The 144,179-nt window shown below is 44.6% G+C and overlaps 8 protein-coding genes and 4 pseudogenes across 8 annotated transcripts; all 12 read left to right on the forward strand.

The window, feature by feature from the left end:
• Positions 1-41,801: 41,801 nt before the first annotated feature.
• LOC136653140 (olfactory receptor 5F1-like) lies at positions 41,802-45,994 on the forward strand (annotated as a pseudogene).
• A 6,304-nt stretch (positions 45,995-52,298) lies between these two features.
• LOC136650885 (olfactory receptor 5A2-like) lies at positions 52,299-52,907 on the forward strand. The gene has a single exon (XM_066626802.1). It carries the CDS (start codon positions 52,299-52,301, stop codon positions 52,905-52,907), a length of 609 nt encoding a protein of 202 aa, XP_066482899.1.
• Positions 52,908-55,199: 2,292 nt separating this feature from the next.
• On the forward strand, positions 55,200-55,829 carry LOC136654432 (olfactory receptor 5A2-like). Its single transcript, XM_066631452.1, has one exon. It carries the CDS (start codon positions 55,200-55,202, stop codon positions 55,827-55,829), a length of 630 nt encoding a protein of 209 aa, XP_066487549.1.
• A 4,638-nt stretch (positions 55,830-60,467) lies between these two features.
• LOC136653141 (olfactory receptor 5F1-like) lies at positions 60,468-61,409 on the forward strand. Its single transcript, XM_066630061.1, has one exon. The coding sequence runs from the start codon at positions 60,468-60,470 to the stop codon at positions 61,407-61,409; it is 942 nt and encodes a 313-aa protein (XP_066486158.1).
• Positions 61,410-68,566: 7,157 nt separating this feature from the next.
• On the forward strand, positions 68,567-69,418 carry LOC136653142 (olfactory receptor 5V1-like). The gene has a single exon (XM_066630062.1). It carries the CDS (start codon positions 68,567-68,569, stop codon positions 69,416-69,418), a length of 852 nt encoding a protein of 283 aa, XP_066486159.1.
• A 4,223-nt stretch (positions 69,419-73,641) lies between these two features.
• Positions 73,642-74,626, forward strand: LOC136653143 (olfactory receptor 5AR1-like). Its single transcript, XM_066630063.1, is given in 2 exon segments — positions 73,642-74,051; positions 74,095-74,626. Coding segments are annotated over 2 exon segments (942 nt in total).
• Positions 74,627-96,205: 21,579 nt separating this feature from the next.
• Positions 96,206-97,157, forward strand: LOC136653144 (olfactory receptor 5G9-like; annotated as a pseudogene).
• Positions 97,158-103,563: 6,406 nt separating this feature from the next.
• On the forward strand, positions 103,564-104,514 carry LOC136653145 (olfactory receptor 5G9-like). Its single transcript, XM_066630064.1, has one exon. The coding sequence runs from the start codon at positions 103,564-103,566 to the stop codon at positions 104,512-104,514; it is 951 nt and encodes a 316-aa protein (XP_066486161.1).
• A 172-nt stretch (positions 104,515-104,686) lies between these two features.
• LOC136653146 (olfactory receptor 5A2-like) lies at positions 104,687-112,672 on the forward strand. Its single transcript, XM_066630065.1, has 3 exons — positions 104,687-104,729; positions 106,563-107,369; positions 112,668-112,672. Exons 1-3 carry the CDS (start codon positions 104,687-104,689, stop codon positions 112,670-112,672), a joined length of 855 nt encoding a protein of 284 aa, XP_066486162.1.
• A 1,824-nt stretch (positions 112,673-114,496) lies between these two features.
• On the forward strand, positions 114,497-115,390 carry LOC136653147 (olfactory receptor 5F1-like; annotated as a pseudogene).
• Positions 115,391-118,490: 3,100 nt separating this feature from the next.
• LOC136653148 (olfactory receptor 10A3-like) lies at positions 118,491-119,862 on the forward strand (annotated as a pseudogene).
• Positions 119,863-128,859: 8,997 nt separating this feature from the next.
• On the forward strand, positions 128,860-129,844 carry LOC136653149 (olfactory receptor 5B12-like). The gene is given in 2 exon segments (XM_066630067.1): positions 128,860-129,269; positions 129,313-129,844. Coding segments are annotated over 2 exon segments (942 nt in total).
• The last annotated feature ends 14,335 nt before the right edge of the window (positions 129,845-144,179 follow it).

Raw genomic sequence — 144,179 nt, forward strand, 5'->3', positions numbered from 1 at the left:
TGCCACCGGAAATCCTTTTTTAAAAAGCAAAAAGTAATTCACAAAGCAGCTCACACAGCTAAATTAAAGAATGGTTCCCCATCCCCCAAAGGGCTCACAATCTGGAAAGAAAGAAAAAAAAAACTTGGAGAAAGCACCAGCAACAGCCACTGAAAAGATGCCATGCTGGGGTGATGAGGGACAGTTACTTGCCATCTGCTAAACATGAGGACACATTTTAAAAGGTGCCTCTTATAGCAGTTGGTAGGGATGGAAGAAATTCCTCTCTATTCAATGGGTTTTATTCCCAAGTGTGTAATGATATCTGCACAAATCCTCTGGCCTGCTCCTTGCTTCTGAGCATTTCTCACTAATGGGTTGTGTTGAGCTTTGTAAGTTACAAGTTGTTCAGAGCGCGCCTATATTTACACACTGTGGCATCACATGATCTGAAGTTAATAGCCTGATCCTGATGATGCCGAGTGCTTTCTGGCTTTTTCCAAAGGTGACTTGCCAGATCTCGTGGCGCGGTCACTGCCAAAAGTGGTGAACAGCCAGGTCCGCATGACACAGACAATGGAAACCTGCTGGTTCTAGTAAGTGCATGTGGGTGGTTGGAGGGAGATGAGGAGGAGAGGGCCAGGTGGAGTAGGTAGAACGGGGTGGCAGTGGTGCAGGGAGTATGGCAGGTTGGGACTGGGAAGTGGGTAGGTTCAGCAGCAGCAGCAGCCGTCAAATTCTGACACATTCCTGGCTTTGATCCCCTGAACTGCATCCTTACATTTAGACACATATAGAGCATCCTCACATTGTCACATATAGAGCTGGTTGCAGCAATGACTCTAAAATGGCCATTGTCAGTGAGCTGTGGAAAGGCATTTCTGAAAGCGAGATGTCCTGTCTAAGTCATAAATGAGCCATAGGATTGGGCTTCTAGAAAAACACCCACCTCATGGTGCAAAATAATGGGAATGCTTGGCATGAGAGGGCTGAGCATGAATGAACACAAGGTATAGGCTAGAACTGCACAGTAAAAGTGATTTATATCAGTGATTGCAGGGAATGATAAGTTAAATGCATCAATATAGGAAAATTTTACCTTCTGTGCCTAACAGCAGGGGAGACAGAGGCACACCCGCCACATGCCATGCTTCCCCCAAGCACTCAGGTATTGACATATCCTTCCAACACCTATCCTACTTTAAAGCTTTCTGGGGGGTGTAGGTTAGAGAGGTCACACTGGAGGAGTGGCGCAATGGCCCGGGCCAGGCCAGCTCATATTCAACAAAGACCAGGCACAGCAACAAAGACCTTCCTAGAATGGTGAAAGGTCCCCATGCACCACACATCCCAGGCTATTTCATCTATGATGAGTCAACAAAAAAGTAGGAAGCTGAACTGACAACTACAATTGCTCAATTCTGCAATTCCTTCTTGGAAGCAAAGTTCTGTTTTATGCTCTCCAAAAAACAGAAAACCCTCCCAACTTTGCTTCAATATAAAACACTGAACTTCATTCATGATGAAATGCTCACCACTAAATACCATCTCACGAAACTAAGAGAGGAATAATTCCTGTTCTGAGCAGGTGCGTGAGATACATTTCCCAAAGTAGCAGCGGGAGTGACTCTCCCCAAAGTCAACTGACAAGCAGCTAACAAGGTTCATATGACTTGATTTCACCTGCTTTTGTCTGGTTGGCATGTGTGTCAACATGCGTGTGCACACACACACACACATACAAACACACAATCTGTTCTTTTATATATCTGACTTTCTACCTCTCATCTTCTGACCCAGATCATTTCTTTCCTGAGAAATGTCCATTTCAACAACAGTGCCGGGGAAGAAATTTCTCTCGACCAGCAGGGAGATCTGGCAAGTTCATTGGATATCATCAACACAGTCACATTCCCCAATCGCTCCTTCAAGAGCATCAGTGTTGGCAGGATGGACCCCCAGGCTCCTGCAGGCAGAGGTTTCACCTTGAATGGAAGTGCCATCCTGTGGAATCCCAGGTTCAAGCAGGTGGGGAGGATGATGCTGTTTTCTGAATCAAGAATTGGGAGACTGCAGGGGAGGCTGAGGCTGTAATTCTATGAAAAAATGGAGTGAGTTCCATTTAATTCCGTGGAAATGACTTCTGAGTAGACATGAACAGGATGGTACTCTAATGGCCCAATCTTAACATACCAGTGTGCCTCCAGGACTAGGGTCCAGGTGGTGGAATATGGTTACAGCATTGTAAGAGCTGTTTGGGAAGTGCTCATAGCTGCTTGCTTCCAGGCTACCACTCTGGATGGCAAGGGTACCCTCTCACCATGACTGCAAAGAGAAGATCCTCTGAAGGTCCTTGGTAAATCGGCAGTGTGGGCAGAATGGGGCCAGAGGTGGGAGGTTTGGGGCAGATTTGGGAAGATCGGGTTTCAGAGGAAGGAGGGTGTGGAACGTGGCACAAGTGACTTGTGCCGGAAGCTATCCCTTCTGGAGCCAACCAACAGGCGTCCTTTGTCTCCTCTGATTTGTGCCAGCTGAAGAGCTGGTGCAGGTCCAAAGAGACCCAGTGGTGGTCTCGTTGTAGAGTTGATGAGAGAAAGGTATAAAATAGCTGGTTACTTTGAGGGCACATGGATGTAAAGAGAGAACTAGGTATAAAATTAAATGGAGAAAAATGAACATCATAGCAATCTGTACCATCCAGTTGATACCTACACACACACCCATTCCCTGTGATCATTCTTAGATGGTGCCCCAGTCCAGATGTGTTGAGAAGTGCCATCCTGGCCAGGATAGGCATGTTCGCCAGGGGCAGCAGATTTGTTGCTATGATTGCGTCCAGTGCTCTGAAGATAGAATTTCAGTGCAGATGGGTGAGTGAAAGACTGCAATGCTACTTTCTCATTATTATTGCTATTATCATTTTTATCATTAATTCTACATGAGGATGAAAAAAATGTTTCTTCTGGCCTGGGAGGAGTCAGGGATGGCGGAGCAGGCCTTCTCTGCATCCTCACCCCCTCCCAAGCCTAAAAATCCTACTTGGTTCTGCACCTATGAATAAGCTTGCACAGTTCCAAGTAGACCGATAGAGTTTGCAGGGGATTTGTAAGGAGTATCCGCCTGAGGGGGGACATGACTGAGACATATAAAATTAAGCATGGGAAGGATAAAGTGGATAGAGAGATGCCCTTTACACTCTCACATAACACCAGAACCAGGGGACATCCACTAAAAATGAGTGTTGGGAGAGTTAGGACAGAAAAAAAAAGGTTTCTTCTCTCAGCGTGTGGTTGGCCTGTGGAACTCCTTGCCGCAGGATGTGGTGATGGGATCTTGCCTGGAGGCCTTTAAAAGGGGATTGGACAAGTTTCTGGAGGAAAAATCCATTATGGGTTACAAGCCATGATGTGTATGTGCAACCTCCTGATTTTAGAAATGGACTATGTCAGATGCAAGGGAGGGCACCAGGATGCAGGTCTCTTGTTATCAGGTGTGCTCCCTGGGGCATTTGGTGGGCTGCTGTGAGCTACAGGAAGCTGGACTAGATGGGCCTATGGCCTGATCCAGTGGGGCTGTTCTTATGTTCTTATGAGTAAGGGGACAAATTCTCCCTTATCTCAACGAGATCTCCAGCTGCCTCCATTCCAGCCCTGGATACAGCGGAGGCTTCACCGACCCCACTGGATCGCACAGCGGCAGTTTGGGTAGGATTGGGCTGTAAACTGAGTTCAATGAGACTTGCTCCCAACTAAGTACATATAGGATTGCTGCCTAATTCATTCATTCTGAGATATTCCCCATTGAAAAGTGTGGTTTTCATTTTAATAGGACAGCCAAAACTGCAAAGCTTGCTTAGCAGATACATTCAACAGCCTAACATTTGACATCAAATTATCCAAACACCACATTTCTTTCAATTGCACCAATCAATTTATAAATATTTTAATCACCTTAATTCATGTGGAGAAGGGCTTTCTTGCTTGACTTCACTCAAAAACAGATCAATCCTCTGTTAGGACATTGCCAAATTTCCTTTTACACTAGGCAAGAGCCTCTGTCCAGCATACCAATATTTTTCTTAAAAAGCAGAACACTTTGTGAGATCCACTCACCAACAAAAGGGGAACTTTACTCCCTGGAAGAAAACTTGGTGGGTCAGAAAAATCCTGTGGCTTCTGTCACTAACTCGTTTTTCATGATTCAAAAAAAAAAAAAAAAAGAGTCTGAAGTGTAAGAGCACAATCCTGGGCTCAGCGCACCGGCTCACCACTGGCATACAATGTCACAAAAGTGCTATAAGACACGTTTGTGAGGCTTACTGCTGGGCAAGCGCCAGTGGTAGCCCAGCACCTCTTGGTGCTGGGTTAGCATCAGACGGGCACCTGCGCTCTGCTGCATGGCGGTCACATGGACCACCGAGCCGCAATAAGTTAAGCGGAGGCATGGGGGGATGCGGGGAGGAGGCGCTCCGGGGAGGGGGGAGGGGCGGAGGATGGGGAGAAGGTAGGGAGCAGGCGTGATGGGGAGCTGGGAGGCACAGAGAGGGAGGCGGAGGCGTTCCAGGGGGAGGGAGGGAGGTGGGACCAGTGGAGCAGACTGGTGGATCCTGAGTGTTCGTGTGGGGCTAACTGCCCGACACAAACGCTTTTACCTCACTCGGCAGTGAATTGAGTAACCCCATTCCTGGGCTACCTCCCTTACCCTGGGGAAGGGGACAAAAGTCCCCTTCTCCCGAGGTGCCGCCCCCGGCTGCCATGGGCACACAGGATCTTTGCTGCCACTGAAGTCAAGCGCCCTGGGAGCTGAGGATTGCGCTGTAATTCTCTGCAAAGACTGGATCACATAACCCCAAGTGAAACATTCTGATGATGGTCTACTTATAGCCACTGAACATTCTTGATGGATTTTGAAAGAGTCAAATTGAATTAATTCAGTTCAATGACTTCCTGTTTCAAAAGCAAAACTTGCTATCACTTTTTTCAGTGAGCTTCTTGAATTCTCTATAATACCAGATTTCATGCTAGTTACAAGATGCTGATCCCATCAAGTTGAATGGGCTAATATAGATATGCTGAAATTATGGAGATTGGCTTATTTCTTTCAGATGCCGAACAGTGTGACAAATGCCCAGAAAATCAGTACCCAAACAGTCGCAAGGATCAGTGCATCCCCAAAGTTTTAATCTTTCTATCCTACAAAGAGAACTTGGGAATCCTTTTGTCTTCCTTTGCTCTTTTCCTTGTCCTGCTGACAGTTGTGGTGATGTGGAGCTTCATTCAACACAGGAGTACTCCCATTGTCAAGGCCAACAACTGGGGCATCACCTGCACTCTTCTCTCTTCTCTGCTGCTCTGCTTTCTGTGTTCCTTCCTATTCCTTGGTTGGCCAGGGAAGGTGACCTGCCTTCTCCGCCAAACAGTATTTGGCATCGTCTTCACTGTTGCTGTGTCTTGTGTGTTGGCCAAAACCATCACTGTCATTTTGGCCTTCATGGCCACCAAGCCAGGAAACAGCATGAGGAAATGGGTGGGGAAGAGGCTGGCAGTCTCAGTCATCATTCTGTGTTCTCTCATTCAAGCTGGCCTCTGTGTGGTGTGGCTGGCAACATCTCCCCCCTTCCCAGAGTTTGACATGCACTCCCACATTGACCAAATCATTATACAATGCAATGAAGGTTCAGTCTTCATGTTCTACATTGTCCTGGGCTACATGGGATGCTTGGCCTTGATCAGCTTCATTGTGGCTTTCTTGGCCAGGAAGCTACCTGATACTTTTAATGAAGCCAAACTGATCACTTTCAGCATGTTGGTGTTCTGCAGTGTTTGGGTATCTTTTGTCCCCAGCTACCTGAGCACCAGGGGGAAATACATGGTGGCTGTGGAGGTCTTCTGCATCTTGACCTCCAGTGGTGGGTTGTTGAGTTGCATCTTTCTTCCAAAGTTCTACATTATTATTCTGAGGCCTGAGCTGAACACTAGAGCCCAGCTAGTACGGAAGAAGGCTACTAGCCCATGACTTTTGGAATTGATCTCATATTACCATCCCCAGTTTTTCTTTTTCCTCTCCTTTATTAGTGAGCAAACAAACAACTAAAAAATAAAACAGCAACGAAGTAACCAGAAAAAAATAAAATACAAAAAGGTTACAAAATATTTTAATAAGCAATCTATTGAGGTGTTTGTTTCTGATGAGTAACACCTCTGCATGAATATTAATAAGCAAGTTGCAAACCATCTCTACTAAAGCATTCAAGTCTTTCAAATGCCTCCCTAATATGTAGCTTTTATCTATAAGCCACATGTTTAAATCTTGGTCATGTGTTCAAACGTTGTCATCTGTAAGCCATGTGTTCTGACCTCCCCAGATCGAATATTAAGGAGACAATTTCCTCCACACCCATATCAGAGGTTTCCATATCCATGCGTGGGGTGTGTGTGCGGAACAGATACATAAACTCCATGCATTGTTTACAAACCAGATTGTTCACACACACACACACACACACACACACACGGACATGGAAATCTCTGATATGGGTGTGGAGGAAATTAATGATTGCCTCCTTAATATTTGATCTGAGGAGGTCAGCCATTCAAGACAGAGGGCAGTCTAAATCTAAATCTTTATTTCAAAGCAGTTGCCTGGCACACACATCCACACCCCTGACCTAAGTCAGTTGTGAAGTCGTGTGCATGCCCAGAGCAAAACTACATGCACCTTCATAACTTTTCTAGTATTTCTATTTATCAAAGACTATCCCCCTTTCTGCATATAATTAAGCATATGGAATTCACCTTGTCTCCCAACTTGGGCACATGCAAAAATGAGTTTCTATTTCCTAAATACCATATGAAGTAGGAGAAACAATGCTGTTTCTACAGACAGGGCTTGATCCAATTTTGGTATGCAGACATAAATACAACCTGGTGATCGTTGCTGTAACATACTGCCCCAGCACCCAGGGCAGTGACAGCACTGTTGGAGCTGGCGCAATTCCTTCTGTTGTCCAGAGGGGCAGGATGCTGACCCCCCAGAAGGGGTCAAACTATTGCTCAGTGACCCTGACCTTCCTACCTGTTCTGTTTGTGATCCTTGTGGTACGTGGCCCTAACCCTTTATCCTTCCCTTCTCCTCTGGACATATTCCCTTTTGTCCTTGGACCATGGACCTGTTAAGATGTGCACACTAGGGCCCCTGATGCCCACACCATCTTAAGCATAAGGGCTGCAGGGTGAGGCAGCTCCAGGGCCTTGCCATCCTTAAGTGTTAGCTGAAGCTCTGATCCTAATCAGATGCTGTAAATATGCATTCAATGGAACCGTGAGTGTACAACTTCTTTTTAATACAGATATAACAAACCTCTGCTACTTTGTCTTTTTTATTGATTAGCAGTCAGCTGGGTGAGGGAGGTTCCCTGGGGTGATACCCAAAAGGGGGGTTCTGCCGCTTGCTCTACTCTGCTTCCTCCCCATCACCAAAAGGAAACTTTTATTTTTCCAGCAAGCATGATGTCATGTAACATTGTGATGTCACTTCTGGGTTCTCCCCAAAGGGTGGAATGCTCACTGCTGTGGTTCAATGGCCCCATTCCTTCTCCTGTGAAGGGAGCCTCTACAGGAGAAGGAACAGGGCTTGTGAAGCTGCGTCCTCTGTAAACAGGGTGGCGCCTGGGGCAGTCATGCGCCCGCCCCCCAGCTTAGTGCCCAGGGCAGGTGCCCCTCTGGCTCTGCCCATGTTAGAGCTCTGCAAGTGATAATCACATCAAGTGATTATAAATGAGAAAAAAAGGTCAAGTGATAAAGAATTAATTGGTCAAGATCAATTTCCTAGGAACCCATCTCACAGATGTTCTTTCGTTCAGCTACAGGCGAATGTAGCTTAACAACATTCCAATCAGCGACGAACTGCATGCATGACGGTCCGTCACTGATCCTTGTCACACCCCCAAAACCTCCGAAGCTGAGAGGAGCTGTGCTCCCTTTGCCTCCGAATGCTTTTCTGAGCCCTGCAGAGGCCACATGCTCCAGAGGCTTTGAAAAGATGATGTCGTTTAACAACCATGTCACTTAACGAAGTGTGTGCGGGACCACATCCCCATCATTAAACGATGCACACCTGTACTCTAAAAATAGGATATACAAAGGCCTCATAAGTTTTGCAGATTTTTAATGTGCTAATACCAAAGCTCAGATTGCACACATCAACGAAGCAACTAATCAAATGCTGCTAAATGCCCCAGTTCAGGATCAGAGTCCTGCTATACTGGGCGACATCCCTGGTATGTTAAATATATGTATTGCTGTTCCTCTTCACTGCTACTGAGAAGGTATCGATTTTAAACAGAAGACATTATGAAAGCATGGTGAACAGCTCTATGGATGGTTCGGTGGAGGGATGCTGTAGTGTGGTGGGGCTAGGACTGGACTCTCAATAACTCAGACCTGAAGAACTGACAGGGAATGGTGGAGCAAATCCCTGAATATGGCAATTGAAGTCCCTCCACCTAACCATCCATAGAGCTATTTCACCAGGCTTTCATACTGTCTTCAGTTTAAAACCGATACCTTCTCAGTAGCAGTGAAGAGGAACAGCACTGCATTGGGGGGGGGGGTCAGTTAGGATTGAGCTGTTAATCAAGCACACCAAATGTGTACGTGAAAGTGCTTGTGTTCAGTTGGAATTCCTCCAACCCTTTGGGATGGGATGCTCATCCAATTCCTCCATGTGATGGTATTATAAACATGTTTGATGTGGATGGCTGGTGGTTGCCACATTATAAAGATAATGTGCAGCTCTTCTCTATTCTCAATAGACCCTTGCCACAATTATGACACACTCAGCTCTCTGAAGCCTCATTAACATCTAAAGTCAAGGGCATACTTTATTTATATCTTAAATTTTTCTCCCACAAAAAGACTATTCTGTCAACCCAAGTGAGTTCATTATACCATGCCTATTATCTCTGTCATCCCTGGGGACAATTATCTGATCTTAATAAACTTTAAAAATGACTTATTCAGAGTTCGGTAGCAAATGAAGCTGGAGAAAGCTGAAGGTTCTGTCTGACTTAAGTCGACATAACTGCTGACATAAGTTTCTGGGTGCAAAAGATCGTCCATAGATGGTTTGAGAATTTGAGATCCTGTCAATAGAATTTCCCATTTCTAGTTTGATTTCAGCTTTCAGTCACTCTCTCAAAACTTTCAGCTTTCATTTTCACTAAACTGACCCACTTGCAACTTTATGCTATCAAAGAAAAGCTTGAAAGGATATGGGAAGGGACCAGTGAACTCTGAATAGTCTACTGCATTCAACCAACTCTTGCATCCATCTGTGTATAGGCATGGAGATAAGAGGACAGTGACTATTTTATGACATGGAGTGACATGAAGATAAGAGAACAGTTATTTTTTTCCCCTCTAGAAAGCTGTAGATTGTATGATTGTATTTCTGCTTGTAATGATCTAGCCCATACAATCCTGGTTCCTGAGTGTAAAGTGCCACGGATTTTTGAAGGTGTAATATATAATTGTACTACCTGCAAACTCAATAGATGCTTGCCTGTTACATTTTATTTTTGCTTTGTGAAATAGCCAGCATTCACAGAAGAAACTGCTATGTCCTGTCCTACCAAAGAACTCTAATTGAAGATGGACTCCACCACTCCTATATTTTTTTATTAGGTAAGGTCATATTAGGTAAGGTACACCGCAGGGTGGCAAGGGCCGGGTGGACTCCACGCTTGGTCATGCTGGCATTTCCGGCTGGGTGACGCAGACTGGATGAACCTCGGCCTGGTGGTAAAGGCGCACCGCAGGTTCGCTCGGGTGACCTGAGCTAGCCTGCCACCCTGCTCCTTTGGGGTGACAATGAAGGGGGCGGCAGGCTTGTACTGACGCTGCCCAGAGTCTGGTGTGGTTGCCCAAATCACTATAGGGGGAAGTAGACAGGCAGCTCCGTTTCCTCCATGTAGAACCCGCATGATTTATTTGTTAGGCCCTGTTGCAATCTGAAGTATATTTAAATAGTTAATAAAGTGGCCCTTTGTACCATATGCCCTTGCCTGTGTCTTTATCGAGGGGTGCTGGGTAATCATCCTTTTGGGATTATCTGTTGACGCAAAGAACAAGAGGCTTCTCTTTGCTATAGGCCTGTTAGTCTACCTGTTGACTTTGGCAGGGAATCTAGTCATTATTATATTGATCAGAGTTGACCAACGCCTCAAAACTCATCTCAGGAAGATGATATTTACTAGAAAGTGTGTTTTTAAGGGCGCAATCCTAACTCACTTTCCAGCATTGACATAAGGGCAATGCAGCTTCGAGCTAAGGGAACAAATATTCCCTTACTTTGAGGAGGGCTCTCTGAGCGCCACTCAACTGCAGGATGCCCCATACATCCCAGTGGCACAGCTATGCCAGTGCTGGAAAGTTTCTATGTTTTTTGTTCAATCACATTAGCCTCCTGCTGTTTCTGACACAAGCACAAGTTATCTAGCCATGTATGTACCAACTGTTGAAATAACAGTTAAGTCATAATGACCTATGACTAAAGGGGAGAAAAGAAGCCTGAAGAAATAGCCAATATGAGTTTTGTTTTCCTTTGGCCTGAGATTGAAAAGGCCTGAAACTGAAAAGATTAGACAAGTCCGCCAATATTTCTCTCGGCATCACAATTTGTTGTCTATGAATTTGTTCACATTCCTTTCATACTGAATGGTGTTCATTTATTTTGGTGAACTGGTGCCTCCAGAAATCAAGTAATGAAACTCACATTCATTGAGGTCTGTTCCACCTCTTCCACCATTTCAAAGATTTTCTGGAACCCCTTTTCATTTCATTTCATACATACGTGGTGTTCTCCAGATGCATTTGTTTATAACTCTGAAAGACCAAAGGCCCTATCCTAACTAGCCCTTCCCTCCAGTAATGATGCAGCCACACTAATACAGCAAAAGCTGCATCCTGTGAGGGGATGGGCAGACAAGAAGGTCTCCTCCAAGTGAGGGAACATTTGTTCCCTTAGCATAGGGCAATCGTTTGCTACCCAAATGTTTCTTCTCAGATCCACACCAGCCATTTTGCTGGTATAGGTTCAAAGAGGAGAGAGAGCAATGAAGGAATGGATTATGTTACCAAAGCATGTTTCTGCCACCAGTACCCACACGCACTGTCCTCTGTTCCACCTCCTGCCCACGCACTCCTCACCCAGATGCTCCCTTTTTTCCCCCTCCCTCTCCCATTCCATCCATTAATGAGCCCCCATGCCAGCTTACCTGCTGTCCCACTCGTAGCCAGTAGTGGCAGCAACACTGCTGGATTACTGGAATATTCAACTCCATTTAACTCAGCCTTGGTTTTTGCCCTGGACTTCTGTCATTCCAACCAAATAGACTACTTTTTCTGTGACATTCCACTCCGCATCTCATGCTCTGACACAAAACCGAGCAAATGATTACTTTCCCTTCCTCTGGATTGTTGGCTGACACACTTTTATTTGAAGCACAACTATTGACACACAATTATTTGAACTGGCATGCTTAACTGCACATGGATGTAATGGAATGTACCCACCAAAAGATCTACCCAGTGATAATCAATTTGGACCAGTGGTCGGAGGCCTCAGATTCAGAAGGCCTCAAGGAAGTACACTGTTCGGTTGCTCAGAGTAATCACTTCCCCTCCCTCATTCTAGCTGACTGGTTTGCAAGAAGCCTTGCCTTTGCTTTTGTTTCTTGGAACATTCCATGAATGGTTGCATCTTACAGCACGCTTGAACCTGTAAACAAAAGCCACATCCTGGGAGCTTCTTGACTTGTAAGCAACGTCATTAGTAACAAAAAATAAGGGTCCCTAATTCTAGTTATCCTTACCACTCCATGGCCAAACTGAGTGCATGTTCATGGAGGTGCTGGCCCCTATTGCCTCACCCTCAGGAGTACGTAAAACAAGCAGAGGCCCCCATCCGCACTGGGGGGGATGATCACTAAACAGCCATGAAGGCACAAAAGAATGAAATGTGAGGAGTTAATCCAACAAATCCCCTATATTTTCCTATGGAAATTTAGTCTATAGAAAGCTGAGTCACAGACTCATTGTTTACTCTGTAACTGATCTGTTTGCTTTGCATTGAGCTTGCCATGACCCATGCTTGTGTTTTAGGAAGCCTGCTGGTGTTGTATTAAGCACCCCAATATCCTAGAACAACCATGCCAACTGGACTAGTAATCAAATTCTCTTCCCTTCCAGTCTTTTTTTCTCTTCTTCCCTCCCTTGCTGTCCTTGAAGACAACCAAGAAACCCCTGCTTTAGCATTCACTGAGTAGGCACTCTCCCAGTCAAAAGCCACCAGGGAGCAATGGGCACTTAGATAATTCTCAAGGATGTGTATATGTTCACCTGGATCTCACACAATGTCTGCAACCCTTTGAGGTGGGATCAGGGCCTTAGCTAGGGGGGCTTTGCCCTCCCTGAGCCAGCAGCTTGCCCACCCCCCCAGCATTTTTTCCAAATCTGTCCTCTTTATCTAATCTGGTGCCTATCTAGATTAGATAAAGAGGACAGATTTGGAAAAAATGGTGCCTATCTGGTGCCTATCTAGATAGGTGTTATACGAGTGTTAGATAGGCACTACACAGGCGCTATACAGGTGCTACATAGGCGCTATATAGGTGTTAGATTGGTGCTACATAGGCACTATATAGGTGCTATATAGGCGCTATATAGATGTTAGATAGGTGCTACATAGGCACTATATAGGTGCCACATAGGCGCTATATAGGTGTTAGATAGGTGCTACAAAGGCACTATATAGGTGTTAGGTGCTATATAGGTGATACAGGTGCTAGATAGGAGCTATATAGGTGTTAAATAAGTGTTAAATAGGCACTAGACAGGTGTTATAGGTGTTCGGCGCTATATAGGTGTTAGATAGGTGCTAGATAGGCACTAGATAGGCGCTACATAGGTGTTAGATAGGCGCTATATAGGTGTTAAATAGGTGTTAAATAGGCACTAGAGAGGCACTATATAGGTGTTACATAGGTGCTAGATAAGCGCTAGATAGATATTAGATAGGTGCTATATAGGTGCTACATAGGCATTATATAGGTGTTACATAGGCGCTATATAGGTGTAAGGTGCTAGATAGGCACTACATAGGTGTTAGGTGCTATATAGTTGTTAGGTGCTAGATAGGTGCTATATGTTAAATAAATGTTAAATAGGCACTAGAGAGGCGCTATATAGGTGTTACATAGGTGCTAGATAGGTGCTAGATAGGTGCTACATAGGCATTAGATAGGCGCTATGTAGGTGTTAAATAGGTGCTATATAGGCACTATATAGATGCTATATAGGTGTTAGGTTCTATATAGTTGTTAAATAGGCGCTAGATAGGTGCTAGATAGGTGCTATATAGGTGTTAGGCACTATATAGGTGCTATATAGGTATTGCATAGGTACTATATAGGCATTATATAGGTGCTAGATAGGTGCTAGATAGGCGCTAGATAGGTGTTAAATAGGCACTTTCAATACAAGTAAATACTACCTGCATCACAGTGATATGTTTTACTTTTGCAAGGTTGCAGGCCTGTGTATTGCACTGGTGTGTAAATGAAAGGATATGTTGCATGTTATTTCTATGTAGGCAATACATTTTACATGGCATGCAGAGATGCATTTATTCTATGCAAATTATTGCTACATTGCTTTACAGATAATGAATGCATCTTTCAAAAAAAAAACCCACTATTTTCTCTTCATGAAATTTAGGGGAGTTTCAGGTATTTGATGTTTCTCCAGACTTATCCTTTCATTTTGCCCACCAGTATAGATACCTGACATCATTGCCCCCCTTGAAAAAATAGTCGCCCCCCCCACCTCTAGAATCCTGGCTATGAGCCTGGGTGGGATGCTCATACATCCCTCAATGTGACAGTTCTAACAACATGTACCTGGGGGATGCAGGTTGGTGAGGTTGGTTGGTGGACACCAAGGCAATCTCTTCTCCATTCACAATAGTCCTTTGTTGCAATTACTGACAAACCCAGCACTCTGAAAGTCTCATTAACTTCCAAAGCCATGGGTGCAATTTAAATTCTTCTTTCAATTGTCCTCTCACCCAAAGGACTGTTCTGTCAACCCAAGTGAGTTCTTTACACCATGCCCTTTGTTTCTGTCAGCTCTAGGGACAGTTGCTTGGGCTTAGTAAAAAACACTTAAAAGGTAGGAGTGTCTTACAGTTTGATAGCAGATGAAGATGGAGAAAGTTGAAGGTTCTCAGATGATGATGATGACCACCCTTAAATGCAGTGCATGTGACAGGTAATAAATAGATTCTGACTGCATTTTTTAAAATCACTCTTGAAATAAATTTCTGTGTGACAGTTCATCTGAGGCTAGCTTGGGGATTTGAGATCCTAAAAATAGGGTTCCGCAACTAGAGGACTAGGAAGTGCTTTACGATCTCTTCTTTTCAACGTTCTAAGCCTCAAGGAGCCCTGCAGAGGACTGTGTGGGCCTCCATGCAACTCCTGCAGCAGCCTGCAGTAAGTAAAATCACCCCCCCTTTCACCCCCGTTAGCAATGCAATCCTGGGGATCCTTGTCTCTGCCCCCGCAAAGACTTACCTTGAGAGTTTGTTTCCGCACTGTCCAATGAACACTCGAGACAACAGATATGGAAGAAAGGGCCACTTTATTGCACATTAACAAGAGGAGCAGAGGCTGAGACCTGCAGTATCCGAGGCAGCGAAAGCCCCTGTGGTGCGGGGAGGGACCTCTGGGCGGTACCAGAAACCTCTGCCCCCAGGCGGAAATGCACCTGACTCTGAGTCGCGCCCCGCTGCTGGGACGGCGCGTCTCATCCATGTCTATCCCTCAAAGGGAAGGCAGCTGGACCGCAGACTGCGCCACCTCGAGCCGCTGAGCCTCTGAGGTGTGCCCCGCGGTCCCGGCCAGGGCCCCGTCTAAGTCCTCGTGCCACCAAGCCCCTGAGGACTGAAATAGGGTTCTGCCCCGCCTATGCTGCCTGAAGGTGCATGCCAGAGTCCCATTCACGCTTCCTAACCCGCACCACCTGCCACAAGGAGGGGTCAGCCTAGCGCTTGACCCCCCCGCTCCCAAACAGGGGAAGAAGCGCCTTAAGGCTGCCCTGCAGGTCCTTAAGAAAGATGTCTGCACCTTCCTCCGACAAATGCACACCGTCGCCCCTGTACATGTGAGGTAGCGAGAACACAATCGCAGGATGCTTCACCACCCTGCCACCTGCGCTGGACACCAAGTTGCAAATGCTCCTGGTAACTTTCCTGCGCATCCTCTCAACCTTAGCGCAGCAGAAAGCCCCCTGCCACACACGACGCTGCAAGAAATCCAACCAAACCAAGGTGGTCTCCGGTAGCCAACCCATAAGGGTGGTGATGTCCTCATGAGCTCTGTTCATCAGAGCCAGACTGGACATCCTGCAAAGGTCATTTTCGCCCAGGTGGAGCACCAAAATGACCAGTGGGGGGTTCACATTCAGGAACTCCATCAATGCAGGTAGCAGCTGGCCCCATCTCATGCCCCTCTTGGCTAACCAAGCAGCCTGCACTGCCGGGCTGAGGCCTAGATTCGATCTGAGGGGGGTAGCAGCCGCCCTCTTGCGGGCCCAAAAGATAATGGAGTGGCCGCAGATTAACACGCGTGTCGGGCTACCAATGCGTCCTGCAAGATGAAAACAGAGATGTTATTGCAAGGCATCCACTTTTACGCTGCTCCCCCCACAGATGGGGTATTCCCAGTCGCTACACGTGTCATTTGCGCATGTAGCGCCTGTAGGTTGACGAACGCCAATGACCTATCCTTTGTATGTCCTCCCCTGACAGCCCCAATGCAGCTACTGCAGAAGCTGCGCCAATGCAGAGGGAGTGTAAGCCAAACTCCCTAGGCTGCAACCCTAAAACTCGCAGCGCTCGTGAGAAAATTGCCCGAAACTGGAACAGCGTGAGAGGAGAACCATCCCTATGCTGAAACAGAGCTCCTGAGCGCTCCCCTGAGAGTGCAAAATACTCCCTTAACGCCGCAACTGGGCACAATGGCATTCCTACCACCTCCTTAAGAGTCACCGAGCAACCGATGCCCCTTTGGTCCGCCTTAGACCGTCTGAGGTTGATTGAGACTCCTCCGGGCACCCAGATCAGATCCGCCCTCCGGAGGGCCCGCGCAGATTGATCAGTCTTGTTTTTTGCCAGGAACTCGCTGGGACGAAAAGCGCCAAAGAAGGCTGTAAGCAATGCGGCCCTGAAAAGTTGAACCTCACATGGTGACGAACAAAGGGTCGTGAAGGTCCCTGCGATACCCCTGAGCAACTCTGGCGTGATGGGGCGCCTGTGGTCCCGGACAGGGGGTGTTTTCCTAGCGAAACCCTCTAACATCCTCCGCACTCTGAAGTCTTGAGTGAAATCTTTTGAAACAAAAGCTATGGCAGACATGAAGCCCGGGAGGGAGCTAACCGCCCTTCCAGACTGCTGCAGGTGAAGAAGGAAAAGCAGCAGATGCTCAACCAGTGCCGGCCACAGGCTGGGCAAGCCGGCCGCCAGCCTAAAATCAGCGAACTCCGTTACCTTCCATGAGTAGCCCCTCTGCGTGCTGGGTGCCAGTGAGGTGCATATGACCTCGTTTACTTCTGTAAGCCAAGGTCCCAGAGCCAAGGAGGCATGTGGTCCGGGGATGGCGCCGCCCCAGGGGCGAGTTCCCGAAATCGGTCCTCCTGAAATTGAGACAAAGCATCCGCGATGCAATTCTCAACCCCTGGAACGTGCTGAGCTACAAAAAGAGCATTGATGCGCAGGCATTGCAAGACAAACTGCCGCACAAGCCTCATGACCCTGGGGGATTTGGAAGACATTGAGTTCACTACGGCCACCACTGCCTGGTTGTCGCACCAGAAACACACCGAGGCGTTCTGGAACTCACCAGCCCAGATGTGCACTGCCACCACTATCGGAAAAAGCTCCAGGAAAGTAAGGTCGGCCGTGATGCCGACCTGCGCCCAGCTCTGTGGCCATGGCGCAGTGCACCATCAGCCACGGAAAAAGATGCCAAAACCAAAACCTCCGGCTGCGTCTGAGTGTACCTGCAAGTCAGCCTTGAGCAGCTGCTCAGAACGCCAGAATGAAACCCCGTTGAATTCCTCCAGGAAACGAAGCCAGACCACCATGTCTTCCCGCATGGGCGTTGTGACCCGCACTCTGTGGTGTGGCGAGCGCAACCCTGCCATGGCCTCACGCAATCTATGCAGGAAAGCCCTCCCTGGCGTGACCACCCTGCAAGCAAAATTCAGGTTCCCTACCAGCGCCTGCAACTCCCGCAGCGTAACCTTCTTTGCTTGTATAATCGCCTGCAATCTGGACACCAGCGCTGTCAACTTGTCACTCGGGAGCCTGCTTGCCACCGCCACCGAGTCAAGCTCGATGCCCAGAAAGGTCATGCGGGAAGAGGGGCCCTCTGTCTTGCCCTGAGCCAGCGGGACCCCTAAATCGCATGTCAGGGCCTCAAAAGTGGTGAGCAGCCTCTGGCACTGACCTGTACCCGCTGGGCCCATAAAAATAAAGTCATCGAGATAATGCGCGGTAGTTCGCGCTCCGCACTGCTTCCGTAGGGCCCACTCCAGCATTGTACTAAAGCGTTCGAAAGTGGCACAACTCAGCGAACACCCCATTGGGAGTGACCGATCCAGATAAAACTGGCCCTGGAAGGCAAAGCCCAGCAGGCAGAAATCTGCAGGATGTACCGGAAGCAGGCGGAAAGCGGACTCGATATCACATTTAGCCATAAGCGCACTTGGGCCGCAGCGCCTCAATATGCGTACTGCTTGATCAATAGACATGTAGTAGACCGTGCAGTACTGGTCGGGGATTCCGTCATTCACCGATGTCCCTTTGGGGTAGGACAAATGATGAATGAGGCGGTATTCCCCTGGGGCCTTCTTAGGCACCACCCCCAGCGGAGAAACCTTAAGGTCAGGCAAAGGGGGAGTAGGAAAAGGGCCCAAAACTCGCCCTAAACCCACTTCCTTGGCAATCTTCCTCTGGACTATGTCCTCCATGCCCGTGACTGACTTCAGGTTTCGAGCTAAGCTCACACCCTTGGGATGTGATGAGTGCATACGGAAACCCTGATTGAAACCCTCCCACAGGAATTTCGCTGCAGCGCGATCAGGGTATTCGCATAGCAGCTCGGCCAACACTGGCAGCCTAATCGGACTTGGCCCCTTTGGCAGTGGAAGCATCACTTGCCCCACCTCCCTTCTTTTGCCCTGAGCCTCGGCGCCTAGATCTCCTGTCGCGGTAACCCCTCGGGCATGAAGTGATCGGGTGGCCAGCCCCGCACAGTCCACAGTTGTGCAGGAAGGTACAACTTGCTCTGGAACAGTAACCTGACGATGCATATTCATAACAAGCACGTGGGGGTTGAACCCGTCAGCCCGGCGTTCCCGCCTGCAGCGGCCCTGCCGTGCGTGAATTGCTGCTCCTGGCAATCAGGTGGCCGCTGTCTGAAAGCTCTCCCACAGCAGCACCTCCCGCCATCACAAGTTGCATCCAGAGTTCTTCCTTTCCTACAAAAGCTGTGGATTATTACCCATGTGCATGCGGAATTGCTCATCATACGCCAACCAACCAGAGCCCGAGTATCCCCGAAAGGCCCTGTGAATCAAGTCCAGGTACTTTGCCAGTGCTGGGCCTTTGGACAGATCTCTCTGCAGTACCACCCCCATGTAGATGGTAAACACTGCTAGCCAATTAGTCCAATTCCGATCGATGTTCCCTATTGCACTCCCCTGGCCTGATCTCGGGCTCTGGCTCCCTGTGGAGAAGGCTGAAGAGGTCCACATACTCACCCTTCCATATCCTTTCTTTAACTGCCGGGGCCAGATGATCCCCAAGTGGAAGAGCCTCCTCCCCATATGGCATAGGGGGAAGGGGGGAGCCCCTTGAACCGGCCCAGTCCCGCTCTGCACAGGCAGCCCAGCATGCCAGGCTTGGGCTGTATTGGCAAGCTGTGGCGCTGAGTAAGCCTCACCTTGCACCTGAGGGAGCTCGCCTGGCACTGCAACCCCCACAGCCAGCTGCACGCTCTCCCCTAGGGTACCGTCCTGCGCCTGAGAGGGGCCTGAATGCAACACCGCCCCTGCCTGTCGGGGAAGAACAGCCGGCGCTGCACCACCATGCTGATCTGCAGCCTGCTGGGCGGTCCCTCCCTGTGGGGAGGCCGGCTGTCTGCCCTCCAGCAGCTACGTAGATGCTGACAAGCAGCGGGGCTGCGTAGCCTCCGCCACGGCCAGGACGGGTGAAGGCTGAGGCAATCCCGGTTGCCCTTCTGGGTCATCCAATACAGACCCTGGACGCCCACACTGGTTGTGCGGGACAGCGCAACCCCCCCAGACTTCCGCAATTCCCATCAAGCCTCTCCCCTCATACTCACCCATGTTGGCCCGGGCCCCTGTATTGGGGCTGGGCACTGCAACAGACACGGATGGAGCCACTGCTGCATCGCTGCCTGCAGAGGCCGCTGAAGATTCCATCAACGGAGTCAAAGCTGGGCCTATGGCAGGCCACTCATCCTCCGCTGGCATCGCCATTAAGGCACTGAGCACAATCCTAACCAGGTCTACTCAGAAGTAACTCCTATTTTGTTCAATGGGGCTTACTCTCAGGAAAGTGTGTTTAGGATTGCAGCCACTGTCAATCAGAAGGCAAAGGAAGGAAGTATCTCATCCTCATCTCTGAGTTTGCCACACTTTCCTGGGAGTAAGCCCCATTGAATTCAGTGGGATTTACCTCTGAGTAGACACTGTCAATCAGAAGGTGAAAAAGGAAGCATCTCATCCTCGTCACTGAGGCTGGATCCTATCCACACTTTCCTGGGAGTAAGTCCCTTTGGCTATAATGACTTACTCCTGAGTAGACATGCATAGGATTGTGCTCAAAGGCTGCAGTCCTAGCCACACTTTCCTGCGAGTAAGCCCCTTTGGCTATAATGAGACTCTATAATGAGTAGACATGCATAGGCTTGGGCTCTCGTGCTGCAGTAAGCTCTGTTGACTATAATGGGACTTACTTCTGAGTAGACAGGCATAGGGATTGTGCCCTTACTTCCCACAAGCACAGGACCTCACCATGGGATTGGTTTTCATCCTTGGGGTTTGGGAATGCAGTTTTGTGTATAATACACTTTCAGACACATAGAGGTGAAGCTCCCACAGCTGAAATTCCTCAGGTTAAAAAAAGGCAGGAATGTGGCACAAAACATTACTTCATTAAGGGTACAATTCAATGCAGGTCTTCTCAGAAGTAAGTCCTATTGTGTTCAATGGGTCCTACTCCCAGGAAAGTGTGGATAGGATTGCAGCCTTTGAGCAGAATCCTATGCATATCTACTCAGAAGTAAATCTCATTATAGCCAAAGGGGCTTATTCCCAGGAAAGTGGAAGTAGGATTGCAGCCTTAGGGCACAATCCTATGCATGTCTACTCAGAAGTAAGTCCTATTGTGCTCAGTGAGGCTCTCTTCTAGCACCTGTGCAGTCACAATGCAGCCCTGAGGTAAGGGAACAAATGTTCCCTGCCCCCCACCACAGGATGCAGTGCATGCCCTATTGGTACAGCTGCACTGGCACTGGAAAATTGGATAGGATAGGATTGGGTCCTAAGTCCTCTTAACTGTAACTTTCCAGCAACAATTCCTGGAGGTCTCTTGTGACAAGGGAATGTTTGTTCCCTTACCTCGGGGCTGCAATGTGGCTGCATTGGCTCTGGAAAGTTGGATAGCCCTTAGGCTGAAATCCTACTCACACCTGGGAAGCAAGCCCAATTGACTATATAATGTCAATTTACTCCTGTGTAGGCTTGCATAGGATTGGGCTGCTATTCCCAGGTAAGTGTGCTGAGGATGGTACAGTTAGCATTGCTCCTTCTCTAGCAGAAAAGTTCCTTTAGGTTATTCTCCTCCCCCCCCACTAGAAATTGAAGATTTTTTGAACAAGTTTGCAAATTGGGTTTAGGTCTTATCACCTAATGAAGAAGAACTGGAGAAGCACTGGGAAGAACTTGTGATCAGGGTGAACCTCAAAACCTGCAAGGCTTGTTACATGTGCTGTTAATTTTCATTTTTAGGCTGGGTGCTTGGGCACCTACACAGCTGCAACACTTTTGAAGGACTGTGGTGGGGAGGTTCTGCCTCACCTGCCTCCCCACCCACTGCAGGCCCCTGCTTTGCACTCCCTGGTCAGTAGCAGCCCTCAAACTTGTGGGAGACTCGCCACTAGGGTAGACCAAAGTGATGGGTATCTGCTGTTGCCTGTTGGAAAGTAACCTAGAAGAACAGTCCCCTCATAGTACTTTTTTTGCTCATTAGTGAAACTGTCCTTCAAGGCTGCCATTCTCTCTCAAACCCTGGAAGTCAACAACTCCCCTTGATCTTGTTGGGCTTCTGAGTTGACGTGCATTGGATTGCAGAGTTGGAAGTTGGAGGGGGAAGCTTTAGAGTTCACTGAAATTCTTTTGGGGGCTGGGTGGTAAAAGCAATAGAGCAGCATTTCTCAACCAGTAGTACTCATACCACCAGTGGTACTTGAGGTGGTGCCCAGTGGTACTCATGGCAGGACCCACCCCCCAGACCTCCACTGCCTGGCAGTGAGACCAGCAATACGATGCAACAAACAGTGGTAGGAGGCTCAGTTCTGCTTTTCTTGCACTCAAAAAAGCCCTCCCATCTACCCTGGGAGCCCAATCCTATGCATGTCTACTCAGAAGTAAGTTCCATTATAGTCAATGGGACTTACTACCAGGAAAAAGTGGATAGGATTGTAGCCTGAGCCTCTTACTGTGGTTTGTTGCATCATGTCTGGCCTCTTAGTATGGAAATAACTGGTGATAAAGTCATTCCAGTTACTTCCAGTTGTACTTCCCAGAGGTGGGCCATGCAAAATGGCGAGAGGTAGATGCTGAGGAATGCTGTAATAGAACAAAAAAGAAGGGGAGATGTAAAGATGTTACTATGCTGTTGTTGCTTTTGGTTGATGATGAGGTGTCAGACTATGTGCTCAGTGCACTTTTGCTGACCAGATGTTCACCACTAAAGGTGAACCAGATCCTTGAGAGGATTGACTGCTCTGGTAAAAATCACCAAGTTCCCACTGAGAAGGAAGGTGGCCCAACTCAAAGCCCAGTGCAGCAAGTTGGTTTGTGCAGATGTGAAGGTGCTATGCTGCTGTGGTGTCTCCAGAGGTTGGTAACCTGGAGCCCTGGCAGTTCCCACCTCCTCTTCTTGGTGCCTTCCTGATTTCATTATACAACTGCCTTGAGAATTCAAGAAAAAAATGTCCATTTGAAGTGTGCATTTCAGCTGCATGTTTATCCTCCTTGGAAACTAGTGACCAGAGGCCTGTAAGTATGACTATAGAGGACAGAATTGCAGCCTTGCAATTTGGATTTAGACATTGGGTTAAAGTTACAGTGCAATCCTATGACTATCTACTCAGAAGTAAGTCCCATTATGTTCAATGGGACTTACTCCCAGGAAAGTGTACTGTACAGTATAGGAGTGCAGCCATAGTCTTTCAACTTCCTTTGCAGCAGACAATTGAAGCTGTGTTGCTCATTGCTCATTAGGACATAGAACCTGTTGTTAATTTATTTGAATCCCACCACTGGTCATAGGTACAGACTCAACACCTTGAGGGGTTTAAATCCACAGGATAGTATGTTTATTGTCTCTCATGCACATACATGTACAGCTCTCTCTCACCCTCACACCAAAATTTAAAAGGTTACCATAACTTCCACAAACATTGGGCAACATCATTAATTACAGGATAGTATGTTTCAAACTTACCCCTGGGGGCTGGGGGCCAAGAATAGGCCCTCAGTTTGGCTGTACTTGTCGTAAGAGGCGACTAAACAGCCACCGGGTAGATGGGACTCGTCAGCCTAGGAAGGCAGCTCATCTAAGAGAAGGAAACTCTGATCCCAAACCTCCACTGCCTTGTGGCTACATCCAGTTCTGGAAAAGGCTTCAGGAGTCAACCTCGAGGCAAAATCAGGAGCCGGAGTCCCTTAGGCAGTTCATGGCTGAACACAGTCACGTTCTGGCAACTCCTGCGACGCCGCTGGAACCAACCGTATTGGCTTCTGCCTTTCCATTGGACCATTCCAGCGACGTGGAGAGGGGGGATTTGCTGCATGGGTAACAGCCTATCCTCCATACCTTCTTTACCCAGGCTTCGCGCACTGGAGAGGACACTCCAACTTCGCCATACGGCGTCGGCACAACACGGGAAGCAGCAGTTTACCGGTTATAAGTCTTTGCTCGATTGGCGTAGAGCATGACGCCAGGGGCTGCTTCCGACGGTGGGAGAGATCATTGCATCTCATTGGGCAGCTACCGCCCGCCTTAAGCTGGGCAGTCCCCAGCCAGTAAGGTGTTGCCTCGCCACGGTCCGTTAACCTCATGGGGTGCGTGGGGTTTAGGGTGAAAACCGACAAGCGGATCGACAACTCTGCACCATGCAACAGAAAACAGAAAACTACTGCCCTAAAGCTGGGCACCTGGAACGTTAGGACAATGACACCTGGCTTCTCTGATGACCTGCAAGAAATAGACGACGCACGCAAAACAGCTGTCATCGACATGGAGCTGAGCAGACTGCAGATGGACATCGTCGCCCTTCAAGAGACTAGGCTGCCAGATTCCGGATCTGTCAAGGAGAGAAATTTCTCATTTTTCTGGCAGGGAAAACCACCAAACGAAACCAGGGAACATGGCGTTGGCTTTGCGGTCAGAAATACCCTGCTGAAATCCATCATCCCACCTACTGTGGGAAGTGAAAGAATTTTGTCCCTGCAGCTCCAGTCATCAGCAGGACCTATCACTCTCATCAGTGCTTATGCACCGACTCTGTCGTCTCCAGCAGAAGCCAAAGACAAATTCTATGATGACCTGGCCACCACTGTCAAGAAAATCCCTGTAAAAGAGCCATTGTTCATCCTCGGCGATTTCAATGCTAGAGTTGGTGCTGATAACAGTTCATGGCCCACTTGCTTAGGTCAGTTTGGCACTGGGAGGATGAACGAAAATGGCCAACGCCTGCTAGAGTTTTGCTGTCATCACGGTCTCTGTGTCAGCAACACATTCTTCAACACAAAGCCCCAACATAGAGTCTCTTGGAGACATCCAAGATCAAAGCACTGGCACCAGCTCGACCTGATCCTCACCAGACGCTCCAGCCTTCCCAGCATCAAGATCACACGCAGTTATCATGGTGCTGCCTGCGACACTGACCACTCCCTGGTGTGCAGCAGAGTGAAACTGCAAACAAAGCGACTGTACCACACGAGAAAGGAAGGAAGACCTCGCATTGATACCAGCAAGACCCGGGATCAGAGAAAAGTGGAGGAATTTGCACAAGCGCTTGAGGAATCTCTTCCAGGCCCGGCCGACGCAAACGCATCCAACAGATGGGAACATTTCAAGAATACCGTTTACAACACCGCCTTGTCCATATTCGGCAAGAAGACCAACAAGGCGGCAGACTGGTTTGAAGCCCACTCTGAGGAGTTGACACCAGTCATTGAGGAAAAGAGGAGAGCTCAAGCAGCATACAAGGTCTGTCCCAGTGAGCGCAACCTGCAGGTCCTCCGAACTGCTCGCAGCAAAGTCCAACAGACTGCCAGGAGATGTGCTAACGACTACTGGCTCCAGCTCTGTTCCGAGATACAGATAGCAGCTGACACGGGCAACATCAAGGGGATGTATGATGGTATCAAGCAGGCCCTAGGTCCAACACAGAAGAAAATTGCCCCTCTGAAGTCTGCCACAGGCGAGGTCATCCAGGATCGGGCGCAGCAGATGGAACGCTGGGTGCAGCACTACTCTGAGCTATATTCCAGAGAAAATGTAGTCACTGAAGAAGCACTGAACAACATTGAGTGCCTGCCTGTGCTGGAAGAGCTTGACAGTGAACCAACCCTAGAAGAACTTCACGTGGCCCTGGACTCCCTTGCCTTTGGCAAGGCACCTGGAAAAGACAGCATCCCTGCTGAAGTCCTAAAATGCTGCAAAGAGATCATTGTCACTGAGCTGCATGAAATCCTCTGTCTCTGCTGGAGAGAAGGTGGAGTACCTCAAGACATGAGGGATGCAAACATCATCACGCTGTACAAGAACAAAGGTGACAGGGGTGACTGCAACAACTACCGCGGCATCTCTCTCCTTAGCGTTGTAGGAAAGCTGTTTGCCCGAGTTGTACTAAAGAGGCTCCAGGTACTTGCAGAGAGCGTCTATCCAGAATCGCAGTGTGGATTCCGAGCCAACAGGTCCACCACTGATATGGTATTCTCCCTTAGACAACTGCAGGAGAAATGCAGGGAACAACGACAGCCACTCTTTATAGCCTTCATAGATCTCACAAAGGCTTTCGACCTGGTCAGCAGAGACGGCCTCTTCAAGATTCTCCCCAAGATTGGATGTCCACCCAGGCTCCTCAGCATCATCAGATCCTTCCACAAGGACATGAAGGGCACTGTTGTCTTCGATGGCTCCACATCAGACCCTTTTGACATCCGAAGCGGAGTGAAGCAGGGCTGTGTTCTTGCACCAACCTTGTTTGGGATTTTCTTCGCTGTCCTGCTGAAGCAGGCCTTTGGAACTGCAACAGAAGGCATCTATCTCCGGACCAGATCAGACGGAAAGCTCTTCAACCTCTCCAGACTGAGAGCAAAATCCAAAGTCCAGCTGAAATGTCTGCGTGACTTCCTCTTTGCCGACGATGCAGCTGTCACTACCCACTCTGCCAAAGATCTCCAGCAGCTCATGGATCGTTTTAGCAAGGCCTGCCAAGATTTTGGACTGACAATCAGCCTGAAGAAAACACAGGTCATGGTTCAGGATGTGGACTCACCTCCCTGCATTACAATCTCTGAGCATGAACTGGAGGTTGTCCATGACTTTGTGTACCTTGGCTCAACGATCTCCGACACTCATTCTCTCAATGCCGAGCTAAACAGGCGCATCGGTAAAGCAGCTACCACGTTTTCCAGACTCACAAAGAGAGTCTGGTCCAACAAGAAGCTGACGGAACATACCAAGATCCAGGTCTACAGAGCTTGCGTCCTGAGTACACTTCTGTACTGCAGCGAGTCATGGACTCTTCGCCCACAACAGGAGAGGAAACTGAGCGCTTTCCACATGCGCTGCCTCCGACGCATCCTCGGCATCACCTGGCAGGACAAAGTTCCAAACAACACAGTCCTGGAACGTGCTGGAATCCCTAGCATGTATTCACTGCTGAAACAGAGACGCCTGCGTTGGCTTGGTCATGTCGTGAGAATGGATGATGGCCGGATCCCAAAGGATCTCCTCTATGGAGAACTCGTGCAAGGAAAGCGCCCTACAGGTAGACCACAGCTGCGATACAAGGACATCTGCAAGAGGGATCTGAAGGCCTTAGGGATGGACCTCAACAAGTGGGAAACCCTGGCCTCTGAGCGGCCCGCTTGGAGGCAGGCTGTGCAGCATGGCCTTTCCCAGTTTGAAGAGACACTTTGCTAACAGTCTGAGGCTAAGAGGCAAAGAAGGAAGGCCCATAGCCAGGGAGACAGACCAGGGACAGACTGCACTTGCTCCCGGTGTGGAAGGGATTGTCACTCCCGGATTGGCCTTTTCAGCCACACTAGACGCTGTGCCAGAACCACCTTTCAGAGCGCGATACCATAGTCTTTCGAGACTGAAGGTTGCCAATACATGTTTCAAACTACATTGAATGAGTTGTCTTTTAACAAATACAGGTGCAGCCTATTTATCCATGGATTTTTTATCTGTGGATTTGTCTCAACTCAATGAAGTGGGGGTACTGAAAGTCACACACGCCTTTGCCTCCTTTGCCCTGCACTAGCCTCTCGCTCTGTTTCCAGGCAGCCCAAAACACTGCAAAAAGGCTCTGCCTCACCCAGGCAGGGAATAGCCCTGGAGCCCTGGAAGAGGTTCCCCTTTCAAAGGGACAGTATCATTCCTGGAGCCCCTGAGACAGCAAACAGGCTGAAGAGGGGGGCGAAAATCCCTGTGTAACCAGAACACGTGCAGCAAGGTGGATCGCGTGCCCTGCACGCGCTCTCTCTCTCTCACACAAGCACGGGCAGGCATGGTAGCAACAGAGGGAATTGCTTTAAAAAACCCAGGGAGTGTTTGCCAAATCCCCCCCCCCCCCCAGTTGATGCAGGCAGTCACTGACACAAGCAAGCCTTCCCACCAAGCAAAGCATGAGATATAGCTTACAATCCTCTCCACACTTTCCTGGGAGTAAGCCCCATTGACTACAATGGGGCTTACTTCTGAGTAGAAACACATAGGGCTGGACTCTGAAAAGGTCAGCATTCCACCTGTGAAGAAGCGGGACAGCTGGCAATGGGGAGGGCTCAGGAGAGGGAGGCAGGAGGGGGAGGAGTGGAGATTGCTTTAAAAAACCCAGGGAGTGTTTGCCAAATTCCCTCCCTCTCAGATGATGCAGGCTCTCCTGCTCCAGCAAGCCTTGGGAAGCCTTGGAGAGACAGGTGAGCAGAGAGCTGGACTATAAGTCCCAGAATGCTCTGGGGCAGAGGCGCTTCCATGATGGTGGCCAGGGAGGGCTGCAGGAGTGGCAGCAGTGAAGAGGAGGAAGAGAACCTGCAGCGCTGTTGGTAGGCTGCCTGGAACACAGAGGATGAGGTTTCCCAAACAAGCTCACCATTCCAACTGCGAAAGAAGCAGGACAGCTGGCAACAGGAGGGCTGAGTACGGAGGGGAGGGGATTGGGAACAGCTACCTTAGATTCCTTCCATCCGGAAGTGTCAGGCTGTAGCAAATTTGTGTAACTCTATGGCATTTAGCACAGCGCGTTTTTTGTTAATCGTGTGGAACTAAAGCGGATAAATAGGCTCCACCTGTAGATCTGCTACCATTTTTTATTTGGAATGTACACACATACATCTGTTACCATTTTTTATTTGGAATGTGCATGCACACACACATGAATAGATTAGGTTTATATCTTTGTATAATAGGGATGATGAATATATTGGGAAACTTATTTTTCCATGCAAAGTCAGATGAGCTATAACTTAATGAGCACAACAAATTTAGATCCTTCTAGCTCAGGAGTGCTCAAACCCTGGCCCGGGGGCCACTTGCAGCCCTCAGAGACTCCCAATCTGTCCTGTGGGGAGCCCCCAGTTTCCAATGAGACCTTGGCCCTCCAGAGACTTTCTGGAGCCTGGCCTGGCCCAACACAACTGCTCTCAGCATGAGGACAACTGTTTGACCTCTGGCATGAACTGTGGGACGAGGGCTCCCTCCACTGCTTGCTGTTTCATGTCTGTGATGCAGTAGTGGCAGCAAAGGAAAGGCCAGCCTTGCTTTGTGCAAGGCCTTTTATAGCCCTTGTGCTATTGCAAGACCTTCTTTCATTCATATAAGTTCAATGTCTAATATATTCATTTATGTAAATTTACTCAAATTTTAAATGTAAATTAATTCTTTTTTCCCCCCGGCCCTCAACACATTGTCAGAGAGCTGATGTGGCCTTCCTGCCAAAAAGTTTGGACACCCCTGTTCTAGCTTGATTCAAAGCACCTCATGTAATCATAATGCAAATTGTTTCCTCCTTTTGCTCTCAATTTTCAAACTTTTATTTCAAACCTTTTCTGCTACTGGATCGCCATTAGCTTAGCTTGCCAGAAATATGGGACATGTTTGTGTGAACAGATACACTGTTATAGTTTCAATATCCATATTTCGAAAGAGGATACTGGGTGGGTAATGGAAATCTTCTCTTGGGGTCCCCACAAATGATATTTCTATTATAATGATATGTGACCCTAAGGATCCCAGAGTAGTACACATGCTTCTCTTTTATTCCCACAAAGCCTGAGAAATAAATTTGTGTGACAAATTTTGACTGGCCTTTGGTTGCTCAGAAGTCTTCATGGTTAAGCTGAGATATCAATGTGGATTTTCTCAGTACAACTCCAGCATGTGATCCACTAAAACAACAGTCCTTTCTTTGGCAATAAGATTCTAATCTGCAGTTGATTTGTTGCCAAGTGGGATTTCATCTCCTGTAGCCACCTTTCACATGTGCCTTAAGCACAATTCAATCCTGTGCTGTAACAGGTAAGCAAAGAGGCTTGTGCTGTATCCAGCGCAGGATAGGCGCCAGAAGCAGCTCAACAAGAGGCAAGGTGAAATTTTTCCATTTACCCCTGGGTAAGGGTCGCTGGCCCCTATGGTTCTCCTCAGACTTGCGCCACCTCCTGTGCCGTGAGGTGAAAAAGGTTGAAAAGCACTGCTCTTGATAGTGAAGACAAATGGAATTGAAAATACACACAGAGACACACACAATGTCTTCAGAATATGCAAGAAAAAGAAAAAAGGTTATGGGTTTGGGAGGAAATCTGAGCTTCTGGTCACTGACAATTTCCTTTTTCCCTCAGCACTTGTACTAGTTGCTATTCTTTCAGTACGTTCTGCTTCATACCCAACATGCACTGGAGACCTTTACTTCCTCCCCAGTGCAGAGAAGTTTTTGACTGTGGATCCATCCAACATGTTTACTTCAGCCTGGCAGGTCTTCAAGTGCTTTGGGAAGAACAATTCTCAACCCTGCAATTTTCATAATCGGTCAAGTAGTGAATACGCCAAGGATTAGCAGAAGGCACTTGCAGAGTTTGTAACAACACGTAAGGTGACACACTCTTCTCTTCTATAGTGGGTTATAAAGACCCAGTTCAAAGCAATCTGGGCTTCACATGTCTGAGAGTTTCAGTGAAAACAGGCAGAGCTGTAACTAAAGGGAATTTCAGGGTCTGTGTAGTGGGGAAGCTGTAACAGTTGTCAGATTTGTGGTCCATTTTATAGCACTTTTCAAGAATGCCGATAGCAGTAATAGCACTGATGATGGGCACATATGTCACAATGAAGGGGGCCCAGTATGTCTGGGGACAAGACTTTCTGATCTGTAGGCTGATTCCATTACTGCTGATAACTTTGCTACTGCAACTGCCTCATAGTGTTAGTATGAATTGTGACCCTCGAAGGGATTCGCAGTTCTTCGTTGAAGGCACTAATTCTTTAGATGGTATTCTAATTGGTGAATTTACATCTTTCGTACGAGCAGAGCTCAGGAAACTTCCCTTTAATGCCAGACCAAAATGGCCATTCAGCTTTCTGTAAGTAGTTATTTCAGCCATCCTCTCCTTGATAATATCTGAATGCAGAAACAATATAGTTATTTTTTAGATATTAGTTATTTGATTTTTCTCTGTAAACCGCTTTGTGAACTTTTGTTGAAAAGCAGTATATAAATACTGTTAATAATAATAATAATAATGATAATATACATTTACAGTATCCAGTCATTATACAATTACTCCTGACATTTTTGTTACATTTCTCTGTTTCTTTGTGTGTGACTAGATTCCTGTTCAAGTCAAGTCCTCCTGTTCCCCAACATTTCTGTCACTTTCAGTTTGCAATAAATCTTTCTAAATTTGGATTTAGAGTAGAAGAAATCCAGCCATCCTGAAATTATTCCTATGCCAGCTTTCTGCTACATTTTTCATAGCGGTATAAATTAGGAGGATGGTGGCACGGGGGTGAACCTTCTCGGTAGTAGTGCCACAACTATGGAACCCGCTACCCCCAAGGAATTTCGGTGAGAGCTCAAAACCTTTTTGTTTTGTCTGACATTTGGGTGATGGCTTGTCTCCCTCCTGTGCTTTCATAGAAGATCCTTGAGTGTTTTTGCCCTTTTCAAATTGGTTTTATTTATTTGTTCTGATATTATTTATTGTTTTGATACATTGTATATTTTATCCTTAAATTGTAAGCTGCATAGGGCATGTGCTCCAGCAGAGGAAAGTTGGGATAAATATCTTTTAAATAAATAATTAAAATAAGAAGAAGCTAGAAGAAACCAAAGGAATTCAATTCCTGCCTCAGCTCAAGTCCTTCCCCAGTTACCCTGGCCAAACACAAAATAAATCTCTATTCATCACTGAGGTGTTCATCCTGTGGTTGGGATGTACCATATCACAGCGTGGATTAGGAGTCAATGGAGGGACTATCTAAGCATAACACAGACATTCAGATGCAATGTCTGTTTATCTAGGTAGCTATGTTTAAAGTTTGTGCTATATGAAAAGCTGACATCAGCTTGCAGCAAATAAAATCAAATTTGGTGAGTTCATCACAGCCCTCAAAGAGAGAATTTTAGAGGATTAAAAAAAACACATGTGGAAAGCAAAATTATTCAAAACATTAACATGATCCTTTAAAGGTTTGAGGGTTTTGCTCTTACATGATATGACTCCCACAGTTTCTGTAGGAGAAAGAGTTCATTGCATGTGCCTTAATCAAGTGAAACTCTCATTGCAGTATGTTCCTCAGAAAATTCCATGAAGCTCTTGCTCTTGAGTTTGCCATAAATGAGATCAACAGGAATGCCAACCTCTTATCCAACAAGACGCTGGGACGCATCATCTTTCCAGATTTCTTGAATTCAATGGGGAACGCTTATGGCACTCTGAATCTCCTTTTCACAGGGTGTCGCTATAATTACCATTGTGGCCAGAAACACAAACTCATGGCCATCATTGGAGGGATCATCCCCCAAAATACAATCCACATACCCAGCATCTTAAATACCTACAAACTTCCACAAGTATGTTTCTTCATTGAAATGAACATAGCACTTGATTAAAGGAAATGAAGGGAGCAGTCCAACTGCTGCATTTACTCATTAATTCATTCCTCCAAAGCAGCCAAGCTAAAAAATTTGGCTCTGCCCATTTGGCTCTGTCCAGGTCCTCTTCAGGTAGCTACCTGGTACTTGCACCAGCATACATTAGAAAAAGAAACTCTTTTTTTTTTTTGTTCTGTTTAGAAGGGATGTTATGAATACAGAAGTGTTGTGTGTGTGTGTGTGTGTGTGTGTGTGTGTGTGCGCACGCGCGCGCGCTTTTGTGTGGGTGCGCTTTTGTGTGTTTAGTTAAATATTTCTCTTCATGTAGAAAGAATCCAAATTTCTCTGTATTGAGAGATATGTATGTATTTACATGTATTTCTCTATACTTTGGATTTAGCCCTTCAATACTCCTGCCAATAGCAAAGCATTAGAGGACATTCAGATATCACAATATTTGGTGCAGAATCCAAAACCTTGAGGGGCGCATTCCCTCTTGCTAGAGATTGGGAGAAAGATTTTGAAACTCAGGAGGAGAGGAAGGTTTCTATCATCTCTAAAAATACTGTTGTCTTTTCCCCTTAGTTCAATTACAACTCCTTTCACCATGTATTGAGTGATAAAACTCAGTTTCCCTTACTCCATAACATGCTTCCAACTGGAAATTCTCAGCATGATGGGATTCTTCATCTCCTTAAGCACTTTGGATGGACATGGATTGGTGTCATTGTTTCAGATGATGAAATTGGGGCAATTTTCCTGCAGAGCTTGACATCTAGGCTCCTGGAGAACAACATTTGTATTGAGTTTACAGAAATGATACCAACACTAAAGAGATACTGGGATCCATCTATTGATCTCCTACTTCCGACCACAGAAAGAATAAATTCTACTCTGCTATTGAGCAGAAGCAATGTGATTCTTGTTAACGGGGATGCACGATTAATGGAGATTTTCCAAAGAGTCCTAGTGGTCAATGAAAATGAATTAAGAAAGCCAATAGAAAAGGTTTGGATCATTACAGCTCAGTGGGATTTCGCATATGTAAATTATCTGGCTCAGTTTACACCCAAAACCTTCAATGGTATGTTATCTTTTGCCCTCCACTCAAATGATATGCCAGGATATGAAGATTTCTTGGAGACAATCAACCCTTACCAATCAAAGCTTTATTTCATGCCACACTTTTGGGTTTTGGCATTTAAATGTTTTCTCCCCTTGTCCTCTGTGAGTAGAAAAGTAAATTGCAGTGGAAAGGAGAAGTTGAGGAATCTCCCTTCATATGTGTTTGAAATGCAAATGACTGGTCAGAGCTACAGTATCTACAACGCTGTGTATTCTGTCGCACATGCTCTCCATGCCATGTTTTCATCAAGATCCAAGCCAAAAGCCATCAGCGATGGAGCTACATTGAGCATCTGGAATCTCCACCCATGGCAGGTCGGACTATCTCTCAATCTGAGCATAATAAAACCACAAGCGAATTTGACACAAACACTGGCTGGATTCTGGTTCCTAATTCACGTGCAGAAGGCAGTGGAAAGTACTTGTAGTCATAAATGAATTTCTACATTAGCTGATGATAAACCAATAGTGCAATAGTGCAATCCAGAGCTTCTTTATTCAGAAGTATCATCATTATTAAGAATATTTATATCCTTTTTTAAAAAAGCAAAAAGTAATTCACAAAGCAGCTCACACAGCTAAATTAAAGAGTGGTTCCCCATCCCCCAAAGGGCTCACAATCTGGAAAGAAAGACAAAAAATGTGGAGAAAGCACCAGCAATAGCCATTGAAAAGATGCCATGCTGGGGTGATGAGGGACAGTTACTTGCCATCTGCTAAACATGAGGACACATTTTAAAAGGTGCCTCTTATACCAGTTAGTAGGGATGGAAGAAATTCCTCTCTATTCAATGGGTTTTATTCCCAAGTGTGTAATGATATCAGCACAAATCCTCTGGCTTGCTCCTTGCTTCTGAGCATTTCTCACTAATGGGTTGTGTTGAGCTTTGTAAGTTACAAGTTGTTCAGAACTCGCCTATATTTACACACTGTGGCATCATGTGATCTGAAGTTAACAGCCCGATCCTGATGATGCTGAGTGCTTTCTGGCTTTTTCCAAAGGTGACTTGCCAAATCTCGTGGTGCGGTCACTGCCAGAAGTGGTGAACAGCCAGGTCCGCATGACACAGGCAATGGAAACCTGCTGGTTTTAGTAAGCGCATGTAGGTTGTTGGAGGGAGATGAGGAGGAGAGGGCCAGGTGGGGTAGGCAGCATGGGGTGGCAATGGTGCAGGGAGTATGGCAGGTTGGGACTGGGAAGTGGGTGAGTCCAGCAGCAGCAGTAGCCGTCAAATCCTGACCCATTCCTGGCTTTGATCCCCTGAACTGCATCCTCACAGAAGTGTGTCACATATAGAGCTGGCACAGGTCTGAGTAGCCCTTTTGAGCAGGCACAGGTTTATCCTGGGAAAGTCAGAACTTCCCTCACAGGATTAAGCAGGAGCTGCATTGGGGCCTCTGCATTGGTCATGAGGGGAATTAGGTAGTATCAGACCTAACAAGTGTCTACCACCACTGCTGCTGTTTGCTGCAATGTCTCTAAAATGGCCGTTGTCAGTGAGCCGTGGAAAGGCATTTCTGAAAGCGAGATGTCCTCTCTATGTCATAAATGAGCCATAGGATTGGGCTTCTAGAGAAACATCCACCTCATGGTGCAAAATAACGGGAACTCTGAGCATGAGAGGGCTGAGCATGAATGAATACAAGGTATAGGCTAGTGTTTCTCAAACTGTGATTTGGGACCCACCAGGGGGTCGAGCATGAAGGAACCCAAGGTATAGGCTATAACTGCACAATAAAATTAATTTATATCAGAGATTGCAGGGAATGAAAAGTTAAACGCATCAAAATAGGGAAAAGTTACCTTCTGTGCTTCACAGCTGAGTAGAACCAGGCACACCCCCCACATGCCATGCTTCCCCCAAGCACTCAGGTATTGACATATCCTTCCAACACCTATCCTACTTTAAAGCTTTCTGGGGGGTGTAGGTTTAAGAGGTCACACTGGAGGAGCGGCACAATGTCCTGGGCCAGGCCAGCTCATATTCAACAAAGACCAGGCACAACACAAAGACATTGAACAAAGGCCTTCCTAGAAGGGTGAAAGGTCCCCATGCACCACACATCCCAGGCTGTTTCATCTGTGACGAGTCAACAAAAAAGTAGGAAGCTGAACTGATGGGAATAGACAACTACAATTGCTCAATTCTGCAATTCCTTCTTGGTAGCAAAGTTCTGATTTATACTCTCCAAAAAAGAGAAAACCCTCCCAACTTTGCTTCAATGTAAAACACTGAACTTCATTCATGATGAAATGCTCACCACTAGATACCATCTCACGGAACTAGGAGAGCAATAATTCCTGTTCTGAGCAGGTGTGTGAGATACATTTCCAAAAGCAGCAGCTGGAGTGACTCTCCCCAAAGTCAACTGAGAAGCAGCTAACAAGGTTCATATGACTAGGATTCACCTGTTTTTGTCTGGTTGGCATGTGTGTCTACATGCGTGTGCACACACACACACACATACACACACACAATCTGTTTTTCTATTTATCTGTCTTTCTACCTCTCACCTTCTGACCCAGATCAATTCTTTCCTGAGAAATGTCCATTTCAACAACAGTGCCGGGGAAGAAATTTCTCTCGACCAGCAGGGAGATCTGGCAAGTTCATTGGATATCATCAACACATTCACATTCCCCAATCACTCCTTCAAGAGCATCAGTGTTGGCAGGATGGATCCCCTGGCTCCTGCAGGCAGAAAATTCACCTTGAATGGAAGTGCCATCCTGTGGAATCCCAGGTTCAAGCAGGTGGGGAGGATGATGATGTTTTCTGAATCAAGAATTGGGAGACTGCAGGGGAGGCTGAGGCTGTAATTCTATGAAAAAATGGAATTCCATTTAATTCCGTAGAAATGACTTCTGAGTAGACATGAACAGGATGGTACTCTAATGGCCCAATCTTAACATACCAGTGTGCCTCCAGAACTAGTGTCCTGGTGGTGGAATACGGTTACAGCATTGTAAGAGCTGTTTGGGAAGTGCTCATAGCTGCTTGCTTCCAGGCTACCACTCTGGATGGCAAGGGTACCCTCTTACCATGATTGCAAAGAGAAGATCCTCTGAAGGTCCTTGGTAAATCAGCAGGGTGGGCAGAATGGGGCCAGGGGTGGGAGGTTTTGGGCAGATTTGGGAAGATCAGGTTTCAGCGGAAGGAGGGTGTGGAACGTGGCACAAGTGATTTGTGTCAGAAGCTATCCCTTCTGGAGCGAACCAACAGGCGCCCTTTGACTTGTGCCAGCTGAAGAGCTGGTGCAGGTCCAAAGAGTCCCAGTGCTGGTCTGGTTATAACGTTGATAAGAGGAAGGTATAAAATAGCTGTTTACCTTGAGGGCACATGGATGTAAACAGAGGACTAAGTATGTCATTAAATGGAGAAAAATGAACATCATAGCAATCTGTACCATCCAGTTGATACCTACACACACACCCATTCCCTGTGATCATTCTTAGATGGTGCCCCAGTCCAGATGTGTTGAGAAGTGCCATCCTGGCCAGAATAGGTTTGTTCGCGAGGGGCAGCAGATTTGTTGCTATGATTGTGTCCAGTGCTCTGAAGATGGGATTTCAGTGCAGATGGGTGAGTGAAAGACTGCAAAGCTACTTTCTCATTATTATTGCTATTATCATTTTTATCATTATTTCTACATGAGGATGAAAAAAAAATGTTTGCTCAGGACTGGGAGGAATCAGGGATGGCAGAGCAGGCCTCCTCTGCATCCTCACCCCCTCCCAGACCTCAAAATCCTACATGGGGCTACTTGGTTCTGCACCTATGAATAAGCTTGCACAGTTCCAAGTAGACCTATAGAGTTTGCAGGGGATTGATAAGGAATATCCGCATGAGGGGGGCATGATTGAGACATACAAAATTATGCAGGGGAAGGATGAAGTGGATAGAGAGATGCTCTTTACACTCTCACACAACACCAGAACCAGGGGACATCCACTAAAAATGAGTGTTGGGAGAGTTAGAACAGACAAAAGAAAATATTTCTTTACTCAGCGTTTGGTTGGCCTGTGGAACTCCTTGTCACAGGATGTGGTGATGGCATCTGGTCTGGATGCCTTTGAAAGGGGATTGGACAAGTTTCTGAAGGAAAAATCCATTACGGGTTGCAAGCCATGATGTGGATGTGCAACCTCCTGATTTTAGAAATGGGCTACGTCAGAATGCCAGTGCAAGGGAGGGCACCAGGATGAGGTCTCTTGTTATCAGGTGTGCTCTCTGGGGCATTTGGTGCGGTCACTGTGAGATACAGGAATCTGGACTAGATGGGGCTATGGCCCATAACAGCCCCATAAGAACAGTGGGGCTGTTCTTAAGTTCTTATGAGTAAGGGATCAACTTCTCCCTTACCTCAAGGAGATCTCCAGCTGCCTCCATTCCAGCCCTGGATACAGCGGAGGCTGCACCGACCCCACTGGATCGCACAGTGGCACTTTGGGTAGGATTGGGCTGTAATTGAGTTCAATGAGACTCCCAAGTAAGTGCATATAGGATTGCTGCCTAACTCATTCATTCTGGGATATTCCCCATTGAAAAGAGTGGCTTTCATTTTAATAGGACAGCCAAAACTACAAAGCTTGCTTAGCAGATACATTCAACAGCCTAACATTTGACATCAAATTATCCAAACACCACATTTCTTTCAATAGCACTGATCAGTTTATAAATATTTTAATCACCTTAATTCATGTGGAGAAGGGCTTTCTTGCATGACTTCACTCAAAAACAGATCAATCCTCTGTTAGGACATTGCCAAATTTCCTTTTACACAAGGCAAGAGCCTCTGTCCAGCATGCCAATATTTTTCTTAATAAGCAGAACACTTTGTGAGATCCACTCACCAACAAAAGGGGAACTTTACTCCCTGGAAGAAAACTTGGTGGGTCAGAAAAATCCTGTGGCTTCTGTCACTAACTCGTTTTTCATGCTTCAAAAAAAAAAAAAGAGTCTGAAGTGTAAGAGCCCAATCCTGGGCTCAGCGCACCGGCTCACCACTGGCATACAATGTCACAAACGTGCTATAAGACACGTTTGTGAGGCTTACTGCTGGGCAAGCGCCGGTGGTAGCCCAGCACCTCCTGGTGCTGGGTTAGCATCAGACGGGCACCTGTGCTCCGCTGCATGGCGGTCACATGGACCACCAAGCCACAGTAAGTTAAGCGGAGGCATGGGGGGATGCGGGGAGGAGGCGTTCTGGGGAGGGGGGAGGAGGCGGAGGATGGGGAGAAGGTAGGGAGCAGGCGTGATGGGGAGCTGGGAGGCACAGAGAGGGAGGCGGAGGCGTTCCAGGGGGAGGGAGGGAGGTGGGACCAGTGGAGCAGACTGGTGGATCCTGAGTGTTCGTGTGGGGCTCATTGCCCAACACAAACGCTTTTACCTCACTCGGCAGTGAATCGAGTAACCCCATTCTGGGGCTACTTCCCTTACCCTGGGGAAGGGGACAAAAGTCCCTTTCTCCCGAGGTGCCACCCCCGGCTGCCATGGGCACACATGGGATCGCCCTGGGGGCTGAGGATTGCGCTGTAATACTCTGCAAAGCCTGGATCACATATCCCCAAGTGAAACGTTCTGATGTTGGTCTAATTATAGCCACTGAACATTCTTGATGGATTTTGAAAGAGTCAAATTGAATTAATTCAGTTCAATGACTTCTTGTTTCAAAAGCAAAATTGCTATCACTTTCTTTTCAGTGACGTTCTTGAATTCTCTATAATGCCAGATTTCTTGCTAGTTACAAGATGCTGATCCCATCAAGTTGAATGAGCTAATATAGATATGCTGAAATGGAGATTTGCTTATTTCTTTCAGATGCAGAACAGTGTGACAAATGCCCAGAAAATCAGTACCCAAACAGTTGCAAGGATCAGTGCATCCCCAAAGTTTTAATCTTTCTATCCTTCAATGAGATCTTGGGAATCCTTTTGTCTTCCTTTGCTCTTTTCCATGCCCTGCTGACAGTTCTGGTGATGTGGAGTTTCATTCAACACCGGAATACTCCCATTGTCAAGGCCAACAACTGGGGCATCACCTGCACTCTTCTCTCTTCTCTGCTGCTCTGCTTTCTGTGTTCCTTCCTATTCCTTGGTTGGCCAGGGAACATAAGAACATAAGAACAGCCCCACTGGATCAGGCCATAGGCCCATCTAGTCCAGCTTCCTGTATCTCACAGCAGCCTACCAAATGCCCCAGGGAGCACACCAGATAACAAGAGACCTCATCCTGGTGCTCTCCCCTACATCTGGCATTCTGACTTAACCCATTCCTAAAATCAGGAGGTTGCGCATACACATCATGGCTTGTACCCCATAATGGATTTTTCCTCCAGAAACTCGTCCAATCCCCTTTTAAAGGCGTCTAGGCTAGACGCCAGCACCACATCCTGTGGCAAGGAGTTCCACAGACTGACCACGCGCTGAGTAAAGAAATATTTTCTTTTGTCTGTCCTAACCCGCCCAACACTCAATTTTAGTGGATGTCCCCTGGTTCTGGTATTATGTGAGAGTGTAAAGAGCATCTCCCTATCCACTCTGTCCATCCCCTGCATAATTTTGTATGTCTCAATCATGTCCCCCCTCAAGCGTCTCTTTTCTAGGCTGAAGAGGCCCAAACGCCGTAGCCTTTCCTCATAAGGAAGGTGCCCCAGCCCCGTAATCATCTTAGTCGCTCTCTTTTGCACCTTTTCCATTTCCACTATGTCTTTTTTGAGATGCGGCGACCAGAACTGGACACAATACTCCAGGTGTGGCCTTACCATCGATTTGTACAACGGCATTATAATACTAACCGTTTTGTTCTCAATACCCTTCCTAATGATCCCAAGCATAGAATTGGCCTTCTTCACTGCTGCCGCACATTGGGTCGACACTTTCATCGACCTGTCCACCACCACCCCAAGATCTCTCTCCTGATCTGTCACAGACAGCTCAGAACCCATCAGCCTATATCTAAAGTTTTGATTTTTTGCCCCAATGTGCATGACTTTACACTTACTGACATTGAAGCGCATCTGCCATTTTGCTGCCCATTCTGCCAGTCTGGAGAGATCCTTCTGGAGCTCCTCACAATCACTTCTGGTCTTTACCACTCGGAAAAGTTTGGTGTCGTCTGCAAACTTAGCCACTTCACTGCTCAACCCTGTCTCCAGGTCATTTATGAAGAGGTTGAAAAGCACCGGTCCCAGGACAGATCCTTGGGGCACACCGCTTTTCACCTCTCTCCACTGTGAAAATTGCCCATTGACACCCACTCTCTGCTTCCTAGCCTCCAACCAGTTCTCAATCCACGAGAGGACCTGTCCTCTAATTCCCTGACTGTGGAGTTTTTTCAGTAGCCTTTGGTGAGGGACCGTGTCAAACGCCTTCTGAAAGTCCAGATATATAATGTCCACGGGTTCTCCAGCATCCACATGCCTGTTGACCTTTTCAAAGAATTCTATAAGGTTCGTGAGGCAAGACTTACCCTTACAGAAGCCATGCTGACTCTCCCTCAGCAAGGCCTGTTCGTCTATGTGTTTTGAGATCCTATCTTTGATGAGGCATTCCACCATCTTACCCGGTATGGATGTTAGGCTGACCGGCCTATAGTTTCCCGGGTCCCCCCTCTTTCCCTTTTTAAAAATAGGCGTGACATTTGCTATCCTCCAATCTTCTGGTACCGTGGCCGTTTTGAGGGACAAGTTGCATACCTTAGTCAAGAGATCTGCAACTTCATTCTTCAATTCCTTAATAACCCTTGGGTGTATGCCATCAGGGCCCGGTGACTTATTGATCTTTAATTTATCAATCAGGTCTGAAACATCTTCTCTTTTAACCTCTATCTGACTTAACTCCTCGGTTAGGAGGGGCCGTTCGGGCAGCGGTATCTGCCCGAGGTCTTCTGCCGTGAAGACAGATGCAAAGAACTCATTTAATTTCTCTGCCATCTCTAAGTCTCCTTTTATCTCCCCTTTCCCTCCCTCACCATCCAGAGGGCCAACCGCTTCTCTGGCGGGTTTCCTGCTTCTAACATATTTGAAGAAGCTTTTATTATTCCCCTTAATGTTGCTGGCCATGCGTTCCTCATAGTCTCGCTTGGCCTCCCCTATCACCTTCTTACATTTCTTTTGCCACAGTTTATGTTCCTTTTATTCTCTTCATTAGGGCAAGACTTCCATTTACGGAAGGAAGCTTCCTTGCCCTTCACAGCCTCTCTAACTTGGCTGGTTAGCCATGCGGGCACTCTCCTGGATTTAGTGGAACCCTTCTTTCTTTGCGGTATACACCTCTGCTGGGCCTCTATTACTGTTGTTTTAAGCAGCCTCCATGCACTCTGGAGAGACTGGACTCTTTTTACCCTCCCTTTCAACCTCCTTCTAACCAGCCTCCTCATTTGAGGGAAGTCCGCCCGTCGGAAGTCAAGGGTTTTTGTTAGAGATTTGCCTGGTATTCTTCCCCCAACGTGCACGTCAAAACGGATCGCAGCATGATCACTGTTCCCCAATGGCTCAGTAACGTTTACATCTCTAACCAGGTCCTGCGTACCGCACAAAATTAAATCCAGAGTCACCAGTCCTCTGGTGGGCTCCGTGACTAGCTGATCTAAGCCACAGTGAAGACCTGATCTAAGCCACACAGAAGGTGACCTGCCTTCTCCGCCAAACAGTATTTGGCATGGTCTTCACTGTTGCTGTGTCTTGTGTGTTAGCCAAAACCATCACTGTCATTTTGGCCTTCATGGCCACCAAGCCAGGAAACAGCATGAGGAAATGGGTGGGGAAGAGGCTGGCAGTCTCAGTCATCATTCTGTGTTCTCTCATTCAAGCTGGCCTCTGTGTGGATTGGCTGGCAACATCTCCCCCCTTCCCAGAGTTTGACATGCACTCCCACATTGACCAAATCATTATACAATGCAATGAAGGGTCAGTCTTCATGTTTTACATTGTCCTGGGCTACATGGGATGCTTGGCCTTGATCAGCTTCATCGTGGCTTTCTTGGCCAGGAAGCTGCCTGATACTTTTAATGAAGCCAAACTGATCACTTTCAGCATGTTGGTGTTCTGCAGTGTTTGGGTATCTTTTGTCCCCGGCTACCTGAGCACCAGGGGGAAATACATGGTGGCTGTGGAGGTCTTCTGCATCTTGACCTCCAGTGGTGGGTTGTTGAGTTGCATCTTTCTTCCAAAGTTCTACATTATTATTCTGAGGCCTGAGCTGAACACTAGAGCCCAGCTAGTACAGAAGAAGTTTACTAGTCCATGACTTTTGGAATTGATCTCATATTTACCGTCCCCAGCTTTTCTTTCTCATCTCCTTTGCAATCCCTAAGTGTTAGCAAGTGTCATCCCTTGCTATCCCTAAGTGTTAGCTGAACCTCTGATCCTAATCAGATGCTGTAAATATGCATTCAATGGAACCGTGAGTAAACAACTTCTTTTTATACAGATATAACAAACCTCCGCTACTTTGTCTTTTTTATTGATTAGCAGTCAGCTGGGTGAGGGAGGTTCCCTGGGGTGATACCCTAAAGGGGGGTTCCGCTGCTTGCTCTACTCTGCTTCCTCCCCATCACCAAAAGGAAACTTTTATTTTTCCATCAAGCATGATGTCATGTAACATTGTGATGTCACTTCTGGGTTCTCCCCAAAGGGTGGAATGCTCACTGCTGTGGTCTAATGGCCCCATTCCTTCTCCTGTGAAGGGAGCCTCTAAAGGAGAAGGAACAGGGTTTGTGAAGCTGCCTCCTCTGTAAATAGGGTGGAGCCTGGGGCAGTCATGCGCCCGCCCAGCTTAGTGCCCAGGACAGGTGCCCCTCTGGCTCTGCCCATGTTAGAGCTCTGCAAGTGATAATCACATCAAGTGATTATAAATGTGAAAAAAAGGCCAAGTGATAAAGAGTTAATTGGTCAAGATCAATTTCCTAGGAACCCATCTCACAGGTGTTGTTTTGTTTAGCTACAGCTGAATGTTGCTTAACATCATTCCAATCAGCGACGAACTGCATGCATGACGGTCCGTCACTGATCCTTGTCACACCCCCAAAACCTCCAAAGCTGAGAGGAGCTGTGCTCCCCTTGCCTCCGAATGCTTTTCTGAGCCCTGCAGAGGCCACATGCTCCAGAGGCTTTGAAAAGAGGATGTCGTTTAACAATGGTGTCACTTAATGAAGTGTGTGCAGGACCACAACCCCATCATTAAACGACGCACACCTGTACTCTAAAAATAGGATATACAAAGGCCTCATAAGTTTTGCAGATTTTTACCAAAATTCACACCACACACATCAACTAAGTGGCTAATAAAATGCTGCTAAATGCCCCAGTTCAGGATCAGAGTCCTGCTATACTGGGCGACATCCCTGGTACGTTAAATATGTGTATTGCTGTTCCTCTTCACTGCTACTGAGAAGGTATCGATTTTAAACAGAAGACATTATGAAAGCCTGGTGAATAGCTCTATGGATGGTTCGGTGGAGGGATGCTGTAGTGTGGTGGGGCTAGGACTGGACTCTCAATAACTCAGACCTGAAGAACTGACAGGGAATGGTGGAGCAAATCCCTGAATATGGCAATTGAAGTTCCTCCACCTAACCATCCATAGAGCCATTTCACCAGGCTTTCATACTGTCTTCAGTTTAAAACTGATACCTTCTCAGTAGCAGTGAAGAGGAACAGCACTGCATTGGGGGGGGGGGGTTAGTTAGGATTGAGCTGTTAATCAAGCACACCAAATGTGTACGTGAAAGTGCTTGTGTTCAGTTGGAATTCCTCCAACCCTTTGGGATGGGATGCTCATCCAATTCCTCCATGTGATGGTATTATAAACATGTTTGATGTGGATGGCTGGTGGTTGCCACATTATAAAGATAATGTGCAGCTCTTCTCTATTCTCAATAGTCCCTTGCCACAATTATGACACACTCAGCTCTCTGAAGCCTATTAACTTCTAAAGTCAAGGGTATGCTTTATTTATATCTTAAATTTTTCTCCCACACAAAGGACTATTCTGTCATCCCAAGTGAGTTCTTTATACCATGCCTATTATCTCTGTCATCCCTGGGGACAATTATCTGATCTTAATAAACTTTAAAAATGACTTATTCAGAGTTCAGTAGTAAATGAAAGCTGGATGAAAGCTGGATGGAAAGTAAATTGAGAAAGCTGAAGGTTCTGTCTGACTTAAGTCGACATAACTGCTGACATAAGTTTCTGGGCGCAAAAGATCGTCCATGGATGGTTTGAGGATCTGAGATCCTGACAATAGGATTTCCCATTTCTGATTTCAGCTTTCAGTCACTCTCTCAAAACTTTCAACTTTCATTTTCACTAACCTGACTCACTTGCAATTTTATGCTATTGAAGAAAAGCTTGAAAGGATATGGGAAGGGACCAGTGAACTCTGAATAGTCTACTGCATTCAACCAACTCTTGCATCCATCTGTGTATAGGCATGGAGATAAGAGGACAGTGACTATTTTATGACATGGAGTGACATGGAGATAAGAGAACAGTTATTTTTTTTCCCCTCTAGAAAGCTGTAGATTGTATGATTGTATTTCTGCTTGTAATGATCTAGCCCAGGGGTGCCCAAACCCCGGCCCTGGGGCCACTTGTGGCCCTCGAGGCCTCTCAATGCGGCCCTCGGGGAGCCCCCAGTCTCCAATGAGCCTCTGGCCCTTTGTTGGAGCCCACACTGGCTCAACGCAACTGCTCTCAGCGTGAGGGCGACTGCATGAGCTGTGAATGAGGGCTCCCTCCACTGTTTGTTGTTTCACATCTGTGATGCAGTAGTGGCAGAAAAGGAAAGGCCATCCTTGCTTTGTGCAAGGCCTTTTATAGGCCTTGAGCTATTGAAAGACCATCATTCATTCATATAAGTTCATCTTTAATAAATTCATTTATGTAAACTTATGTAAATTTATTCAAATTTTAAATGTAAATTAATTCTTTTTTTCCCCGGCCCCCGACACAGCGTCAGAGAGATGAGGTGACCCTCCTGCCAAAAACTTTGGGCACCCCTGATCTAGCCCATACAGTCCTGGTTCCTAAGTGTAAAGTGCCACAGATTTTTGAAGGTGTACTATATAAATGGACTGCCTGCAAACTCAATAGCTGCCTGCCTTTTACATTTTATTTTTGCTTTGTGAAATAGCCAGCATTCACAGTAGAAACTGTTATGTCCTGTCCTACCAAAGAACTCTAATTTAAGATGGACTCCACCAATCCTATACGAAGACAGAACCAAACAGGTATCACAGGATTCGTCCTTTTGGACCCAAAGAACAAGAGGCTTCTCTTTGCTATAGGCCTGTTAGTCTACCTGTTGACTTTGGCAGGGAATCTAGTCATCATTATATTGATCAGAGTTGACCAACGCCTCAAAACTCCCATGTACTTTCTCTTGGGCAATCTCTCTTTCATTGAGATCTGTTCCACATCCACCACACTCCCAAAGGTGTTGTGGGACCTCTTGCTGGTGGACAAGTCCATCTCCTTCATAGGATGTGCACTACAAATGTATTTCTTTGCCACCTTAGGAAGTACAGAGTGTGTGCTCCTCTCAGTGATGGCATATGACCGTTATGCTGCTATCTGTCATCCTCTCCAATATACACTGATCATGAGCCAGCCCATATGTTGGAATCTGCTTGCAGCTTCCTGGATCATTGGCAACTTCAATTCTGTTATCGACACATCACTGGTCTTTTCCCTAACTTTCTGTCACTCCAATGAAATTGACCATTTCTTCTGTGACATTCCTCCTATTCTGCATCTCTCTTGCTCTGATGTATTTCTAGTCCAGTTGATGATCTTAACCGTCTCTGCATTTCTTATGATTGTGCCTTTCTCCCTGATCCTTCTTTCCTTCATCCTCATTGTCTCTTCTGTGCTCAAGATCCACAGAGCCAGTGGTAGGATAAAGACATTCTCCACTTGTATTTCTCACCTCACTGTGGTGAGCATCTTCTATGGCACCATCATCTACACACCCTCCTGCGACCCTCCTCCAATCATTCCTTGGATGAAGATTGCCTGGTTTCTGTGTTTTATGCTATCATTACTCCACTGTTAAACCCCCTGATCTACAGCTTTAGGAACAAGGAAGTGCAGGGGGCACTTTGGAGAGCACTTGGGAAGAACATGTTGTAGGTTTAGCATCAACATCTCAGGAAGATGATATTCACCAGAAAGTGTGTTTTTAAGGGCGCAATCCTAACTCACTTTCCAGCATTGACATAAGGGCAATGCAGCTTCGAGGTAAGGGAACAAATATTCCCTTACTTTGAGGAGGGCTCTCTGAGCGCTACTCAACTGCAGGATGCCCCATACATCCCAGTGGCACAGCTATGCCAGTGCTGGAAAGTTTCTATGTTTTTTGTTCAATCACATTAGCCTCCTGCTGTTTCTGACACAAGCACAAGTTATCTAGCCATGTATGTACCAACTGTTGAAATAACAGTTAAGTCATAATGACCTATGACTAAAGGGGAGTAAAGAAGCCTGAAGAAATAGCCAATATGAGTTTTGTTTTCCTTTGGCCTGAGATTGAAAAGGCCTGAAACTGAAAAGATTAGACAAGTCCGCCAATATTTCTTTTTGCATCACAATTTGTTGTCTATGAATTTGTTCACATTCCTTTCATACTGAATGGTGTTCATTTATTTTGGTGAACTGGTGCCTCCAGAAATCAAGAAATGATACTCACATTCATTGAGGTCTGTTCCACCTCTTCCACCATTTCCAAGATTTTCTGAAACCCCTTTTCATTTCATTTCATACATACGTGGTGTTCTCCTGATGCATTTGTTTATAACTCTGAAAGACCCAAGGCCCTATTCTAACTAGCCCTTCCCTCCAGGAAGGTGTTAGTTAGTTATTCTAGTTAGTTAGTTATTCTAACTAGCCCTTCCCTCCAGGAAGGGCTAGTTAGATGCAGCCACACTAATAGAGCAAAAGCTGCATCCTGTGAGGGGCTGGGCAGACAAGAAGGTCTCCTCAAAGTGAGGGAACATTGGTTCCCTTAGCATAGGGCAATCGTTTGCTACCCAAATGGTTCTTCTCAGATCCACACCAGCCATTTTGCTGGTACAGGTTCAAAGAGGAGAGAGAGCAATGAAGGAATGGATTATGTTACCAAAGCATGTTTCTGCCACCAGTACCCACATGCACTGTCCTCTGTTCCACCTCCTGACCACGCACTCCTCACCCAGATGCTCCCTTTTCCCCCCTCCCTCTCCCATTCCATCCACTAATCAGCCCCCGGTGCCAGCTTACCTGCTGTCCCACTCGTAGCCAGTAGTGGCAGCAGGCTGCCAACACTGCTGGATTACTGGAATATTCAACTCCATTTAACACAGCGTTGGTTTTTGCCCTGGACTTCTGTCATTCCAACCAAATAGACTACTTTTTCTGTGACATTCCACTCTGCATCTCATGCTCTGACACAAAACTGAGCAAATGATTACTTTCCCTTCCTCTGGATTGTTGGCTGACACACTTTTATTTGAAGCACAACTATTGACACACAATTATTTGAACTGGCATGCTTAACTGCACATGGATGCAATGGAATGTGCCTACCAAAAGACCTACCCAGTGATAATCAGTTTGGGCCAGTGGCCAGGGGCCTCAGATTCCGCAGGCCTCAAGGAAGTACACTGTTCGGTTGCTCAGAGCAATCACTTCCCCTCCCTCATTCTAGCTGGCTGGTTTGAAAAAAGGCTTGCCTTTGCTTTTGTTTCTTGGAACATTCCATGAATGGTTGCATCTTACAGCACACTTGAACCTGTAAACAAAAGCCACATCCTGGGAGCTTCTTGACTTGTAAGCAACTTCATTAGTAATGAAAAATAAGGGTCCCTAATTCTAGTTATCCTTACCACTCCATGGCCAAACTGAGTGCATGTTCATGGAGGTGCTGGCCCCTATTGCCTCACCCTCAGGAGTACGTAAAACAAGCAGAGGCCCCCATCCGCACTGGGGGGGGGATGATCACTAAACAGCCATGAAGGCACAAAAGAACGATCCGTGATGAGTTCATCCTACAAAGCCCCTATATTTTCTTATGAGAATTTAGTCTATAGAAAGCTGAGTCACAGACTTATTGTTCACTCTCTAACTGATCTCTGTTTGCTTTGCATTGAGCTTGCCATGACCCATGCTTTTGTTTCAGGAAGCCTGCTGGTGTTGTATTAAGCACCCCAATATCCTAGAACAACCATGCCAACTGGACTAGTAATCAAATTCTCTTCCCTTCCAGTCTTTTTTCTCTTCTTCCCTCCCTTGCTGTCCTTGAAGACAACCAAGAAACCCCTGCTTTAGCATCCACTGAGTAGGCACTCTCCCAGTCAAAAGCCACCAGGGAGCAATGGGCACTTAGTTAATTCTCAAGGATGTGTATATGTTCAGCTTGATCTCACACAATGTCTGCAACCCTTTGAGGTGGGATCAGGGCCTTAGCTAGGAGGGCTTTGCCCCCCCCCTGAGCCAGCAGTTTGCCCCCCCACCCAGCATTTTTTCCAAATCTGTCCTCTTTATCTAATCTGGTGCCTATCTAGATAGGTGTTATACAAGTGTTAGATAGGCACTACACAGGCGCTATACAGGTGCTACATAGGCGCTATATAGGTGTTAGATAGGTGCTACATAGGCACTATATAGGCACTATATAGGTGCTACATAGGTGCTATATAGGTGTTAGATAGGTGCATAGGTGCTAGATAGGCGCTAGATAGATATTAGATAGGTGCTATATGTGCTACATAGGCATTATATAGGTGTTACATAGGCGCTATATAGGTGTTAGGTGCTAGATAGGCACTACATAGGTGTTACCTAGGTGCTATATAGGTGCTAGATAGGCACTATATAGGTGTTAAATAGGTGTTAAATAGGCACTAGAGAGGCGCTATATAGGTGTTACATAGGTGCTAGATAGGCGCTATATAGGTGCTACATAGGTGTTAAATAGGCACTAGAGAGGCGTTATATAGGTGCTACATAGGTGTTAAATAGGCACTAGAGAGGCTCTATATAGGTGTTACATAGTCCTAGATAGGCGCTATATAGGTGCTAACAACAACAACAACAACAGTATTTATATACCGCTTTTCAACTAAAAGTTCACAAAGCGGTTTACAGAGAAAAATCAAATAACTAAATGGCTCCCTGTCCCAAAAGGGCTCACAATCTAAAAAGATGCAAAAGAATACCAGCAGACAGCCACTAGAACAGACACTGCTGGGGTGAGATGGGCCAATTACTCTCCCCCTGCTAAAAAAGGAGCACCCACTTGAAAAAGTGCCTCTTACCCAATTAGCAGGGGTTAAATGTAGCAGGTGCTACATAGGCATTAGGTGCTAGATAGGTGTTAGGTGCTAGATAGGCGCTATATAGGTGCTACATAGGTGTGATAGGTGGTAGATAGGTGCTATATAGCTGTTAAATAGGCACTAGATAGGTGCTATGTAGTTGTTAAAAAGGCACTAGATAGGTGTTAGATAGGTGCTATATAGGTGTTAGGTGTTAGTGGCTAGATAGGCACTATATAGGCGCTATATAGGTGCTAGATAGGTATTGCATAGGTACTATATAGGCATTATATAGGTGTTAGATAGGTGCTAGATAGGCTCTATATAGGTCCTAGATAGGCATTAGATATATGCTGTATAGGTGCTAGATATATGTTGCATAGGCGCTAGATTAGCATTACATGGGTGCTATATAGGTGTTAGATAGGTATTAGATAGGTGCTATATAGGTGTTAGGCACTTTCAATACAAGTAAATACTACCTGCGTCACAGTGATATGTTTTACTTTTGCAAGGTTGCAGGCCTGTGTATTGCACTGGTGTGTAAATGAAAGGATATGTTGCATGCTATTTCTATGTAGGCAATACATTTTACATGGCATGCAGAGATACATTTATTCTATGCAAATTATTGCTACATTGCTTTACAGATAATGAATGCCTCTTTCAAAAAAAAAAACCACTATTTACTCTTCATGAAATTTGGGGGAGTTTCAGGTATTTGATGTTTCTCCATACTTATCCTTTCATTTTGCCCACCAGTATAGATACCTGACATCATTGCCCCCCTTGAAAAAATAGTCGCCCCCCACCTCTAGAATCCTGGCTATGAACCTGGGTGGGATGCTCATACATCCCTCAATGTGACAGTTCTAACAACATGTACCTGGGGGATGCAGGTTGGTGAGGTTGGTTGGTGGACACCAAGGCAATCTCTTCTCCATTCACAATAGTCCCTTGTTGCAATTACTGACAAACCCAGCATTCTGAAAGTCTCATTCACTTCCGAAGCCATGGGTGCAATTTAAATTCTTCTTTCAATTGTCCTCTCACCCAAAGGACTGTTCTGTCAACCCAAGTGAGTTCTTTACACCATGCCCTTTGTTTCTGTCAGCTCTAGGGACAGTTGCTTGGGCTTAGTAAAAAAACACTTAAAAGGTAGGAGTGTCTTACTCACAGTTTGATAGCAGATGAAGGTGGAGAAAGCTGAAGGTTCTCAGATGATGATGGCCACCCTTAAATGCAGTGCATGTCACAGGTAATAAATAGATTCTGACTGCATTTTTTTAAATCACTCTTGAAATAAATTTCTGTGTGACATTTCGTCTAAGGCTAGCTTGGGGATTTGAGATCCTAAAAATAGGATTCTGCAACTAGAGGACTAGGAAGTGCTTTGCAATCTCTTCTTTTCAACGTTCTAAGCCTCAAGGAGCCCTGCAGAGGACTGCGTGGGCCTCCATGCAACTCCTGCAGCAGCCTGCAGTAAGTAAAATCACCCCCCTTTCACCCCTGTTAGCAATGCAATCCTGGGGATCCTTGTCTCTGCCCCCGCAAAGACTTACCTTGAGAGTAAAACTCCCCAAAAGTTTGAGAACCACTGCCTTATTATATAATAGCACACGTGGATATGTATATTTATAGTACATATGCTTTACACATAGTATATACAGATGTTCACTGATTTATTTTATTGGGGAAAGCATTTGCAACCATATCCTAGCAAACCACTGTCATGGTACATTCTTTTTAATACACCCGGCACACTATAAGTGCACGACGAGGCACTCTTCCAAAACCATTTCATGAAGATATATCCTCTCCTGCTGAGACTAGCTTACAGTAACTCAGCTCAGAAATGCTAAAGATACTAACTCTTAACAACTTAAACCAGGTGAACTGAGAGAAAAGGGTGAAATGAAAAGCTGAATGTGTCAATTTAAGCCATTGAATATTGATTAAATTTTTCACTGTGAACAATTATGTTTAATTTGGCACATTCTTGGTAGCACTGAATGGGGAAATGACCTACTAAAAATTCTGGTTTAAAAAATGTCACAGACACCACGTCACATTTTGCACATTGTGTATGTGTGCATGCCTGAACAGCTGTCTAGGCATCTGGCCTGGATGCTTTTAAAAGGGTCTTGGACAAGTTTCTGGAGGAAAAATCCATTTTGGGTTACAAGCCATGATGTGTAAGTGCAACCTCCTGATTTTAGAAATGGGCTATGTCAGAATGAGAGTGCAAGGGAGGGTACCAGGATGCAGGTCTCTTGTTATCTGGTGTGCTCCCTGGGGCATTTGTTGGGCCGCTGTGAGATACAGGAAGCTGGACTAGATGGGCCTATGGCCTGATCCAGTGGGGCTGTTCTTATGTTCTTATATACAGAATGAGCAGGAATTTGGATTATATGACCTCCATCCATGGTCCTTTTCAACTCTAACACTGCATGATTATATGATTTACTAGTTACTAGAATGATAATTTTGAAGATCTGTTAAACCTTTTTTCATATTTATCTATATTGTAATAGTAACAATGTTTACTATGTTTGTGAAAAATAAAAAACCCATAAAAAATTACAAAGCAAGAGTACATTATTAGTATCACCTAAGTGAACCTGAGTATTCACTGCTACTTGAGAACAAAATAGTTTTCAGAATCCAAACAAGCTGTAAAATAGTCCAATGTACTTTGTGAGATGTCATCACTGAGCACTGCACAGCTGCCCATGGGAAGCCACCATAGGGCTAAATGCACACCATAGGGACATTATCAGGGATATTGGACCTAGTACATGTTATCTTGCTGCCTCAGTGTAAAGTAACTTTGTTGAAGGTGACCAGACTACAAAGTCAATGACTACGTGTCTCCTTTTTTTTCTTTATGAAACTGCCAACATTAAAAGTTGAAACCACTGTCCTCTCCTACCAAAGAAACCTAAATGAAGATGGACTCCACCACTTGTACACAAAGACTGAATCAAACAAGAATCACAGAATTTGTCCTCATAGGATTTTCTCTTGACGCAAAGAACAAGAGTCTTTTCTTTGCTATAGGTCTGTTAGTCTACCTGTTGACTTTGGCAGGAAATGCTGTCATCATTATGTTGATTGGGGTTGACCAGTGCCTCAGAACTCCCATGTACTTCCTCCTGGGAAATCTCTCGTTTGTTGAGATCTGCTACATTTCCACCACACTTCCAAAGATGTTGTGGGATCTCTTGTTGGGGGACAAGACCATCTCCTTCATAGGATGTACACTACAAATGTATTTCTTCATCACTTTAGGTAGCATAGAGTGTTTGCTGCTCTCAGCCATGGCATACGACCGCTATGCAGCCATCTGCCACCCACTCCACTACACCATACTCATGAGACAGTCTATATGTAGGGGCTTACTGGCCATTTCATGGATTATTGGCAACATCAATTCTATGGTCCACACAGCACTGGTCTTTTCCTTAACTTTCTGTCACTCCAATGAAATTGACCATTTCTTCTGTGATATTCCTCCTATTCTGCACCTCTCTTGCTCTGATGTATTTCTTGTCCAGTTGATGAACTTCACTATCTCTGTGTGTGTCATTATTGTGCCTTTCTCTCTGACTCTTCTTTCCTACATCCTCATTGTCTCTGCAGTGCTCAAAATCCGCACAGCCCATGGTAGGATCAAGGCATTCTCCACCTGTGCTTCCCACCTCACTGTGGTGAGCATTTTCTATGGCACCATCATCTACACCTATATATGACCCTCTATGAACCATTCCTTGGAGGAAGACCGCCTGGTTTCTGTGTTATATGCTATCATTACTCCCCTGCTAAACCCCTTGATCTACAGCTTTAGGAACAAGGAAGTGCAGGGGGCACTTTGGAGAGCCCTTGGGAAGAGTAGGTTATAGTGATGGGCAGCAGCGGACCTCCCCAGCCCTGTGCCCGGGGCAAAGGTCCATGATGGCACCCCCCACATCAGGGAAACCTCTGTTTGGTTTAAAATAAACTGTCTTTTAAACTGTCTTTTAAACTGTTCCTGCCGTCTTTTAAAAGAGGTCAACTGTTACCCTCCTTGGCAAGTGTGTGTATTTGTGTTGGCAGGTTATGGTGCCAGATTATGGCTTAAGTCACCCAAAAGGCTTCATAGGTGAGTTGAGATTTGAATGTGACTTTCCTCAGATCAACTCTAACACATTATCCACTTTAACTGAGTCTAGTGGCTTTCTGAGTTTGGCAGGAAGAATAAAATCTCAAGTTTGATTTGATTGTCAAACAACTGTCAAATAAATTGCCACCTCTATTGGAGTCATACTTTTGATTGATTGATTGATTTTCTGTATTTATATGGGGCCTTATTTGGTCATATTGACCTCTTCCTGTTCTAGTATATGTGTACTAGTTATTCAAATGTGTACCATGCATGACCTTTCAATGGCTAAAAATAGTAAAGATTGGTAGAAAATTTCATTATATTTGTCTTTTTTCCTATCTGTGACTACAAATGTTAAGGAAGATGGACTATGTTCCTTGTGGCTTTTTGAGTTGTTTATTAATTTGTCTCAAGAGAAAAACTGCAACTTCCGTTCCCACATGGAACAAATGATGGTGTCCACAGAGACCAAGAAGGTTTGGAGTATACAATCCCCCTGGACAAGCCTCACTGGAATATTTACTAAGCCTAGAGTAATGTAGTGTACCTTGAGTTGTATCCTGGAGCAAGCAAAGGGAAAATGCTGAAGTTGGTGTTCAGAAATGCTTAAGATGCGACAACTTAACAACTCAAATCAGGTGAAGCAAATCACTGGATGTTCTTTATACCTTTTCACCTTAGTTTTAACCAATTGTGTTTATTTTGACACCTTCTTGGTGGTACTGAGTAATATTCCATAGACATCACTCCATAATGCATGGTGTGTATGTACATATATTATGTTCATGGCAGTACCTTTTTGGAGGAATTACAATTTTTAAAATTTTTTATTTGATTTGTTTTAAGCAACAAAACATATTTGGCTCTGCATGCCACCAGCCCTTTCCAGGTTGCAGTGGAAGGCAGCGATGGGGAACAGATTGATCCAGGCTTGCAATGACAAATGATAAAAATAAAGAGGATGATGCCTTCTAAATGACACTGTGTCAGCCTGTTTTCCAAACTGGGTACAAGAAGCCCAGAATCCCTTCGGCTGTGTCTTTGACCATTCTGACACAGGGTGGTAGCAAACAGACATGCAAAGAGAGTTCTGGGTGATTTGATTCTTCTGTGGAATATGCTTAGCTTTCTTCAGTCCTCAGATAACATGCAAATAGAAAGGTAATTTGTTCTTCAGCCTCACCTTACATGCTTTGGATGGATTATATAAATTTGTATCAAGTATCTTTAATGTTTATCTGAACTTTTTGTGAGTTATTTTTAAAAAATAGCCTCTGTTTTAAAATACAAGTGGCAGAATTTTTTAAGGGTGGAGGGAGGTTTACAGCGTGGAGGGCAGTAATCATATTAATTTTGGGTTGCATCCAGCAAAACTGAATTCTGACTCAGCACCATATTTATAAATGGAACCAAAAATGAACATCATTGTTATATAACCACAATGTATTTCAGGTTTCATCTTTTGGAAGTAAGTCCCAGGCAAGTATTCCTCCTCCTCTCCATCGTCTTTTATCTTTTGCCCAAGGCAACCGCTTCTCTTCTTCCAATGGTTCTACCATTTACTGAAATGGATTTGGTGAAAAGTAGAACACTGATGGTTCTGATCTACCATGTAATTGATGGTGACCGTTTATCTATGCCTCCCCTTCATGAATCTACATCTACGACGGCTGTGATGTCTCAAAGCAAAGATGTCCTACAGTTTCATGACAAAGATGATCAAAGATGAACAGAATGACATTGAACCAAACAAGTCTCATCAGAGAGTTTATCTTGCTGGGATTATCCAATGACCCAACACAACAGATTTTTCATAGGCCTTCTAGTCTATCTGCTAACCTTGGCAGGGAATCTAATCATTATCACCTTGATTTGGTTGGACCGTTGCCTCCAGACACCAATGTACTTCCTCCTTGGCAACCTCTCGTTCATTGAGATCTGCTACACCTCCTCCACTGTTCCAAAGATGCTCTGGAACATCTTGACAGGAGACAAGACCATCTCATTCGTAGGCTGTGCTCTCCAGATGTATTTCTTTGTCACCTTAGGAGGCACTGAGTGTGTCCTCCTCTCAGCCATGGCATACGATCATTATGCAGCCGTCTGCCACCCACTGCGCTACACCCTGCTCATGAGTCAACCAGTCTGCAAAGGGTTACTAATGATTTCCTGGACTATTGGAAGTGTCAACTCCATCATTAACACTGCTTTCATTTTCTCCCTTGACTTCTGCCACTCCAACCAGATAGATCGCTTTTTCTGTGACATTCCACCCCTCCTTCACCTCTCGTTCTCTGACACAAGACTGAGCAAAATGATGACCTTCACTATCTCTGGATGTGGCATTACTATGTCCTTCTTCCTTACCCTTCTCTCTTACATCTTCATTGTGTCCTCTGTGCTCAAAATACGCACAGCTCAAGGTAGGATTAAAGCTTTCTCCACCTGCGCATCCCATCTCATGGTGGTGAGCATCTTCTATGGTACCATCATCTTCATGTACTTAACTCCGTCTTCCTGCCGGAGTTGAACAGGAGTTGAACTCCTAACTCTGTTGAACAGGAGCAGCTGGTTTCTGTACTCTATACAATGATTACCCCACTGCTGAACCCTCTTATTTACAGCTTCAGGAACAAAGATGTCCAGGGTGCCCTTTGCAGAATCTTTGATAAGAGACGGTAGATTGACTGGGAGTTGTAGCTTGCATAACTGAACAGTCAAAAACACAGTGAAATGTATTTTAAAATATGTGACAATTTGTTTTTATCAATTTGAATGTTTATTCTTTTGTTTATTTGGTGTGTATTAACTCTGTTCAGTTTAGGGAACTGCACTCAGTTGATTTCTGAGTGGTCTGTAGTGTATGATTAGAAATGAAATACATTGCAGTTCAGAAACTCTAACTTTGCACATATTATTATTGTTATTTCTTCATGATCAGAGCCATTTCTGCAACAATACCCATGACAAAACATCCCTCACTCGTATACTGGTATCTGCCAAATTGATGGGAACATCTGAGAATGTTTAACATTGGGAGGTAGCAGTGTAAATTTAGTGACAGGCAACGTTGTGAATAACAGAAAGATATATTACAAACATACTAAGGCTTTCATGGTTGGATGAGTTTAAAGCATAATTTCGCATGTTGCCCAACATTTTGTTTTCAACTGTGAATGCAGCACTTACATGCAGAAAGATACATTGTTGGAACATCTTGAGTTAATGTTTAAGGGCGCAATCTTGAGTGTGTCCTGTGCTGACGCAAGTCCCTGGTGCCAGCCCAGGAGAGTCGCAAACGGGACGTAAAGCACATTTGACTTTCTTGTGAGTCCTGAGCGCAAGGACACACACTGGCCCACGGACGCTGCATCCAGCTTCCGTGCTGACATGGGGAAGGAAGGTTGCATCAGCCGAGTTTGGCCAACACAGGGATCTGGGGAGGGGAGGGCAGGAAGGAGTCGGGGAGGAGGTAGGAGAGAGGCGTTCTGGGGTGGGGGGAGAGTGGGCAGAGGGTGTTCCAGGGGGCGGGTGGGCAGCGAGTAGGAGGCAAGGCTGGACCCGGCAGTTATGCCAAATCCCAACCCAATTCCCCAAGCAGTGCGGAGTGGCTCCAAGTTGTGCCTTTCTCCTCAGACTTGTGCCACCTCCTGAGGTGGCGGAGGTCTGAGGAGATCCATTTGGGCTGTGGTGGCTTACCCAGGGGTAAGGGGAAGAGCTTCCCTTGCCTCTGGCTGAGATGATTCTGGCCCCAATCTTGCTCTGGATACAACACAGGCTTCCTGGCCTGCCTGTTCCAGCGCAAAATAGGATTGCGCGGTAGATCATTAGAGTGAGCAAATTTGTGTTCTACAAAAAGACTCCAGCTGTCTAAATTAAAGGAGAATGTCAGGGTTCACCAAGGGAACACTGTAGCATAGTACAGTCCTGGTAGCCATCTTCTAGCCACTCTCGTAAACTAGTGTAAAGGAGGAGATAAGTGACTTTAAAAGAGTTAAATCTCTTCCCTCTGAGGCAAAAATTTCTTGCCCTTTTCCAAGTGGCAGTTAAAGTCTGTTGGAACAATATATGGGCAATAAGTCCTGAAGTCACACACACACACACACACACACACACACACACACACACACACACACATCAGCAGAACAATCTGTGGGCAGGGCTTTCACTTTCTACAAGAACAGTAGGAGGTGTTAGAGCCCAATCCTATGCATAACTACTCAGAAGCCAGTCCCATTATAATCAATAGGGCTTACTCCCAGGATACTGTGGATAGAATTGCAGTTTTACAACCCAATCCTACACTGCCTGGCACATAAGGCTGTCAAAGTGGCTACTGCGGGATCCTGAAATGAAGAAAAATGGTTAAAGAAAATGCTATTTAAAAGTATCTTTATCTTTCGCTTAGAAGACTATGAAGTCAAAAAAATCCATGTGGGGGGGAATTGGTTAATATAGAGTTAAACCCTCCTCCTCATCCCCACCCAGTTGACAGTTGCAGACAGTTGGTGACAGTTATGCAAATAAGCAGCTTCTGATTGGCTGCACAGCTGGAAGGTTCCAGGAGACCAGTGTATAAAAAGGACAGCAAACTGCAGCTATTGGCACCCAGTTCTCTGTGAGTGGCAGAGGAAGGAGGCTGGTGAAGAGTCTCCAGGAGGAGGGCTTGTAGGGAGAGACCTTACCTGTCTTGAGAGTCACTTGAGCTCCAGTCAAGACCCAAACGTCCATCTGTGGTCCAAGTTCCCAATCAGAAACAGTTCTGCCCCAAGATCCAACTTTTCAGCAGCCAACTACCAGCCAAAGGGCAAAACCATGCTTACCTTTCCCTTTCAATAGCCTGACCCAGCAGAGGGTTGAGGAAGGGGAATACCTAGGTGTATGTCCTGGGGGCCTTTGTTCTATACATCAAAGCTTTACCTTTTATCTCTTTCTCAATAAAAATCTTTGTTCTTGTTCAGCTTCACCCTGGTGTCTGTGTGTGGTCTGTGGTCTTTCTATTGCTCATGGTCATTTAAAGGTGGTAGGGCTGAGTTTAACAACCAATGACAAAGGGGCCTTGAGAAATTTGGCTGACACCTTGACAAAATCTTCCAAAAGTGGTTGGTTTGAAGTGAAAACACAGTACAAAGAAGCATAGCTCTACATTGGGAGAAAAGGATCAATGTTGACAGATGATGTTGTAACAGGATATTCTGATGGAAGGTCAAACTTGATATGGACAAAATAGCATTCCTTGTTGTTTTTTACCTAATGGTTTAATAAAATGAAATCTGTTCGTGGAAATGTGAGTGGAAATGTGGGTGAGGAGATGCTCTCTAATCCCTTTCCACTGCCTAAGTTATAGCTGCTAAAAATGACTTTAACCAGGATACATTCTTCATTTCCACCCACATGTGAAAATGTGCAGTACCCTGTATCTTTTTCATCAAGGAGAGAAAATATGTTTGGGGAGGCAATTTTTAGCCAACCAATGGCAAGATAACTTACAAGAGTGCATTTCAGTTTAAAAAAAGATAGGGAGAGGAGACTTGGAACATCATGACTCATCAAGTCTGACTCCGACCATCAGATATGACTCAAGATTTCTACAAGTAGTCACACTTCAATCACATTTTTGAAGTTTTCTGTTGCTTTAAATGTACAGCTGGGAAACATAAAGTGAGAGTAAAACACTGTATCCTGTCTACTGATTGCAATGATTTCCCACTTGGCCCCTTATTGTTATCTCCCAGTTGAGATAGTTTTAATGACTAGAGTGAATTCTCAAAAGGACTAATGTCAACTGACGCACAGGGAAATTATCTTAGAAAAAGTTGCAACATCTCAACAATTGGTTGGGGTTAGTTATCTTCAAAAAGTCACAGTGGATTACAGATGGGGGAAGAGGGCACAGAAATGAAATGAAGATTCATTTATGGACTTCAGAATTGCCACTTGACAACATCCTCGCAGTGGAATTGACAAGGTTTGCTTGTTCGTTTTTGCCTTGCAAACAAAAGAGGGGAAAAAGGGCATGTAATATTTCCTAATGTGAGAACCAAAACATACAGTGCTGGTGCCTGGTTGCAAAGGCTCCTGGGGCAAAGGCCTGTCTTGGACCTTCCCCCATTGTGTTCCACCTTCCCCTTGATGGTGCATTGGGCACTACTACTACCACTGGTACTGAAGGTTCATAGAATTGTAGAGTTGGAAGGAACCTCAGGAATTCTCTACTCCAGTTCTCTGCTCAGTGCAGGCAACTACTACAGGATCCCTGACAGGCAGCCATTCACCCTCTGCTTGAAAATGTTCAGTGGGGGAAAGCCCACAACTGCATCAGACAGATTTTCTCAGTGCCAAACAGCTTTTACAGTTAAGAAATTCTTCTGTATGTCTAGCCTACAACTACTTTCCTTTAGTTGCAACCCACTGGTTCCAGTTCTTTCTTAGGAGCAACAGAGAGCATGACTTCCCCTACTTCTATGTGATAGCCCTTCAGACACATGAAAACAGCTTTCATATCTCCCCTTAGCCTTATCTTCTCCTGGCTTAACATATGAAGCTCTTTGAACTGTCTTAACAGATTGAATCTATATTCAACTGCATAACTAGGTCCTAAATGTAAGGATTTGAGGAAAACTTTACAAGGGAAAGGGAATGCATAATGGCACAACCAAGGAAGAGAGAAAAGAGGGGGAGTAGGGCTTGGAGGAATTTGGAGGGCTATCCAGGGAGTTGAAAAACCACACAACTTAACAGTATAGGTATGTGTCACTTAATTGCAGAAATACATTTTCTGAAACCCATCATTGGGCATATTTGCCCTTAAGTGGGTAGCGCCCCAGAATGCCTTGCAGTTGCCCAGTAACACCCTAGAATGCCTTGCAGCAGTACTAGAAAGCCTTGTGGCACCACAACCCACCTGCCACAACCCATCAAAAATTGGGTCATGACCTCCTGGTGGGTCATGACACGCAGTTTGGGAACCACATTGTATATGGGGTTGGTAATTGATCAACAGTCTGTATGTGGCAGATATGTGTAGTCATACCAGACCCTTATAGCCTGTGTAAAGTGCCTTGATACATAATTCTTATCATGTTTTCCCCTCCTCCTAAATGCACAGCTCTTCCTGCAGTGACAGAATTGCTCTGAAGTAGTCCAGGTGCATTGTCTGCAGATAAGGATGGAAAGAGAAAACCAAACCAGTCTGAAAGAATTCATTCTCCTGGGACTGGCGGAGGACCCTCAGGTCCAGATCCTTCTCTTTGCTGCAGGACTCTTGATCTATTTGCTCACCTTGGCAGGGAATCTGACCATCATTGGTCTGATTCAGACTGACCCACACCTCCGCACCCCCATGTACTTCTTACTGAGCATTCTGTCCTTTACAGAGGTCTGCTACATCACCACCACTATGCCCAAGATGCTGTGGGACCTCTTGTCAGGGGATAAGACCATTTCCTTTGCTGGCTGTGCACTCCAAATGTATGTCTTTCTGACCACAGCAGCTACAGAAGGTGCCTTACTCTCGGTCATGGCATATGACCGCTATGCTGCCATTTGCCACCCATTGCACTACACCCTGCTCATGAGCCAGTCTGCCTGCATGTGGCTTCTGGCAACTTCCTGGGCTATTGGAAATATCAATGCCATTGTCAACACAGCTTCTGTTTTCACCCTGGATTTCTGTGATTCCAATGAGATTGTGCACTTCTTTTGTGACATCCCACCCATCCTGCATCTCTCCTGTTCTGATACCTCCTTCACTGAGTTGGTGACTTTCATCACCTCTGGGAGCATCAGGATCACAACGGTCTCCTTCATTGTTCTCTCTTATGTCCTCATTGTTTCATCTGTGCTCAAAATCCGTACAGCCAAGGGGAGAATCAAGACATTTTCCACTTGTTCTTCCCATCTCACTGTAGTGAGCATCTTCTACAGCACAGCCATCTTCACCTACATGCGCCCTTCTTCCACACACTCTGTGGAACAGGATTGCTTCATCGCTGTCCCATACACCATCATCACTCCTTTGCTGAACCCTTTGATCTACAGCTTCAAGAACAAAGAAATGCAGGCCGCACTTCTGAGCCTTCTTGGGAAGAAAGAACGTTTTCCACGGTGAAATATTAGACTTCCTGCTCATAAACAAATTAAAGGTGCTGCCGTAATTTGTGATGCATTAGAAGAAGCAGATCATGGAAAATATATTTTTCAATGAGACTTACTCCCAGGAAACTGTGTGTAGGATTGCAGCCTGAATTCATGGCAAAAAATGACGTTGGACTCTTCTGTACTGTCTAAAACTAACTTACCTGAAGATTACCAAACATTCAAATATGAAGAAAAACCAAGTCAGGAACACTTCAAATGTTATCATGCTCCTCTATCCCCAGTTTTGATAGGATTACACTATTAGGGCCCAAAGTACCAAACCCTGACTCCCTTTCTGGGCCTGATTCATGTTCCCAAGTCAACGTGGATTTGTGCCAGTATATAACTGGTGTAGGTCAGAATTGACCCATTGGGCCTCCATGGGCTTACTCTGGGGCAAAGGAACATCTGTTCCCTTACCCTGAGAAGATCTCCCAAAGCTGATACTTTCCCACAGGATTCAGGTGGCCTGCGCTGGCAACATTGCATTACTGCGCGAGGAGTTACGGTGGATTGCGAGGCTAGAAAGGTATATTATGTGACAGCAGTGAACTTCAAATATACCAAAATGTTGTACGCATCATAAATAAATATACGTAGAAGCTGCTACTTCTCATGTACCCCACTCACGTGGGTAATATCTGAGCTGTACCCGTCTTTAAGATTCTATCTACATGACCATTTTAGAGAGCAAAGAAAAGCACTTTTGGTGGTTGTCCCAGTCAGATGGAACTCAAACTACACACCCCAGGGAATCATTGGAGGACGTAAGAGGCAAGCATCTTGCTGGAGCTAAGCAAGCCTGAGTCTGGTCAATGCCGGTAGGAAACTTTCTGGGAACTCCATACATACCACCTGTTATGGAAGAAAGGCAGGACATAGATAAACAGACCATATGAATAAACTGAATGAATGAAATAGTTAAGCATCCCCAAAACATCAACAGAAAAGAAGAGGCTCTACATATTAACAATACCTGGCTTCCAGTCCTCTCTAGTAACAGGTCCTGTCTAGGCACATTTCCCTGATGAAGTTCTGAAAAAGTTACAAAACAAAACATTGGACTTTTTAACAACATGGATTCTAATTCTTTGACATAACCATGGTCTTCTCACCCAAATAAAGATATGTTAAATTGTTGGATTATTGCTGGCCATGAAAAGCCTATGAACATATATAAACTGACCATAGTTCAAGCCTGAGCCTGTTTTGGAGGGCCCATCTAATTGGGATGGCCTATGAGGTTTAGGGTCAAGTTGGGAAATGTTAATGAGTTAAATTTGTTTACATTCTGTTTTGGAATTATTTGGGGGGGGGGGAGAGTTTCATTTGTTTTTCACCTGACCTCTCTGGATGAGGTAAATTATCAATTAAAATGTCTCAAGAAATTGGCCACATTCTGACACCCATCTAAGGGCCCAATCCTATCCAACTTTCCAGCACTGGTGCAACTGCAATGCAGCCATGAGGAAAGGGAACAAATGTGGAGGCCTCTGTGACTGCCTCCCCACCACAGGATTCAGCGCATGTCCCATTGGCACAGCTGCACCAGCAGCGGAATATTGGATAGGATTGGGCCCTAAGTGTGCTGAAGGCTACTGGAATCAGGCGAATGAAGCACACCTAACTGTGCATTGAATTGTGACTTCTAAAAACAGTGTTTGCACTTGGGAAATATGCACGTACTAGAAAATACCACGTACTAGATATCTGAGCAGATCATAGGCAAAAAACAGCAGTAGCAAAAAACAAAGAAAAAAAATTAGGATCATAATGTATAAAGGGATTGTTTATTAACCCTCCCCCCCCCCCACACACACAGAAAGTTTAGTTTGAAGACTACCGGAGCAGTCATATGGGACAGCAAAAGGTAGTGGACAGAGGTAAAACAGCTGAAGTGATTGATCATTGAAATTGTATGGAAGATAAATATGTTGGTGCAAAGTCTAGACCAGTGTTTCTCAATGCTTGTCCTCTGCTGTACCACTTAACATGGTTCACCTATTCGAAGTACCACCAGAAGTAACTGGCGATGACATCATCTCCAGTTACTTTTGGGTTGGGAGGTCAGATGCAATGCGACACACACCAGTAAGAGGCTCATAGTGGATGAGAGGGCTTTTTCGAGCATGGAAAAACATGTTATGTAGTTCTTCCTGCTGAGCCGAGCCTCCTACCTCTGTTTGTTGTGTCATGTTCCTAGTCTGGGGAACCATTAGTATTGCCAGACACCATCTGAAGTACTTGGTGGTACCCGTACCACTAGTTGAGAAACACTTGTCTAGACACTTAGCAAAATAATATTTGAAGTCAAATACCTGGAGCAATACCTTAAGGTGACCACTAGAGGGCACTCTATGATTGTCAAATGTTCCATACATATAGTTTTAGTATTGTTGCAAAAATATGCCAACAAATGTATTCTTATGGTATGCTGCAAGACTTACAGATTTATTGGGTCAGATTTGTTAGGCCTAAGCATTTATGGACTCAAACTCTCTCTGCTGAAGTTAATTCTAGTCAATGAATGCTTATACCATAATGTCTGTTGTGAAACCACAAAAGGGGTCTTTTTGTCTTTGTGGCAAACATAATTTTTCTCTTAAATTACATACATATATCAACAAATATAACACAGTTCAAATGAGTTTTAAGGCATTTCTGCCTGCAGCCCCTCAGAGGTGTGTTCAATGTGAAATTTTGCACAATTTTTTTAACAACATAAGAGTTCTCAGTATACTTTGTCTACCATACGTCTCTAATTTTCTTTGCTCCTTTTGTTTTCTCCCCTCTTTGTCATCTTTATAACACTTGAATTTTGTTGCAAATATGACAACTATTTAGGATGGTTTTTGAGAACTGCACACAATCTTCTACAGCAGTGATTCTCAAACTTTTTAGCAGCAGGACCCACTTTTTAAAATCACACTCTATCGGGACCTACCTAGGTTTGCCAGACTTTTAAAAAAAGAGATCTAGAAATTATTTATTTATTTAAAGTAATCAAAACCAGAAAAAAAGATGCTCAAACATTTATCTCCCTACATTTAACCATGCTTACAAAAAGGCAGGAGCTGAGCTCTTTGCAGGTTAATTAGCAGCTACAGTATCTGATTTTTGAATAGCCTCACAGCTTGAAGCAATTAGTTATCTGATCGTTCCATCACCCTTTGGAGAGCCACCAAAAATCAGCTCACGACTCACCAGTGGGTCCCGACTCACAATTTGGGAACCATTGTTACAGTCTTTTCTACCCCACTTGTTACTACTTTTGAGTATAAACAGCACACTTTTGGATTGCACCAAGGGGATCATACTGAACTATATTCAAAAGACATTTGCAATGCAATCCTATGAATATCTACTCAGAAATATGACCCATTGTGTTAAATGAGCCTTGCTCCCAGTAAAGTGTGTATAGGCAGGACAGTGTGTATAGGCAGGGCAGGAGGTCTGGCTTTGTGGTAGAACTGCCTTCTATGATGCCTGAAGAAAAGCTGAAAGTGCAGTTCGAGATAGCTGGAAACATCCAAGAGCTGCTGGCCTGTGCAGTGCTGCTGACAAGATGAGTCATCTCAGCTGGTGAGAGGAGCGGAGGATGACCACCTTCGGTGAGAATAAAGGAGTGCCTTCAGATAAAGCTTGTGTTGCTGTCACGCACCCTTCCCCCCCCACACACACAAACATTTACAAACATTTGCGTTGGGAACCATTGATATAATATACTGCCAATGAATATTTTTCACATACTGTAACATTATGTTATACACATTCATTAAAATTGAGTGTTGAGAGAGTTAGAACAGACAAAAGAAATATTTTTTTTTTACTCAGCGTATAATTAGTCTGTGGAACTCCTTGCAACAGGATGTGGTGATGGCATATGGTCCAGAGACCTTTAAAAGGTGATTGGACAAATTTCTGGAGGAAAAGTTCATCTCAGGTTACAAACCATGGTAGGAATGTGCAACCTTGTGGTTTTAGAAATAGGCTACCTCAGAAAGTCAGATACAAGAGAGTGGCACCAGGATGCAAGTCTCTTGTTGTCTTGTGTGCTCCCTGAGGCATTTGGTAGGCCACTATGAGATAGAGAAAGCTGGACTAGACGGGCCTTTGGCCTGATCCAGTGGGGCTCTTCTTATGTCCTATGACTCAGTGCAGGGTGTTGCAGGTGTCCCTTACGACATGTTTGAGACACCCAATCCTGGGACTGGGGGTCAGCACTGGTGATGGCTCAGCTCAGGATTGGGCCCTAAGTAAGGGAATGAATTAATGAATGACCAGTTCTTAAAAAGGAAATTCATGTCACTGTATTTTATTTCCATTTTAAATGTACTAAGAGGCTTTGCAATTTTTTGAGTAGCAAATGGAGTAGCAAAGAGTAGCAAATGGAGTGCGTGGGAGAGAATGGAACACTGATACTTCAGATTTACAACATTCCATATATTGTTCAGAAGGGGGAATAACAGACAAGGGAAATAAACTAGTTATAGCTGGTTTTGCTTCAGAAGCAGACAGGTTTTTCGAACAATGCAAAGTGGCAATTCTGGAATTTTCTCACTGGGATAATTGGGACAGTGGAGAATTGTATGCTGTGTTCAAAAGAGACATTTCTGCAAGACAATTAGAGTGAGGAGAATTTGTGTAGGAATTGCCCCCCTTCTCACACACATGCACACCACAGGAGCATGTGCATACCCATACTCTCTCTCTCTCTCTCTCTCTCTCTCTCTCACACACACACACACACACACACACACACACACACACACACAAATTATCTTCAAATAAGAAACAAATAAGGCTTTTAAAAATATATTTCAGAAAGGAGAGGAATTCCACAGTGTTACCTTTATGAGCTATTTACAGTATTTATCTGAAATTTAGAAAATATGATACTAATCAATGGTGCAACACACACCAAAGGACAAGCACACAGACAAGCAAAACTGCTGTGCCTCTATGGATATCACAACTAAATCAAAGTATATAACAATATTATAACACGTAAAAATATTCATTTGCAACATGCTATATCAGCAGTTCTCAAAGACCTACTCAGACATTGGAATCACTGTAAGTGTTTGTGTGGGAGGCAGTGGGAATGGCAGCGATACAATCCCCAGGATCATGCCACTGATGGGGCTGGAGGGGGGTAGTTTCTACTCTCATCATCAAGAATCGGCTTTGAAGGGGGTGCAAGGAGCCCCACAGATGCCTCTGCTGGGCTCTCCAAGTGATCACAAAAAACAGAAGTCGTATTCAATTGCACTTTTCAAATGTTGACAGACTTGTGGAGCCCTGCGGAGGCGTCTTCTGGGCTCCCTGCCCCTCCAGGAGGCCGGCACTTGATCAAGTAAGTAGAAACAACCCCCCTCTGGCCCCAGCAGTGGCATGATCCTGGGAATTGTGTCATTGCCACCCCCCCCACCACTTAAGGGGCCAGGGAGGAGTGATTCCCTGGCTGGAAGGTTGCAACCCACCGGTTTGGTAACCACTGTACTATATATATAATTGGTTTCAGTGTTTAATAATTGGAACTGAGCAAAGTTTCTTTGCTCTCAATTATGAAAAGGTCATTGTTTCTGAAAAACTTGGGAGGCATTCTCTTTTAGTGCATTCTTGTTGTGATTTCCAGTATTTTCAATAAATAATCATAAAGATAAACATCATGATAGTCCACTATTTCAGTATCTTTTGCATAGTTTGGAATGCAATTTTATGCACACCTTTACTTGAAAGTTAAGTTCCATTGAGTTCAAAGGGTCTTATTCCCAAGTAACTGTGTACGGTCATAACCTTGGCGAGACCATCAATGGATCCATACCCTTAACATCGCAATACTATGCTTATCTACTAAGAAGTATGTCCAGTTGTGTTCAGTGGGGCTTATTCCCAGCAAATTGTGTATAGGACCGCAATCCAAGGACCATCACTGAATAAAATGAGACTTACTTCTTGAGTAAATATGTAAAGGACTGTACTGTTACAGAGTGCCTTTGTTATGAAAAAAAGGATTTTGAGTACTGTGTTTATCAAATTTGCTCATAGTGGTCAACACAAGATTCCTCTTTGTAGAATGTTGATCTGTTTAGAACAAGGGTGTCAAACTCATTTCATACAGAGGGCCGAATAGCATTCATGATGCCTACCGAGGGCCAGAAGTGATGTCATTAGGCAGGAAGTGATGTCATTAAACAGTTCATGACCAAAAAGAAGCACTTTTTCTTCACTTGGAAACTCATTAGCTGCAAATGACAGAAGAGTAAATATACATATCTTGATCATATTCAAGAATGGGAGAGCTCAATTTTCAAGTGAACTGCCCTTTCAGCAGTAACACCTCAGCATGGCTCAGCAACTGAGAGCCTGAGGGCCAGATAAAAAGCTTCCGCGGGCCGCATCCGGCCCCCGGGCCTTATGTTTAACACCCCTGGTTTAGAAAGAACTCTTAATGAAGTACATATTCACTCAGAAAAGCCCTTAATGAAATGAAAAAATTTGCCTCTAAGGAAACAAATCTTCAATTCTATAACTATTTTTCTCTCTCTTTTTCTTAGTCAAACAAAATCTGTGAACTTTATTTGGAATGAAGATGTATTGGTAAGATGGAGCTTAGCAACTCCACTAAGCCTATTGTCACTGAGATTGTCCTGCTTTGCTTCTCTCATCTCCTCCAGCTTCAGAAACTGCTCTTCTTCCTTTTCCTTGTCATGTACATACTGACTTTGCTCGGCAACACTTTGGTCATCCTCCTGATCCGGATAGATCAGCGTCTCCATACACCTATGTACTACTTCCTCAAGAACCTCTCCTGGCTGGAGATTATCATCCCTACGTCTGACACACCAAAGATGCTCACCCTGCCTATCTCAAAGGATAATACAATTTCATTATCTGCCTGTGCCCTGCAAGGGTATGTCTACTTTGTGGCTGGCTCCACTGAAGTCCTTCTTTTGGCTGCTATGTCAGTGGACCGCTTTGTGGCTATCTGCATCCCACTGAGATACACAGCTATAATGAACAGCCGAGTCTGCCTGCTGATGGTCTTGTCTTGTTGGTTGTGCAGCTTCTTTTCCATTTCAGCATCCACGCTACTCAAGGCTGGTCTACCTTTCTGTGGGTCCAATGTTATTGACCATGTACTTTCTCTTGGGGAATCTCTCTTTTGTAGAGATCTGTTACACATCTACCACACTTCCAAAGATGTTGTGGGACCTCTTCTCAGAGGACAAATCCATCTCCTTCATAGGATGTGCTCTCCAGATGTATTTCTTTGTCATTTTGGGAGGCACAGAATGCGTACTTCTCTCGGCCATTGCTTATGACCGCTATGCAGCCATCTGTCACCCTCTGAACTATACCCTGCTCTTGAGACAGCCCATCCATGGCGTTTTGCTGGCGATTTCGTGGATTATTGGCAACATCAATTCTGTTGTCAACACAGCCTTAATCTTTTCCCTAGATTTCTGCCATTCCAATGAAATTGACCATTTCTTCTGTGACATTCCTCCTATTCTGCACCTTTCTTGCTCTGATGTATTTCTTGTCAAGTTGATGAACTTCACTATCTCTGTGTGTGTCATTATTGTGCCTTTCTCCCTGACTCTTCTTTCCTACATCCTCATTGTCTCTGCAGTGCTCAAAATCCACACGGCCCGAGGTAGGATCAAGGCATTCTCTACCCGTGCTTCCCACCTCACTGTGGTGAGCATCTTCTATGGCACCATCATTTACACCTATATGCGTCCCTCCTCAAACCATTCCTTGGAAGAGGATCGCCTGGTTTCTGTGTTGTATGCCATCATTACTCCCCTGCTAAACCCCTTGACCTATAGCTTTAGGAAGTGCAGGGGGCCTTTTGGAGAGTGCTTGGGAAAAACAGGTTATAAGTATGGGATCAATGTCTTGAGAAGGTCTGATGTGACACACAGTCAATGGGTAGCCCAACCATATCCTGCACTGGAACAGGAAGGCTGAGTAGCCTGTGCTGTATCCAGTGCAGGGTAGGAGGTGGCTGTTGTGCAACTTGGAATCAGGTCTTATTGGTCACCTGTTGGTTTCCTTCTGCTTCTGACCTAAGTACAAAATATGTGCTCATCTCTATGTGTACTAATTGTTGAAACACTAAGGCATTTGTAAAGGCTCTGCTAAAAATAATAATAAAGACTGATGGAAAATTTCCCGGTGATTTTTGTTTGACCTAGGTATGAGTTTGCAAAAGTTAGGGAGGGCCTTCAATGTTCCTCTCATCTTCACAAGTTGTTTATCTAAAGGGGCATGTCAGGAACATAACAGGGGTTAGGTTACTGGGGGAGCTGCTCGTGTCATACCCCGGCCTGCCCCCAAATGCTCCTAATTCGCCCACCCTGTTTCCCCTGTTTTCCTCCCTGTTAACCATCCCCCACTCCCACCAGATGCTTACCTGTACCAGCAGGTACAACTGAGTCTGGTGATTTCCGTCTAGTGTTTCCACCTCTTGCAACAGCACTTGCAAAAATTGCCATTGGTAGCGCGCACAGCTCACCGCCATCCGCCATTTTACAGTAGCAGAAAACCTTCAGACTGCTGTAAATGGCGTGCGCTGGCCTGATGCTAGTTAGGATTGAACCATGTGGTCAGGTCTGTCTGGAACAGGAGCAAGTGCAGCCAGAAGACCAACCATGGCCCACACCTGCTTATCCAGGATTAAGGCGGAGTCCAGGAGCATTACCAATTTGTGTACCTGGTCCTTCCTACGGAATTCAACCTCATCAAGAACCAGTTAATATAATGTCATTGTCCACAGCATAAGGAGAATTTCTATCTTGCCCATATTTCATTTTATTGTATGGTGCAGATTTGTGATTAAATGACCATTTGAGCATAAATATCATCCTCTAGTGAGGAGGAAACGCTTGCCATATGTCAGGTAATTGCCACTCTATGTATATTCTGTAGCTTCAGCATCATCTCTCTGAACATTATGTGTTTCATATTTATATATGCCTGTGTGTGCCTACTAGTGTGAAAGACGTACAAATCAGGAAATGCATCCAGAATGCACTTTCATTGCGCAAAGTTACAGAGCTACAATTTCCTCACTTGCTCCTTTTTTAATAGCAAGGAGTTATAAGGGAAGCACAAGAGATGGACACTTCATAATTGCCTTTTTTTTTTTAATTAAATGCTTTCAGCTATCAGAGAGGGAATGTTAATTACCTGGTCCTGATCCAATGTATGTTATGATGACTTCGGAGTATGGCATTTTAAGGTTGTGTTTATCATCCTGTGACTTGCAATATGTCCAAGAAAATAATTATGAATGTTCCTCTATACCTCAAATGTTGTGTATCTAGTGCTAAACTACCTCTACCGAATACTCTTTCTTGAATTCCCAAAAGGAATAAATAATGTTATCTGTAAGAATTAAAATAGTATGTAGCAATCATTCCCCTGGACACATCACACTGGCATATTTGCCTATCCTGGTTTGTGTATTGTATGATTTGGAGCTGTGGCTTGAAGGAGCCAGAGGGAGAAGTATTGGTGAGCTTGCTCCTGGCAATTTAAGAGGATTTCTCTTTTATTGAGATACAGTCCAGGATGGAGCTTCAGAATGGCTTACTTACTGCATCAAACAAAAAGATCAATCCTGAACAGGTAAGGTTATAATTGAAATACCATGTGTGATAAACAACATCCTCATTATTTTATTACTTTATTACAACCTATGCTGGGCTTGCAATTCAGGATCTAGCTAGATCATTATAGCTTACAATTCAGGATCTAGCCAAGATTCTATCATTATCATTATTAATTTCTGGCCTTCCGTCATCATTTATGACCAGATCTTTAAGCACATGAAATGATTAAATATTTGTTGACTTCACTGTCCTCAGCAAGACATTCTGAGATGTATTGCATTAGTAAAGATGAAACAAGTGATGTTAACAGCTAATTTCAATGAAAAATAAAAATTTGCGTTTAGATCTGAAACCAGTTCATTTCCTCAGTCCAACAACTAGTTCACACATGTATGTTCCCTGCTTGATGGCTGCAGCTAAGCTTGCATGTGTGAGCCATCACACCTCACAGTCACCAGTTCAAATCACACTCCACAGTTTAATCTTATATTAACAGAGATGATTTTTAAAATACGTATAATTGCAGCTGCATGCAAGCTCCTTTCCCATCACACAAAACTGGAGAACTTTGGGCAATATAAAAATGTGGTGGAGCAGGTCACAAGGTCATCGTCCCGTCCTCTCCTGTCCCGTCCATCTCCTCACTACATAATTGACAATCCAGTGAGCTTAGCACTTAGGCTGAAGAAAGGTGACTGGTAGGGGAAGTTTCAGGGGAAAATCAATGGGTATGGAAGAGATAGGAATCCTTTTCTCACCCCAAAAGTCTCCACTACAAATGGCATCATCCCAGTTGTGATTTCTTCAAAGGAGAAGCATGGGCCAGGTTTACACGTTGGGGGAAAAGGGAGAACTTGGAGTTCCCCTCTTGGACAATGCTGTGCTTGAGGCAAGTGATGCATTATTTTCCTCTGACAGATATGCCACATGCAGTTAATTATTTGTGGGGAAGAGGCTAGGAGGAGGAGAATTAGTAGCATGGTGTCAGGTTCTTATAATGAACGTACCAAATTCAGTGGAGACAGCCACTAGCTAAATTTCAGATACATTCACGAAAAATATATCCATCAATAGCCATTACAAGTCCCCAAACCCATATTTCAGGCTGCAGTTGAATCCACACATTCCTGGGAGTAAGCCCCATCAACTAGAATGAGACTTACTCCTGAGTAGACTTGCATAGGCTTAGGCTAACAGAGGCAGAAAGCAAATCTCTGTGGGCCCAATCCAATCTAACTTTCCAGCACCGGTACTGCCACAATGCAGCTCTGAGGTAAAGGAACAAATGTTCCCAGACCTTGAGGAGGCCTCTCTGACTGCCTCCCCATCACAGGATGCAGTGCACGCCCCATTGGCACAGCTGCACCGGCACTGAAAAATTGAATGGGATGGGGCCCGAAGTCATCTTGAATGCGTAAGCATTGTATACTTGTTCCAATATGTATCTCTATCAAGTTCTGGGGAGTGTAATAATTCATTTCATTTAAACTGCACCATTTAGAGTCCAATTCTGTTCTTATCCCCCCACCCCACTGGTGCAGCCATGCCAAAAATGGGCACACTGTTTCCAGTGGGGGAGGACAAATCAGGAGGCTTCAGAGGCAAAAGGAGTTTAAATCCCCTGACACTTTTGTAAGCCTCCTGCTCCTCAGTGGGTTTCCTCAGACTAGCAATTTCACTAGTGGAAGTTTAGGGAGAAAAGGGGGTGGGGAGGCTGCAGAAAAGGGGGATAGGATCCAGTGCATGCCCCCCACAGCCTCCCTGCCTCCCTTTAATACAGTATGTGGTTCTAGAACTGGAATTTTCCTTGCCTTGATCTATTGATGATGCAATGGTAAGAGGGTTTTCTGGGACATGGCAGAGTAAGGGATATTTGCCCCAAGGGGGGAGAGATAAAATAAGTATAAAGAATAAACACTGTTTCATCTGAATCTGTTATTTCAGACAAATCTAGAATCTGTTAACTTTAAAGTTAAAAACAAATATTAGGAGATCCAATCACAACTCTCTTCCAAAAAGTGTATCTTGGGGGAAAAAAATGTTCTGTGTTATATTTAGCTTGATCTGTGCATCCAAATTCTGTCTCTGGTTGTAACACTGGAGTTACCCCTGCCCTGATACAACACTGTTACAATCAGAAGGGAAGATGATGTGCTTAGAAATACTTCATGTGCGGAGGTTGGAGAAAAGCATTTTTAGTGTCAGCAGCGAATCGAGTTCAGATGCGGAGGTAGGCTAAACCCCCACCGAATTCCATGATAATGGGGTTGGATCAGATATTCCCATTGTCCTGGGAACTGGAGTTTATGAAAGCTGAAAAGTTAAGGCTGGAGTTTATGAAAGCTGAAAAGTTAAAGGTATATAAATTATGTGAGTTGCTGAGAGTTCATTAGCAGGAGGAAGCTGGAAAGAGAAAGAGAAAGCAAAGAATGGAAGGCAGCACAAATGCTTTCTAGGGATTGGAAGAAAAAAACTGCTGTTGTGCTTTGACTGTTCTCATGCTTGTATTTGTGTGGCTAAACCCTCTATTCCATGTGCCACCTTTTGACAAATATTCCATTTAATATTCCCTCACAGATGGAGCCCCTACATCTGATGGTGCAGAATGGCACAGCTGTTACTGAATTTATACTCCTGGGGCTCTCCAGCAACCCAGAGGTCCAACTCATTCTCTTTGGTCTCTTTCTCCTTTGCTACTTGGTGGCCCTAGGTGGAAACACTCTCATTCTTCTCATCACCGCTTTGGACAGCAGACTGCACAACCCCATGTATTTCTTTCTGGGTAATCTCTCTGTTGTGGACATTGGGTTCACATCTTTCACTGTTCCCAAGATGCTGATAAGTTATCTCTCTCAGGACAAGTGAATCTCCCTTGCTGGTTGCTTCTCCCAAATGTATTTCTTCATCTCCTTTGGTGGCATTGAATGCCTCCTGCTGGGTGTGATGGCATATGACCGGTATGCTGCCATTTGCCACCCACTGCACTATGGTGTATTCATGAACCATATTCATGTATGTATTCATGTATGTTGGTGTATTCATGAACCCCAAAACGTGTGTGTGGCTGGCAGCATCTGCCTGGATTCTGGGCTTGGCTAACTCTGGTGTGCACTCTGGCATGATGTCCCTTTTGTCTTTCTGCTGGGACAATGTCATCCGACACTTCTTTTGTGACATCCTACCCCTGTTTCAGCTCTCCTGTTCTGACACTCAGGCCAATCAAATTGCGACCTTTGTGGTGGGTGGAGGTGTGATCATGGGTTCATTTCTGGTTACTCTGATGTCGTACGTCTATATAGTTTTGGCCATTGTCAGGATCCGCACCAAGGAAGGGCGTCTCAAGGCCTTTTCTACCTGTGCTTCTCACCTGACTGTGGTCAACATCTACTTTGGCACCATCATCTTCACATACATCCATCCCAACTCCACATACTTCCAGCAGCAGGATCGGATTTTGTCTGTGCTATACGGGATTCTCACACCAATGCTCAATCCAATCATCTATAGCTTGAGAAACAAGGATGTGCAAGGGGCACTCCGGAAAGCCATGGGTAGGGCATAAAGCTACATTCACAGAATCCAAATGATTGTGGGTTTTCTGCTTCAATATTGTGAAGCCAAGACTCCGTTCTCTATATTAGCTATATTAAACGTGCTTCTGCCTGCCTTGTGGAACTTTCAAGCTTTACTCTTGGAGCAGAAGATGTTTGTGATACAACCCACTTTTATTTATTTATTTATTTTTCACATTTTTATACCGCCCTTCCTCCAAAGAGCTCAGAGAGGTTTACACAGCTGCTCCTCCCCTCTTTCTTGTCCTCACAACAACCCTGTGAGGTAGGTGAGGCTGAGAGAAAGTGACTGGCCCAAGATCACCCAGGAAGCTTTGTGGCTGAGGGGGGAATTGAACCTGGATCATTCAGGTCTAAGTCCACCTCCCAAACCACTACACCACCCTGGCACCACCTGGCACTTTTGAAAGTGTCCCACATTTCAGAAATAATTCACAAAGTGGTTTGGAATGAAATAGCTGTTTGAGTAAAAGATGTCCAAAACAGGATGTTTCCTCGGTCCCCTTCCTCAGTCAAGTCCCTTGTGCTTATTGAATTTGTGAGCTCCTCAGAGCAAGGACTTCTCTTCTAATGTAAAGTACCATGCACATTGATGGTGCTATATTTTTATTATTAATAATTACATCCCTCTTGGTACAAAAAGTTATAAATTTCTCTGGATTACAGTCACTGTCTTTAATTTTGAATCTACAGAGGTTGGAATAGTTAAGACCTGTCTGATTAACGCTCAGCACAGATGCTTCTCCTGGAATTTATAGCTGAATCCAGTGACCTTGACATAGGTAATGCTGAATCTCGCCATTTCTAAGCTGCAGCTCTTGAATGGGAAGAGGCCATTGTGGGTTCGAATGCTGGTTTGCCAGACATGGGGCAGGAACTGCCTTAATGGGATGGAGTGCAGTAGAATTAGAGCTGTGATAGAATTGCCAAATTTCAGACTGAAAGTAACAATGATAAAAAATATGGCATTTCTTTTTTTTCTTTTTTTTAATACTTTATGTGGAAATATTCACCGTTTAAAAATTGTGTTCAGCTCCATTGTTTCCTCTGGCTTTTGCTGCTCAGTCAATTTCTTCTTTGGCCTAACTACATGATTCACACAGGCGATCTTACCCAGTCAGGGATCACATTTGTATGGGACAATGCTGCAGTGCTACATAGTAAATCACAGCTGTTAATGTGATTGGAGTAAAGCAAGCAGACTTGCTGCCTGAAACCTTGCAAATCTGTCTCGTCAGCATTGGCATTGACACCCGCCTCTAGTTTAAGTGCCAGCTGAAACTCCACCCAAATTTTGCCCCCCCTTTCTTGTTTGCAGGTGTGTTAGCAGGTGCATACCCTCCTGCCACCACTAACTCCTTCTTGTCCACCTGGCTGCTTTTGCTGAAAGCATGGGGAGGGGAGCGCAGTGCAGTGCTTCAGGAACATCCTAACACTACTGTCATCTTACTTTCATCTGGCCACCTCCCACTCAAACCTGCCCAGCCGCATTCAAACACACTGACAGCACAATCCTAAGGGCCATTTACACCACTGGAATGAGTGTTCCAACAGCATAGTTTTATGGCTGCTGCAACCATGACAGTGCCAAAGCCTCAAGTCATGAGTGGCTGGGTTTGTGTAAGAACAAGGACTTGACACCCGCTGCCACTGGTAAGTTTGCGTAAGGGTTAGGAGGAATGAAGGGAGGGTGGAATGGGGTGGGGCAGGCAGAACAGGAAGGTGACAGGGTGAGGAAGAGGACAGATTGGGCCTAGAAAGGGGGTGGGTTTGGCACCCACGAAAACCTAAACCCCTTCCAGGACTATGGAGCTAACGCAGGTTCAAGTTGACCCATGGCAGCTGTTGAGACATCCCCTGGGGCAAGGAAACAAGTATTCCCTTACCCCAAGGAGGCCTCAACAAGCCCAAATGCCCCTGCAGCATACAGTAGAAGTCGTGTTGGCAAACTTTGTTGTCATTGGGGAGTTATGGAGTAGTCCAAAGAGACCCAGAGGCAACCGGAAGCCCTTCCCAGAGGTAAATAGAACTTTTATTAATTACCTCTGATTGGTCTTCTGGCTCCTGTTCTAGCCCTTCCCCACCATTAAATGCAGCACATGCTGCATCGAGTACAATGGTGGGTGATAGGATTGGGCGGAAACGGTTGTAAATTTTCAGTTTTCTGGTTTTCAGAAAATTTTTAGAACAATTCAAGAAAAAAGAGAATCAAATACTCCAACATTTATCATCTTTCAATGCCTTTTGTAAACAGTTTTCTCTTAAATAGAATTCTCTTAGCAGCAACAATAGACCATAGGATCCAAACAGCCCAGTTCAGGGCCAATTCCCCTGTGCCAATGCAGTGGCACCATTGCAGCTTGAGGGGCATCTTGCAGGGGAATTTTGCATGTTGGAGGTCTCCTTGAGGTAAGGGGACATTCACCCCTTTGCCACGGGGAAAGCCCCAGCCAGTGTCTACTTGAACTTAGGCCAACCAATTCATTTGCGCAAGCCTGAGTTTATCCATGTTGGCAAAATAAATCTGGGAAGGGGGATGGGATATGGCAAGCCAATCCTACCCCCTTTCCTGAGCCCAATCTGTTCATCTTGTTGCCACCACCCCGGCCCATTCCACTCCCCCTCCCCTCAGCAGTCATTACATTACTTGGTCAATTTGAGAAGGATTTGAATGTGTTCATTTGGAATCCGTACAAATCCTCAGTTCCTTTGGGGGCAAGCAGTGGAATGTGACTGCTTTAGCAACACGCAACTGGGGGATGCAGGGAGGACACACTGATTGTTCGGTTCTGCATCTTCAGTGTAATGTGTAGTTCTTCTCAAATCACAATAGTCCCCTGAAGCAATTACAGACAAGTTCAACACTCTCTGGATCTCATTAACCTCCAAAGGCATGGACGTGATTCTGGGCACTTCATCATCATCATTCATTTATTACGGTCAGTGACCAGTACATAAAATGCAAAACTGTACACTTAAAAACATTACACAAGGAATAAAAATTCAATTAAAACATCAAGCTAAAAAATCTCAATCTTCAATAAACCCAAACCCAACCCCCATTCTCAGAGGCAACTATCCATTGTAGGCAGCAACTCTACTAAATTCAGTCCACTTTCAATATCAATGTCCTAATGCGCATCGCTGAAGCAAAAAATTTCGCAACATTAAAAGTGATACCTGGATTTGCACCACACAGCAACAAATTCATATATTGTTGTTGTGTACATCCCCTAAAATGGGTCAGCAATGGTATAATAAGAGTAACACGAATGTCCCTATAAAAGGAACAATGAAAAAGTACATGCTCGATAGTTTCAACATCTTCTGATCCACAGGGACATAGTCGTTGGGTCCAAGGTATCCTTTTATGTCATCCCTCTAACACTGCTGAGGGGAGTCCTCTAAGGCAAGCCAATGTAAAGGCTCTTCTATACTTATAGTTCTCCAGCTGGGCAAGGTAATGTGGGACATCAACAATATACTTATGATCTTCCCTGCCATAGAATTCAGAGACAATAGAAATGTCATTTTGCCTTTCTGTATCCAAGATACGTTGTTTGATGGCTGCCTTCGCCCTTTCATAACCCATATCTAACAAAATTACTACAGAAAAGCCTAGAACAGCTAATTTCTGTTCTATTGAGTGTATCCAGCTGGACCTATGGGTATCATACAGGACTAAGGGAGCAAGACCAGCTGGTAAATACTGGAGTTTAAGCCAGTATAAAAGAATAGCTAGCCAGATCTTAGCCTCTATTTTAATCTGGCCTGACTCCAGGCACAGCTTGACATTACATATCCCTCTTGGGACCTCCAGTACTGCCCTCAGGAACTTTGATTGCACCCTCTCCAGTGTCTTAATATTTGGGGGTGGCCCAAGTTGGGAACCATACAATAACTGAGCCAGTGTCTTTGCTCGAAATAACCTGAGAGCAGCAGGGAGATAATGCCCTCCTTTCGTTTTCATATATTGAATAATGGCCGAAGAGGTCTTTTGGGCATTTAAGGCCACATCATGCACTTTTCTAGAGCCACTTGAATGTATTACCACTCCCAGGTATTTGAAGAAGGACACCTGCTCTATCCTATGGTGATTTATAGTCCATGTCCACAACTTAGGCCTCTTAGCAAAAATCATGATCTTAGTTTTTTGATAGTTGATCATTAACTGGTTCTCCTTGCAGTAATATGACAACTTTCGCAATGCTCTCCAAAGTCCGATAGGGGTTCTTGACAAAACAGCTGCATCATCAGCATATAGCAGGACATTTATAAATCTCCCTGCAATTCCAGGGGATGTAAATCCATGCTGTTTAAATGGCCCACCAAGGAGTTAATATAAAAATTAAATAAAAGAGGGGCCAGGATGCAGCCTTGTTTTACCCCTTTTAGGGTTGGAACAGCATTTGTAAGGTGGCCCTGAGTTCTACATCTCACCTTAAGAGTCGTGTTCCTATGGAGAGCTTGAATAAGAAAAAACAAGCGTCTGTCAATGTTAGAGGCCTCTAGTTTTTCCCATAGCTTAACTCTCGAGATAGAATCAAAAGCTGCCTTCAAATCAATAAAGGCTGCATAAAGAGAGATTACTTTATTAGAACTATATTTTTCAACGAGATGTTGTAGCACCAGACATTGATCAATAGTAGTATGGCCCTCTCTAAACCCCGCCTTCTGCAAGTATTTCCTCTTGTTCTAACCAGTCTTTAAGCCTTCTATGGAGATGGCGTGTATAAAGTTTACTAACCATACTTAAAAGACTAATAGGTCTATAATTTGCAGGGTCTTCTCTATTACCTTTCTTAAAAATTGGAACTATAATAGCAGCACCCCAGTCTTCAGGAATTTGACCCGTTTTATCAATATACGAGAATAATGAAGCTAAAACTGGGCCCCAGAAACCAAGATTGTTCTTTACTGCTTCAGGTGGGATCAAGTCTCCACCTGGTGCTTTACCTGATTTCATCTGAGCAGCTAATTCATGGATTTCTGTTACAGTAACTGGAGGCCAGGGTGGAATCCCTACAAAATTCAAATCATTGTGCACTACATTAGAGTCTCTATAGAGGTCATAAAAATGTTGCTCCCAAGTCCCAGGATGAATATGACAGTCTAAAGATGTAGGCCCACAACTGGGGGATATCTTTACCAGTTTCCAAAACAAGCCGCGTTTTTGAGTTTAGCTGCTTGAATCAGGCCCAACCAACTTTCTTTCAATGCCTCCTTTTTCTTTTGCTTTAACAGCTTCTTGTATAGTTTTTTTTGAACAAGAAGATCATGAGCGGCCTTTGGGCCTGGGTCAGATTTATAGAGTTTATAGTTATTATATAATCCTTTTTTTGCTATAACACAATCTCTATCAAACCAACCTTTAGATGTTGGATAGTGCTGCTGTGAGGTAGGATATATTTTAACCTTAAGATGCTGTTTCAACTCATTTATCAATTCCTGGAAAGTGGCCACTAAATTAAATGCTTCCCCAGAATGTGTTAAAAATTCCTTAAAATTATTCATGCTATCTGTGGCAAGTAAGGCACGAAATTCAGAGTCCTTTTCTAAGACTGGGCACTTTAATTCTATTGTCAACACGGCATCAGTCTTTTCCCTAATGTTCTGTCACTCTAATGAAATCGACCACTTCTTCTGTGATATCCCTCCTATACAGCGCCTCTCTTGCTCTGACATTTTTGTCAGCCAGTTGGTGACCTTCACTGTCTCCGGGTGTATTCTTGTTGTGACTTCCTCTATGAGTCTCCTTTCCTACATCCTCATTGCCTCTTCTGTTCTCAAACTCCATACAGCTCATGGTAGGATGAAGGCATTTCCTGTCTTCCTGTCATTTCCTGCACTGTTTCCAGGAAGCCCAAAACACTGCAAAAAGGCTTTGCCTCACCCAGGCAGGGAATAGCCCTGGAGCCATGGAAGAGGTTCCCCTTTCGAAGGAACAGTAACATTCCTGGAGCCCCTGAGCCAGCAAAGAGGCTGAAGAGGGGGGCGGAAAACCCTGCGTAACCAGAACACATGCAGCAAGGTGGAGCGCACTCTCTCTCAATCTCACACACTCACACACACACAGTGGACAGAGGGGATTGCTTTAAAAAGCCCAGGGAATGTTTGCCAAATCTCCCCCCCCCAAGATGATGCAGGCAATCACCAACACAAGCAAGCATTACCACCAAGCAAAGCATGAGATATAACTTACAATCCTCTCTACACTTTCCTGGGAGCAAACCCCATTGACTACTTCTGAGTAGAAACGCAAAGGGCTGAACTCTGAAATGCTCAGCATCCCACCTGTGAAAGAAGTGGGACAGCTGGCAATGGGGAGGGCTCAGGAGAGGGAGGCAGGAGGGGGAGTATTGGAGATTGCTTTAAAAAACCCAGGGAGTGTTTGCCAAATTCCCTCCCCCCAGATGATGCAAGCTGTCCTGCTCCAGCAAGCCTTCCCAAGCAAGCCTTGGGAAGCCTTGGAGAGACAGGTGAGGGTGAGCAGTGAGCTGGACTATGTCCCAGAATGCTCTGGGGCAGAGGTGCTTCCATGATGGTGGCCAGGTTGGGCTGCAGGAGTGGCAGCAGCGAAGAGCAGGAGGAGAACGTGCAGCTCTGATGGGAGGCCACCTGGAACACAGAGGAAGAGGCTTCCCAAGCAAGCTCACCATTCCAACTGTGAAAGAAGCAGGACAGCTGGCAACAGGAGGGCTGAGTATGGAGAGGAGGGAAGTGAGAACAGCTGCCATAGTTTCCATCCATCCAGAAGTGTCAGGCTGCAGCAAATTTGTGTAACTCTATGGCATTTAGCACAACGCGTTTTTTGTTAATCGTGCGGAACTAATGCAGATAAATAGGCTCCACCTGTAGATCTGTTAGCATTTTTTATTCAGAATGTGCATGCACACATATATGAATATATTAGGTTTATATCTTTGTATAATAGGGATGATGAATATATTGGGAAACATATTTTTCCATGCAAAGTCATGCATAACTTTGAGTAATGCATAACTATGAGCTATAACTTAATGAGCACAACAAATTTAGATTCTTCTTTCTTGATTCAAAGCACCTCATGTAATCATAATGTAAATTGTTTCCTCCTTTTGCTCTCAATTTTTAAACTTTTATTTCAAACCTTTTCTGCTGCTGGATCGCCATTAGCTTAGCTTGCCAGAAATATGGGACATGTTTGTGTGAACAGATACACTGTTATAGTTTCAATATCCATATTTAGAAAGAGGATACTGGGTGGGTAATGGAAATCTTCTCTTGGGGTCCCCACAAATGATATTTCTATTATATTGATATGTGACCCTAAGGATCCCAGAGTAGTACACAAGCTTCTCTTTTATTCCCACAAAGCCTGAGAAATTTGTGTGACAAATTTTGACGGTCTTTTGGTTACTCAGAAGTCTTCATGGCTAAGCTGAGATATGAATGTGGATTTTCTCAGTACAACTCCAGCATGTGATCCACTAAAACAACAGTCCTTTCTGAGTTTGACAATAAGATTCTAATCTGCAGTTGATTTGTTGCCAAGTGGGATTTCATCTCCAGTAGCCACCTTTCACGTGGGCCTTAAGCACAATTCTATCCTGTGATGGAGCAGGCAAGCAAAGAGGCTTGTGCTGTATCCAGCGCAGGATAGGTGCCAGAATTAGCTCAGTCAGAGCAAGGGGAAATTTTCCCCTTACCCCTGGGTAAGGGTCGCTGGCCCCTATGGGTCTCCGCGGACTTGCACCACCTCCTGTGCCACGAGGTGAAAAAGGTTGAAAATCACTGCTCCTGATAATGAAGACAAATGGAATTGAAAACACACACACAGACACACACAATGTCTTCAGAATATGCAAGAAAAAGAAAAAAACATGGGTTTGGGAGGAAATCTGAGCTTCTGGTCACTGACAATTTCCTTTTACCCACAGCGCTTGTGCTAGTTGCTATTCTTTCAGTATGTTCTGCTTCATACCCAACATGCACTGGAGACCTTTACTTCCTTCCCAGTGCAGAGAAGTTTTTGACTGTGGATCCATCCAACATGTTTACTTCAGCCTGGCAGGTCTTCAAGTGCTTTGGGAAGAACAATTCTCAACCCTGCAATTTTCATAATCGATCAAGTAGTGAATACGCCAAGGATTAGCAGAAGGCACTTGCAAAGTTTGTAACAACACGCAAGGTGACACGTTCTTCTCTTCTATAGTGGGTTATAAAGACCCGGTTCAAAGCAATTTGGGCTTCACATGTCTGAGAGTTTCAGTGAAAACAGGCAGAGCTGTAAGTGAAGGGAATTTCAGGGTCTGTGTAGTGGGGAAGCTGTAACTGTTGTCAGATTTGAGGTCCATTTTATAGCACTTTTCAAGAATGCTGATGGCAGTAATAGCACTGATGATGGGCACATATGTCACAATGAAGGGGGCCCAGTATGCCTGGGGCCAAGGCTTTCTGATCTGCAGGCTGATTCCATTACTGCTGATAACTTTGCTACTGCAACTGCCTCATAGTGTCAGTATGAATTGTGACATTCGAAGGGTTTCACAGTTCTTCCTTGAAGGTACTAATTCTTTAGATGGTATTGTAATTGGTGAATTTACATCTTTCGTACAAGCAGAGCTCAGGGAACTTCCCCTTAATACCAGACCAAAATGGTCATCCTACATTCTGTAAGTAGTTATTTCAGCTATCCTCTCCCTGATAATATCTGAATGGAGAAACAATATAGTTATTTTTTAGATATTAGTTATTTGATTTTTCTCTGTAAACTGTAAACTGCTTTGTGAACTTTTGTTGAAAAGCCGTATATAATAATAATAATAATAATAATAATAATAATAATAATAATAATAATAATAATAATAATTTCCCCTGATTCTGAGGAGGTGGTTGGGGTCCTGGATCGCTGTCTGGAGCGGTTAGGGACTGGATATGGGCGAACTAGCTGAAATTAAATCCGGATAAGACAGAGGTGCTCTTGGTTCGGAAATCCACAGCTCGGGTGCTGGACTATCGTCCTGCTCTGAATGGGGTTGCACTCCCTCCGAAGGAGCAGGTCCGCAGCTTGGGGGATCCTGGATCCACAGCTGCTCCTGGAGTCCCAGGTGGCGGCTGTGGCCAGGGGAGCCTTTGCTCAGCTTCGGCTGATTCACCAGCTGCGACCGTACCTGGGGCTCTACGTGGGGCTGCCTTTGAAGACGGTCCAGAAATTACAACTAGTACAGAACGCGGCTGCTCGTGTGGTTCCCGGAGCACGTCGGTTTGACTCTGTCGAGCCGTTGCTCCGGCGGCTACACTGGTTGCCGGTTCTGCCCAATTCAAGGTGCTAGTTTTGACTTTTAAAGCCCTTTACGGCTCGGGTCCGGGGTATTTGAGGAACCGCCTCCTTCCCTACAATCCGGCCCGTGCTCTTAGATCATCTGGGGGGCCCTTTTGACTGTGCCGCCACTAAGAGATGTGAGAGGGGTGGCAGCCAGGAAGAGGGCCTTCTCGGTGGTGGCCCCTGAACTGTGGAATACCCTCCCCTTAGAACTGAGAACTGCTCCCTCGTTGCTAACGTTTTGGCGTTGACTGAAGACCTTTTTATTTCAAAAAGCTTTTAATTGTTAACAGACTGGCTGGCGTTCATGCTTTGATATGAAAATCCACGGGGTTTGTTTTGTTTTTAGCTTTTTAATTACTGTAAATTGTTTTTAATTGTTTTTCATGTTGTATTTTTAAATTGTTTGTTAGCTGCCTTGTGTGCCCGTTGGGCAAAAAGGCGGGGTACAAATTAATAATAATAATAATAATAATAATAATAATAATAATAATAATAATAATAATAATAATAATATACATACATACATACATACATACATACATACATACATACATACATACATACAGTATACAGTCATTATTCAGTTACTCCTTACATTTTTGTTACATTTCTCTGTTTCTCTTTGTATGACTAGATTCCTATTCAAGTCAAGTCCTCTTGTTCCGCAACATCTGTTACTTTCAGTTTGCAATAAATCTTTCTAAATTTGGATTGAGAGTAGAACTAATCCAGTCATCCTGAAATTATTCCTATGGAAGGGAAGATATTCATGCATGTCAATTAATCCGTGTTCCATCTTGTTTCCAACTTGTTCTGCACCGTCTTTTGTAGCCTAATAATTTGGTTGCAAAGAACCAGGGCAGGGTGCTCAAGCTCTGAAAGAGCAGCAACACTCATGAAGCTGAAAATCCCATATCTCAATCCACTGCCAGATCTCTGTGGCATGCCGACTTTCTGCTACATTTCTCATAGTTGTATAAGTTAGGAGGATGGTGGCACAGGGGTCAGCCTTCTCAGTAGTGGTGCCACAATTAAGGAACCCCCTACTGGGAGAATTAAGATCTACCCCTCCCCCCAAGGCATTTCGGTGAGGGTTCAAAACCTTTTTGTTATGTCTGACATTTGGGTGATGGCTTGTCTCCCTCCTGTGCTTTCATAGAAGATCCTTGAGTGTTTTTGCCCTTTTCAAATTGGTTTTATTTATTTTTTCTGATATTATTTATTGTTTTGATACAGTGTATATTTTATCCTTAAATTGTAAGCTGCATAGGGCATGTGCTCCAGCAGAGGAAAGTTGGGATAAATATCTTTTAAATAAATAATTAAAATAAGAAGAAGCTAGAAGAAACCAAAGGAATTCAATTCCTGTCTCAGCTCAAGTCCTTCCCCAGTTACCTTGGCCAAACACAAAATAAATCTCTATTCATCACTGAAATGTTCACCCTGTGGTTGGGATGTACCATGTCACAGCGTGGATTAGGATTCAATGGAGGGACTATCTAAACATAACACACACATTCAGATGCAATGTCTGTTTATCTAGGTAGCTATGTTTAAAGTCTATGCTATATGATAAGCTGACATCAGCTTGCAGCAAATAAAATCAAATTTGGTGAGTTCATCACAGCACTCAAAGAGAGAATTTTAGAGGATTAAAAAAAAACGTGGAAAACAAAATTATTCAAAACATTAACATGATCCTTTAATGGTATGAGGGCTTTGCTGTTACATGGCATGACTCCAACAGTTTCTATAAGTGAAAGAGTTCATTGCATGTGCCTTAATCAGGTGAAACTCTCATTGCAGTATGCTCTTCAGGAAATACCATGAAGCTCTTGCTCTTGAGTTTGCCATAAATGAGATCAACAGGAATGCCAACCTCTTATCCAACAAGACGCTGGGACGCATCATCTTTCCAGATTTCTTGAATTCAATGGGGAGCGCTTATGGCACTATGAATCTCCTTTTCACAGGGTGTCGCTATAATTACCATTGCGGCCAGAAACACAAGCTCATGGCCATCGTTGGAGGGCTCATCCCCCAAAATACAATCCACATGCACAGCATCTTAAATACCTACAAACTTCCACAAGTATGTTCCTTCATTGAAATGAACATAGCACTTGATTAAAGGAAATGAAGGGAGCAGTCCAACTGCTGCATTTACTCGTTAATTCATTCCTCCAAAGCAGCCAAGCTAAAAAATTTGGCTCTGCCCATTTGGCTCAACCCAGGTCCTCTTCAGGTAGCTACCTGGTACTTGCACCAGCATACATTAGAAAAAGAAACTCTTTTTTCTGTTGTTTTGTTCTGTTTAGAAGGGCTGTTATGAATACAGAAGTGTTGTGTGTTTGTGCTTTTGTGTGCTAAGTCAAACATTTCTCTTCATGTAGAAAAATCCAAATTTCTCCGTATTGAGAGATATGTATGTATTTACATGTATTTCTCTATACTTTGGACTTAGCCCTTCAATACTCCTGCCAACAGCAAAGCATTAGAGGACATTCAGATTTCACAATATTTGATGCTGAATCCGAAACCTGGAGGGGCACATTCCCTCTTGTTAGAGATTAGGAGAAAGATTTTGAAATTCAGGAGAAGAGGTAGGTTTCTGTCACCTCTAAAAATACTGTTGTCTTTTCTCCTTAGTTCAATTACAACTCATTTCACCATGTATTGAGTGATAAAACTCAGTTTCCTTTACTCCATAACATGCTTCCAACTGGAAATACTCAGCATGATGGGATTCTTCATCTCCTTAAGCACTTTGGATGGACATGGATTGGTGTCATTGTTTCAGATGATGAAATTGGGGCAATTTTCCTGCAGAGTTTGACATCTAGGCTCCTGGAGAACAACATTTGTGTCGAGTTTATGGAAATGATTCCAAAAATAAACAGATACTTTGATCCATCTGATGATCTACTTTGGACCAGAGAAAGAATAAATTCTACTCTGTTATTGAGCAGAAGCAATGTGATTCTTGTTAACGGGGATGCACGATCAATGGAGATTTTCCGAAAACTTCTAATCACCAATGAAAATGAATTAAGAAAGCCAATAGAAAAGGTTTGGATCATTACAGCTCAGTGGGATTTCGCAGCTATAAGTTATCTGGCTCAGTTTGCACCCAAAACATTTAATGGTACGTTATCCTTTGCCGTCCACTCGAATGACATACCAGGATATGAAGATTTCTTGGAGACAATCAACCCTTACCAATCAAAGCTTTATTTCATGCAACAGTTTTGGTCTTCAGCATTTAAATGTTTTCTCCCCTCGTCCTCTAAGAGAGCAGAAGTAAAGTGCAGTGGAAAGGAGAAGTTGAGGAACCTCCCTTCATATGTGTTTGAAATGCAAATGACTGGTCGGAGCTACAGTATCTACAATGCTGTGTATTCTGTCGCACATGCTCTCCATGCCATGTTTTCATCAAGATCCAAGCCAAAAGCCATCAGCGATGGAGCTACATTGAGTATCTGGAATCTCCACCCATGGCAGGTCGGACTATCTCTCAATTTGAGCATAATAAACCACAAGTGCAATTTGACACTAACACTGACTGGATTCTGGTTCCTAATTCATGTGCAGAAGGCAGTGGAAAGTACTTGTAGTCATAAATGAATTTCTACATTAGCTGATGATAAACCAATAGTGCAATAGTGCAATCCAGAGCGTCTTTATTCAGAAGTATCATCATTATTAAGAATATTTATGTCCTTTTTTAAAAAGCAAAAAGTAATTCACAAAGCAGCTCACACAGCTAAATTAATGAATGGCTCCCCATCCCCCAAAGGGCTCACAATCTGGAAAGAAAGAAAAAAAAGAAAAAAACATGGAGAAAGCACCAGTGACAGCCACTGAAAAGATGCCATGCTGGGGTAATGAAGGACAGTTACTTGCCATCTGCTAAACATGAGGACACATTTTAAAAGGTGCCTCTTATACCAGTTAGTAGGGATGGAAGAAATTCCTCTCTATTCCATGCGTTTTATTCCCAAGTGTGTAATGATATCTGCACAAATCCTCTGGCCTGCTCCTTGCTTCTGAGCATTTCTCACTAATGGGTTGTGTTGAGCTTTGTAAGTTACAAGTTGTTCAGAACGCGCCTATATTTACACACTGTGGCATCACGTGATCTGAAGTTAACAGCCCGATCCTGATGATGCCGAGTGCTTTCTGGCTTTTTCCAAAGTGACTTGCCAGATCTCGTGGCGCGGTCACTGCCAGAAGTGGTGAACAGCCAGGTCCGCATGACACAGGCAATGGAAACCTGCTGGTTCTAGTAAGCGCATGTGGGTGGTTGGAGGGAGATGAGGAGGAGAGGGCCAGGTGGGTTAGGCAGCACGGGGTGGCAATGGTGCAGGGAGTATGGCAGGTTGGGACTGGGAAGTGGGTAGGTTCAGCAGCAGCAGTAGCCGTCAAATCCTGACCCATTCCTGGCTTTGATCCCCTGAACTGCATCCTTACATATAGACACATATAGAGCATCCTCACATTGTCACATATAGAGCTGTTTGCGGCAATGTCTCTAAAATGGTCGTTGTCAGTGAGCTGTGGAAAGGCCAGCTCATATTGAACAAAGACCAGGCACAGCAACAAAGACCTTGAACAAAGGCCTTCCTAGAAGGGAGAAAGGTCCCCATGCACCACACATCCCAGGCTGTTTCATCAATGACGAGTCAACAAAAAAGTAGGAAGCTGAACTGATGGGAACAGACAACTACAATTGCTCAATTCTGCAATTCCTTCTTGGAAGCAAAGTTCTGTTTTATGCTCTCCAAAAAACAGAAAACCCTCCAACTTTGCTTCAATATAAAACACTGAATTTCATTCATGATGAAATGCTCACCACTAGATACCATCTCACGGAACTAGGAGAGCAATAATTCCTGTTCTGAGCAGGTGCGTGAGATGCATTTCCAAAAGCAGTAGCTGGAGTGACTCTCCCCAAAGTCAACTGACAAGCAGCTAACAAGGTTCATATAACTTGGATTCACCTGTTTTTGTCCGGTTGGCATGTGTGTCTACATGCGTGTGCACACACACACACACACACATACACACACACACACAATCTGTTCTTTTATATATCTGACTTTCTACCTCTCATCTTCTGACCCAGATCATTTCTTTCCTGAGAAATGTCCATTTCAACAACAGTGCCGGGGAAGAAATTTCTTTCGACCAGCAGGGAGATCTGGCAAGTTCATTGGATATCATCAACACAGTCACATTCCCCAATCGCTCCTTCAAGAGCATCAGTGTTGGCAGGATGGACCCCCAGGCTCCTGCAGGCAGAGAATTCACCTTGAATGGAAGTGCCATCCTGTGGAATCCCAGGTTCAAGCAGGTGGGGAGGATGATGCTGTTTTCTGAATCAAGAATTGGGAGACTGCAGGGGAGGCTGAGGCTGTAATTCTTTGAAAAAATGGAGTGCGTTCCATTTAATTCAGTGGAAATGACTTCTGAGTAGACATGAACAGGATGGTACTCTAATGGCCCAATCTTAACATGCCAGTGTGCCTCCAGGACTAGTGTCCTGGTGCTGGAATATGGTTACAGCATTGTAAGAGCTGTTTGGGAAGTGCTCATAGCTGCTTGCTTTCAGACTACCGCTATAGATGGCAAGGGTACCCTCTCACCATGACTGCAAAGAGAAGATCCTCTGAAGGTCCTTGGTAAATCAGCAGTGTGGGCAGAATGAGGCCAGAGGTGGGAGGTTTGGGGCAGATTTGGGAAGATCGGGGTTCAGAGGAAGGAGGGTATGGAACGTGGCACAAGTGACTTGTGCCGGAAGCTATCCCTTCTGGAGCAACCAACAGGCGCCCTTTGTCTCCTCTGACTTGTGCCAGCTGAAGAGCTGGTGCAGGTCCAAAGAGACCCAGTGGTGACCTCGTTGTAGAGTTGATGAGAGAAAGGTATAAAATAGCTGGTTACTTTGAGGGCACATGGATGTAAACAGAGGACTAGGTATGTCGTTAAATGGAGAAAAATGAACATCATAGCAATCTGTACCATCCAGTTGATACCTACACACACACCCATTCCCTGTGATCATTCTTAGATGGTGCCCCAGTCCAGATGTGTTGAGAAGTGCCATCCTGGCCAGAATAGGCATGTTCGCCAGGGGCAGCAGATTTGTTGCTATGATTGTGTCCAATGCTCTGAAGATAGGATTTCAGTGCAGATGGGTGAGTGAAAGACTGCAAAGCTACTTTCTCATTATTATTGCTATTATCATTTTTATCATTATTTCTACATGAGGATGAAAAAAATGTTTCTTCAGGCCTGGGAGGAGTCAGGGATGGCGGAGCAGGCCTCCTCTGCATCCTCACCCCCTCCCAGGCCTAAAAATCCTACTTGGTTCTGCACCTATGAATAAGCTTGCACAGTTCCAAGTAGACCGATAGAGTTTGCAGGGGATTTGTAAGGAGTATCCACCTGAGGGAGGACATGACTGAGACATATAAAATTAAGCATGGGAAGGATAAAGTGGATAGAGAGATGCCCTTTACACTCTCAAATAACACCAGAACCAGGGGAGTGTTGGGAGATTTAGGACAGAAAAAAAAAGGTTTCTTCTCTCAGCGTGTGGTTGGCATGTGGAACTGCTTGCCACAGGATGTGGTGATGGGATCTTGCCTGGATTCCTTTAAAAGGGGATTGGACAAGTTTCTGGAGGAAAAATCCATTATGGGTTACAAACCATGATGTGTATGTGGAACCTCCTGATTTTAGAAATGGACTATGTCAGATGCAAGGGAGGGCACCAGGATGCAGGTCTCTTGTTATCTGGTGTGCTCCCTGGGGCATTTGGTGGGCTGCTGTGAGCTACAGGAAGCTGGACTAGATGGGCCTATGGCCTGATCAAGTGGGGCTGTTCTTATGTTCTTATGAGTTAGGGGACAAATTCTCCCTTACCTCAAGGAGATCTCCAGCCTCCTCCATTCCAGCCCTGGATACAGCAGAGGCTGCACGGACCCCACTGGATCGCACAGCAGCACTTTGGGTAGGATTGGGCTGTAAACTGAGTTCAATGAGACTTGCTCCCAACTAAGTACATATAGGATTGCTGCCTAATTCATTCATTCTGAGATATTCCCCATTGAAAAGTGTGGTTTTCATTTTAATAGGACAGCCAAAACTGCAAAGCTTGCTTAGCAGATACACTCAACAGCCTAACATTTGACTTCAAATTTTCCAAACACCACATTTCTTTCAATAGCACCGATCAATTTATAAATATTTTAATCACCTTAATTCATGTGGAGAAGGGCTTTCTTGCTTGACTTCACTCAAAAACAGATCAATCCTCTGTTAGGACATTGCCAAATTTCCTTTTACACAAGGCAAGAGTCTCTGTCCAGCATACCAATATTTTTCTTAAAAAGCAGAACACTTTGTGAGATCCACTCACCAACAAAAGGGGAACTTTACTCCCTGGAAGAAAACTTGGTGGGTCAGAAAAATCCTGTGGCTTCTGTCACTAACTCGTTTTTCATGCTTCAAAAAAAAAAAAAAAAAGAGTCTGAAGTGTAAGAGCACAATCCTGGGCTCAGCGCACCGGCTCACCACTGGCATACAATGTCACAAAAGTGCTATAAGACACGTTTGTGAGGCTTACTGCTGGGCAAGCGCCAGTGGTAGCCCAGTACCTCCTGGTGGTGGGTTAGCATCAGACGGGCACCTGCGCTCCGCTGCATGGCGGTCACATGGACCACAGAGCCGCAATAAGTTAAGCGGAGGCATGGGGGGATGCGGGGAGGAGGCGTTCCGGGGAGGGGGGAGGGACGGAGGATGGGGAGAAGGCAGGGAGCAGGCGTGACGGGGAGGCGGGAGGCACAGAGAGGGAGGCAGAGGTGTGACAGGGGGAGGGAACGGGGAGGGAGGGAGGTGGGACCGGTGGATCAAACTGGTGGATCCTGTTCGTGTGGGGCTAACTGCCCGACACAAACGCTTTTACCTCACTCAGCAGTGAATCAAGTAACCCCATTCCTGGGCTATCTCCCTTTCCCGGGGGAAGGGGACAAAAGTCCCCTTCTTCCGAGGTGCCGCCCCCGGCTGCCATGGGCACACAGGATCTTTGCTGCCGCTGAAGTCGAGCACCCTGGGGGCTGAGGATTGCGCTGTAATACTCTGCAAAGCCTGGATCACATATCCCCAAGTGAAACGTTCTGATGTTGGTCTAATTATAGCCACTGAACATTCTTGATGGATTTTGAAAGAGTCAAATTGAATTAATTCAGTTCAATGACTTCCTGTTTCAAAAGCAAAACTTGCTATCACTTTTTTCAGTGAGCTTCTTGAAATCTCTATAATACCTGATTTTATGCCAGTTACAAGATGCTGATCCCATCAAGTTGAATGGGCTAATATAGATATGCTGAAATTATGGAGATTGGCTTATTTCTTTCAGATGCAGAACAGTGTGACAAATGCCCAGAAAAGCAGTACCCAAACAGTCGCAAGGATCAGTGCATCCCCAAAGTTTTAATCTTTCTATCCTTCAATGAGATCTTGGGAATCCTTTTGTCTTCCTTGGCTCTTTTCCTTGCCCTGCTGACAGTTCTGGTGATGTGGAGTTTCATTCAACACAGGAATACTCCCATTGTCAAGGCCAACAACTGGGGCATCACCTGCACTCTTCTCTCTTCTCTGCTGCTCTGCTTTCTGTGTTCCTTCCTATTCCTTGGTCGGCCTGGGAAGGTGACCTGCCTTCTCCGCCAGACAGTATTTGGCATGGTCTTCACTGTTGCTGTGTCTTGTGTGTTGGCCAAAACTATCACTGTCATTTTGGCCTTCATGGCCACCAAGCCAGGAAACAGCATGAGGAAATGGGTGGGGAAGAGGCTGGCAGTCTCAGTCATCATTCTGTGTTCTCTCATTCAAGCTGGTCTCTGTGTGGTTTGGCTGGCAACATCTCCCCCCTTCCCAGAGTTGGACATGCACTCCCACATTGACCAAATCATTATACAATGCAATGAAGGGTCAGTTTTCATGTTCTACATTGTCCTGGGCTACATGGGATGCTTGGCCTTGATCAGCTTCGTCGTGGCTTTCTTGACCAGGAAGCTGCCTGATACTTTTAATGAAGCCAAACTGATCACTTTCAGCATGTTGGTGTTCTGCAGTGTTTGGGTATCTTTTGTCCCCAGCTACCTGAGCACCAGGGGGAAATACATGGTGGCTGTGGAGGTCTTCTGCATCTTGACCTCCAGTGGTGGGTTGTTGAGTTGCATCTTTCTTCCAAAGTTCTACATTATTATTCTGAGGCCTGAGCTGAACACTAGAGCCCAGCTAGTACGGAAGAAGTTTACTAGTCCATGACTTTTGGAATTGATCTCATATTTACCATCCCCAACTTTTCTTTCTCATCTCCTTTGCAATCCCTAAGTGTTAGCTGAACCTCTGATCCTTATCAGATGCTGTAAATATGCATTCAATGGAACCGTGAGTGTACAACTTCTTTTTAATACAGATATAACAAACCTCCGCTACTTTGTCTTTTTATTGATTAGCAGTCAGCTGGGTGAGGGAGGTTCCCTGGGGTGATACCCTAAAGGGGGGGGTTCCGCTGCTTGCTCTACTCTGCTTCCTCCCCATCACCAAAAGGAAACTTTTATTTTTCCAGTAAGCATGATGTCATGTAACATTGTGATGTCACTTCTGGGTTTTCCCCAAAGGGTGGAATGCTCACTGCTGTGTTTTAATGGCCCCATTCCTTCTTCTGTGAAGGGAGCCTCTACAGGAGAAGGAACAGTGTTTGTGAAGCTTCCTCCTCTGTAAATAGGGTGGAGCCTGGGGCAGTCATGCGCCCCCCCAGCTTAGTGCCCAGGACAGGTGCCCCTCTGGCTCTGCCCATGTTAGATCTCTGCAAGTGATAATCACATCAAGTGATTATAAATGTGAAAAAAGGCCAAGTGATAAAGAGTTAATTGGTCAAGATCAATTTCCTAGGAACCCATCTCACAGGTGTTCTTTTGTTCAGCTGCAGGTGAATGTTGCTTAACAACATTCCGATCAGCGACGGACTGCATGCATGACGGTCCGTCGCTGATCCTTGTCACACCCCCAAAGCTGAGAGGAGCTGTGCTCCCCTTGCCTCCAAATGCTTTTCTGAGTCCTGCAGAGGCCACATGCTCCAGAGGCTTTGAAAAGATGATGTCGTTTAACAACGGTGTCACTTAACGAAGTGTGTGCGGTACCACATCCCCATCATTAAACGATGCATACCTGTACTCTAAAAATAGGATGTACAAAGGCCTCATAAGTTTTGCAGATTTTTACCAAAATTCACACCACACACATCAACTAAGTGGCTAATAAAATGCTGCTCAATGCCCCAGTTCAGGATTAGAGTACTGCTATACTGGGCAACATCCCTGGTACATAATAATAATAATAACAGGTATTTATATACTGCCTTTCTTGGTCTTTATTCAAGACTTTATTCAAGGCGGTTTACATAGGCATGCTTTTATCTAAATCCCTATTAAATAGGGATTTTTACAATTTCAAAGAAGGTACTTTCTTTCAAGAACGACTACATTCAAGGTGTTTCATTCCGATCTGGCTTCACATTCTGGCCTCCATCCTTCCACACTCAGAGCAGATGGAATTGCTCGGCTTCAGCTTGTCAGCTGCTCCTAGGTCGCACGGTGCCGGTGGCCTCAAACTGGCAACATTGTGGATGTTATCTTCAGGCAGACGGAGGCTCTACCCTCTAGACCAGACCTCCTGCCCATTACATTAAATATATGTAAATACATTATATGTATTTACATTATTATATTATATGCATTATATGTAAATATATTTTACATATTATATGTAAATATATACAGTATTATATGTAAATACAGTATTATAAGTAAATACATTATATGTAAATACATTAAATATATGTATTGCTGTTCCTCTTCACTGCTACTGAGAAGGTATCGGTTTTAAACTGAAGACATTATGAAAGCATGGTGAACAGCTCTATGGATGGTTCGGTGGAGGGATGCTGTAGTGTGGTGGGGCTAGGACTGGACTCTCAATAACTCAGACTTGAAGAACTGACAGGGAATGGTGGAGCAAATCCCTGAATATGGCAATTGAAGTCCCTCCACCTAACCATCCATAGAGCTATTTCACCAGGCTGTCATACTGTCTTCAGTTGAAAACCGATACCTTCTCAGTAGCAGTGAAGAGGAACAGCACTGCATTGGGGGGGGGGGGGTTAGTTAGGATTGAGCTGTTAATCAAGCACACCAAATGTGTACGTGAAAGTGCTTGTGTTCAGTTGGAATTCCTCCAACCCTTTGGGATGGGATGCTCATCCAATTCCTCCATGTGATGGTACTATAAACATGTTTGATGTGGATGGCTGGTGGTTGCCACATTATAAAGATAATGTGCAGCTCTTCTCTATTCTCAATAGTCCCTTGCCACCATTATGACACACTCAGCTCTCTGAAGCCTCATTAACATCTAAAGTCAAGGGCATGCTTTATTTATATCTTAAATTTTTCTCCCACACGAAGGACTATTCTGTCAAACCAAGTGAGTTCTTTATACCATGCCTATAATCTCTGTCATCCCTGGGGACAATTATCTGATCTTAATAAACTTTAAAAATGACTTATTCAGAGTTCAGTGGTAAATGAAGCTGGAGAAAGCTGAAGGTTCTGTCTGACTTAAGTCGACATAACTGCTGACATAAGTTTCTGGGCGCAAAAGATCGTCCATGGATGGTTTGAGGATCTGAGATCCTGACAATAGGATTTCCCATTTCTGATTTCAGCTTTCAGTCACTCTCTCAAAACTTTCAGATTTCATTTTCACTAACCTGACACACTTGCAACTTTATGCTATCAAAGAAAAGCTTGAAAGGATATGAGAAGGGACCAGTGAACTCTGAAGAGTCTACTGCATCCAACCAACTCTTGCATCCATCTGTGTATAGGCATGGAGATAAGAGGACAGTGACTATTTTATGACATGGAGTGACATGGAGATAAAAGAACAGTTATTTCCCCCCACCCCCAGAAAGCTGTAGATTGCATGATTGTATTTCTTCTTGTAATGATCTAGCCCATACGATTCTGTTTCCTGAGTGTAAAGTGCCACGGATTTTGAAGGTGTACTATATAAATGGACTGCCTACAAACTCAATAGCTGCCTGCCTTTTACATTTTATTTTTGCTTTGTGAAATAGCCAGCATTCACAGTAGAAACTGCTATGTCCTGTCCTACCAAAGAACTCTAATTGAAGATGGACTCCACCAATCCTATACAAAGACAGAACCAAACAGGTATCACAGGATTTTTCCTTTTGGGATTATCTGTTGACCCAAAGAACAAGAGGCTTCTGTTTGCTATAGGCCTGTTAATCTACCTGTTGACTTTGGCAGGGAATCTAGTCATCATTATATTGATCAGAGTTGACCAACACCTCAAAGCTCCCGTGTACTTTCTCTTGGGCAATCTCTCTTTCATTGAGATCTGTTCCACATCCACCACACTCCCAAAGGTGTTGTGGGACTTCTTGCTGGGGAACAAGTCCATCTCCTTCATAGGATGTGCACTACAAATGTATTTCTTTGCCACTTTAGGAAGTACAGAGTGTGTGCTCCTCTCAGTGATGGCATATGACCGTTATGCTGCTATCTGTCATCCTCTCCAGTATACACTGATCATGAGCCAGCCCATATGTTGGAGTCTTGCTTGCAGCTTCCTGGATTATTGGCAACTTCAATTCTGTTATCAACACATCACTTGTCTTTTCCCTAACTTTCTGTCACTCCAATGAAATTGACCATTTCTTCTGTGACATTCCTCCTATTCTGCATCTCTCTTGCTCTGATGTAGTTCTTGTCCAGTTGATGATCTTCACCGTCTCTGCATTTCTTATGATTGTGCCTTTCTCCCTGATCCTTCTTTCCTACATCCTCATTGTCTCTTCTGTGCTCAAGATCCGCAGAGCCAGTGGTAGGATAAAGACATTCTCCACTTGTATTTCTCACCTCACTGTGGTGAGCATCTTCTATGGCACCATCATCTACACCTACCTGCGACCCTCCTCCAAACATTCCTTGGATGAAGATCGCCTGGTTTCTGTGTTTTATGCTATCATTACTCCACTGTTAAACCCCCTGATCTACTGCTTTAGGAACAAGGAAGTGCAGGGGGCACTTTGGAGAGCACTTGGGAAGAACATGTTGTAGGTTTAGGTTTAGGAAGATGATATTCACCAGAAAGTGTGTTTTTAAAGGCGCAATCCTAACTCACTTTCCAGCATTGACATAAGGGCAATGCAGCTTCGAGGTAAGGGAACAAATATTCCCTTACTTTGAGGAGGGCTCTCTGAGTGCCACTCAACTGCAGGATGCCCCATACATCCCATTGGCACAGCTATGCCAGTGCTGGAAAATTTCTATGTTTTTTGTTCCTTCACATTAGCCTCCTGCTGTTTCTGACACAAGCACAAGTTATCTAGCCATGTATGTACCAATTGTTGAAATAACAGTTAAGTCATAATGACCTATGACTAAAGGGGAGAAAAGAAGCCTGAAGAAATAGCCAATATGAGTTTTGTTTTCCTTTGGCCTGAGATTGAAAAGGCCTGAAACTGAAAAGATTAGACAAGTCCGCCAATATTTCTCTCGGCATCACAATTTGTTGTCTATGAATTTGTTCACATTCCTTTCATACTGAATGGTGTTCATTTATTTTGGTGAACTGGTGCCTCCAGAAATCAAGAAATGAAACTCACATTCATTGAGGTCTGTTCCACCTCTTCCACCATTTCCAAGATTTTCTGGAACCCCTTTTCATTTCATACATGTGTGGTGTTCTCCAGATGCATTTGTTTATAACTCTGAAAGACCCAAGGCCCTATCCTAACTAGCCCTTCCCTCCAGTAATGATGCAGCCACACTAATAGAGCAAAAGCTGCATCCTGTGAGGGGATGGGCAGACAAGGAGGTCTCCTCAAAGTGAGGGAACATTTGTTCCCTTAGCATAGGGCAATTGTTTGCTACCCAAATGGTTCTTCTCAGATCCACACCAGCCATTTTGCTGGTATAGGTTCAAAGAGGAGAGAGAGCAATGAAGGAATGGATTATGTTACCGAAGCATGTTTCTGCCACCAGTACCCACACGCACTGTCCTCTGTTCCACCTCCTGCCCACGCACTCCTCACCCAGATGCTCCCTTTTTCTCCCCCTCCCTCTCCCATTCCATCCACTAATCAGCCCCCGTGCCAGCTTACCTGCTGTCCCACTCGTAGCCAGTAGTGGCAGCAACACTGCTGGATTACTGGAATATTCAACTCCATTTAACGCAGCCTTGGTTTTTGCCCTGGACTTCTGTCATTCCAACCAAATAGACTACTTTTTCTGTGACATTCCACTCCGCATCTCAAGCTCTGACACAAAACCAAGCAAATGATTACTTTCCCTTCCTCTGGATTGTTGGCTGACACACTTTTATTTGAAGCACAACTATTGACACACTATTATTTGAACGGGCATGCTTAACTGCACATGGATGCAATGGAATGTGCCTACCAAAAGACCTACCCAGTGATAATCAGTTTGGGCCAGTGGCCAGAGGCCTCAGATTCCGCAGGCCTCAAGGAAGTACACTGTTCGGTTGCTCAGAGCAATCACTTCCCCTCCCTCATTCTAGCTGGCTGGTTTGAAAGAAGATTTGCCTTTGCTTTTGTTTCTTGGAACATTCCATGAATGGTTGCATCTTACAGCACACTTGAACCTGTAAACAAAAGCCACATCCTGGGAGCTTCTTGACTTGTAAGCAACTTCATTAGTAACAAAAAATAAGGGTCCCTAATTCTAGTTATCCTTACCACTCCATGGCCAAACTGAATGGAGGTGCTGCCCCCTGTTGCCTCACCCTCAGGAGTACGTAAAACAAGCAGAGGCCCCATCTGCACTGGGGGGGATGATCACTAAACAGACATGAAGGCACAAAAGAACGATCCGTGATGAGTTCATCCTACAAAGCCCCTATATTTTCCTATGGGAATTTAGTCTATAGAAAGCTGAGTCACAGACTCATTGTTTACTCTCTAACTGATCTCTGTTTGCTTTGCATTGAGCTTGCCATGACCCATGCTTGTGTTTTAGGAAGCCCGTTGGTGTTGTATTAAGCACCCCAATATCCTAGAACAACCATGCCAACCGGACTAGTAATCAAATTCTCTTCCTTTCCAGTCTTTTTTTCTCTTCTTCCCTCCCTTGCTGTCCTTGAAGACAACCAAGAAACCCCTGCTTTAGCATCCACTGAGTAGGCACTCTCCCAGCCAAAAGCCACCAGGGAGCAATGGGCACTTGTTATACAGGTGTTAGATAGGCACTACACAGGCGCTATACAGGTGCTACATAGGCGCTATATAGGTGTTAGATAGGTGCTACATAGGCACTCTATAGGTGCTACATAGGCACTATATAGGTGTTAGATAGGTGCTACATAGGCGCTATATAGGTGTAAGGTGCTATATAGGTGATACAGGTGCTAGATAGGCACTAGATAGGTGTTAAATAAGCGTTAAATAGGCACTAGACAGGCGTTATATAGGTGTTAGATAGGCGCTACACAGGTGTTAGATAGGTGCTATATAGGTGTTAAATAGGCACTAGAGAGGCGGTATATAGGTGTTACATAGGCACTAGATAGGCACTAGATAGGTATTAGATAGGTGCTATATAGTTGCTACATACGAATTATATAGGTGTTACATAGACGCTATATAGGTGTTACATAGGTGCTAGATAGGTGCTGTATAGGTGCTACATAGGTGTTAAATAGGCACTAGAGAGGCACTATATGTGTATATGTTCAGCTGGATCTCACACAATGTCTGCAACCCTTTGAGGTGGGATCAGGGCCTTAGATCAGCAGTTTGCCTCCCCCAGCATTTTTTCCAAATCTGTCCTCTTTATCTAATCTGGTGCCTATATAGATAGGTGTTATACAGGTGTTAGATAGGCACTACACAGGTGCTATACAGGTGCTACATAGGCGCTATATAGGTGCTACATAGTCACTATATAGGTGCTACATAGGCGCTATATAGATGTTAGATAGGTGCTACATAGGCGCTATATAGATGTTAGATAGGTGCTACATAGACACTATATAGGTGCTACATAGGCGCTATATAGGTGTTAAGTGCTATATAGGTGATACAGGTGCTAGATAGGCGCTAGATAGGTGTTAAATATGTGTTAAATAGCCACTAGACAGGCGTTATATAGGTGTTAGATAGGCGCTATATAGGTGTTAGATAGGTGCTAGATAGGCGCTACACAGGTGTTAGATAGGTGCTATATAGGTGTTAGGTGCTATATAGGTGTTAAATAGGCACTAGAGAGGCGGTATATAGGTGTTACATAGGTGCTATATAGGTGCTATATAGGTGTTAAATAGGCACTAGATAGGCACTATATAGGTATTAGATAGGTGCTAGATAGGCGCTAGATAGGTGCTACATAGGCATTAGATAGGCGCTATATAGGTGTTAGATAGGTGCTATATAGGCACTATATAGGTGCTAGATAGGGGCTAGATAGGTGTTAGATAGGAGTTAGTTGCTAGATAGGCACTATATAGGTGCTAGATAGGTATTGCATAGGTACTATATAGGCATTATATAGGTGCTATATAGGTGTTAGATTGGCGCTATGTAGGTGTTAAATAGGCACTTTCAATACAAATAAATACTACCTGCATCACAGTGATATGTTTTACTTTTGCCAGGTTGCAGGCCTGTGTATTTCACTGGTGTGTAAATGAAAGGATATGTTGCATGTTATTTCTATGTAGGCAATACATTTTACATGGCATGCAGAGATGCATTTATTCTATGCAAATTATTGCTACATTGCTTTACAGATAATGAATGCATCTTTCAAAAAAACACACATAATTTTCTCTTCATGAAATTTGGGGGAGTTTCAGGTATTTGATGTTTCTCCAGACTTATCCTTTCATTTTGCCCACCAGTATAGATACCTGACATCATTGCCCCCCTTGAAAAAATAGTCGCCCCCCCACCTCTAGAATCCTGGCTATGGGCCTGGGTGGGATGCTTATACATCCCTCAGTGTGACAGTTCTAACAACATGTACCTGGGGGATGCAGGTTGGTGAGGTTGGTTGGTGGACACCAAGGCAATCTCTTCTCCATTCACAATAGTCCCTTGTTGCAATTACTGACAAACCCAGCACTCTGAAAGTCTCATTCACTTCCAAAGCCATGGCTGCAATTTAAATTCTTCTTTCAATTGTCCTCTCACCCAAAGGACTGTTCTGTCAACCCAAGTGAGTTCTTTACACCATGCCCTTTGTTTCTGTCAGCTCTAGGGACAGTTGCTCGGGCTTAGTAAAAAACACTTAAAAGGTAGGAGTGTCTTACTCACAGTTTGATAGCAGATGAAGATGGAGAAAGCTGAAGGTTCTCAGATGATGATGACCACCCTTAAATTCAGTGCATGTGACAGGTAATAAATAGATTCTGACTGCATTTTTTTAAATCACTCTTGAAATAAATTTCTGTGTGACAGTTCCTCTGAGGCTAGCTTGGGGATTTGAGATCCTAAAAATAGGATTCCGCAACTAGAGAACAAGGAAGTGCTTTACGATCTCTTCTTTTCAACGTTCTAAGCCTCAAGGAGCCCTGCAGAGGACTGCGTGGGCCTCCATGCAACTCCTGCAGCAGCCTGCAGTAAGTAAAAGCACCCCCCCTTTCACCCCTGTTAGCAATGCAATCCTGGGGATCCTTGTCTCTGCCCCCGCAAAGACTTACCTTGAGAGTAAAACTCCCCAAAAGTTTGAGAACCACTGCCTTATTATATAATAGCACACATGGATATGTATATTTATAGTACATATACTGTACCCATAGTATATACAGATGTTCACTGATTTATTTTATTGGGGAAAGCATTTGCAACCATATCCTAGCAAACCACCGTCATGGTTCGTTAGTTTTAATACACCCAGCACACTATATGTGCACGACGAGGCACTCTTCCAAAACCATTTCATGAAGATATATCCTCTCCTGCTGAGACTAGCTTACAGTAACTCAGCTCAGAAATGCTAAAGATACTAACTCTTAACAACTTAAACTAGGTGAACTGAGAGAAAAGGGTGAAATGAAAAGCTGAATGTGTCAATTTAAGCCATTGAATATTGATTAAATTTTTCACCGTGAACGAGTTGGCATCCTTCAGTCTCAGAAGACTATGGTGTCACGCTCTGAATGGTGGTTCTGGAACAGAGTGTCCTCTCCAGTGCGCGAAGCCTGGGTAAAGTAAGTATGGAGGATAGGCTGTTACCCATGCAGCAAATCCCCCCTCTCCACGTCGCTGAAATGGTCCAATGGAAAGGCAGAGGCCAATACGGTTGGTTCCAGCGGCGTCGCAGGAGTTGCCAGAACGTGACTGTATTCAGCCATGAACTGCCTCAGGGACTCCGGCTCTGGATTTTGCCTCGAGGTTGACTCCTGAAGCCTTTTCCATAACTGGATGTAGCCACAAGGCAGTGGAGGTTTGGGATCAGAGTTTTCCTTCTCTCAGATGAGCTGCCTTCCCAGGCTGACGAGCCCCATCTACCCGGTGGCCCCATCACCGTGAACAATTATGTTTAATTTGGCACATTCTTGGTAGCACTGAAGGACCTACTAAAAAATCTGGTTTAAAAAATGTCACAGACACCACGTCACATTTTGCACATTGTGTATGTGTGCATGTCTGAACAGCTGTCTAGGCATCTGGCCTGGATGCCTTTAAAAGGGTCTTGGACAAGTTTCTGGAGGAAAAATCCATTACGGGTTACAAGCCATGATGTGTATGTGCAACCCCCTGATTTTAGAAATGGGCTATGACAGAATGCCAGATGCAAAGGAGGGCACCAGGATGAGGTCTCTTGTTATCTGGTGTGCTCCCTGGGGCATTTGGTGGGCTGCTGTGAGATACAGGAAGCTGAACTAGATGGGCCTATGGCCTGATCCAGTGGGGCTGTTCTTAAGTTCTTATATACAGGATGAGCAGGAATTTAGATTATATGACCTCCAACCATGGTCCTTTTCAACTCTAACACTGCATGATTATATGATTTACTAGTTACTAGAATGATAATTTTGAAGATCTGTTAAACCTTTTTTCATATTTATCTATATTGTAATAGTAACAATGTTTACTATGTTTGTGAAAAATAAAAAAACCCATAAAAAATTACAAAGCAAGAGTACATTATTAGTATCACCTAAGTGAACCTGAGTATTCACTGCTACTTGAGAACAAAATAGTTTTCAGAATCCAAACAAGCTGTAAAATAGTCCAATGTACTTTGTGAGATATCATCACTGAGCACTGCACAGCTGCCCATGGGAAGCCACCATAGGGCTAAATGCACACCATAGGGACATTATCAGGGATACTGGACCTAGTACATGTTATCTTGCTGCCTCAGTGTAAAGTGACTTTGTTGAAGGTGACCAGACTACAAAGTCAATGACTATGTGTCTCCTTTTTTTTCTTTATGAAACTGCCAACATTAAAAGTTGAAACCACTGTCCTCTCCTACCAAAGAAACCTAAATGAAGATGGACTCCACCAACTGTACACAAAGACTGAACCAAACAAGAATCACAGAATTTGTCCTCATAGGATTTTCTCTTGACCCAAAGAACAAGAGTTTTTTCTTTGCTATAGGTCTGTTAGTCTACCTGTTGACTTTGGCAGGAAATGCTGTCATCATTATGTTGATTGGGGTTGACCAGTGCCTCAGAACTCCCATGTACTTCCTCCTGGGTAATCTCTCATTTGTTGAGATCTGCTACATTTCCACCACACTTCCAAAGATGTTGTGGGATCTCTTGTTGGGGGACAAGACCATCTCCTTCATAGGATGTGCACTCCAAATGTATTTCTTCATCACTTTAGGTAGCATAGAGTGTTTGCTGCTCTCAGCCATGGCATACAACCGCTATGCAGCCATCTGCCACCCACTCCACTACACCATACTCATGAGACAGTCTGTATGTAGGGGCTTACTGGCCATTTCATGGATTATTGGCAACATCAATTCTATGGTCCACACAGCACTGGTCTTTTCCTTAACTTTCTGTCACTCCAATGAAATTGACCATTTCTTCTGTGATATTCCTCCTATTCTGCACCTCTCTTGCTCTGATGTATTTCTTGTCCAGTTGATGAACTTCACTATCTCTGTGTGTGTCATTATTGTGCCTTTCTCCCTGACTCTTCTTTCCTACATCCTCATTGTCTTTGCAGTGCTCAAAATCCGCACAGCCCATGGTAGGATCAAGGCATTCTCCACCTGTGCTTCCCACCTCACTGTGGTGAGCATTTTCTATGGCACCATCATCTACACCTATATACGACCCTCTACAAACCATTCCTTGGAGGAAGACTGTCTGGTTTCTGTGTTGTATGCCATCATTACTCCCCTGCTAAACCCCCTGATCTACAGCTTTAGGAACAAGGAAGTGCAGAGGGCACTTTGGAGAACCCTTGGGAAGAGTAGGTTATAGTGATGGGCAGCAGTGGACCTCCCCAGCCCTGTGCCCGGGGCAAAGGTCCATGATGGCACCCCCCTCATCAGGGAAACCTCTGTATGGTTTAAAATAAACTGTTTGGGCTGTCTTTTAAATGAGGTCAACTGTTACCCTCCTTGGCAAGTGTGTGTATTTGTGTTGGCAGGTTATGGTGCCAGATTGTGGCTTAAGTCACCCAAAAGGCTTCATAGGTGAGTTGAGATTTGAATGTGACTTTCCTCAGATCAACTCTAACACATTATCCACTTTAACTGAGTCTAGTGGCTTTCTGAGTTTGGCAGGAAGAATAAAATCTCAACTTTGATTTGATTGTCAAACAACTGTCAAATCAATTGCCACCTCTATTGGAGTCATACTTTTGATTTATTTATTTATTTTCTGTATTTATATGGGGCCTTATTTGGTCATATTGACCTCTTCCTGTTATAGTATATGTGTACTAGTTATTCAAATGTGTACCATGCATAACAGTGATGTTTCAATGGCTAAAAATAGTAAAGATTGATAGAAAATCCCATTATATTTGTCTTTTTTCCTATCTGTGACTACAAATGTTAAGGAAGATGGACTATGTTCCTTGCGGCTTTTTGAGTTGTTTATTAATTTGTCTCAAGAGAAAAACTGCAACTTCAGTTCCCACATGGAACAAATGATGCTGTCCACAGAGACCAAGAAGGTTTGGAGTATACAATCCCCCTGGACAAGCCTCACTGGAATATTTACTATGCCTAGAGTAATGTAGTGTACCTTGAGTTGTATCCTGGAGCAAGCAAAGGGAAAATGCTGAAGTTGGTGTTCAGAAATGCTTAAGATGCAACAACTTAACAACTCAAACCAGGTGAAGCAAATCACTGGATGTTCTTTATACCTTTTCACATTCGTTTTAATCAATTGTGTTTATTTTGACACCTTCTTGGTGGTACTGAGTAATATTCCATAGACTTCACTCCATAATGCATGGTGTGTATGTACATATATTATGTTCATGGCAGTACCTTTTTGGAGGAATTACAATTTTTTAAAATTTTTATTTGATTTATTTTAAGCAACCAAACATATTTGGCTCTGCATGCCACCAGCCCTTTCCAGGTTGCAGTGGAAGGGAGCAATGGGGAACAGATTGATCCAGGCTTGCAATGACAAATGATAAAAATAAAGAGGATGATGCCTTCTAAATGACACTGTGTCAGCCTGTTTTCCAAACTGGGTACAAGAAGCCCAGAATCCCTTCGGCTATGTCTTTGACCATTCTGACACAGGGTGGTAGCAAACAGACATGCAAAGAGAGTTCTGGGTGATTTGATTCTTCTGTGAAATATGCTTAGCTTTCTTCAGTCCTCAGATAACATGCAAATAGAAAGGTAATTTGTTCTTCAGCCTCACCTTACATGCTTTGGATGGATTATTTAAATTTGTATCAAGTATCTTTGATGTTTATCTGAACTTTTTATGAGTTATTTTTAAAAAATAGCCTCCGTTTTAAAATACAAGTGGCAGAATTTTTTAAGGGTGGAGGGAGGTTTACAGCGTGGAGGGCAGTAATCATATTAATTTTGGGTTGCATCCAGCAAAACTGAATCTGACTCAGCACCATATTTATAAATGGAACCAAAAATGAACATCATTGTTATATAACCACAATGTATTTCAGGTTTCATCTTTTGGAAGTAAGTCCCAGGCAAGTATTCCTCCTCCTCTCCATCTTCTTTTATCAGTTGCCCAAGGCAACTGCTTCTCTTCCTCCAATGGTTCTACCATTTACTGAAATGGATTTGGTGAAAAGTAGAACACTGATGGTTCTGATCTACCATGTAATTGATGGCGACCGTTTATCTATGCCTCCCCTTCATGAATCTACATCTACGACGGCTGTGATGTCTCAAAGCAAAGATGTCCTACAGTTTCATGACAAAGATGATCAAAGAAGAACAGAATGACATTGAACCAAACAAGTCTCATCAGAGAGTTTATCTTGCTGGGATTATCCAATGACCCAGCACAACAGATTTTTCTCTTTTTCATAGGCCTTCTAGTCTATCTGCTAACCTTGGCAGGGAATCTAATCATTATCACCTTGATTTGGTTGGACCGTTGCCTCCAGACACCAATGTACTTCCTCCGTGGCAACCTCTCATTCATTGAGTTCTGCTACACCTCCTCCACTGTTCCAAAGATGCTCTGGAACATCTTGACAGGAGACAAGACCATCTCATTCATAGGCTGTGCTCTCCAGATGTATTTCTTTGTCACCTTAGGAGGCACAGAGTGTGTCCTCCTCTCAGCCATGGCATACGATCATTATGCAGCCATCTGCCACCCACTGCGCTACACCCTGCTCATGAGTCAACCAGTCTGCAAAGGGTTACTAATGATTTCCTGGACTATTGGAAGTGTCAACTCCATCATTAACACTGCTTTCATTTTCTCCCTTGACTTCTGCCACTCCAACCAGATAGATCACTTTTTCTGTGACATTCCACCCCTCCTTCACCTCTCGTGCTCTGACACAACACTGGGCAAAATGATGACCTTCACTATCTCTGGATGTGGCATTACTATGTCCTTCTTCCTTACCCTTCTCTCTTACATCTTTATTGTGTCCTCTGTGCTCAAAATACGCACAGCTCAAGGTAGGATTAAAGCTTTCTCCACCTGTGCATCCCATCTCACTGTGGTGAGCATCTTCTATGGTACCATCATCTTCATGTACTTAACTCCATCTTCCTGCCACTCTGTTGAACAGGAGCAGCTGGTTTCTGTACTGTATACAATGATTACCCCCCTGTTGAACCCTCTTATTTACAGCTTCAGGATTCTCCCCAAGATTGGATGTCCACCCAGGCTCCTCAGCATCATCAGATCTTTCCACAAGGACATGAAGGGCACTGTTGTCTTTGATGGCTCCACATCAGACCCCTTTGACATCCGAAGCGGTGTGAAGCAGGGCTGTGTTCTTGCACCAACCTTGTTTGGGATCTTCTTCGCTGTCCTGCTGAAGCAAGCCTTTGGAACTACAACAGAAGGCATCTATCTCCAGACCAGATCAGATGGAAAGCTCTTCAACCTCTCCAGACTGAGAGCAAAGTCCAAAGTCCAGTTGAAATGTCTGCGTGACTTCCTCTTTGCCGACGATGCAGCTATCACTACCCACTCTGCCAAAGATCTCCAGCAGCTCATGGATCGTTTTAGCAAGGCCTGCCAAGATTTTGGACTGACAATCAGCCTGAAGAAAACACAGGTCATGGTTCAGGATGTGGACTCACCTCCCTGCATTACAATCTCTGCGCATGAACTGGAGGTTGTCCATGACTTTGTGTACCTTGGCTCAACGATCTCCGACACTCTTTCTCTCAATACCGAGCTAAACAAACGCATCGGTAAAGCAGCTATCACGTTTTCCAGACTCACAAAGAGAGTCTGGTCCAACAAGAAGCTGTCGGAACATACCAAGATCCAGGTCTACAGAGCTTGTGTCCTGAGTACACTTCTGTACTGCAGCGAGTCATGGACTCTTCACTCACAACAGGAGAGGAAACTGAATGCTTTCCACATGCGCTGCCTCCGACATATTCTCGGCATCACCTGGCAGGACAAAGTTCCAAACAACACAGTCCTGGAATGTGCTGGAATCCCTAGCATGTATGCACTACTGAAACAGAGATGCCTGCGTTGACTTGGTCATGTCGTGAGAATGGATGATGGCCGGATCCCAAAGGATCTCCTCTATGGAGAACTCGTGCAAGGAAAGCGCCCTACAGGTAGACCACAGCTGCGATACAAGGACATCTGCAAGAGGGATCTGAAGGCCTTAGGAGTGGACCTCAACAAGTGGGAAACCCTGGCCTCTGAGCGGCCCGCTTGGAGGCAGGCTGTGCAACATGGCCTTTCCCAGTTTGAAGAGACACTTGGCCAACAGTCTGAGGCTAAGAGGCAAAGAAGGAAGGCCCATAGCCAGGGAGACAGGCCAGGGACAGACTGCACTTGCTCCCAGTGTGGAAGGGATTGTCACTCCCGAATCGGCCTTTTCAGCCACACTAGACGCTGTTCCAGAATCACCTTTCAGAGCACGATACCATAGTCTTTCGAGACTGAAGGTTGCCAACTACTAACTACAGCTTCAGGAACAAAGATGTCCAAGGTGCCCTTTGCAGAATCTTTGATAAGAGATGGTAGAATGACTGGGAGTTGTAGCCTGCATAACTGAACAGTCCAAAACACAGTGAAATGTCTTTTAAAATATGTGACAATTTGTTTTTATCGATTTGAATGTTTATTCTTTTGTTTATTTGGTGTGTATTAACTCTGTTCAATTTAGGGAACTGCACTCAGTTGATTTCTGAGTGGTCTGTAGTGTATGATTAGAAATGAAATACATTGCAGTTCAGAAACTCTAACTTTGCACATATTATTATAGTTATTTCTTCATGATCAGAGCCATTTCTGCAACAATACCCATGACAAAACATCCCTCACTCATATACTGGTATCTGGCAAATTGATGGGAACATCTGAGAATGTTTAACATTGGGAGGTAGCAGTGTAAATTTAGTGACAGGCAATGTTGTAAATAACAGAAAGATATATTACAAACATACTAAGGCTTTCATGGTTGGATGAGTTTAAAGCATAATTTAGCATGTTGCCCAACATTTTGCTTTCAACTGTGAATGCAGCACTTACATGCAGAAAGATACATTGTTGGAACATCTTGAGTTAATGTTTAAGGGCACAATCTTGAGTGTGTCCTGTGCTGATGCAAGTCCCTTGTGCCAGCCCAGGAGAGTCGCAAACGTGACGTAAAGCACATTTGGCTTCCTCGTGAGTCCTGAGCACAAGGACACACACTGGCCTATGGACGCTGCATCCAGTTTCCGTGCTGACATGGGGAAGGAAGGTTGCATCAGGGGAGCTTGGCCAACACAGGGATCTGGGGAGGGCAGGAAGGAGTCGGGGAGCAGGTAGGAGGGAGGCGTTCCGGGGTGGAGGGAGAGTGGGCAGAGTGTGTTCCAGGGGGTGGGTGGGCAGCAAGCGGGAGGCAGGGCTGAACCCGGCAGTTATGCCGAATCCCAACCCAATTCCCCAAGCAGTGAGGAGTAGCTCCAAGTTGCGCCATTCTCCTCAGACTTGTGCCACCTCCTGAGGTGGCGGAGGTCTGAGGAGATCCATTCGGGCTGTGGTGGCTTACCCAGGGGTAAGGGGAAGAGCTTCCCTTGCCTCTGGCTGAGATGATTCTGGCCCCAATCTTGCTCTGGATACAACACAGGCCTCCTGGCCTGCCTGTTCCAGCGCAAAATAGGATTGCGCTGTAGATCAATAGAGTGAGCAAATTTGTGTTCTACGAAAAGACTCCAGTTGTCTAAATTAAAGGAGAAAGACAGGGTTCACCAAGGGCACACTGTAGCATAGTACAGTCCTGGTAGCCATCTTCTAGCCACCCTCGTAAAATTGTGTAAAGGAGGAGATAAGTGACTTTAAAAGAGTTAAATCTCTTCCCTCTGAGGCAAAAATTTCTTGCCCTTTTCCAAGTGGCAGTTAAAGTCTGTTGGAACAATATATGGGCAATAAATCCTGAAGTCACACACACACACACACACACACACACACACACACACACACCAGCAGAACAACCTGTGGGCAGGGCTTTCACTTTCTACAAGAACAGTAGGAGGTGTTAGAGCCCAATCCTATGCATATCTACTCAGAATCCAGTCCCATTATAGTCAATAGGGCTTACTCCCAGGATACTGTGGATAGGATTGCGGTCTTACAACCCAATCCTACACTGCCTGGCACATGAGGCTGTCAAAGTGGCTACTGCGGGATCCTGAAATGAAGAAAAATGGTTAAAGAAAATGCTATTTAAAAGTATCTTTATCTTTCACTTGGAAGACTATGAAGTAAAAAAAATCCATGTTGGGGGGGGGGGAATTGGTTAATATAGAGTTAAACCCTCCTCCTCATCCCCACCCAGTTGACAGTTGCAGACAGTTGGTGACAGTTACACAAATAAGCAGGTTCTGATTGGCTGCACAGCTGGAAGGTTCCAGGAGACCAGCGTATAAAAAGGACAGCAAACTGCAGCTCGTGGCACCCAGTTCTCTGTGGGTGGCAGAGGAAGGAGGCTGGTGAAGAGTCTCCAGGAGGAGGGCTTGTAGGGAGAAACCTTACCTGTCTGTTCTGAAACCTTTATTGGCATATCAACACGATAAACCTTACCTGTCTTGAGAGCCGCTTGAGCTCCAGCCAAGACCCAAACGTCTATCTGTGGTCCAAGTTCCCAACCAGAAACAGTTCTGCCCCAAGTTCCAACTTTTCAGCAGCCGACTACCAGCCAAAGGGCAAAACCATGCTTACCTTTCCCTTTCAATAGCCTGACCAGTAGAGGGTTGAGGAAGGGGAATACCTAGGTGTATGTCCTGGGGGTCTTTGTTCTATATATCAAAGCTTTACCTTTTATCTCTTTCTCAATAAAAATCATTGTTCTTGTTCAGCTTCACCCTGGTGTCTGTGTGTGGTCTGTGCCTTTCTATTGCTCATAGTCATTTAAAGGTGGCCCTCATTGGTAGGGCTGAGTTCAGCAACCAGTGACCAAAGGAGCCATGAGAAATTTGGCTGACACGATGACAAAATCTTCCAAAAGTGGTTGGTTTGAAGTGAAAACACAGTATAAAGAAGCATAGCTGTACATTGGGAGAAAAGGATCAATGTTGACAGATAATGTTGTAACAGAATATTCTGATTGAGGGCCAAACTAGATATGGACAAAATAGCATTCCTTGTCTTTTTTTACCTGATGGTTTATTCAAATGAAACCTGTTCTTGGAAGGCTGTGGAAATGTGAGTGGAAATGTGGGTGAGGAGATGCTCTCTAACCCCTTTCCCCTGCCTAAGTTATAGCCACTAAAAATGACATTACCAGGATACATTCTTCATTTCCACCCACATTTGAAAATGTGCAGTGCCTTGTATCTTTTTCTTCAAGGAGAGAAAATAAGTTTGGGGAGGCAATTTTTAGCCAACCAATGGCAAGATAACTTACAAGAGTGCATTTCAGTTTAAAAAAAAAAAAAATAGGGAGAGGAGACGTGGAACATCATGACTCATCAAGTTTGACTCCGACCATCAGATATGACTTTCAAAATTTCTACAAGTAGCCACACTTCAGTCACATTTTTGAAGTTTTCTGTTGCTTTAAATGTACAGCTGGGAAACATAAAGTGAGAATAAAACACTGTATCCTATCTACTGATTGCAATGATTCCCACTTGGCCACTTATTGTTATCTCCCAGCTGAGATAGTTTCAATGACTAGAGTGAATTCTCAAAAGGACTAATGTCAACTGATGCACAGGGAAGTTATCTGAGGTTAGAAATAGTTGCAACATCTTAACAATTGGTTGGGGTTAGTTGTCTTCAAAAAGACATGGTGGATTACTGTGGATGGGGGAAGAAGGCACAGAAATGAAATGAAAATTCATTTATGGACTTCAGAATTGCCACTTGACAACATCCTAGCAGTGGAATTGATAAGGTTTGCTTGTTCATTTTTGCCTTGTAAACAAAAGAGGGGAAAAAGTGCATGTAATATTTCCTAATGTGAGAACCAAAATATACAGTGCTGGTGCCTGGTTGCAAAGGGTCCTGGGGCAAAGGCCTGTCTTGGACCTTCCCCCCATTGTGTTCCACCTTCCCCTTGATGGTGCATTGGGCACTACTACTACCACTGGTACTGAAGGTTCATAGAATTGTAGAGTTGGAAGGGGCCTCAGTAGTTATCTACTCCAGTTCTCTGCTCAGTGCAGGGAACTACTACAGGATCCCTGACAGGCAGCCATTCACCCTCTGCTTGAAAATGTTCAATGAGGGAAAGCCCACAACTGCATGAGACAGATTTTCTCAGTGCCAAACAGCTTTTACAGTTAAGAAATTCTTCTGTATGTCTAGCCTACAACTACTTTCCTTTAGTTGCAACCCACTGGTTCCAGTTCTTTCTTAGGAGCAACAGAGAGCATGACTTCCCCTGCTTCTATGTGATAGCCCTTCAGACACATGAAAACAGCTTTCATATCTCCCCTTAGCCTTATCTTCTCCTGGCTTAACATATGAAGCTCTTTGAACTGTCTTAACAGATTGAATCTATATTCAATCACTCACATAACTAGGTCCTAAATGTAAGGATTTGAGGAAAACTTTACAAGGGAAAGGGAATGCATAACGGCACAACCAAGGAAGAGAGAAAAGAGGGGGAGTAGGGCTTGGAGGAATTTGGAGGGCTATCCAGGGAATTGAAAAACCAGGGTATGTGCTACACAACTTAACAGTATAGGTATGTGTCAATTAATTGCAGGAATACATTTTCTGAAACCCATCATTAGGCATATTTGTCCTTAAGTGGGTAGGGCCCCAGAATGCCTTGCAGCTGCCCAGCAACACCCTATAATGCCTTGCAGCAGTACTAGAACTTGCAGCAGAACTGGTTGGAGGCCAGGAAGCAGAGAGTGGGTGTCAATGGGCAATTTTCACAATGGAGAGAGGTGAAAAGCGGTGTGCCCCAAGGATCTGTCCTGGGACCGGTGCTTTTCAACCTCTTCATAAATGACCTGGAGACAGGGTTAAGCAGTGAAGTGGCTAAGTTTGCAGACGACACCAAACTTTTCCGAATGGTGAAGACCAGAAGTGATTGTGAGGAGCTCCAGAATGATCTCTCCAGACTGGCAGAATGGGCAGCAAAATGGCAGATGCGCTTCAATGTCAGTAAGTGTAAAGTCATCCACATTGGGGCAAAAAATCAAAACTTTAGATATAGGCTGATGAGTTCTGAGCTGTCTGTGACAGATCAGGAGAGAGATCTTGGGGTGGTGGTGGACAGCTCAATGAAAGTGTCGACCCAATGTGCGGCAGTGAAGAAAGCCAATTCTATGCTTGGGATCATTAGGAAGGGTATTGAGAACAAAACAGCTAATATTATAATGCCGTTGTACAAATCTATGGTAAGGCCACACCTGGAGTATTGTGTCCAGTTCTGGTCGCCGCATCTCAAGAAAGACATAGTGGAAATGGAAAAGGTGCAAAAGAGAGCGACTAAGATGATTACGGGGCAGGGGCACCTTCCTTATGAGGAAAGGCTACGGTGTTTGGGCCTCTTCAGCCTAGAAAAGAGACGCCTGAGGGGGAACATGATTGAGACATACAAAATTATGCAGGGGATGGACAGAGTGGATAGGGAGATGCTCTTTACACTCTCACATAATACCAGAACCAGGGGGACATCCATTAAAATTGAGTGTTGGGCGGGTTAGGACAGACAAAAGAAAATATTTCTTTACTTAGCGTGTGGTCAGTCTGTGGAACTCCTTGCCACAGGATGTGGTGCTGGCATCTAGCCTAGACGTCTTTAAAAGGGGATTGGACATGTTTCTGGAGGAAAAATCCATTATGGGGTACAAGCCATGATGTGTATGTGCAACCTCCTGATTTTAGAAATGGGTTATGTCAGAATGCCAGATGCAAGGGAGGGCACCAGGATGAGGTCTCTTGTTATCTGGTGTGCTCCCTGGGGCATTTGGTGGGCCGCTGTGAGATACAGGAAGCTGGACTAGATGGGCCTATGGCCTGATCCAGTGGGGCTGTTCTTATCTTCTTATGTTCTTATGTTAGAAAGCCTTGTGGCACCATAGCGCACCTGCCACAACCCATCAAAAATTGGGTCATGACCTCCTGGTGGGTCATGACATGCAGTTTGAGAACCACATTGTATATGTGGTTGGTAATTGATCAACAGTCTGTATGTGGCAGATATGTGTAGTCATACCAGACCCTTATAGTCTGTGTAAAGTGCCTTGATACATAATTCTTATCATGTTTTCCCCTCCTCCTAAATGCACAGCTCTTCCTGCAGTGACAGAATTGCTCTGAAGTAGTCCAGGTGCATTGTCTACAGATAGAAGTCATTTGAAGGATGTAAAGAAAAAACCAAACCAGTCTGAAAGAATTCATTCTCCTGGGACTGGCGGAGGACCCTCAGGTTCAGATCCTTCTCTTTGCTGCAGGACTCTTGATCTATTTGCTCACCTTGGCAGGGAATCTGACCATCATTGGTCTGATTCAGACTGACCCGCGCCTCCGCACCCCCATGTACTTCTTACTGAGCAACCTGTCCTTTACAGAGGTCTGCTACATCACCACCACTATGCCCAAGATGCTGTGGGACCTCTTGTCAGGGGATAAGACCATTTCCTTTGCTGGCTGTGCACTCCAAATGTATGTCTTTCTGACCACAGCAGCTACAGAAGGTGCCTTACTCTCGGTCATGGCATATGAGCCAGTCTGCCTGCATGTGGCTTCTGGCAACTTCCTGGGCTATTGGAAATATCAATGCCATTGTCAACACAGCTTCTGTTTTCACCCTGGATTTCTGTGATTCCAATGAGATTGTGCACTTCTTTTGTGACATCCCACCCATCCTGCATCTCTCCTGTTCTGATACCTCCTTCACTGAGTTGGTGACTTTCGTCACCTGGGGGAGCATCATGATCACAACGGTCTCCTTTATTGTCCTCTCTTATGTCCTCATTGTTTCATCTGTGCTCAAAATCCGTACAGCTAAGGGGAGAATCAAGACATTTTCCACTTGCTCTTCCCATCTCACTTAGTGAGCATCTTCTACAGCACAGCCATCTTCACCTACATGCGCCCTTCTTCCACACACTCCGTGGAACAGGATTGCTTAATTGCTGTCCCGTACACCATTATCACTCCTTTGCTGAACCCTTTGATCTACAGGTTCAAGAACAAAGAAATGCAGGCCGCGCTTCTGAACCTTCTTGGGAAGAAAGAAGGTTGTCCAAGGTGAAAGATAAGACTTTCTGCTCATAAACAAATTAAAGGTGCTGTCGTAATTTGTGATGCATTAGAAGAAGCAGATCACAGAAAATTTTTCAATGAGACTTACTCCCAGGAAACTGTGTGTAGGATTGCAGCCTGAATTCATGGCAAAAAATGATGTTGGACTCTTCTGTACTGTCTAAAACTAACTTACCTGAAGATTACCAAACATTCAAATATGAAGAAAAACCAAGTCAGGAACACTTCAAATGTTATCATGCTCCTCTATCCCCAGTTTTGATAGGATTGCACTATTAGGCCCAAAGTACCAAACCCTGACTCCCTTTTTGGGCCTGATTCATGTTCCCAAGTCAACGTGGATTTGTGCCAGTATATAACTGGTGTAGGTCAGAATTGACCCATTGGGCCTCCATGGGCTTACTCTGGGGCAAAGGAACATCTGTTCCCTTACCCTGAGAAGATCTCCCTAAGCTGATACTTTCCCACAGGATTCAGGTGGCCTGCGCTGGCAACATTGCATTGCTGCGCGAGGAGTTACGGTGGATTGGGAGGCTAGAAAGGTATATTATGTGATAGCAGTGAACTTCAAATATACCAAAATGTTGTACACATCATAAACAAAGATACGTAGAAGCTGCTACTTCTCATGTACCCCACTCAGGTGGGTAATATCTGAGCTGTACCCGTCTTTAAGATTCTATCTACATGACCAGTTTAGAGAGCAAAGAAAAGCACTTTTGGTGGTTGTCCCAGTCAGATGGAACTCAAACTACACACCCCAGGGAATCATTGGAGGACGTAAGAGGCAAGCATCTTGCTGGAGCTAAGCAAGCCTGAGTCTGGTCAATGCCGGTAGGAGACTTTCTGGGAACTCCATACATACCACCTGTTATGGAAGAAAGGCAGGACATAGATAAACAGACCATATGAATAAACTGAATGAATGAAATAGTTAAGCATCCCCAAAACATCAACAGAAAAGAAGAGGCTCTACATATTAACAATATCTGGCTTCCAATCCTAAAAAGAACAGACATTAAAGAGCTTTATAAGGAAGCAGTTTCCAGTAGAGATGGGATACTGTGATTAGGCTGAGTTTGCTTTAAGAATGCAGCAGTAAAATGGAATTCTTAAGCACCTGGAGGGTACTGGTTTTTTAACTGCTGTTTCTGACTTGCTCTCTAGTAACAGGTCCTGTCTAGGCACATTTCCCTGATGAAGTTCTGAAAAAGTTACAAAACGAAACATTGGACTTTTTAACAACATGGATTCTAATTCTTTGACATAACCATGGTCTTCTCACCCAAATAAAGATATGTTAAATTGTTGGATTATTGCTGGCCATGAAAAACCTATGAACATATATAAACTGACCATAGTTCAAGCCTGAGCCTGTTTTGGAGGGCCCATCTAATTGGGATGGCCTATGAGGTTTAGGGTCAAGTTGGGAAATGTTAATGAGTTAAATTTGTTTACATTCTGTTTTGGAATTATTTGGGGGGAGAGTTTCATTTGTTTTTCACCTGACCTCTCTGGATGAGGTAAATTATCAATTAAAATGACTCAAGAAATTGGCCACATTCTGACACCCATCTAAGGGCCCAATTCTATCCAACTTTCCAGCACTGGTGCAACTGCAATGCAGCCATGAGGAAAGGGAACAAATGTGGAGGCCTCTGTGACTGCCTCCCCACCACAGGATTCAGTGCATGTCCCATTGGCACAGCTGCACCAGCAGCGGAATATTGGATAGGATTGGGCCCTAAGTGTGCTTAAGGCTACTGGAATCAGGCGAATGAAGCACACCTAACTGTGCATTGAATTGTGACTTCTCAAAACAGTGTTTGCACTTGGAAAATATGCACGTACTAGAAAATACCACATACTAGATATCTGAGCAGATCATAGGCAAAAAACAGCAGTAGCAAAAAACAAAGAAAAAAATTAGGATCATAATGTATAAAGGGATTGTTTATTAACCCTCCCCCCCCCCCACACACACACAGAGTTTAGTTTGAAGACTAACGGAGCAGTCATATGGGACAGCAAAAGGTAGTGGACAGAGGTAAAACAGCTGAAGTGATTGATCATTGAAATTGTATGGAAGATAAATATGTTGGTGCAAAGTCTAGACCAGTGTTTCTCAATGCTTGTCCTCTGCTGTACCACTTAACATGGTCCACCTATTCGAAGTACCACCAGAAGTAACTGGCGATGACATCATCTCCAGTTACTTTTGGGTTGGGAGGTCAGATGCAATGCGACACACACCAGTAAGAGGCTCATAGTGGATGAGAGGGCTTTTTTGAGCATGGAAAAACATGTTATGTAGTTCTTCCTGCTGAGCCGAGCCTCCTACCTCTGTTTGTTGTGTCATGTTCCTAGTCTGGGGAGCCATTAGTATTGCCAGACACCATCTGAAGTACTTGGTGGTACCCTTACCACTAGTTGAGAAACACTTGCCTAGACACTTAGCAAAATAATATTTGAAGTCATTCAAATACCTGGAGCAATAACTTAAGGTGACCAGTAGAGGGCACTCTATGATTGTCAAATGTTCCATACATATAGTTTTAGTATTGTTGCAAAAATATGCCAACAAATGTATTCTTATGGTATGCTGCAAGACTTACAGATTTATTGGGTCAGATTTGTTAGGCCTAAGCATTTATGGACTCAAACTCTCTCTGCTGAAGTTAATTCTAGTCAATGAATGCTTATACCATAATGTCTGTTGTGAAACCACAAAAGGGGTCTTTTTGTCTTTGTGGCAAACATAATTTTTCTCTTAAATTACATACATATATCAACAAATATAACACAGTTCAAATGAGTTTAACACCGCAGCATGGCTCAGCAACTGAGAGCCTGAGGGCCAGATAAAAAGCTTCCGCGGGCCGCATCCAGCCCCCGGGCCTTATGTTTAACACCCCTGGTTTAGAAAGAACTCTTAATGAAGTACATATTCACTCAGAAAAGCCCTTAATGAAATGAACAAATTTGCCTCTAAGGAAACAAATCTTCAATTCTATAACTATTTTTCTCTCTCTTTTTCTTAGTCAAACAAAATCTGTGAACTTTATTTGGAATGAAGATGTATTGGTAAGATGGAGCTTAGCAACTCCACTAAGCCTATTGTCACTGAGATTGTCCTGCTTTGCTTCTCTCATCTCCTCCAGCTTCAGAAACCGCTCTTCTTCCTTTTCCTTGTCATGTACATACTGACTTTGCTTGGCAACACTTTGGTCATCCTCCTGATCTGGATAGATCAGCGTCTCCATACACCTATGTACTACTTCCTCAAGAACCTCTCCTCGCTGGAGATTATCATCACTACGTCTGACACACCAAAGATGCTCACCCTTCCTATCTCAAAGGATAATACAATTTCATTATCTGCCTGTGCCCTGCAAGGGTATGTCTACTTTGTGGCTGGCTCCACTGAAGTCCTTCTTTTGGCTGCCATGTCAGTGGACCGCTTTGTGGCTATCTGCATCCCACTGAGATACACAGCTATAATGAACAGCCGAGTCTGCCTGCTGATGGTCTTGTCTTGTTGGTTGTGCAGCTTCTTTTCCATTTCAGCATCCATGCTACTCAAGGCTGGTCTACCTTTCTGTGGGTCCAATGTTATTGACCATGTACTTTCTCTTGGGGAATCTCTCTTTTGTTGAGAGCTGTTACACATCTACCACACTTCAAAAGATGTTGTGGGTCCTCTTCTCAGAGGACAAATCCATCTCCTTCATAGGATGTGCTCTCCAGATGTATTTCTTTGTCATTTTGGGAGGCACAGAATGTGCACTTCTCTTGGCCATGGTTTATGACCGCTTTGCAGCAATCTGTCACCCTCTGAACTATACCCTGCTCATGAGACAGCCCATCCATGGCGTTTTGCTGGCGGTTTCATGGATTATTGGCCACATCAATTCTGTTGTCAACACAGCCTTAATCTTTTCCCTAGATTTCTGCCATTCCAATGAAATTGACCATTTCTTCTGTGAGATTCCTGCTATTCTGCACCTTTCTTGCTCTGATGTATATCTTGTCAAGTTGATGAACTTCACTATCTCTGTGTGTGTCATTATTGTGCCTTTCTCCCTGACTCTTCTTTCCTAAATCCTCATTGTCTCTGCAGTGCTCAAAATCCACACGGCCCGTGGTAGGATCAAGGCATTCTCTACCTGTGCTTCCCACCTCACTGTGGTGAGCATCTTCTATGGCACCATCATTTACACCTGTATACGTCCCTCCTCGAACCATTCCTTGGAAGAGGATTGTCTGGTTTCTGTGTTGTATGCCATCATTACTCCCCTGCTAAACCCCTTGACCTATAGCTTTAGGAAGTGCAGGGGGCCTTTTGGAGAGTGCTTGGGAAAAACAGGTTATAAGTATGGGATCAATGTCTTGAGAAGGTCTGATGTGACACACAGTCAATGGGTAGCCCAACAATATCCTGCACTGGAACAGGAAGGCTGACTAGCCTGTGCTGTATCCAGCGCAGGGTAGGAGGTGGCTGTTGTGCGACTTGGAATCAGGTCTCATTGGTCACCTGTTGGTTTTCTTCTGCTTCTGACCTAAGTACAAAATATGTGCTCATCTCTATGTGTACTAATTGTTGAAACACTAAGGCATTTGTAAAGGCTCTGCTAAAAATAATAATAAAGACTGATGGAAAATTTCCCGGTGATTTTTGTTTGACCTAGGTATGAGTTTGCAAAAGTTAGGGAGGGCCTTCAATGTTCCTCTCATCTTCATAAGTTGTTTATCTAAAGGGGCATGTCAGGAACATAACAGGGGTTAGGTTACTGGGGGAGCTGCTCCTGTCATACCCCGGCCTGCCCCCAAATGCTCCTAATTAGCCCACCCTGTTTCCCCTGTTTTCCTCTCTGTTAACCATCCCCCACTCCCACCAGATGCTTACCTGTACCAGCAGGTACAACTGAGTCTGGTGATTTCCATCTAGTGTTTCCACCTCTTGCAACAGCACTTGCAAAAATTGCCATTGGTAGCGCGCACAGCTCACCGCCATCTGCCATTTTACAGTAGCAGAAAACCTTCAGACCGCCGTAAATGGCGTGCGCTGGCCTGACACTAGTTAGGATTGAACCATGTGGTAAGGTCTGTCTGGAACAGGAGCAAGTGCAGCCAGAAGACCAACCATGGCCCACACCTGCTTATCCAGGATTAAGGCGGGGTCCAGGAGCATTACCAATTTGTGTACCTGGTCCTTCCTACGGAAATCAACCTCATCAAGAACCAGTTAACGTAATATCATTGTCCACAGCATAAGGAGAATTTCTATCTTGCCCATATTTCATTTTAATATATGGTACAGATTTGTGATTAAATGACCATTTGAGCATAAATATCATCCTCTAGTGAGGAGGAAACGCTTGCCATATGTCAGGTAATTGCCACTCTATGTATATTCTGTTGCTTCAGCACCATCTCTCTGAACATTATGTGTTTCATATTTATATATGCCTGTGTGTGCCTACTAGTGTGAAAGACGTACAAATCAGGAAATGCATCCAGAATGCACTTTCATTGCGCAAAGTTACAGAGCTACAATTTCCTCACTTGCTCCTTTTTTAATAGCAAGGAGTTATAAGGGAAGCACAAGAGATGGACACTTCATAATTGCTTTTTTCTTTTTTAATTAGATGTTTTCAGCTATCAGAGAGGGAATGTTAATTACCTGGTCCTGATCCAATGTATGTTATGATGACTTCGGGGTGTGGCATTTTAAGGTTGTGTTTATCATCCTGTGACTTGCAATATGTCCAAGAAAATAATTATGAATGTTCCTCTATACCTCAAATGTTGTGTATCTAGTGCTAAACTACCTCTACCGAATACTCTTTCTTGAATTCCCAAAAGGAATAAATAATGTTATCTGTAAGAATTAAAATAGTATGTAGCAATCATTCCCCTGGGCACATCACACTGGCATATTTGCCTAGCCTGGTTTGTGTATTGTATGATTTGGAGCTGTGGCTTGAAGGAGCCAGAGGGAGAAGTATTGGTGAGCTTGCTCCTGGCAATTTAAGAGGATTTCTCTTTTATTGAGATACAGTCCAGGATGGAGCTTCAGAATGTCTTACTTACTGCATCAAACAAAAAGATCAATACTGAACAGGTAAGGCTATAATTGAAATACCATGTGTGATAAACAACATCCTCATTATTTTATTACTTTATTACAACCTATGCTGGGCTTGCAATTCAGGATCTAGCTAGATCATTATAGCTTACAATTCAGGATCTAGCCAAGATTCTATCATTATCGTTATTAATTTCTGGCCTTCCGTCATCATTTATGACCAGATCTTTAAGCACATGAAATGATTAAATATTTGTTGACTTCACTGTCCTCAGCAAGACATTCTGAGATGTATTGCATTACTAAAGATGAAACAAGTGATGTTAACAGCTAATTTCAATGAAAACTCATAAAAATTTGCGTTTAGATCTGAAACCAGTTCATTTCCTCAGTCCAACAACTAGTTCACACATGTATGTTCCCTGCTTGATGGCTGCAGCTAAGCTTGCATGTGTGAGCCATCACACCTCACAGTCACCAGTTCAAATCACACTCCACAGTTTAATCTTATATTAACAGAGATGAGTTTTAAAATACGTATAATTGCAGCTGCATGCAAGCTCCTTTCCCATCACACAAAACTGGAGAACTTTGGGCAATATAAAAATGTGGTGGAGCAGGTCACAAGGTCATCGTCCCGTCCTCTCCCGTCCCGTCCATCCCCTCACTACATAATTGACAATCCAGTGAGGAAACAAGAGCTTAGCACTTAGGCTGGTGAAAGGTGACTGGTAGGGGAAGTTTCAGGGGGAAATCAATGGGTAAGGAAGAGATAGGAATCCTTTTCTCACCCCAAAAGTCTCCACTACAAATGGCATCATCCCAGTTGTGATTTCTTCAAAGGAGAAGCATGGGCCAGGTTTACATGTTGGAGGTAAAGGGAGAACTGGGAGTTCCCCTCTTGGACAATGCTGTGCTTGAGGCAAGTGATGCATTATTTTCCTCTGACAGATATGCCACAGATATGCAGTTAATTATTTGTGGGGAAGAGGCTACGAGGAGGAGAATTAGTAGCATGGTGTCAGGTTTTATAATGAATGTAGGAGCAGAGTCCTACTCGGGAGTAAGAGCCCAAGGGTCAGGCATTTAAATCAAAGTTGAAAGTTAGCTGCACCTAAGGTAGCACCTAATCGAAGGGAGGGAGGAGGATAAAGTGGAAAGCAGGTTTTTATACTTGTTTAAATTAAACCTATACTTAACCCAGGTTAAACTTAATCTAAGTTAGAACATAACCTAAACAGGTCAGTAAATTGGGACACAGGATCTGGAGAGCAATAAATAATTAAACAAACCCAAATAAAAACTAGCTTGAGGTTACAAAAACAGTCCAGCCTAAGAGAACAGAACTAGGAGGGAAAGAACCTAGGAAGGGCCAATTCCCAACCCATTAAGAGCCCCATTAGGCTAATCCAAGCAGTTCATTCAGGAGCCTGCAGAGTAGGTCACGCCCATCAGCAGCCGTTTGCCTTCCTGAGCTTTTGTAAACTCACCTGGGAAGGCCAGCCCCCTTTCAATCAGGAAGGAAGGAGGGAGGAGGAGCCAGCCAGGAGTATAAAGCTAGGCGGGCCATCGCGTGAGGCTCTCTGCAGACGTGTGTGGCCTCTGGGAACCCAGTGCCTCGGGAACTAAGTGCCAGGTAAGGCACGAGAGTTTAGCATCTGGGCGAGTTCAGCAGCAGGGCGAGGAGGCCAGGGCCCCATACACTGCCCTTCCTCTTCCCTTAAGAAAAGGGCTGCTATCCAGTGTACAGTTTTTAAAAGGACCCCTAAATAAAACAACAACAACAACAACAAGAAAAAAGCTATGCAGTCAGACAGCCAGCAGTAGGGTGGGGGCTATCCAGTGTTCTGCATCGAGTGCCACATGTATGATTATATGCCTCTGGGGCATAAGTCATGGGTGTGTCCTCGGTGCAAGGAGCTCCAGGGTCTCAGGGAACGCGTCTGCTCCCTTGAAGCCTTGGTGGCCGACCTGGAGAAGCGCAGGCAGCCAGAGGAGGACCGTGGGGAGACTTCCGGGGACGATCAGGCTTCATCCCAACCTCAGGCGTGCAGCTCCTCGGCTGCCCGGGTGGGAAGTCTCAGGACTGGAGGACGTCATCCTGGAGAGGAGGGAAACAATCCCCTAGGAGGGATCCCTTCTCCAGGGGATGGGCCCGTATCCGAGCGCACTCAGGATACTCCTCGGCGGGAGGGGGGTCGGGGGCTTCTTGTAGTGGGGGATTCGATTATTAGAAACATAGAGAGGGGGGTTTGCGACGGATGTGAGGACCGCGTGGTGACTTGCCAGCCTGGTGCGAAGTTTGCGGACATCACTTCTCATCTAGACAGGTTAGTAGACAGTGCTGGGGGAGAGGTAGCGGCTGTGGTGCATGTCGGCACCAACGACGTGGGCAAGTGTATCTGGGAGGTCCTGGAGGCAGGAAGCTGAAAGCCAGGACCTCAAAGGTAGCGTTCTCTGAAGTGCTACGTGTTCCACGTGCAGGGCCAGCTAGGCAGGCGGAGATCAGGGGTCTCAATGCGTGGATGAGACGGTGGTGTAGGGAGGAGGGGTTTAGATTCGTTAGGCACTGGGGAACGTTTTGGGACAAGCGGGGCCTGTACAAGAGGGACGGGCTCCATTTGAACCAGAATGGAACCAGACTGCTGGCGCATAACATTAAAAAGGTGGCAGAGCAGCTTTTAAACTGATCCCTGGGGGAAGGCCGACAGGAGCCGAGGGGCATCCAGTTCGGGACTCCTCATCCCTATGGGATGAGGATGGGGAGGTTAGAGAACAACAAGACAAAGGCAGGGTAGGAGAAGAAATTGGGAAAGGTAGGGTGATGGGATGTGATAGACGGTTTGGCACAATGAGAGGATGCGGGGACAAAGGAGCAAATAAGCAGCCCATCCTGGGGCATTCCGTGTATAAATGCTTTTATGCGAATGCCCGAAGTCTACGAGCAAAGGTGGGAGAACTGGAATGTCTGGTGACAAGGGAAAATATTGACATAGTGGGCATAATGGAAACCTGGTGGAATGCGGAGAATCAGTGGGATACCGCAATCCCGGGCTATAAACTCTACAGGAGGGACAGGCAGGGGCGTGTTGGAGGTGGGGTGGCCCTTTATGTTAAGGAAGGGATAGAATCCAGCAAAGTAGAGATTGAAGGTGGGTCCGACTCCACCGTAGAATCTCTGTGGGTTAAATTACCAGGCTTGTGCAGCGATGTAATACTGGGGGCATGCTATCGTCCTCCAGACCAGAAATCTGATGGGGACCTTGAAATGAGGAAACAGATCAGGGAGGTGACAAGGAGGGACAGGGTTGTAATCATGGGGGACTTCAATTATCCTCATATTGACTGGGTCAATTTGTGTTCTGGTCACGATAAGGAAACCGGATTTCTTGACATGCTAAATGACTGTGGCTTAGAGCAGCTAGTCACGGAGCCCACCAGAGGACAGGTGACTCTGGATTTAATATTGTGCGGTACGCAGGACCTGGTTAGAGATGTAAACGTTACTGAGCCATTGGGGAACAGTGATCATGCTGCGATCCGTTTTGACGTGCACGTTGGGGGAAGAAAACCAGGCAAATCTCTCACAAAAACCCTTGACTTCCGACGGGCGGACTTCCCTCAAATGAGGAGGCTGGTTAGAAGGAGGTTGAAAGGGAGGGTAAAAAGAGTCCAGTCTCTCCAGAGTGCATGGAGGCTGCTTAAAACAACAGTAATAGAGGCCCAGCAGAGGTGTATACCGCAAAGAAAGAAGGGTTCCACTAAATCCAGGAGGGTGCCCGCATGGCTAACCAGCCAAGTTAGAGAGGCTGTGAAGGGCAAGGAAGCTTCCTTCCGTAAATGGAAGTCTTGCCCTAATGAGGAGAATAAAAAGGAACACAAACTGTGGCAAAAGAAATGTAAGAAGGTGATATGGGAGGCCAAGAGAGACTATGAGGAACGCATGGCCAGCAACATTAAGGGGAATAATAAAAGCTTCTTCAAATATGTTAGAAGCAGGAAACCCGCCAGAGAAGCGGTTGGCCCTCTGGGTGGTGAGGGAGGGAAAGGGGGGATAAAAGGAGACTTAGAGATGGCAGAGAAATTAAATGAGTTCTTTGCATCTGTCTTCACAGCAGAAGACCTCGGGTAGATACCGCTGCCCGAACGGCCCCTCCCGACCGAGGAGTTAAGTTAGATAGAGGTTAAAAGAGAAGATGTTTCAGACCTCATTGATAAATTAAAGATCAATAAGTCACCGGGCCCTGATGGCATCCACCCAAGGGTTATTAAGGAATTGAAGAATGAAGTTGCAGACCTCTTGACTAAGGTATGCAACTTGTCCCTCAAAACGGCCATGGTGCCAGAAGATTGGAGGATAGCAAATGTCAAGCCTATTTTTAAAAAGGGAAAGAGGGGGGACCCGGGAAACTATAGGCCGGTTAGCCTAACATCCATACCGGGTAAGATGGTGGAATGCCTCATCAAAGATAGGATCTCAAAACACATAGACGAACAGGCCCTGCTGAGGGAGAGTCAGCATGGCTTCTGTAAGGGTAAGTCTTGCCTCACGAACCTTATAGAATTCTTTGAAAAGGTCAACAGGCATGTGGATGCAGGAGAACCCGTGGACATTATATATCTGGACTTTCAGAAGGCGTTTGACACGGTCCCTCACCAAAGGCTACTGAAAAAACTCCACAGTCAGGGAATTAGAGGACAGGTCCTCTTGTGGTATGAGAACTGGTTGGAGGCCAGGAAGCAGAGAGTGGGTGTCAATGGGCAATTTTCACAAAGGAGAGAGGTGAAAAGCGGTGTGCCCCAAGGATCTGTCCTGGGACCGGTGCTTTTCAACCTCTTCATAAATGACCTGGAGACAGAGTTGAGCAGTGAAGTGGCTAAGTTTGCAGACGACACCAAACTTTTCCGAGTGGTAAAGACCAGAAGTGATTGTGAGGAGCTCCAGAAGGATCTCTCCAGACTGGCAGAATGGGCAGCAAAATGGCAGATGCGCTTCAATGTCAGTAAGTGTAAAGTCATGCACATTGGGGCAAAAAATCAAAACTTCACATATAGGCTGATGGGTTCTGAGCTGTCTGTGACAGATCAGGAGAGAGATCTTGGGGTGGTGGTGGACAGGTCGATGAAAGTGTCGACCCAATGTGCGGCGGCAGTGAAGAAGGCCAATTCTATGCTTGGGATCATTAGGAAGGGTATTGAGAACAAAACGGTTAGTATTATAATGCCGTTGTACAAATCTATGGTAAGGCCACACCTGGAGTATTGTGTCCAGTTCTGGTCACCGCATCTCAATAAAGACATAGTGGAAATGGAAAAGGTGCAAAAGAGAGCGACTAAGATGATTACGGGGCTGGGGAACCTTCCTTATGAGGAAAGGCTACGGCGTTTGGGCCTCTTCAGCCTAGAAAAGAGGCGCTTGAGGGGGGACATGATTGAGACATACAAAATTATGCAGGGAATGGACAGAGTGGATAGGGAGACGCTCTTTACACTCTCACATAATACCAGAACCAGGGGACATCCACTAAAATTGAGTGTTGGGCGGGTTAGGACAGACAAAAGAAAATATTTCTTTACTCAGCGTGTGGTCGGTCTGTGGAACTCCTTGCCACAGGATGTGGTGCTGTCGTCTAGCCTAGACGCCTTTAAAAGGGGATTGGACAAGTTTCTGGAGGAAAAATCCATTATGGGGTACAAGCCATGATGTGTATGCGCAACCTCCTGATTTTAGAAATGGGTTAAGTCAGAATGCCAGATGTAGGGGAGGGCACCAGGATGAGGTCTCTTGTTATCTGGTGTGCTCCCTGGGGCATTTGGTGTGCCGCTGTGAGATACAGGAAGCTGGACTAGATGGGCCTATGGCCTGATCCAGTGGGGCTGTTCTTATGTTCTTATGTAACGTTCAGTGGAGACAGCCACTAGCTAAAGTTCAGATACATTCATGAAAAATATATCCATCAATAGCCATTACAAGTCCCCAAACCCATATTTCAGGCTTCAGTTCAATCCACACATTCCTGGGAGTAAGCCCCATCAACTAGAATGAGACTTACTCCTGAGTAGACTTGCATAGGCTTGGGCTACCAGAGGCAGAAAGCAAATCTCTGTGGGCCCAATCCATTCTAACTTTCCAGCACTGGTACTGCCACAATGCAGCTCTGAGGTAAAGGAACAAATGTTCCCAGACCTTGAGGAGGCCTCTGTGACTGCCTCCCCATCACAGGATGCAGTGCACGCCCCATTGGCACAGCTACACCAGCACTGAAAAATTGAATGGGATGGGGCCCAAAGTCATCTTGAATGTGTAAGCATTGTATACTTGTTCCAATATGTATCTCTATCAAGTTCTGGGGAGTGTAATAATTCATTTCATTTAAACTGCACCATTTAGAGTCCAATTCTATTCTTATCCCCCCCCCCCACTGGTGCAGCCACGCCAAAAATGGGCACACTGTTTCCAGTGGGGGAGGACAAATCTGGAGGCTTCAGAGGCAAAAGGAGTTTAAATCCCCTGACACTTTTGTAAGCCTCCTGCTCCTCAGTGGGTTTCCTCAGACTAGCAATTTCACTAGTGGAAGTTTAGGGAGAAAAGGGGGTGGGGAGGCTGCAGAAAAGGGGGATAGGATCCAGTGCCTGCCCCCCACAGCCTCCCTGACTCCCTTTAATACAGTATATGGTTCTAGAACTGGAATTTTCCTTGCCTTGATCTATTGATGATGCAATGATAAGAGGGTTTTCTGGGACATGGCAGAGTAAGGGCTATTTGCCCCAAGGGGGGAGAGATAAAATAAGTATAAAGAATAAACACTGTTTCATCTGAATCTGTTAAAAATGTTCTGTGTTATATTTAGCTTTATCTGTGCATCCAAATTCTGTCTCTGGTTGTAACACTGGAGTTACCCCTGCCCTGATACAACACTGTTACAATCAGAAGGGAAGATGATGTGCTTAGAAATACTTCATGTGCAGAGGTTGGAGAAAAGCATTTTTAGTGTCAGCAGCGAATCGAGTTCAGATGCGGAGGTAGGCTAAACCCCCACTGAATTCCATGATAATGGGGTTGGATCAGATATTCCCATTGTCCTGGGAACTGGAGTTTATGAAAGCTGAAAAGTTAAGGCTGGAGTTTATGAAAGCTGAAAAGTTAAAGGTATATAAATTATGTGAGTTTCTGAGAGTTCATTAGGAGGAGGAAGCTGGAAAGAGAAAGAGAAAGCAAAGAATGGAAGGCAGCACAAATGCTTTCTAGGGATTGGAAGAAAAAAACTGCTGTTGTGCTTTGACTGTTCTCATGCTTGTATTTGTGTGGCTAAACCCTCTATTCCATGTGCCACCTTTTGACAAATATTCCATTTAATATTCCCTCACAGATGGAGCCCCTACATCCGATGGTGCAGAATGGCACAGCTGTTACTGAATTTATACTCCTGGGGCTCTCCAGCGACCCAGAGGTCCAACTCATTCTCTTTGGTCTCTTTCTCCTTTGCTACTTGGTGGCCCTAGGTGGAAACACTCTCATTCTCCTCATCACCGCTTTGGACAGCAGACTGCACAACCCCATGTATTTCTTTCTGGGTAATCTCTCTGTTGTGGACATTGGGTTCACATCTTCCACTGTTCCCAAGATGCTGATAAGTTATCTCTCTCAGGACAAGCGAATCTCCCTTGCTGGTTGCTTCTCCCAAATGTATTTCTTCATCTCCTTTGGTGGCATTGAATGCCTCCTGCTGGGTGTGATGGCATATGACCGGTATGCTGCCATTTGCCACCCACTGCACTATGGTGTATTCATGAACCATATTCATGTATGTATTCATGTATGTTGGTGTATTCATGAACCCCAAAACGTGTGTGTGGCTGGCAGCATCTGCCTGAATTCTGGGCTTGGCTAACTCTGGTGTGCACTCTGGCATGATGTCCCTTTTGTCTTTCTGCTGGGACAATGTCATCCAACACTTCTTTTGTGACATCCTACCCCTGTTTCAGCTCTCCTGTTCTGACACTCAGGCCAATCAAATTGCGACCTTTGTGGTGGGTGGAGGTGTGATCATGGGTTCATTTCTGGTTACTCTGATGTCGTACGTCTATATAGTTTTGGCCATTGTCAGGATCCGCACCAAGGAAGGGCGTCTCAAGGCCTTTTCTACCTGTGCTTCTCACCTGACTGTGGTCAACATCTACTTTGGCACCATCATCTTCACATACATCCATCCCAACTCCACATACTTCCAGCAGCAGGATCGGATTTTGTCTGTGCTATACGGGATTCTCACACCAATGCTCAATCCAATCATCTATAGCTTGAGAAACAAGGATGTGCAAGGGGCACTCCGGAAAGCCATGGGTAGGGCATAAAGCTACATTCACAGAATCCAAATGATTGTGGGTTTTCTGCTTCAATATTGTGAAGCCAAGACTCAGTTCTCTATATTAGCTATATTAAACATGCTTCTGCCTGCCTTGTGGAACTTTCAAGCTTTACTCTTGGAGCAGAAGATGTTTGTGATACAACCCACTTTTATTTATTTATTTATTTTTCACATTTTTATACCGCCCTTCCTCCAAAGAGCTCAGAGCGGTTTACACAGCTGCTCCTCCCCTCTTTCTTGTCCTCACAACAACCCTGTGAGGTAGGTGAGGCTGAGAGAAAGTGACTGGCCCAAGATCACCCAGGAAGCTTTATGGCTGAGGGGGGAATTGAACCTGGATCATTCAGGTCTAAGTCCACCTCCCAAACCACTACACCACCCTGGCACCACCTGGCACTTTTGAAAGTGTCCCACATTTCAGAAATAATTCACAAAGTGGTTTGGAATGAAATAGCTGTTTGAGAAAAAGATGTCCAAAACAGGATGTTTCCTCGGTCCCCTTCCTCAGTCAAGTCCCTTGTGCTTATTGAGTTTGTGAGCTCCTCAGAGCAAGGACTTCTCTTCTAATGTAAAGTACCATGCACATTGATGGTGCTATATTTTTATTATTAATAATTACATCCCTCTTGGTACAAAAAGTTATAAATTTCTCTGGATTACAGTCACTGTCTTTAATTTTGAATCTACAGAGGTTGGAATAGTTAAGACCTGTCTGATTAACGCTCAGCACAGATGCTTCTCCTGGAATTTATAGCTGAATCCAGTGACCTTGACATAGGTAATGCTGAATCTCGCCATTTCTAACTGCAGCTCTTGAATGGGAAGAGGCCATTGTGCGTTCGAATGCTGGTTTACCAGACATGGGGCAGGAACTGCCTTAATGGGATGGAGTGCAGTAGAATTAGAGCTCTGATAGAATTGCCAAATTTCAGACTGAAAGTAACAATGATAAAAATATGGCATTTCTTTTTTTTCTTTTTTTTTATACTTTATGTGGAAATATTCACCGTTTAAAAATTGTGTTCAGCTCCATCGTTTCCTCTGGCTTTTGCTGCTCAGTCAATTTCTTCTTTGGCCTAACTACATGATTCACTCAGGCGATCTTACCCAGTCAGGGATCACATTTGTATGGGACAATGCTGCAGTACTACATAGTAAATCACAGCTATTAATGCGATTGGAGTGAAGCAAGCAGACTTGCTGCCTGAAACCTTGCAAATCTGTCTCGTCAGCATTGGCACTGACACCTGCCTCTAGTTTAAGTGCCAGCTGAAACTCCACCCAAATTTTGTCCCCCCTTTCTTGTTTGCAGGTGTGTTAGCAGGTGCATACCCTCCTGCCACCACTAACTCCTCCTTGTCCACCTGGCTGCTTTTGCTGAAAGCATGGGGAGGGGAGCGCAGTGCAGTGATTCAGGAACATCCTAACACTACTGTCATCTTACTTTCATCTGGCCACCTCCCACTCAAACCTGCCCAGCCGCATTCAAACACACTGACAGCACAATCCTAAGGGCCATTTACACCACTGGAAAGAGTGTTCTAACAGCATAGTTTTATGGCTGCTGCAACCATGACAGTGCCAAAGCCTCAAGTCATGAGTGGCTGGGTTTGTGTAAGAACAAGGAGTGGACACCCGCTGCCACTGGTAAGTTTGCGTAAGGGTTAGGAGGATTGAAGGGAGGGTGGAATGGGGTGGGGCGGGCAGAACAGGAAGGTGACAGGGTGAGGAAGAGGACAGATTGGGCCTAGAAAGGGGGTGGGTTCGGCACCCACAAAAACCTAACCCCCTTCCCGGACTATGGAGCTAACGCAGGTTCAAGTTGACCCATGTCAGCTGTTGAGACATCCCCTGGGGCAAGGGAACAAGTATTCCCTTACCCCAAGGAGGCCTCAACAAGCCCAAATGCCCCTGCAGCATACAGTAGAAGTCGTGTTGGCAAACTTTGTTGTCATTGGGGAGTTATGGAGTAGTCCAAAGAGACCCAGAGGCAACCGGAAGCCCTTCCCAGAGGTAAATAGAACTTTTATTAATTACCTCTGGTTGGCCTTCTGGCTCCTGTTCTAGCCCTTCCCCACCATTAAATGCAGCACATGCTGCATCGAGTACAATGGTGGGTGATAGGATTGGGCGGTAATGGTTGTAAATGTTCAGTTTTCTGGTTTTCAGAAAAATTGTAGAACAATTCAAGAAAAAAAAGAATCAAATACTCCAACATTTATCATCTTTCAATGCCTTTTGTAAACAGTTTTCTCTTAAATAGAATTCTCTTAGCCGCAACAAAAGACCATAGGATCCAAACAGCCCAGTTCAGGGCCAATTCCCCTGTGCCAATGCAGTGGCACCATTGCAGCTTGAGGGGCATCTTGCAGGGGAATTTTGCATGTTGGAGGTCTCCTTGAGGTAAGGGGACATTCACCCCTTTGCCACGGGGAAAGCCCCAGCCAGTGTCTACTTGAACTTAGGCCAACCAATTCATTTGCGCAAGCCTGAGTTTATCCATGTTGGCAAAATAAATCTGGGAAGGGGGATGGGATATGGCAAGCCAATCCTACCCCCTTTCCTGAGCCCAATCTGTTCATCTTGTTGCCACCACCCCGGCCCATTCCACTCCCCTCCCCTCAGCAGTCATTACATTACTTGGTCAATTTGAGAAGGATTTGAATGTGTTCATTTGGAATCCGTACAAATCCTCAGTTCCTTTGGGGGCAAGCAGTGGAATGTGACTGCTTTAGCAACACGCAACTGGGGGATGCAGGGAGGACACACTGATTGTTCGGTTCTGCATCTTCAGTGTAATGTGTAGTTCTTCTCAAATCACAATAGTCCCCTGAAGCAATTACAGACAAGTTCAACACTCTCTGGATCTCATTAACCTCCAAAGGCATGGACATGATTCTGGGCACTTCATCATCATCATTCATTTATTACGGTCAGCGACCAGTACATAAAATGCAAAACCATACACTTAAAAACATTACACAAGGAATAAAAATTCAATTAAAACATCAAGCTAAAAAATCTCAATCTTCAATAAACCCAAACCCAACCCCCATTCTCAGAGGCAACTATCCATTGTAGGCAGCAACTCTACTAAATTCAGTCCACTTTCAATATCAATGTCCTAATGCGCATCGCTGAAGCAAAAAATTTCGCAACATTAAAAGTGATACCTGGATTTGCACCACACAGCAACAAATTCATATATTGTTGTTGTGTACATCCCCTAAAATGGGTCAGCAATGGTATAATAAGAGTAACACGAATGTCCCTATAAAAGGAACAATGAAAAAGTATATGCTCGATAGTTTCAACATCTTCTGATCCACAGGGGCATAGTCGTTGGGTCCAAGGTATCCTTTTATATCATCCCTCTAACACTGCTGAGGGGAGTCCTCTAAGGCGAGCCAATGTAAAGGCTCTTCTATACTTATAGTTCTCCAGCTGGGCAAGGTAATGTGGGACATCAACAATATACTTATGATCTTCCCTGCCATAGAATTCAGAGACAATAGAAATGTCATTTTGCCTTTCTGTATCCAAGATACGTTGTTTGATGGCTGCCTTCGCCCTTTCATAACCCATATCTAACAAAATTACTACAGAAAAGCCTAGAACAGCTAATTTCTGTTCTATTGAGTGTATCCAGCTGGACCTATGGGTATCATACAGGACTAAGGGAGCAAGACCAGCTGGTAAATACTGGAGTTTAAGCCAGTATAAAAGAATAGCTAGCCAGATCTTAGCCTCTATTTTAATCTGGCCTGACTCCAGGCACAGCTTGACATTACATATCCCTCTTGGGACCTCCAGTACTGCCCTCAGGAACTTTGATTGCACCCTCTCCAGTGTCTTAATATTTGGGGGTGGCCCAAGTTGGGAACCATACAATAACTGAGCCAGTGTCTTTGCTTGAAATAACCTGAGAGCAGCAGGGAGATAATGCCCTCCTTTCGTTTTCATATATTGAATAATGGCCGAAGAGGTCATTTGGGCATTTAAGGCCACATAATCTCCATGCGCTTTTCTAGAGCCACTTGAATGTATTACCACTCCCAGGTATTTGAAGAAGGACACCTGCTCTATCCTATGGTGATTTATAGTCCATGTCCACAACTTAGGCCTCTTAGCAAAAATCATGATCTTAGTTTTTTGATAGTTGATCATTAACTGGTTCTCCTTGCAGTAATATGACAACTTTCGCAATGCTCTCCAAAGCCCGATAGGGGTTCTTGACAAAACAGCTGCATCATCAGCATATAGCAGGACATTTATAAATCTCCCTGCAATTCCACGGGATGTAAATCCATGCTGTTTAAATGGCCCACCAAGGAGTTAATATAAAAATTAAATAAAAGAGGGGCCAGGATGCAGCCTTGTTTTACCCCTTTTTGGGTTGGAACAGCATTTGTAAGGTGGCCCTGAGTTCTACATCTCACCTTAAGAGTCGTGTTCCTATGGAGAGCTTGAATAAGAAAAAACAAGTGTCTGTCAATGTTAGAGGCCTCTAGTTTTTCCCATAGCTTAACTCTCAAGATAGAATCAAAAGCTGCCTTCAAATCAATAAAGGCTGCATAAAGAGAGATTACTTTATTAGAACTATATTTTTCAACGAGATGTTGTAGCACCAGACATTGATCAATAGTAGTATGGCCCTCTCTAAACCCCGCCTTCTGCAAGTATTTCCTCTTGTTCTAACCAGTCTTTAAGCCTTCTATGGAGATGGCGCGTATAAAGTTTACTAACCATACTTAAAAGACTAATAGGTCTATAATTTGCAGGGTCTTCTCTATTACCTTTCTTAAAAATTGGAACTATAATAGCAGCACCCCAGTCTTCAGGAATTTGACCCGTTTTATCAATATACGAGAATAATGAAGCTAAAACTGGGCCCCAGAAACCAAGATTGTTCTTTACTGCTTCAGGTGGGATCAAGTCTCCACCTGGTGCTTTACCTGATTTCATCTGAGCAGCTAATTCATGGATTTCTGTTACAGTAACTGGAGGCCAGGGTGGAATCCCTACAAAATTCAAATCATTGTGCACTACATTAGAGTCTCTATAGAGGTCATAAAAATGTTGCTCCCAAGTCCCAGGATGAATATGACAGTCTAAAGATGTAGGCCCACAACTGGGGGATATCTTTACCAGTTTCCAAAACAAGCCGCGTTCTTGAGTTTAGCTGCTTGAATCAGGCCCAACCAACTTTCTTTCAATGCCTCCTTTTTCTTTTGCTTTAACAGCTTCTTGTATAGTTTTTTTTGAACAAGAAGATCATGAGCGGCCTTTGGGCCTGGGTCAGATTTATAGAGTTTATAGTTATTATATAATCCTTTTTTTGCTATAACACAATCTCTATCAAACCAACCTTTAGATGTTGGATAGTGCTGCTGTGAGGTAGGATATATTTTAACCTTAAGATGCTGTTTCAACTCATTTATCAATTCCTGGAAAGTGGCCACTAAATTAAATGCTTCCCCAGAATGTGTTAAAAATTCCTTAAAATTATTCATACTATCTGTGGCAAGTAAGGCACGAAATTCAGAGTCCTTTTCTAAGACTGGGCACTTTAATTCTATTGTCAACACGGCATCAGTCTTTTCCCTAATGTTCTGTCACTCTAATGAAATCGACCACTTCTTCTGTGATATCCCACCTATACAGCGCCTCTCTTGCTCTGACATTTTTGTCAGCCAGTTGGTGACCTTCACTGTCTCCGGGTGTATTCTTGTTGTGACTTCCTCTATGATTCTCCTTTCCTACATCCTCATTGCCTCTTCTGTTCTCAAACTCCATACAGCTCATGGTAGGATGAAGACATTTCCTGTCTTCCTGTCATTTCCTGCACTGTTTCCAGGCAGCCCAAAACACTGCAAAAAGGCTTTGCCTCACCCAGGCAGGGAATAGCCCTGGAGCCATGGAAGAGGTTCCCCTTTCGAAGGAACAGTAACATTCCTGGAGCCCCTGAGCCAGCAAAGAGGCTGAAGAGGGTAGCGGAAAACCCTGCGTAACCAGAACACATGCAGCAAGGTGGAGCGCACTCTCTCTCAATCTCACACACTCACACACACACAGTGGACAGAGGGGATTGCTTTAAAAAGCCCAGGGAATGTTTGCCAAATCTCCCCCCCCCCCCCAAGATGATGCAGGCAATCACCAACACAAGCAAGCATTACCACCAAGCAAAGCATGAGATATAACTTACAATCCTCTCTACACTTTCCTGGGAGCAAACCCCATTGACTACTTCTGAGTAGAAACGCAAAGGGCTGAACTCTGAAATGCTCAGCATCCCACCTGTGAATGAAGTGGAACAGCTGGCAATGGGGAGGGCTCAGGAGAGGGAGGCAGGAGGGGGAGTATTGGAGATTGCTTTAAAAAACCCAGGGAGTGTTTGCCAAATTCCCTCCCCCCAGATGATGCAAGCTGTCCTGCTCCAGCAAGCCTTCCCAAGCAAGCCTTGGAAAGCCTTGGAGAGACAGGTGAGGGTGAGCAGTGAGCTGGACTATGTCCCAGAATGCTCTGGGGCAGAGGTGCTTCCATGATGGTGGCCAGGTTGGGCTGCAGGAGTGGCAGCAGCGAAGAGCAGGAGGAGAACGTGCAGCTCTGATGGGAGGCCACCTGGAACACAGAGGAAGAGGCTTCCCAAGCAAGCTCACCATTCCAACTGTGAAAGAAGCAGGACAGCTGGCAACAGGAGGGCTGAGTATGGAGAGGAGGGAAGTGAGAACAGCTGCCATAGTTTCCATCCATCCAGAAGTGTCAGGCTGCAGCAAATTTGTGTAACTCTATGGCATTTAGCACAAGGCGTTTTTTGTTAATCGTGTGGAACTAATGCAGATAAATAGGCTCCACCTGTAGATCTGTTAGCATTTTTTATTCAGAATGTGCATGCACACATATATGAATATATTAGGTTTATATCTTTGTATAATAGGGATGATGAATATATTGGGAAACATATTTTTCCATGCAAAGTCATGCATAACTTTGAGTAATGCATAACTATGAGCTATAACTTAATGAGCACAACAAATTTAGATTCTTCTTTCTTAATTCAAAGCACCTCATGTAATCATAATCAATATCCATATTTAGAAAGAGGATACTGGGTGGGTAATGGAAATCTTCTCTTGGGGTCCCCACAAATGATATTTCTATTATATTGATATCTGACCCTAAGGATCCCAGAGTAGTACACAAGCTTCTCTTTTATTCCCACAAAGCCTGAGAAATTTGTGTGACAAATTTTGACAGTCTTTTGGTTACTCAGAAGTCTTCATGGCTAAGCTGAGATATGAATGTGGATTTTCTCAGTTCAACTCCAGCATGTGATCCACTAAAACAACAGTCCTTTCTGAGTTTGACAATAAGATTCTAATCTGCAGTTGATTTGTTGCCAAGTGGGATTTCATCTCCAGTAGCCACCTTTCACGTGGGCCTTAAGCACAATTCTATCCTGTGATGGAGCAGGCAAGCAAAGAGGCTTGTGCTCTATCCAGCGCAGGATAGGTGCCAGAATTAGCTCAGCCAGAGCATGGGGAAATTTTCCCCTTACCCCTGGGTAAGGGTCGCTGGCCCCTATGGGTCTCCGCGGACTTGCACCACCTCCTGTGCCACGAGGTGAAAAAGGTTGAAAATCACTGCTCCTGATAATGAAGACAAATGGAATTGAAAACACACACACAGACACACACAATGTCTTCAGAATATGCAAGAAAAAGAAAAAAACTTATGGGTTTGGGAGGAAATCTGAGCTTCTGGTCACTGACAATTTCCTTTTACCCACAGCACTTGTGCTAGTTGCTATTCTTTCAGTATGTTCTGCTTCATACCCAACATGCACTGGAGACCTTTACTTCCTTCCCAGTGCAGAGAAGTTTTTGACTGTGGATCCATCCAACATGTTTACTTCAGCCTGGCAGGTCTTCAAGTGCTTTGGGAAGAACAATTCTCAACCCTGCAATTTTCATAATCGGTCAAGTAGTGAATACGCCAAGGATTAGCAGAAGGCACTTGCAAAGTTTGTAACAACACGCAAGGTGACACTTTCTTCTCTTCTATAGTGGGTTATAAAGACCCGGTTCAAAGCAATTTGGGCTTCACATGTCTGAGAGTTTCAGTGAAAACAGGCAGAGCTGTAAGTGAAGGGAATTTCAGGGTCTGTGTAGTGGGGAAGCTGTAACTGTTGTCAGATTTGAGGTCCATTTTATAGCACCTTTCAAGAATGCTGATGGCAGTAATAGCACTGCTGATGGGCACATATGTCACAATGAAGGGGGCCCAGTATGTCTGGGGCCAAGGCTTTCTGATCTGCAGGCTGATTCCATTACTGCTGATAACTTTGCTACTGCAACTGCCTCATAGTGTCAGTATGAATTGTGACATTCGAAGGGTTTCACAGTTCTTCCTTGAAGGTACTAATTCTTTAGATGGTCTTGTAATTGGTGAATTTACATCTTTCGTACAAGCAGAGCTCAGGGAACTTCCCCTTAATACCAGACCAAAATGGTCATCCTACATTCTGTAAGTAGTTATTTCAGCTATCCTCTCCCTGATAATATCTGAATGGAGAAACAATATAGTTATTTTTTAGATATTAGTTATTTGATTTTTCTCTGTAAACTGTAAACTGCTTTGTGAACTTTTGTTGAAAAGCAGTATATAATAATAATAATAATAATAATAATAATAATAATAATAATTTCCCCTGATTCTGAGGAGCTGGTTGGGGTCCTGGATCGCTGTCTGGAGCGGTTAGGGACTGGATATGGGCGAACAAGCTGAAATTAAATCCGGATAAGACAGAGGTGCTCTTGGTTCGGAAATCCACAGCTCGGGTGCTGGACTATCGTCCTGCTCTGAATGGGGTTGCACTCCCTCCGAAGGAGCAGGTCCGCAGCTTGGGGGATCCTGGATCCACAGCTGCTCCTGGAGTCCCAGGTGGCGGCTGTGGCCAGGGGAGCCTTTGCTCAGCTTCGGCTGATTCACCAGCTGCGACCGTACCTGGGGCTCTACGTGGGGCTGCCTTTGAAGACGGTCCGGAAATTACAACTAGTACAGAACGCGGCTGCTCGTGTGGTTCCCGGAGCACGTCGGTTTGACTCTGTCGAGCCGTTGCTCCGGCGGCTACACTGGTTGCCGGTTCTGCCCAATTCAAGGTGCTAGTTTTGACTTTTAAAGCCCTTTACGGCTCGGGTCCGGGGTATTTGAGGAACCGCCTCCTTCCCTACAATCCGGCCCATGCTCTTAGATCATCTGGGGGGCCCTTTTGACTGTGCCGCCACTAAGACATGTGAGAGGGGTGGCAGCCAGGAAGAGGGCCTTCTCGGTGGTGGCCCCTGAACTGTGGAATACCCTCCCCTTAGAACTGAGAACTGCTCCCTCGTTGCTAACGTTTCGGCGTGGACTGAAGACCTTTTTATTTCAAAAAGCTTTTAATTGTTAACAGACTGGCTGGCGTTCATGCTTTGATATGAAAATCCACGGGGTTTGTTTTGTTTTTAGCTTTTTAATTACTGTAAATTGTTTTTAATTGTTTTTCATGTTGTATTTTTAAATTGTTTGTTAGCTGCCTTGTGTGCCCGTTGGGCAAAAAGGCGGGGTACAAATTAATAATAATAATAATAATAATAATAATAATAATAATAATATACATACATACATACATACATACATACATACATACATACATACAGTATACAGTCATTATTCAGTTACTCCTGACATTTTTGTTACATTTCTCTGTTTCTCTGTGTGTGACTAGATTCCTATTCAAGTCAAGTCCTCTTGTTCCGCAACATCTGTTACTTTCAGTTTGCAATAAATCTTTCTAAATTTGGATTGAGAGTAGAACTAATCCAGTCATCCTGAAATTATTCCTATGGAAGGGAAGATATTCATGCATGTCAATTAATCCATGTTCTATCTTGTTTCCAACTTGTTCTGCACCGTCTTTTGTAGCCTAATAATTTGGTTGCAAAGAACCAGGGCAGGGTGCTCAAGCTCTGAAAGAGCAGCAACACTCATGAAGCTGAAAATCCCATATCTCAATCCACTGCCAGATCTCTGTGGCATGCCGACTTTCTGCTACATTTCTCATAGTTGTATAAGTTAGGAGGATGGTGGCACAGGGGTCAGCCTTCTCAGTAGTGGTGCCACAATTAAGGAACCCCCTACTGGGAGAATTAAGATCTACCCCTCCCCCCAAGGCATTTCGGTGAGGGTTCAAAACCTTTTTGTTTTGTCTGACATTTGGGTGATGGCTTGTCTCCGTCCTGTGCTTTCATAGAAGATCCTTGAGTGTTTTTGCCCTTTTCAAATTGGTTTTATTTATTTTTTCTGATATTATTTATTGTTTTGATCCAGTGTATATTTTTTCCTTAAATTGTAAGCTGCATAGGGCATGTGCTCCAGCAGAGGAAAGTTGGGATAAATATCTTTTAAATAAATAATTAAAATAAGAAGAAGCTAGAAGAAACCAAAGGAATTCAATTCCTGTCTCAGCTCAAATCCTTCCCCAGTTACCTTGGCCAAACACAAAATAAATCTCTATTCATCACTGAAATGTTCATCCTGTGGTTGGGATGTACCATGTCACAGCGTGGATTAGGATTCAATGGAGGGACTATCTAAACATAACACACACATTCAGATGCAATGTCTGTTTATCTAGGTAGCTATGTTTAAAGTCTATGCTATATGATAAGCTGACATCAGCTTGCAGCAAATAAAATCAAATTTGGTGAGTTCATCACAGCACTCAAAGAGAGAATTTTAGAGGATTAAAAAAAAACGTGGAAAACAAAATTTTATTCAAAACATTAACATGATCCTTTAATGGTATGAGGGCTTTGCTGTTACATGGCATGACTCCAACAGTTTCTATAGGTGAAAGAGTTCATTGCATGTGCCTTAATCAGGTGAAACTCTCATTGCAGTATGCTCTTCAGGAAATACCATGAAGCTCTTGCTCTTGAGTTTGCCATAAATGAGATCAACAGGAATGCCAACCTCTTATCCAACAAGACGCTGGGACGCATCATCTTTCCAGATTTCTTGAATTCAATGGGGAGCGCTTATGGCACTATGAATCTCCTTTTCACAGGGTGTCGCTATAATTACCATTGTGGCCAGAAACACAAGCTCATGGCCATCGTTGGAGGGCTCATCCCCCAAAATACAATCCACATGCACAGCATCTTAAATACCTACAAACTTCCACAAGTATGTTCCTTCATTGAAATGAACATAGCACTTGATTAAAGGAAATGAAGGGAGCAGTCCAACTGCTGCATTTACTCGTTAATTCATTCCTCCAAAGCAGCCAAGCTAAAAAATTTGGCTCTGCCCATTTGGCTCAACCCAGGTCCTCTTCAGGTAGCTACCTGGTACTTGCACCAGCATACATTAGAAAAAGAAACTCTTTTTTCTGTTGTTTTGTTCTGTTTAGAAGGGCTGTTATGAATACAGAAGTGTTGTGTGTTTGTGCTTTTGTGTGCTAAGTCAAACATTTCTCTTCATGTAGAAAAATCCAAATTTCTCCGTATTGAGAGATATGTATGTATTTACATGTATTTCTCTATACTTTGGACTTAGCCCTTCAATACTCCTGCCAACAGCAAAGCATTAGAGGACATTCAGATTTCACAATATTTGATGCTGAATCCGAAACCTGGAGGGGCACATTCCCTCTTGTTAGAGATTAGGAGAAAGATTTTGAAATTCAGGAGAAGAGGTAGGTTTCTGTCATCTCTAAAAATACTGTTGTCTTTTCTCCTTAGTTCAATTACAACTCATTTCACCATGTATTGAGTGATAAAACTCAGTTTCCTTTACTCCATAACATGCTTCCAACTGGAAATACTCAGCATGATGGGATTCTTCATCTCCTTAAGCACTTTGGATGGACATGGATTGGTGTCATTGTTTCAGATGATGAAATTGGGGCAATTTTCCTGCAGAGTTTGACATCTAGGCTCCTGGAGAACAACATTTGTGTCGAGTTTATGGAAATGATTCCAAAAATAAACAGATACTTTGATCCATCTTATGATCTACTTTGGACCAGAGAAAGAATAAATTCTACTCTGTTATTGAGCAGAAGCAATGTGATTCTTGTTAACGGGGATGCACGATCAATGGAGATTTTCCGAAAACTTCTAATCACCAATGAAAATGAATTAAGAAAGCCAATAGAAAAGGTTTGGATCATTACAGCTCAGTGGGATTTCGCAGCTATAAGTTATCTGGCTCACTCTGCACCCAAAACATTCAATGGTATGTTATCCTTTGCCGTCCACTCAAATGACATGCCAGGATATGAAGATTTCTTGGAGACAATCAACCCTTACCAATCAAAGCTTTATTTCATGCCACAGTTTTGGTCTTCAGCATTTAAATGTTTTCTCCCCTCGTCCTCTAAGGGAGCAGAAGTAATGTGCAGTGGAAAGGAGAAGTTGAGGAACCTCCCTTCATATTTGTTTGAAATGCAAATGACTGGTCGGAGCTACAGTATCTACAATGCTGTGTATTCTGTCGCACATGCTCTCCATGCCATGTTTTCATCAAGATCCAAGCCAAAAGCCATCAGCGATGGAGCTACATTGAGTATCTGGAATCTCCACCCATGGCAGGTCGGACTATCTCTCAATTTGAGCATAATAAACCACAAGTGCATTTTGACACTAACACTGACTGGATTCTGGTTCCTAATTCATGTGCAGAAGGCAGTGGAAAGTACTTGTAGTCATAAATGAATTTCTACATTAGCTGATGATAAACCAATAGTGCAATAGTGCAATCCAGAGCGTCTTTATTCAGAAGTATCATCATTATTAAGAATATTTATATCCTTTTTTAAAAAGCAAAAAGTAATTCACAAAGCAGCTCACACAGCTAAATTAAAGAATGGTTCCCCATCCCCCAAAGGGCTCACAATCTGGAAAGAAAGAAAAAAAAAAACATGGAGAAAGCACCAGCGACACCCACTGAAAAGATGCCATGCTGGGGTAATGAAGGACAGTTACTTGCCATCTGCTAAACATGAGGACACATTTTAAAAGGTGCCTCTTATACCAGTTAGTAGGGATGGAATAAATTCCTCTCTATTCAATGGGTTTATTCCCAAGTGTGTAATGATATCTGCACAAATCCTCTGGACTGCTCCTTTCTTCTGAGCATTTCTCACTAATGGGTTGTGTTGAGCTTTGTAAGTTACAAGTTGTTCAGAACGCGCCTATATTTACACACTGTGGCATCACGTGATCTGAAGTTAACAGCCCGATCCTGATGATGCCGAGTGCTTTTTGGCTTTTTCCAAAGGTGACTTGCCAGATCTCGTGGCGCGGTCACTGCCAGAAGTGGTGAACAGCCAGGTCTGCATGACACAGGCAATGGAAACCTGCTGGTTCTAGTAAGTGCATGTGGGTGGTTGGAGGGAGATGAGGAGGAGAGGGCCAGGTGGGTTAGGCAGCACGGGGTGGCAATGGTGCAGGGAGTATGGCAGGTTGGGACTGGGAAGTGGGTGGGTTCAGCAGCAGCAGTAGTAGCCGTCAAATCCTGACCCATTCCTGGCTTTGATCCCCTGAACTGCATCCTTACATATAGACACATATAGAGCATCCTCACATTGTCACATATAGAGCTGTTTGCGGCAATGTCTCTAAAATGGTCGTTGTCAGTGAGCTGTGGAAAGGCCAGCTCATATTGAACAAAGACCAGGCACAGCAACAATGACCTTGAACAAAGGCCTTCCTAGAAGGGAGAAAGGTCCCCATGCACCACACATCCCAGGCTGTTTCATCAATGACGAGTCAACAAAAAAGTAGGAAGCTGAACTGATGGGAACAGACAACTACAATTGCTCAATTCTGCAATTCCTTCTTGGAAGCAAAGTTCTGTTTTATGCTCTCCAAAAAACAGAAAACCCTCCCAACTTTGCTTCAATATAAAACACTGAACTTCTTTCATGATGAAATGCTCACCACTAGATACCATCTCACGGAACTAGGAGAGCAATAATTCCTGTTCTGAGCAGGTGCGTGAGATACATTTCCAAAAGCAGTAGCTGGTGTGACTCTCCCCAAAGTCAACTGACAAGCAGCTAACAAGGTTCATATAACTTGGATTCACCTGTTTCTGTCCGGTTGGCATGTGTGTCTACATGCGTGTGCACACATACACACACACATACACACACACACACACACAATCTGTTCTTTTATATATCTGACTTTCAACCTCTCATCTTCTGACCCAGATCATTTCTTTCCTGAGAAATGTCCATTTCAACAACAGTGCCGGGGAAGAAATTTCTTTCG

This window comes from Tiliqua scincoides, chromosome 5, assembly GCF_035046505.1.
Source record: "Tiliqua scincoides isolate rTilSci1 chromosome 5, rTilSci1.hap2, whole genome shotgun sequence".
NCBI classification, from domain to species: domain Eukaryota; kingdom Metazoa; phylum Chordata; class Lepidosauria; order Squamata; family Scincidae; genus Tiliqua; species Tiliqua scincoides.

Coding starts and splice junctions, on each gene's coding strand:
- LOC136654432 (XM_066631452.1), top strand. CDS start 55,200: ATGTACTTCCTCCTTGGCAACCTCTCGTTCATTGAGATCTGCTACACC.
- LOC136653142 (XM_066630062.1), top strand. CDS start 68,567: ATGTTATTGACCATGTACTTTCTCTTGGGGAATCTCTCTTTTGTAGAG.
- LOC136650885 (XM_066626802.1), top strand. CDS start 52,299: ATGTACTTCCTCCTGGGAAATCTCTCGTTTGTTGAGATCTGCTACATT.
- LOC136653145 (XM_066630064.1), top strand. CDS start 103,564: ATGGACTCCACCAACTGTACACAAAGACTGAACCAAACAAGAATCACA.
- LOC136653146 (XM_066630065.1), top strand. CDS start 104,687: ATGGTGCCAGATTGTGGCTTAAGTCACCCAAAAGGCTTCATAG. Junction 104,730..106,562: donor TCACCCAAAAGGCTTCATAG/GTGAGTTGAGAT, acceptor TCTTTTTCATAG/GCCTTCTAGTCTATCTGCTA.
- LOC136653141 (XM_066630061.1), top strand. CDS start 60,468: ATGGAAAGAGAAAACCAAACCAGTCTGAAAGAATTCATTCTCCTGGGA.